At 42.6% G+C, this 143,046-nt stretch overlaps 2 protein-coding genes and 2 pseudogenes across 3 annotated transcripts in view; 1 reads left to right on the forward strand and 3 right to left on the reverse strand.

Moving 5' to 3' along the window:
- Positions 1-7,787: 7,787 nt before the first annotated feature.
- LOC132872878 (class I histocompatibility antigen, Gogo-B*0103 alpha chain-like) lies at positions 7,788-91,300 on the reverse strand (annotated as a pseudogene).
- A 71-nt stretch (positions 91,301-91,371) lies between these two features.
- On the forward strand, positions 91,372-92,491 carry LOC132872879 (putative nuclease HARBI1; annotated as a pseudogene).
- Positions 92,492-92,496: 5 nt separating this feature from the next.
- Positions 92,497-115,031, reverse strand: LOC132872880 (uncharacterized). The gene is made up of 7 exons (XM_060907997.1): positions 114,872-115,031; positions 114,109-114,456; positions 113,991-114,029; positions 113,745-113,858; positions 113,610-113,638; positions 113,182-113,337; positions 92,497-92,649 (listed from the first exon to the last, which is right to left on the reverse strand). The coding sequence occupies exons 1-7, from the start codon at positions 114,912-114,914 to the stop codon at positions 92,497-92,499; spliced, it is 882 nt and encodes a 293-aa protein (XP_060763980.1). The 5' UTR covers positions 114,915-115,031.
- An 18,826-nt stretch (positions 115,032-133,857) lies between these two features.
- LOC132872789 (class I histocompatibility antigen, F10 alpha chain-like) overlaps positions 133,858-143,046 on the reverse strand; it is a 190,576-nt gene continuing 181,387 nt past the window's right edge. The window contains exons 4-9 of one of the 2 annotated variants that reach the window (XM_060907873.1): positions 136,087-136,362; positions 135,271-135,555; positions 135,077-135,187; positions 134,841-134,867; positions 134,672-134,741; positions 133,858-134,535 (exon numbers count right to left, since the gene is read on the reverse strand). In XM_060907873.1, the coding sequence (XP_060763856.1) occupies positions 134,707-134,741; positions 134,841-134,867; positions 135,077-135,187; positions 135,271-135,555; positions 136,087-136,362 (734 nt within the window). In that variant the 3' untranslated portion in view covers positions 133,858-134,535; positions 134,672-134,706. The remainder of the gene's footprint in view (positions 134,536-134,671; positions 134,742-134,840; positions 134,868-135,076; positions 135,188-135,270; positions 135,556-136,086; positions 136,363-143,046) is intronic. The other variant, XM_060907874.1, reaches the window with a different exon arrangement.

Below are 143,046 nucleotides of genomic sequence, written 5' to 3' on the forward strand. Positions count from 1 at the left end.
TTCAACGCGTTTATTATATTTTCCTCCAGGAAGCTCTTCGCAACATGGTTGCTTGAATGAGCTGCTAAACTGTCATTTTAATGAGAACACAGACCAACAAAGCAACTTTGTTTTATTAAAAAAAAAAAAACGTGCCAGGCACCATTGGAATATCTCGCTGCGAAATGTGTTCGGTGCATAAAAGACCTTTACTTCAGCCCAGACCGCTCAACGACACCGACAGACTGCTCCAAGTGCAGCCATATTCAAAACAAGCAACAGATCTGTCAGTTATCTACGTTATGCAAAAACACTCTTTAGGCTATTACATGGCCAAAACAGAGAATAGCCGCGGATGCGCACTTGCGCGCGCCCGAAGACTTGAGCGCTTATTGTTTTATGATTAACAACCACCACCCCACCCCGCTTTTTTTGACAAATCGCACCCTGACTACATGCTTTGCTGTACAATTAAATTAGGCTAAGACATTATAATGCTGACTTGTTTTCAGAATAGTGGAAGTCATAATTTTTCTCCCCCCGTTTCTGCGCCCCTGGATGGACGCAGCGCCCTTAGCATTTGCCTATATTGCCTATGCCACGGGCCGGCTCTGACAAAATACATCACTGATTCCTTCACATTCAGAAAGGTTAAAAACATTCATCATACGTTCAAAAACGTTCATCATAGTGTGGCACTGTGTTATCTAATTCTCACTGCTTATAACTCTACACCCCCCCGGTGGAGATGAGCTGGGAAACTGAAGACTGAAGGAACAGCTCCCTCTCTGATCCTGACTGTCTGACCTGTTCTGTCCAAATCCTCCGTTCTGAAGTGTTCACTGCACAGCATGGATGACGACGTAGCAGAAAACCCTTCCCGTCACACAGCTGTCTCCCACTGCTTTTTCATGGCTTTATTTTTGGGAAACCTACATAGTATGTGAAAAGTTAGCAAAGCAACTAACAACAATCAGCGTAGTTACAAAGAAAATACTTCGTTGTTTGGAGACAGGTTTCACCGAGCGGCTATTATGCGCGAGACTTCATATTCGCCACAAAGTCAGAAAAATCTGTTCGTAAAATTACGTTATAATGACCAAATACAATGAAAAGTATTTTTCCAGTCTCACCTGTGAAAGGTAATCCCATGTGATCTCGTTTGGACGGTAAACCTGTTGGTACAGTTAAACGCAGCACATGAATGAGGCATCTTTATTCTCGCTACTGTCTAGACGCTATACCAGAGACGGCTGAAGAATCTCCATTTTGCCCCATCCAATATGGCGGCGAGGATGACGTATGATTCTACGCAGAAGGCGGCGTCTATGTTTATATGTCTATGCCTGTCTCTCACGTTTTGTTGACTGTTCGTTGTCACAAAGTAAGCAATACAAGTACTGTATGGAAACTTATTTGTTTTGTTTGAAATATATTTATAGTGAATTTTTTTTTTGCCATCAACATTCATTGCATCCTTTTTCTGTTACTATTTTAAGGTTCCATTTCAGGATACTCATTCACCATTGTTCACGAGATTGACAGGCATTTGGGTTCTGGGTAAGTATAGATCAATCTGATTTTTTAGAAATTAATATTTAATGACAATTTCATCATTTATATGTCTGCCATTCATTTAGGATGCCATTTGAGGGGATTTTGTCATAGATATTCAGGGGTCATAAGTCATGATTCAGCAAGTACAGTAAGTGCACAATGCATTTATGTGCCTATTTATCTGGCTTTCCCAATGTTTTTCCAGTTAGTAGTCTTTGTAATGCTTTCATGTACATGAAACATCTATTCTATCATCTATTACCTAATCTTCATCTATTCTATCTATTCTAACATCTATTAAAAATATTTGAAGCTGTCATTTAAAAGTGAGTGTAAACTTGTTCATGTCTCACCTCTCTGCATCTCCCTCTTTATGAAATCCTGCTCCTCTGAAGGGTCTTCTGGCGTACATAGATGTTCATAGGATCGTCAGTGTATGAGAGCGTTTGTTCAAGTCAAGTGAGTAAACATAATACACCTCACTACAGTATAAAAGTGTGATGACCCTGAGGTTGTTTTGAACATTTATTAACTTGTATGTACCTGACCTTAAATTGTCTTAATGTCTTCCTTTTCCTTTCTGTCCGTGTACGTGTGTGTGTGATTGGCTGCAGGTGGGATGATTACGAGAGTGACTGTGTCAGTGTGTAGGTGAGTCCAAGTAGCAGATTGGACTGAAGACTGCAGATAAGGTCGGTTCCTCCCAGCTTCTGGGGGCTCTCTTCCAACCATGCCCCATTGTGTGCGAGAAGCATTTTAAATAAATCATTGACTGCATAGTTACTGTGCACTTGTTGGTGTTTTTTGGGGGCGGGGAATTCTTGCTTTAAATGTTGCACCATTTCCCCTTGGCCAGGATGTAACAACCGTAAAAAAAAAAAAAAAGTACATTGCTTCACGGAAAACATACTTAAACAAGTGCAATGAGAGATAGCAACCTGGCCCCAACCGGTGTGTTTGGCTCCCCGTAAAGACGACACACACACACACACACACACACACACACACACACACACACACTGCAGGGGGACAGACAGACAGACCAACAGACGGGGTCATTGCAATACCTGGCCAAACCTTCTCCGGGGGGGCAGGTTACTAGTCGTTTGTACTCCGGTAATTATGAGCCTGTCGAAGTCTTAATATTGGCCTGCCTAAGTCAAAAATGCCCGGCCCGTTTTTTTGTCCCAGTCCAGCCCTGGTTGACGTCAACTAACGGCCCAGAGAGCAAAACACTCGCTTAGCAAAAAAGAAAAGCATGCTTTCAGGGAAAGTTTTAACGCAGTTGACAGACAGGCTAACCACTGGAGTTATTGTACAGTAAGAAAACTAAATTAAAGCCGCAAGCGGCCTCGACGGGCCCTCGCGCCAGCGGCCAAGGGGGGCGGGGGCATGCGTCCCCGCGAAATACCTTCCACAGCTTCTTCGGGAAGAGACATTACTCCCTCAATGGCGACAAAGAACTGAATTGGACACATGGCAACGATAGGGTCTCGCACTGTACGGTGCTCGGGCCCTAATAATAATAGCGCCCTAATAAGGGTCTTGTAAAGAGTTTGCTTGCCAAGTTTGACAAATCAGAAGCTGCAATATCATTTTTGCCATAACCAGCACCCCCAGGGGCGAAAGTGCACAAAATTAGGCGTACATGTCAGGTGAGCTATGAAGAGTTTGCGTATGAAGTTTGATGACAATTGAGTAAATAGAAGATGAGATATAGATTTTTGAAGAATAAAATTTTTGGTTTTTCCCATGTCAGTAGGTGGCGCTATGCTGTTCATGAGCGATTATGAGTTGGAAAAATAAGTGTCTACAACAGCAACGCACTATCACAAGGTAGTGGTGTGAAGGAAAAGCATTATGGAATTATTTACCAAAAACCCGTTTTGGAGCAATTGCGTCGGCCAAAAACAGCGCCCCCCATGGACGAAAATTCCCAAAATGTGGTATACATGACATGGGAGGTAGGAAGAGGGTGGCCGTGAAGTTTGACCAAATTTGAGGAAAGACTGGAATTTTTGCCCAAAAATAGCGCCCCCAGTGGCGAAATATCACAGAAAGTGGGTAACATGTCAGAAGCCCAATGAGTGATCTGCGTGTGAAGTATGAGCAGTTTTGAGCAAGTAGAAGATTTGTTATGAATTTTTAAGCATGTAAAATGTTGCATTGAAAATTGATTGACGTATAACTTCTGAACGGTTTATGCTACGTGAAACCTATTTAGTATCTTTTGTCAGCCATGTCTGTAGATGATGTGTATCAATTTTGGTGACATTCCTGTGAACGGTCTAGGAGGAGTTGCGCCGTCTTCGTGGCCATGCATTTCGCACAAAAGTGAAATTACCTCACTTCCTGTTGGGCGTGGCTAATGCATTGGCATTACATTTTTGTCCGGCTTAGTGAGATACATATGCATACCAAATGGCATGCCACTACTACAAACTACATGGCAACCAGGCACCTTAATGCGGGAGGCCAAAATCACAACGAGTTAGGGGGCGCTATAGAGGCCCTGAGGCCCGCCTGGATCTGGGCTTCTGGTGCTCACTAGCGGTGGCAGTCTAAGGAAAAGGAGCCAAATTTCGTGCGTTGTCGACCATGGCAAGCGCCCCAATAAGGGTCTTGTAAAGAGTTTGCTTGGCAAGTTTGACAAATCAGAAGCTGCAATATCATTTCTGCCATAACCAGCACCCCCAGGGGCGAAAGTGCACAAAATTTGGCATAGACGTCAGGTGAGCTATGAAGAGTTTGGTAATGAAGTTTGATGACAATTGAGTAAATAGAAGATGAGATATAGATTTTTGAAGAATAAATTTTTTGGTTTTTCCCATGTCAGTAGGTGGCGCTATGCTGTACATGAGCGACTATGAGTTGGAAAAATAAGTGTCTACAACAGCAACGTACTATCACAAGGAAGTGGTGTGAAGGAAAAGCATTATGGAATTATTTACCAAAAACCCGTTTTGGAGCAATTGCGTCGGCCAAAAACAGCGCCCCCCATGGACGAAAATTTCCAAAACGTGGTATACATGACATGTGAGGTAGTAAGAGGGTGGCCGTGAAGTTTGACCAAAATTGAGGAAAGATTGGATTTTTTGCCCAAAAATAGCGCCCCCAATGGCGAAATATCACAGAAATTGGGTAACATGTCAGAAGCCCAATGAGTGATTTGCGTGTGAAGTATGAGCAGTTTTGAGCAATCAGAAGATTTGTTATGAATTTTTAAGCATGTAAAATTTTGCATCGAAAATTGATTGACGTATAACTTCTGAACGGTTTATCCGTCGTGAAACGTATTTAGTAACTTTTGTCAGCCATGTCTGTAGATGATGTGTATCAATTTTGGTGACATTCCTATGAACGGTCAAGGAGGAGTTGCGCCGTCTTCGTGGCCATGCATTTCGCACAAAAGTGAAATTACCTCACTTCCTGTTGGGCGTGGCTAATGCATTGGCATTACATTTTTGTCCGGCTTAGTGAGATACATATGCGTACCAAATTGCATGCCACTACTACAAACTATATGGCAACCAGGCACCTTAATGCGGGAGGCCAAAATCACAACGACTTAGGGGGCGCTATGGAGGCCCTGAGCCCCGGCCAAGTTTGGGCTTCTGGTTCTGAGTAGCGGTGGCAATTCTCGGAACTGGTGCCAAATTTCGTGCGTTTTCGCCCATGGCAAGCGCCCCGAAAATGGCCCAACAGCGGAGAAAAATAAAGAAGAAGACGGAAGAAGAAGAAGAAGAAGACGGAAGAATAATAATAGTGAACTCTTACAAGAACAATAGGGCCTTCGCCCATAGGGCTCGGGCCCTAATAAACCCAAACCCGCAGGTATGTGAGAAAATGAATTTGATGTTTCTGTATCATAAACGGTACCACTGGGGGGCGTTAACTTTTATTTCCGTGACAAATCTGAACAAAGCTCTTTCAGGTCGTTTAAAGCCACTTTGAATGTTAAAGCTGATTAAACTGCCTTAAAGCTTGCGCGCTCGTCACACAAGAACAAAGCAGACCGCCATTTCCTGTTCTACCACTCTGTATAAACTCTGGAGCTCATTGGCTGGTCAGAGTGAAGCCACCTGGCCGCCATCTTACCACTCCCATCGCCGAGCGGAACTGGCCTTTAGACCAGGGGTTCCCAAACTTTTCCATGCCAAGGCCCCCCAAACAGCACGAGCTTCTGGCCGGGGACCCCCTTTGCAAACCCACAGACAATGCTACAAAATATGTAAAGAAACATCAACTTTTAGAATGTTTTCTCTTACTTTTATTCAATAGTCAATAATTGTTACATTTGTTTAGCATAAGAATATTATTAACTAACGTTTTCAACACAAATATTTTCGCACTGAACAATAAACTGTATAACCTCCTGTAGTACCTGATTCAACTCGTTATCCATCCTTTTTGCGACCAGTGCCTCGTGATGGAGCGTGCAGTGTGTGACCACTACATGCAGGGCCTTCTGCTTAATGAGAGCGGTCACTCCACTGATCTTCCCGGTCATTGCCGCGGCTCCGTCCGAACACACCCCCACACAACGGGTCCAGTCCAATCCGTTAGACTCGATGTAATCGTCCAAAACTTGAAAAATGTCTTTCCCAGTAGTTCTTCTTTCAAGTGCTTTACAAAATAGTATTTCCTCCACAAATCTTTCCTGTGAAATAAATCTGATGTACACAAGCAGTTGGGCCTCATTGGATAAATCTGTGCTCTCATCCAGCTGAAGTGCGAAGTATTCGCTGGCTCTCACCTGCTCCAACAGCTGAGCAGATACGTCTTGAGCCATGTCACCAATCCGTCGGCTCACGGTGTTATCAGAGAGCGGGACAGCATCGTTTTTTTTTTTTTTTGCTTTTTTGCAGCATCCTCACCAAGCAATTCTCGGACAATCAGTGCGTTTACATGCACATCCAAATCGAGCTGCTGTCGGTAATCGAGCAAAGGGTCCCAGCAGGGGTGCCAGTGAAATCCAATCCTACATGCACACAAGGGAATCGAGCTATTGTGTGAGGTGCATTGTGCACCCGAGCCACAGGTGGCGCTACACGCCCCATCGTGTTGGTACATTTCCGGTTGTTGTCATGAAGAAGAGCTATTCAAGAGTATAAACAAAGTTATCAGTTCCGTGTTCACAAGAAGTGTTTGTAGTTTGTATGTATGAACAGAAGTGTTCCTAATAAAATGGGCAGCTAAAGTGAAGTTGATCTGAAGTGTCATGCCGACCGAGGCTGTTTTTTTTTTTTTTTTCTTCGACCGAGGCTGTTGTGTTTTCCGCTTGTGGTCTCGTCACTCGTCACTTCCGGAAGGGGCAGCGCTGAAGTAAGTAGCTCGACTACGTAGCTCGATAGGGTTTACATGCACTAAGTAGCTCGGCTACAATCGCATAATCTAGGTCGCGTAGCTCGATTACGAGAAATCCAGTTCGGTTCAATTTCAGCCGAGCTAAGGTGTTTCCATGCCATTTAGAACTTCAATTTCAGTCGAGCAACAGCAGAAATTCGATTTTCTCTATGTGCATGTAAACGCACTGAATGTCTTTGGTGGCTGGTAAAATCAAATCTTCTCCAATTGAGTGAGGTTTTTTAGCACGAGCAGTGTGGTACGAGGCTAAAAATGATGCCTTCAGGGCCGCTCGGGGACAGTACCGTAGCTTGCTGGGTGAATGCAGCAGATTGCCTGACCAAATGCTCTTCTTTGCGTCTGAAGAAATCTACTGTTTCTTCGGCATCTGTCGGATGTTTTTGTACCAAGTGACGCTGAAGTTTCGAAGGTTTTAAGCACTCGTTTGACAGGGTCTCCAGACAGAGGACGCATTTCGGGCAATCATGGCCATTTTTCTGTAAGGCTGTAAAGCCATACTTAATGTATGCTGCCTCATATTTTCGGATTTTAGTTGGCCAGGACTTCTTAGGGTTTTTTCGCAGCAGTGTCCTCCACGGCAGGGCTGTTGGTTTGTTCCTTCGGTCTCTTCTTCAAAAACCTGTCCATTTTGCGCTAGCAATACGCTAGCTTGAGGAGCAAAGCAGCTTGATAAATGGCGCAAACCGCAACATCACAGGCAATCGGAGAGATGAGCATGGCAAACAACGTTTCGATATGATGTATTATTCATAATTATATTTTATAATAATGATTAAAAACTAATTACAATATATTTAATAATTATTTTTAAAGTGTCTATATTTTATCGCAATTTTTTTTATCGTCCCTTCAACTTTCTGAGGCCCCCCTAGCGCCCCCTGGCGGCCCCCACTTTGAAAACCACTGCTTTAGACTACTGGAAGCGACACAAAACTGGACAAGTTATTTATGTAGCTGGTGATAAAAATCAGAAAAGTACCTGCATATGCAGCAGTGAACTGTACAAATCGTCAGGTCAAAGGCTGTGGGCGGATATTTCACCTGTGAGTATTGATGGCTAGTGTGTGATCATTTCCACACGTGTGTGCACAGCACCGTTTGCGTGGGGCCCCTACAGGAAGAGCGAAAAAAACTCATCGTTTTCTGTTTTTGTCGAAAATCTGACACTGTTATCATGTCAACCCCTCACGGCTCTCACCTGTACTCCCTGGTAAAGAAATCCATAATTTCCATACCAAACCCATAGTAATATTTCATGCATAATAAAAATGTATCAGATCTTACCGTAATATATGCACTGGTTTATTTCTGTACATCCATATGTACTGTTAACACTCAATTAAACAACAGTCAGTGTTTTCTTAACCCTATAGCAGTTCAACAAAATTTAGTGTCTCTTCTCACATAATCCAATAATTTGGGGTTCACTTGGCACATTGTTCAGCAATGCTCCTGATTGTATGAACATATTGCACTTCTATCCAACTTTACATGTTCATGGGTTATCTCTAATTTACAGCATAAGTCACTGTTCATCTTGGTCTGCAGGAGTGCAGTTAGAGTATCTGCATCCATGTTCTTTCTGCAGTCAGTGTGGATCTTCCTCACCTGGGAGAACACCCTCTCACAATCAGCACTGCTGTGTGGGAGACGCCGCAATGCTGGCATCACTTTTTTCATGGTGGGGAATCTTACTTCTCCCATGGCTGTTTTCATCTTTAAGCTGTTAACCCACACCATGTCGAGTCTGATCCTGTTCCCCTGAGAGTCCACCAACTTGAGCTGTGAGTCTTCCATCAGTTGAAAGTCCTCAAACTCTTCCTTTAGCTCCTCCAAATCAACATGAGGAGTGAATTTGTTGGCCAGTGATGCAACTGAAATAAAATACGAAACAATATAGTCATGATAGTAATATAAAATACTATAATAGATTTTGAATAAAAATGTTCTTGTTTAAATGTGGTTAATTGTTAGAATTTGAACTAGATCATATATTTTAATGTTTAGAAATCTAATATATCCTAATAGCATTTTCTGGTTTGCATTCTTCACATGCATTTGAGATTTCATGTTCCCTCACGTCGTAAATTCCAGAGGCAAACACTTTCACGTCTCTACAACAAATTGTGCAGTTGACATACTCAGCACCCATTTTGGAAGCGATAATTATTCCATTGAATGTTTCTGTCCATTCAGGAAGAAAGCGACCTCCAGTTTTAGATGTTTTGAGTTTTTTCTTCGGTGGTGCCGACCTCTTGACCTGTCTATCGTTACGCTACATGTGCTGTTATTTCCCGGTCGGTGTGCAGAAAAATCACAATTGCTCATGCTCAGACATTCGGAATGGCTTGTTGGTACTAGCGGAAGTACTGGTTGAGTAATTCTAAATGTAGAAAATGGCGGCTCCCATGCATTTTCCTATTTCATGATGATTTTTTTGATGGTAATAAATCAAAATAATTTTAAGGTGAAAATGTAGAAAAATCCATAGTTGAATACCACTACGCCCGTACCATTTTTAAAATGCCAAAATCCGTAGGGAATACGGGAAATCCGTAGGGGTTGACATGTATGTGTTATTTGGGATGAACACTGTGACTGTGTCAGATTTTCATTGGAAATGTGCGAGCTCGAGCTCAACAGCTCAAAGTCCAAATAAATAAAATAATAAAAAAAGAACGGAGTAAATTAGCCTCAGGAGCCTAAATGAAAGAAGGAGCAGAGCCTGAGGCAGAAATGGCAGTGAGGGATGCAAATAAAAAGATGTTGTTCGAGTTTGGTCAGTAGTTATTTTCATTTCCTGAAGGCTAAGCACAATTGACTATGGCCCACTTTACACGGGGACGGTATAAAACAAAAACGCAAAAGTCCGTTTTCGTTCTCACTTTTTTCCACGTCTACACGACCGTTTTCAAGGAGGAAATCTGCGTCTATACGGTGACGCATAAATGTCTCCGCTATGTCTGCACGCATGCGCAACATCTTCCGTCTTGTCTGATCTGCACATCTGCGCCGCTGTTCTGTCAAGTTATCCTACCAAGCCTACTACGCATGCGCGAAATCCAGGAGGGTAGGAAAATTTAACAGTAGTTTTGTCCCACCGATCAGCTGGGCTGATAGAAAATCGGTGAGAATTTCACACATTTGCCGATTTTTATGTTTTATGCGTATTGGTCGAGTCTTTGGCCGAGTCAAATAATTTGTAATGACTTGTTTTGAATAATAAAACGGTCTGTATGAGAACTTGCTAGGATAACTTTACAGAACACCGGTCCGGCTGAGGTACTGTAGTGCTCGAGGGAGGAGCAGGAGCAAACCGAAACTCTTTTAATCTGCCTTTATTAAGTAACACTCACTCTTGTTTCGGTGAAGAAGAGAAAAGGCAGTGTCCATCTCAGCAAAATAAACCCGTTCGGCTGCTAGTTTTGTTTTCAGTCTCGGGTTTATGGTTTCACGAGCGGCTTGAATAGGCGGCGCGCGCGTGCACGCACACGCGTGTGCGCGTAACTTGGCGACACCAAACTGAGGAGCTCCAGCCGAGCGGGTGAGCAGGAAAACACATCTACTGCATTAAAACACAGAGCAGCTTGAAGGTCCGTTGGATCGATGTAATCAGACATGCTCTTACTTTTTTACTTACTTTCTTACTTCCCGGGCTGGCATGTACAGTATATGACATATGTATGACGTAAACGCATACCCGACGTGAGCAGATCCGAGCAGAGTTTCGTGTATTGGGTAGTTTAGACGGATATGCAACGGGGGCCGTTTTTAACTTATCCACTCTGGAAGGCGTTTTCAATTTTATCCGTTTTTCAGCCTCGGAAACGCCGTCCCCGTGTAGACGAAAGGCACTTCTGATAAAATATTTAGTCGTTTTTACCCGACAGCGTCCTCGTGTAAACGGGCCCTATATAGATCATCTACACATCACACCCACTTGCACTAATTGACAAAATGGGTGTGATTGATTGAGCTACACGATTTTAGTTTAAATTGAGTGCGAGTATACTGATAAGTACTCTTGGGTCAGGGTTGATCATGTTTCCCGGTCAACAGCTTATTTCCCGGAGGGCGTCCGATCTACAATTCCCTGTACAAAGTGAACGGGAGCCGTTTACAGTGCTGAGCGTAAATGAGTGCACCCCCTTTGAAAAGTAACATTTTAAACAATTTCCAAAATGTTGACAAGACAAAGTTTAATACAACATCTGTTTAACTTATAATGTGAAAGTAAGGTTAATAATATAACTTAGATTACACATTTTTCAGTTTTACTCAAATTAGGGTGGTGCAAAAATGAGTACACCCCACAACAAAAACTACTACATCTAGTACTTTGTATGGCCGCCATGATTTTTAATGACGGCACCAAGTCTTCTAGGCATGGAATGAACAAGTTGGCGACATTTTGCAACATCGATCTTTTTCCATTCTTCAACAATGACCTCTTTTAGTGACTGGATGCTGGATGGAGAGTGATGCTCAACTCATCTCTTCAGAATTCCCCATAGGTGTTCGATTGGGTTCAGATCAGGAGACATACTTGGCCACTGAATCACTTTCACCCTGTTCTTCTTCAGAAATCCAACAGTGGCCTTAGATGTGTGTTTAGTCATGTTGGAAAAGTGCACGACGACCAAGAGCACGGAGTGATGGTAGCATCTTCTCTTTCAGTATAGAGCAATACGTCTGTGAATTCATGATGCCATCAATGAAATGCAGCTCCCCGACACCAGCAGCACTCATGCAGCCCCACATAAGGACACTGCCACCACCATGTTTCACTGTAGGCACCAGGCACTTTTTCTTTGTATTCCTCACCTTTGCGATGCCATACAGTTTTGAAGCCATCAGTTCCAAAAACATTTATCTTGGTCTCATCACTCCAGAGTATAGAGTCCCAGTAGTCTTCATCTTTTGTCAGCATGGGCCCTGGCAAACTCTAGGTGGGCTTTTTTGTGCCTGGGCTTTAGGAGAGGCTTCTTTCGTGGACGGCATCCATGCATGCCATTCCTCTGCAGCGTACGCCGTATTGTCACGGGAAATAGTCACCACAGTTTGGCTTTCTACTTCTTTAGATAACTGCAGTGAACTTGCATGCTGATTTTCTTCAGCCCTTCTCATCAGAAGACACTCCTGTCGAGGTGTTAACTTCCGTGGACGACCCGGATGTCTCTGTGAGATGGTTGCAGTTCCATCTTTCTTAAATTTTTGTACCACTTTTGTGACAGTATTCCGATTGATAAGTAAAGCTTTGCTGATCTTGTAGCCTTCACCTTTGTGGTGGAAAGAAATTATTTTCTTTGGGGAATTCTGAAGAGATAAGTTGAGCGTCACTCTCCATCCAGCATCCAGTCACTAAAAGAGGTCGTTGTTGAAGAATGGAAAAAGATTGATGTTGCAAAATGTCACCAACTTGTTCATTCCATGCCTAGAAGACTTGGTGCTGTCATTAAAAATCATGGAGGCCATACAAAGTACTAGATGTAGTAGTTTTTGTTGTGGGGTGTACTCATTTTTGCACCACACTAATTTGAGTAAAACTGAAAAATGTGTAATTTAAGTTATATTATTAACCTTACTTTCACGTTATAAGTTAAACAGATGTTATATTAAACTTTGTCTTGTCAACATTTTGGAAATTGTTTGTTTAAAATGTTACTTTTCAAAGGGGGTGCACTCATTTACGCTCAGCACTGTATCATGTTTATATTTCACTGACAGTTGACTGGGAAATATGACATAAATTGGGAAATATGCCAACCCTGACTTAAACTCTCTTTCAAAATGCATTTGAGGGACAATACACTTTTTTTCTTCTCAGTTGTCTAAAATGACGGTGAATTCTGTGACCAGTAAATACTGTTAAGACACGACTGTGAGAATGAAGTGAAAATGGCAAATAACATGAGAAAATAATCCTGTTTCAACAACTGTCCTAAAGAGAAAGGAAGTATTGTACAGCCTGTGTGTCGGTTTTAGTGTGTGTGTGTGTGTTTAGTCAAGCTGGAAAGTCTGCACACCCCTCTCACCTTCATGTTTTATTACGTTACAATAGATTGAGTTCATTCTTTGTCACACAATTCTACACAAATGGCCCACAATGACAGTGAAAGCAAGTTTTTAGACATTTGTGCTAATTTATTAATCAAAATGTAAAATATCATATGTACACAAGTTTGCACACCCTTTGATATGACACCCAAAAGTGAGCTGAGTAGGGCTGTAACGATACACCCAACTCACGATTCGATTCGTATCACGATTTTTGACCCACGATTCGATACACCCACGATTTTTTTAAAATGTTTTTTTAAAGTAGTAAATTTGACTTATTAACATTTACTTACTTACATAAACTATTTAATAACATAATTCAGACCACTGCAGAGAATGAGTAATATGTATGCAAAAATGAACAAATGTATATCCAAAGATTGTTTTATTTCTCAAAATAATACAGTTGAGCCAGAAGCTGGTTATGGTTTTTTCGGTTCTGAAAAAGTCATTTTTCCAAATCGTGTAAATCCGTTAAGATTTTTTTTTTTGGGGGGGGGGGGGGGGGGGGTATAGGGGTGGCTCTCTCACTGTCTCACTCTCATAGGGCCAATGATTTTCTGTGATCGCGGAAAACAGATGAAAATTACGGAATTTTTATAGTGAAACATTGCTTGCGCGTCAAAGTGTAACTGCCGCAGAACGCTTCTGCGTAACTGCCGCTAACGCCCAAGCAGACATGCCTTTCCGGTCAAGGCAGCTTTGTCGGTGATTGTGATTGGCTTGTGGCACATCTAGCCAGCCAGTGAGCTGCTTGTTTACAGATTCGCTCCCTGCGTCGCAACCAGAATGGCGACCGCTTAAAAGAAACGAATGCTCTGGTGGCCAAGGACGCCATATGGTTGCCAGTGGCGAGTGTGGACGTTGCGTGACTTGCAGAAGATTGTCGCAGGTCGGCGAAAAAACGACTTACTAATAGATATAAAAAATAAAAGTAATTTAAGTAAGTTTAAAATGTAATTTAAATAAAAAGTAAAGTATTCATAAATTGAAGTTTGGAAGCACCTCTGTTTTTGGGCTGAGAAGTTTGAAAGGGTGTACCGCGATTCTGCCTTCTTGTATCTCGACACGGATCGTGGCTCTGCGTATTTCGATTTCGATACGCATATTGTTACAGCCCTAGAGCTGAGGTGCATTTTGTTTCCACTGATACTGCTTGAGATGTTTCTGCAACTTAATTGGAGTCCACCTGTGGTAAATTCAATTGATTGGACATGATTGGGGATTGCCAACACCTGCCTATATAAGGTCCCACAGTTGGCAATGCATGTAAGGGCAAACTCCAAGCCATGGGGTCAAAGGAATTATCTGCAGACCTCAGAAACAGGATTATGTCAAGGCATAGATCTGGAGAAGGGTACCGAAAAAATTGCTGCAGCTTTACAGGTCCCAAAGAGCACAGTGGCCACCATCATTTGTAAACAGAGGAAGTTTGGAACCACCAAAAATCTTCCTAGACCTGGCCACCCGGCCAAACTGAGCAATCGGGGAAGACGAGCCTTGGCCAGGGAGGTGAGCAGGAACCCGAGAGTCACTCTGACAGAGCTCCAGTGCAGGGCCGCTGACAGCTTTGGCTGGGCCCGGGACAAAATGCTCTGAACGGGCCCCCCCGAACGCCGTTAAATGTATTCCGTTACGCCCCAAGCCTGCATGCGACAGCCCCCGCAGTGCCTTCCTAAACTCGTGGGTAGTCTACTATAATCACGCGATTGGGGTGCTCTTGAAGGAGCAGCGATGGACGGGGGATTTCGGGCAGGGCTGGGGGTGAACATAGTATACTGTGCGTGCGTACTGTCCAGTGTGAAAAGCAGAGAACAACACACCGCTCGAGAAACGGCGGGATATGATTGCGGGCTAATGTGAATATTCTTAGCTTCAATCAGATATATGAAACACAATGTTATTAAGCCGTTGTGGTTATGAAATGATTCAATGCCCTGTGCGTTTGATATGGTGTTGAGTGTGACTTGCTCTCCCCTCGTTTGTAACATGAATTGCGTGCCGCGCGTGCCTTGGTTGGGGTTACTTTACGGGGCTGGAAAAAGTTGGCTGTGTCGTACCTGGCTCAGCTGCCCCACTGCCTTTGCTAGTACCTGCTGCATCATCCCAATCTTTTTTTAAAATATTTATGCAGTGAGCCCCTGAGTCTCTTGGTTTCTTCCTCTCTTTTTCCCTTTTCTTTTCTGTGCTCCTGACTTGTGCATGTTGGCAAATGGCACGCACGCTGATTGTCGAAGAGCTATGATCGAACGATGTCGTTTTTTCCCCCTTAATCAAAGAGTCAGACCAAACCATTTTTGCATTAGGGGTGGTAGGGGGTTCTTGACGCCTTTTTCAAAGACAATAAAGGCAAAAGATCTAGAAATCATTTATTGAATGCAAATATAGCACATTTCTCCCCCAAATCAACACATTTTGAAATAGGGCTACACGATTATGGAAAAAATGATAATCACGATTATCTTGATTAAAATTGTAATCACGATTATTAAATCACGATTATTCTTGATGATAGGGAAATCACAAATTTTATTTCACTATATTCAAACAAACAATATGAACAGCTTTCAGTGCAGAATGAAATTTAAAAGAGAAATTCTGATTTCCAAATGACAAATAAATGAAATTTATCCAAGAAATTACCAAAGGATGAAGGAACTGAAAACTCAGTTGCAACAATTACATAGCATTATACTGAGGCCTACAAGTTTTTAGCTAGAAAGAGCAGCCTATCAACATGCTCTGGCTTTAAACATGAGCGAAGGCAGGTCACAACATTGCCTCCAGTGCTAAATACGCTCAATCTGTTACCTACTCTCACGCTATCACCCCTTGAAGAAGATACCGCCAGTGTTGCCAGACACTGCTGACGTTTTCCAGCCCAAAATATGTTCAAATCCGACAAAATGCACGTAAAACCGCCCAATCTGGCAACACTGGATACCGCTGCACTGAAGCTCTGCGCACTTGGCTTGCTTGCTTATTTAGGAGGAGTAATGAAACCTTACATGCGTTGGTTCGCCCCCTAATGGTTTGGCGGAGTACTGGTCAAAAAGTGCTTGATCAGATATGCAGCAGAGCTCGCATTTTAAATGGAAATAAATCGCGATTTTCATTTAATTTAATCGTGGCAGCCAAAATCGTGATTTTCGATTAAATTCGATTAATTGTGCAGCCCTATTTTGAAATGAAATAAAATAATCGCAACTTCATGCGAGCCCAGTTCTGGGCCCTCCCCATTCCTGGGCCCGGGACAACATACCCGTTTGTCCCCCCCTGTCGGCGGGCCTGCTCCAGCGTATCTTTGTGGAGATGGGAGAACCTTTCAGATGATCAACCATCCAGGCAGCACTCCACAAATCAGACCTTTATGGTAGAGTGGCCAGACGGAAGCCACGCCTTAGTAAAAGGCACATGACAGACCGCTTGGAGTTTGCCAAAAGGCACCGAGAGGACTCTCAAACCATAAGAAACAAGATTCTCTGGTCTGATGAAACCAAAATTGAACTTTTTGGTCTGAATACCAAGCGTCATGTGTAGAGGAAACCAGGCACCACTCATCACCTGGCTAATGCCATCCCTACAGTGAAGCATGGCAGTGGCAGCATCATGATGTGGGGATGTTTTCAGCAGCGGGAATGGGGCGACTAGTCCTGATAGCTGCATTCATCTTTCCCTCTAAGTACACCGAGATCCTTGAAGAAAACCTGCTCCAGAGCGCTCTGGACCTCAGACTGGGGCGAAGGTTTACCTTCCAACATGACAACGACCCGGAGCACACAGCCAAGAGAACAAAGGAAGTGGCTTTGGAGGAAGTCTGTGAATGTCCTTGAGTGGCCCAGCCAGAGCCCAGACCTGAATCCAGTTGAACATCTGTGGAAGGAGCTGAAAATGGCTGTGTACCGATGCTCCCCATCCAACCTGACGGCACTTGCAAGGACATGCCAAGAGGAATGAGCAAAAATGTCCAGAAACAAGTGTGCCAAGCTCGTAGCTTCTTTCCCAAGATGCCTTGAAGCTGTAATTGCTGCCAAAGGTGCATCAACCAAGTATTAGGCTAAGGGTGTGCACAGATATGTAACCCCTAAATAACCCATTTTTGTCTGTAAAATAAAATTGTATATTTTCTAAAACCCTGTTTTCACGTTGTAATTATTGGCGATTGTGTGTAGATGTTTGAGGCAAAAAAAAATGAACTCAATCTATTGTAAAATTAGGCTGTACATCTGTAAAGCCTGTAATGGAATAAAACATGGAGAAGGTGAAGTGTGTGTGTGTGTTATACACATACATATATACATACATGTATATGTATAACATGTATGTATGTATGTATGTATGTATGTATGTATGTGTATATCTCACACACACACACACACACACACACACACACACAATATATCTGGGTCTGTAGTCTTGGGTTTAAAGGATATGGGACATGGATTTTTTTCTGGGTATAATTATGTATAAAGGACATAAGAAATGCCATCTAAATCACTGCAGGGCATCAAAAATGTGAAAATCATCACATCATTCAAGTTTTTTATACATCAGCGTAAAACAATGATTCGTTAATGAGCTAGGTGGTCACGTGACCCATGACGCAACAAAAACTTTCCAAGGAGCCAGCGCTTGGGAATCTAATGTAAACAGGTTACCGAAATGGACACCATCGACAGTGACATTCCCGATGTTTCACAGAGATGTGAAGTTAGACCTTATCAATTCGAACCGATAGCTGGAAATTCACATGAACATGGATCTTGTCTTTACTCTGACGGGTCAGATGATTCTGAGAGTGAGAGTTCATTCAGCCCTCATGAAACTGAAAGCGGTCGGCTCGATAACACTTCCTGGTAAGTTAAAAACAATTCTGCTCAAAGGCTAATGATCTGTTGAAAGAAGTATTATTTTTGTATCATACATTGAAAGTTCATCATAGATCTAGCTAAAGTCCGTTGCAAGCTAGTTTTTTTTTTGCTGATATTTTTCGAGATTGATTGAGATACAATGCTTCCAGAGTCCGAGATGAAAACATTCAAAATGGCGAAACGAGTCAGAATTATGATAATCAATAATTGATACACCCAAAATTATAATACTAATCCTTACCTCGGCTTTCAGTCGCTTAGCGCAGAGGTCTTCAACGGGGGGGGTCGCGAAATCGCACCGGATCACTCATATCAACAAAAATATTCCTGCCCTGTCCCCTGGCCTCCGTGCAGGGATGCAAACAGCGCGCCTTTCGGCGGATGCCGCCTTTTTCACAGCTGAATCGTGCAGATCCGATTTAAAAAAAAATAGCGATATTAATTCATGAAACATGAAGTATAAGGATGAGGAAAAAAACAGTTTAAATCGGGAAGCTGCGCACATTTGTGCAGCCTGGCACAAATGTGCGCAGCTTCCCGATTTAAACTGTTTTTTTTTTCTCATCCTTATACTTACTGTTTCATGAATTAATATCGCTCCGTACCTGAGTATTAAAGCTGAAAGAATCCTCAGTGAAATGGTCCGAACACAGTTTGTGGGAAACAGTAGGTGCAAAGTTTTTTCTACAGCAGTAGTGAGCCCACACTTTCCTCAGCTTCGGGTCCTTGGGGAATGCAAAAAAACTGACTCCAGGGCATTTCCCATTGGAATTATTGCAACCATAAGCAGCACAATACACCATGATGTCCAATGTACGTTAAAGACTATAAAAACAATTTTCTTGTCATTCACGTCTCCGTTCATCTACCCGCTTGTGCTGTGCCCGAAAGTTTTTGTGACGTATGATCACGTGACAGCGGCTCTTCCGGTTGTAAAATATGCATATCGGAGCTCGAGCAGAAATGCCATATAATCATCACGAATATAACGATTTTACTGAATTTAATAGATGATTTTGTATTTGTTGATGCAATTAATTCATATTTTTAATGGAAAGAAACTGATATAGCGTGCTTTTATGTTTCATGTCCCATGTCCTTTAAGCCCATTTTTGTCAATCTCTTGTTTGGAGCATGTGACATGGTAAATTTGTTAATATTTCATTCTGTGTGTGTGTGTGTGTGTGTATATGAGGGAGAGAGGGTGTGTGCGTGCGTACATAATGTGGCTGTTTGCAGTACCATAGTAAAAATGTTGTCTCTAAGTCCCTGACTGGTTGGCCACCCCTGATCTAGAACAGCAATGCTCCAGAGTATCTGAAATCTAACTTCCAGTTGTCTACACAATCATACTAGAAATAGTTTGGTTTGTTTATTGTAAATCACGTTGGTTCTTTTAGTAAAAATAGTTTCTACCATACTGGTGCCAAGTTACGGAATGGCCGACCTGTTTCTGTTAAAATGTTAAGGAGTAAAGATGATTTTAAGAAAACTGTGAAGGAACATTTTGTTGCAATTGTTAAACGACAGCCAAGATGATTTTAAGTGTTATTAGTATCACTCATGTTCTTGTTTTTCCAATTATCGTGTATATCAGCTTTTTATTCTGCTGAGATTCTGTTTACTCTGTTAACATGCCTTTTGCCGGTTGTCTTTTTTTTTTTCTTGCCCCTTTTCTGAGGGCCACAATGGAAATTTGTTTTATTTATTTATTTATTGTCGTGTTCTCCTGGGCAGTGCATTATGTATTTTATATACATGTACGTTTATGGGGGCGGCACGGTGGTGTAGTGGTTAGCGCTGTCGCCTCACAGCAAGAAGGTCCGGGTTCGAGCCCCGGGGCCGGCGAGGGCCTTTCTGTGTGGGGTTTGCATGTTCTCCCCGTGTCCGCGTGGGTTTCCTCCGGGTGCTCCGGTTTCCCCCACAGTCCAAAGACATGCAGGTTAGGTTAACTGGTGACTCTAAATTGACCGTAGGTGTGAATGTGAGTGTGAATGGTTGTCTGTGTCTATGTGTCAGCCCTGTGATGACCTGGCGACTTGTCCAGGGTGAACCCCGCCTTTCGCCCGTAGTCAGCTGGGATAGGCTCCAGCTTGCCTGCGACCCTGTAGAACAGGATAAAGCGGCTACAGATAATGAGATGAGATGTACATTTCTTGCCAAATAAATCAAATATAAATGTATGAAAAGCGTCCTGTTTGACACAGTGATCCCAAACCCTCAGTCACACTGTTATTGCTCAGCATTATTTCAGTGTCGAGGCGCCTGATTTCATTGATGTCGACAGACAAAATAATAAAAATAAAAAATAAATTTTATATAGCGCTTTTCTTGACACTCAAAGACGCTTTACAACGGTTCAAACACACACACACACATAATTATAGACAAGAAAAACTAACTAACTAAAATAAATAAATAAAAATAAAATGAATAAAGAATAAAAAGTCCACCAAGTAAGGGTCAGGATGTAATTCCCAAGGTGTAGCAGCCACAGTCCCACCAAAAGGCGCACGAAAATAAGTCCCACATCTCCAGCACCGCCGCCGTGACGCCACCAGCAACATCGCTCGAACACCACGCCATGGATCCACAAAGCGAGCAGAGAAGCTCCGCCACGCAGAGCGCTGGTGTGTCCCAAACCGCCTGCACAGCCGCCGCGACACCACCAAGCAACATCACTCAGAACATCACGCCGAGCGTTAAAGCGCAGAGCGCTGGACAACCACGATGTAAAATGAGCAACGAGCTCACTGCAGTCCACAGCTGGGAGCGCAGGCATCGCCCACGGCGAACCAAGGCCTGGAGGGAACCGATGCCCAAAACTGGGTCCGGAGCTACACCACCACTGGCGGACAAAACACTCAAACATCAAACTACACAAACACACAGAAAAAAAAAAGAAATAAAAAAAGGAGAGAAATAAAAAATAAAAAGCTCCGGTGAGAAGCGGCAGCCAGAATGCGCACGACGTCCTCTCAACCGGAAACGGATGAGATCTCTATGGTAAGAACCAGCAAACGGATACAGCATCTAATTGTGCCAAAAGTAAACGGCCCGTGTCCTGTTCTGGCTCTGCAATCCCCGAAAAACTCAAAGCTCATCGGTTCCTCAAACATAAAACTACATATGCACTTGTAAAAACTAACTAAACTGAAAGTTTAAAAAACCTGAGACTAAATAAAAACCAACACATTTTGAAAGTATAATAACTCTGCCATGAACAGCGGCCAAATGCAAATTTAACTCTTGGAATCAACTCTTGACCTTTTTATCTCCTTAATTCCTCATGAAATAACGAGGAAACGGGCCACACCTGGACGAAGCCGCTCATCAGTGAGTTGTCCAGTTACTTTTGAGTCCGTGAAAATGGCAGGACAATGTACAAGAAACGGCTGTAATTCCTGAATGGTTAATGTGATGGTTTTGTTCATCTTGAATTAAAGCTGGAATTCTGCATTTTAATCACGGCTTGACTGCTTCACTTCCAAATCCACTTTGGTGGTGTCCAGAGGAAAAATTACAGAAATTGACACTGTCCGAATACTTATGGACCTGACTGTGTTTCTTTCTGAAATGCTGACGTGCATCATTTAATCACTGGAACTTTTTCTGATTATTGATGCATGAAAAAGGCCTCGATCCCAAGCCTACTCCACTGTTCTTATAAACCCCATCAGGGTGCCGTTATCCACAAGTGGAAGCAGCATCACGCTACCATCAACCAGCTGCTCACAAGAGCGGTGTTGGTGACCTCTTTAGTCATTTTGTGGAATTTATACATCTTTAGTTTTACTTTATCTGTGGTGAGTTACTGAAACTATTTCCCCTTTTACAGGCTCACACACACTGCAGTACCAACACACTGCTGTCAGAGGAATAAACCTCCCAGAATTCACTGCTGTGGGTCTGCTGGATGGAGAACCGTTTGTGTTCTTTGACGCCAACATCAAGGAGATGATGTTAAGGACCATGTGGATCTGGAAGATCAATGCTTCTGATCAACATTACTGGGGCAGAGGGACGCGACATATGAAGGATCAGCAGGACCGTTTGCGTGCCGTTATGAAACTAGCAATGCGGCTCGTGGATCACACTGAAGGTGACTCACACTCCGAGCTTTAATCACTGCACATGGTACATAGCACTCTGTACACGTGCGTGCACACACATCAGATTTATTAAATACACCACTGAAAAAGAAAATTAAACATGGTCACATACAGCACTGTGCAAAGGTTTTAAGGCGCGTGCACACAGGAAGTGAGAGTCGCCCATTGCTTTGTCACCATGGCAGCCCAGATATCAAGTGATTGACTTGTTGCCCAGACATTCCAGGCGCTTGTTGCCTTGGTAACCCTCGCCTATAGAACTATATAAAGAGGTAATTATCTTGTATATTTCCCATCCCCAAATGTTTCCAAGTGAAACGAACAGTATCTGACTAATTACCTACAAAACCATAAATATATGCATATGAACAGTGACGGTTCACCCACGATCAAAGCTGTAACTTTTTCTGGAACGCTTTAAGGCCCGTTTCTGCCTGGTTAACTGTTGAGATCTACCCAGTCATTGTGCTCACTAAATATCACTCATCATTCCTATCAAAAACCAGAGGAGTCTTTACAGCCAGCCGTTTTTAATCTTTATCGGCTTTCTGGTGAGAGATCAGTGCAAGATTCTTCAAATCAGAATTTGGGTAAATTTATTATTATTTTATAAATAAAGATTTATAACTGGCTAAAAGTTTCACCAAAATAAATCAGAAGTTTAGATGCTATAAATAAGAGCATTCTAACAGGAGATCAGTTCCTATAAATTAGATTGTGCAGCTAAGCAGGCGTTTAGCCGCGATTGGGAAGGTTGGGAGTGTTTTTCTGAAGGTAGGGAGTGTTTTTCTGAAAGTAGGGAGTGTTTTTCTGAAAGCAGGGAGTGTTTTTCTGAAAGCAGGGAGTGTTTTTTTGAAAGTAGGGAGTGTCACTTGGTTGCGACTGGGGGGGAATGGGGGAAATTTTGAAAATTTCATCTTTTTTAGTGCAATCTGGTGATTTCTGGAGCTGCAACTGAGCCTTAAAAAGAAATGAAAGAAAGCATTAATTTTAAGTTTGAATTCTATTTTATTAGGCGTTTAACACACATTTGATTCACTAACTTAATAAAATGTCAGTTTAAATTTAGTTTCTTATTCATTAACCAGAACTTTACAACTCATTGTAATTATCAATAAAATCTTCTACAAATTCCTGCAATAAAAGCAGAAACTTTAAATTACAATTTCTAGTGCATTTAAGAAAAAATACAAATTGCTGCAGTTGAGTCGTATTCCACAGAATCCATCTTTACTATAAATAACAAAGATAACAACAGTGTTCCTGAAATATCGTCGGACACCGGTCATGACAGACGAAAAATTCAGTTGTCCTACGTAATTAACATAAACGTCAGTCAACCTGACCGATAGCTACTGTAATTACTAATATAAACATCCAAATCTAAAACATGCCTGAATTTAACGTGAGGGAAAAAAAAAACTCAAATATCATATTTATCGCAACTTAAACAAAGTTCTAATACTCCATGCATCGATGTCTCTACGCGGTTTCGCATACCTTAAATACACGTCAGTGGTGCACAGTTCTCGCAGCGATCTATTTAGTTCATTGAGAAGATACGTTACCGATCGATATGCTGTCCGAATGCATTCGCGCCATATTTGTTTACCTTGTCACTGTATGGATGGCTCTGATTGGTCTGTCTATTGAGGCCTCTCCCTTTATCCAATCACAAGTCGCCTTACTACCTCTTTTGGTTGCTCGCTGTCAAAATGTCCATGCTGAATGCGGCCGGTAAAAGCGTGAATTGGTTTTTTGGAAAAAATGCAAAATTGGACACCGTCAAACCGCAAGTTGCTTTCAAAAGGAAAACATCTGCCAATTCCGAAGGGGGGAAGCAGCCATGTCGTCGTTTTCAAGAGGCATGGCGAGTTGGGAGGCCTTGGCTTCGTTATGATTACGGTAAAAAACTCATGTTTTGTGACTACTGATCGTGCGGTCAAGACTAGCAGGAACCAGCAGCGAGATGTTCAGATGTGTGATATTGTTGATGTTGAAAGTGAAGCTGTGGCTGGTTCTGATGGAGATGTTGAACCTGTTCCTCAGATGGAGGAGTGTTATGAGCAGGATTCTGATTCTGATCTTGATGCAGGCTATGAGAGCTTTGATGAGCAGGATGAGGAAACTAACAACCGTCTGCTTGAGAGATTCAGAAATGAGCTTTGATGTGTTCAATGATAAACTGATATTTTTTGTATCATCAGTAACGGACCGTTTCAACGTGCTGGAAAGGACATTGTCGAATAGGACATTGTGGAATAAATAATAGTCCTTGATTTTCTTGCTTGTTTTCATTCATTTTACACAAAGCTAAAATTGTCTGACAAGGTCTGAAAATGTCTGGCATAGATCTGCCCAACGTCAGACAATATGACTGATGTTAAGGGAAGTTTTTCGGGAACACCGTAACAAACGAGATTCAGCAACTCTGAAGATTAATATTATGAAATCTATACGACTGAAAATAACAGATACCTTTAACAAGTTTTGATTTTACAAAATATACATAATGCGAATGTTACATCACAAAATGTTAGGAATCATTTTGATTCTGTTAAAAAGTGCAATAAACAGGATAAAAATAAGTGAAAAGTTACAAACAAAAGGAAATTTTCCTGTAGTTACTTGAAATGTAAATACTGTAAACAATACAAAAAATTGAATAATAATGATAGTTTATGAAAGTACGATTTAAGATGATGTAAATCTTGGCGAAAGAGAAACCGAAAGAGTGAAAGTGATGATCATGCCGTTACCATGGAAACAGCCTTTGATGAATGTGTAAGTGGGCTCTCAGCGCCGAGTCCGGTGTGACTGAGGAAGGGGACAAGTTTTATGTTTCATCTAATTGAGGTCATTTAAACACTATATTATTTGTCAGTGGGCGCACAGGAAAGTGTAAAGTTTGTGTCAGTATGTTTATCAGGCTTGTATGATGATAAACTGGTGAAGATATTTATCTGAATACACGACCTACTCATTCTAAACCTGCTGAGCTTCGCCGGCGAAGCTCTCAAAACTCGTAGTATTTTGCTTCCATTCAAGCCTTGTTTTGAAGTCTGACCAATAAGACGCTATATGTTTGGCAGTAAACTTGATTTTCTCGATTTAACTTCCATATATGGAAAGCTCGTGCCAGGCTCGCCCCGGGAAACCGCTGACCATCGACAAAAACGTCCACAGAAATGCACAAAATTACTTCACAAAATGACAATTTTGGTTAGCATGGGTTAATATAAAATTTATAGGACGTGTTTGGGGATTTATCGCCGTGTGTTTTTGAGAATTGGCCGTGTAAAACACTGCTGCACGGCTCGCTAGCTGAGCCTATGCGGCTAAGTGACCTTCATTGCAACTCTTGTGCATCGTTTTTGATGGTCGTAACCAGCACACAGCAAAAACCATTTCACTGTGGGTTCTTCTATGATCAGTGTCGATCTTTCTCAGCTCTTCTGCAGGTCAGTAATTGTCGGAACACCCGTGCTGACAGACGAAGAAGGCTGCTGACTCGCGGTCACCTGAAGTAGAGATGTTCGATGCGATATTTACAAGCGCTTTTTTACTGATTGATTTCTCGAAGTCCGCAGAAAAGGCTTTGCAGATTTCTTTAAGCTTTGGTTTAGTTAGTTTTGACACTTTGAAGGTTTTAGGGAAATTTAAATTCGAAAGATTAGTCAGTGTGTGACGCCGTGTTTTAGTTTGTTTTATATTTTGGTTGCACCCCACCCCCAAAGGTGCAAAGCATCATGGGTAACGTGAAAGTGAGTTGGTGGTTGTCTTAATCGTTTCCCCTCAAGGCTCAACATTTGGTCATCTCGGATAATCGGACTACCGTTAATGTTTGGTCCAGACAAGTCAAACCCGCATCTGCCTGTCCGACAGGAAGAGTTGCATATTTGTTGAACGTTACCATTTTTATAATAATTATTCCAGAGTTACATCAATAAAGTCCCAACAAAACTAGTTCAGTTCCCTCAGTGATCTGGCTGTTACTGTTTATGAAATTCTGGGGAAGCCGAGTACAGTGGTGTGTGTGTGTGTGTTAATTAAAAAAAATAAAGTGTAATATCTCATTATAGGGGTGGCACGGTGGTGTAGTGGTTAGCGCTGTCGCCTCACAGCAAGAAGGTCCGGGTTCGAGCCCCGTGGCTGGCGAGGGCCCTTCTGTATAGAGTTTGCATGTTATCCCCGTGTCCGCATGGGTTTCCTCCGGGTGCTCCGGTTTCCCCCACAGTCCAAAGACATGCAGGTTAGGTTAACTGGTGACTCTAAATTGAGCATAGGTGTGAATGTGAGTGTGAATGGTTGTCTGTGTCTATGTGTCAGCCCTGTGATGACCTGGCGACTTGTCCAGGGTGTACCCCGCCTTTCACCCGTAGTCAGCTGGGATAGGCTCCAGCTCGCCTGCGACCCTGTAGAACAGGATAAAGCGGCTAGAGATAATGAGATGAGATGAGATGAGAGGCTGGCTATTATATAAGAAAATTCTACAACCCAGAAACCGATGGGAGCTCCGCTTTGAGGCAGCGCCTAAATCTATATATTATAGTTTACAAGGTGGAAGATGGAACACTTGGCAGCAGGTGTAGTTCTGGTGAAATGGAGACCTCATGTGTTGTTTATGCTTCAGTCAGTCAGTAACAGTGGCACGGTCGTGTGTGTGTGTACATCATATACATTATTTATATTGTTTACTGACCAGTTTACTGAACACACATCTTTATAGTCTGATAAGAAAATAACAGATTGCTGTTGTCATGCTGTTCGGAGAGAAATTATGTTAGTTTTTAAATTTCTACATGTTAAAACAGACAGATGTTGTACACTCTCTATATACTCCCAAACCCCTGTATATCCCTTCTGTTCACTCTGCATACACTCACTGGCCACTTTATTAGGAACACCCCCACATCCACCTGCTGTTTTGTTTTCTACAGTTCTCTAATCAGTCGATCCCTTCATGCATCAAATCATTCAGATACAAATCAAGAGCTTCAGTTAATGTTCACAATGTTCAAACACCAGACTGGGAAAAACTGTGATCTCCATTTTTGTGGGACTTTCTGTCACTGGGGCAGCATGGGTGTTGGTTTGAGCCAGATGGGCTGCTGGTTTGAGGATTTCAGAAAGTGCTGATCTCCTGGGGTTTTCACACACAGCAGTCTCTAGAGTTTACACAGAATGGTGCGAAAAACAAAAAACACTGAGTGAGTGAGTGGCAGTTCTGTGGGTGGAAACAAACACCTTGTTGATAAGAGAGGCTCAGAGATCAGAAAATGGCCAGACTGGTTTGAGCTTTTTGGCCAGGAAGGATATAGTAACTCATATAATCACTCTTTACAACCGTGGTGAGACGAAAAGCATCTCAGCATGCAGCAGCAGACAGAAGAACACATTGGGTTCCACTCCTGCAGCCAAGAACAGGGATCTTACAATCAACAACACGTTCCTATTAAAGTGGCCGGTGAGTGTATACTGTACACTCAAACAAATAAAATCTCCAGAGCCAAGCATCTATCTATCTATCTATCTATCTATCTATCTATCTATCTATCTATCTGTTTGTGATACAGAATTATTCTTCTCTTTAGAAGAAATAGACAGTGTGGGATTGTGCAGTTTGAGAATAATCACTATGCCCTGTTGAGCACTAGGGGGCGCTCTGAGGCTGGCTAGAAAGAAACGGGCACGTGCGTCTCGCGCTGAAGAGGAAATGTAATTGTTAATTTAATTTAATGAAAAAGGAATCTTCAGGTGAAGAAATTCACTTGTTTATACAAGGACAACAACAAGAAAACACCGTTTAAAAAAAAAAAACCAGAACATTTAACAGATTTCTTGAAGTTAAACAGTAAAAGACTAACAGTCGGCCCCTCTAAGGAACTCGACAGTCTGTGATGTAATTTCTATATACAAGCGAAGGGAAAAAAAAAGGAAATTTAGACTATAATCTGACACTGTCTTCATTTTCATGAAGTATTCGTTACCTTGACAACAGCACAATAAAACATCCTGAAAGACGAAGACTATAAAATGTCCAGGGAAGTCCTGAAGTCCAAGCACAGAGACCTCAGAAAAAACGGAAACGGCAACAAACCAAATGCCACAGAAGCCTTGACTGCTGGAGATATTGATTGTATTTCTGAAGAAAACAATGTGCGTGTACGATCCCGAAGTATTGTCCCATATGATGCGGCTCTTCATCACTTTCCACTTCGGCCACAGAGGAAGACATTAAGCAAGGCAGTGAAAGTTTGGAGATATCAAGCGCAAGAAAGACCAGATAACCCAAGAAGAATATCTTGAATGGAAGACAGAGAGAAAAAGACATGGAAACGAAAATGAACATCGCTGAGTGTTTCATCCAAAGGCTCAGTAACTGAGACCATAAATGTCCTGTGCTTTGCTAGAAGCAGGTCGTTTCAAGGCGCCCTAACGATGCTAAATATTATGAATCTCATTTTTTCCTTGCTGTTAATCGCCACCGTGAACAAGCGTGGTTTCTAAACAGGTCCATGGGGGGGGGGGATAAGATCAGTCAATTCTTCAAGTGCTACGAAGAACTGGGTTATGATGGAAAACAAAAGATTTCAAACCACTCTGTTCACAAAACCTGCATCAAAACTCTCCGACAGTGGAGTTCCTCACAATAATGTAGCACAACTCCGTGGCCACAAAAGCTTAAGAAGTCTTGATAGCTATGCTGTAGCTTTTCACGACCAGCAGCGTAATGTCTAAAATCCTCAGTGGAAAGCAGCGGTACTTCTTACTGATCACCAAAGCCGTCGTGCAGTGGCCTTCAAGCTCAAAACAGAAAAGTGCCAGAGGCAGAAGTCAGTGGATTGTTTACTGGAGCAAATGTTGGTGTAATAAACAAATATACAAAGTCTTGTTCGTCCAGGTGCTACACTGTAAAAAAAAAAAAGTTACGCCAACTTAAAAATTCAAGGCAACTTACTGCACAGGATTTTTTAGTTTGTGACAACTAAGATTAAGTTTTGAAGAAAGTTGTGCCAACTTATACTTTTGGTCTCAGATAACTTGGCCTTCATATTCACACAAACTTAATTTTTCAGTTTTACATAAGAATTCAACTTTAAAGGAAAACTCTGGAGTGAAATGCTTTCTCGGTCTATTTTCGCATTATTGGGAGTGCATACGCTGAGTTGCTACCACAATCACGTCAATCGGATGTGTTTTGAGAAAATTCGTTTTTTGTGATTTCAACCGGAAAGCGCTAACACGGCAGTGGCCGGGGCGTCTTTTTGCCGATACAGAACGCTAGTTTTAAAACCATTGCAAAGCTCAAAACAACATGACAGTTCTGTGGAAGTGAGTAGAGGGGTCCTACAAACAAAACGAGGTGTCTCTAGCTCTGCAAGTGCACGGATAGAGTGTGTAGAAGAGTAAATACAAAGCCAGTGACCTTACCTGAAGTCGGGCTTCTCCAGATGCCATCTTCATGGGACAGTCCATAAAAGTCGAGTGCTGAGTGCAGAGCCCATCCCGCTGGAAATGCACAATGGGCTCTGCACTCAGCACTCGACTTTTACGGACTGTCCCATGAAGATGGCATCTAGAGAAGACCGACTTCAGGTAAGCAGGGCTCAACATTAACGCTTGTCCGGGACAAGTGATCCTTTATGTCGGACAAGTTCATCGTCTCAGTTACTTGTCCGATCGGACAAGTGCCAAAATACGCCGATATTTGGGTTACATATCAAATGTATCAGTTTATTCATGTGATTTCCGAAGCATCTCACTCGACATATTGTTTTGATGAATCGCCGGATGTTTCTATTCGGAAAGAGCGATGTGCGCATGCGCAATATTCCGCTTGCGAAACCGGCCAATACCGCTTCGTGTATTTGAGCTGAAAAGTAAACGGTCGTTTACCAGATCCTCCAGGATTTCGCGATGTTGCAATTTGCAACATCAACGCAAATTCAACCAATCCCCGTGAATTCAGGGCGGTGTTGCAATTATATCCAATCACTGCAACTTTCCCGCAAATTTGACCAATCGTTGGCGTCATCTTGAGGTGACGTCGACAAACTACCTTCTGCCTTACTTCCGTGTTTACGTTCAAGAGAAGCAGCATGTGCGAGTCAGTGTTTATATAGGCTTAAATTCTGTTACTGAAAGTGTGTTATGTTTACAGTGAAGGACTGTGCGCACTTTACATTATTTTTTACTTAATACAAGAAATTAATGGATGCCAACATTTTTGCCAAAATGGTATTTTATTTTCCATTGTTTAGGCAGCTTCAGCATCATACTGTGAGATTCTGTTCAAATTGTTTTTTTCTTCTATGAAGCCTGAGCCATTTATTTTATTAGTTTATAATTATTGTTTAATTTAGTCTTCAGGAGAGACTGCCTGCACACAGTACTAGTATTAAAGGACATGGGACATGGATTTTTTTCTGGGTATAATTATGTATAAAGGACATAAGAAATGCCATCTAAATCACTGCAGGGCGTCAAAAATGTGAAAATCACTACATTATTCAACTTTTTTATACATCAGCGTAAAACAATGATTCGTTAATTAGCTAAGCGGTCACGTGACCCGTGACGTCACAAAAACTTTCCAAGGAGCCAGCGCTTGGGAATCTAATGTAAACAGGTTACCGAAATGGACACCATCAACAGTGACATTCCCGATGTTTCACAGAGATGTGAAGTTAGACCCTATCAATTCGAACCGATAGCTGGAAATTCACATGAACATGGATCTTGTCTTTACTCTGACGGGTCAGATGATTCTGAGAGTGAGAGTTCATTCAATCCCCATGAAACTGAAAGCGGTCGGCTCGATAACACTTCCTGGTAAGTTAAAAACAATTCTGCTCAAAGGCTAATGATCTGTTGAAAGAAGTATTATTTTTGTATCATACATTGAAAGTTCATCATAGATCTAGCTAAAGTCCGTTGCAAGCTAGTTTTTTTTTGCTGATATTTTTCGAGATTGATTGAGATACAATGCTTCCAGAGTCCGAGATGAAAACATTCAAAATGGTGAAACGAGTCAGAATTATGATAATCAATAATTGATACACCCAAAATTATAATACTAATCCTTACCTCGGCTTTCAGTCGCTTAGCGAATGCACCTCGGCATTTTTCCGCATGAGGCCCATGGTAAAACCACACTTCCAGGAGGGGCTGCCGTCTGCCTCCCAAGCCGGCCGAGAGCACTCCTCGTCGGGCACGGCCAGGCGGGCGAATGCCCTGGTCTGTCCGCCCTGTCTAAAAAATAATGGTACAACTCCGAGTGAAGGTATCAATGCGCTGTCGAAGCGTGCAGAAGGTGTTAGTACGCCTGTCATTATAGTGCGGACTTTCCATAGCATAGAAAATCGCCACGTTTCAATTTGTGTAACTGAACTTGTTTCATATCACTGGCCATATAAACCTATGTAAACAGGAAAAACGCGGAAGAGTTTGGTCGCATCTAACTACAGCCCCAAAAAATACCGTTGGCCATACTGAGCCTAGCTACATTGCTAACAGGAGTGACAGCGCGTCTGACTGCGTCTGACTGACTGGGAGGTCGCGCAAAGCTCGGAGAGGTACGGAGCAGCTCGTCTCAATTCAGATAAGAGCATATTTCATTATGGAAGTACAGTGGACTGTTCCTATTTAAATGTTACAGGATTTCTTGACTGTCTCTACAGTTGTAGGAATGTTAGGCCCTGTATATTATGGCGCCATCACTGCCTCCATAAACCCGGCTATACGGCCTCTTAAATTTGGCTTGGCAATTAATATCGCTCAGTACCTGAGTATTAATGTTGAAAGAATCCTCAGTGAAATGGTCCGAACACAGTTTGTGGGAAACAGTAGGTGCAAAGTTTTTTCTACGGCAGTAGTGAGCCCACACTTTCCTCAGCTTCGGGTCCTTGGGGAATGCAAAAAAACTGACTCCAGGGCATTTCCCATTGGAATTATTGCAACCATAAGCAGCACAATACACCATGATGTCCAATGTACGTTAAAGACTATAAAAACAATTTTCTTGTCATCCACTTCTCCATTCATCTACCCGCTTGTGCTGTGCCTGAAAGTTTTTGTGACGTATGATCACGTGACAGCGGCTCTTCCGGTTGTAAAATATGCATATCGGAGCTCGAGCAGAAATGCCATATAATCATCACGAATATAATGATTTTGCTGAATTTAATAGATGATTTTGTATTTGTTGATGCAATTAATTCATTTTTAATGGAAATAAACTGATATAGCATGCATTTATGTTTCATGTCCTTTAATAGTTTTTTTTTCTTACATGAAAGCTGAGGCATTTATATTATATTTTAAGGTAACTTCATGTTGTGCTGTGAGGTTCTCTGCACTTTAACTTTTGAACCAACAGGTGCATTTGGATAAGTAAAGCCTATTTTTCTGCATTTTTGTAGTCCTGGTAATCTTTTATATTGGTAAAGTTGTTTATAGGACCATTTCTCAGTGTCTTTGTTTTTTTAATCAATAGTTTTTCAGTAATAACTTAATATTTAACATATCACTCAATTTTAATCACAAAAAGAGAAAATCGCAACAATTTCTCGCAACTTTCACTTCCTCCCGCAATGTAATCGCAACAAAAACCTAAAAAACACCGCAACTTTCATCGCAACCATTAAATACCATACAGGAGCCACAATGAATAATTAAACAATTAATCAGTGGAGGATATAAAAATGAAAATATACTGTATAATTTTATTTTTCTGGTTTTCAATTTCTCAAATTAATTAATGGAGTCCAATTTTTTTCTGCAGTGAATAGATTGTGTTAAAGTAATTCTGGTGAAATTAGTTTATTACAAATAGTTTTTGTGGGTTTTTTTCTCAAATTTTTCTTCGGACAAGTCAACTTCACATTCGGACAAGTAAATTTCCTTTCAACTTGCCCGACAGGACAAGTGGTTTCAAAAGTTAATGTACAGCCCTGAGTAAGGTCACTGGCTTTGTATTTACTCTTCTACACACTCTATCCGTGGACTTGCAGAGCTAGAGACACCTCGTTTTGTTTGTAGGACCCCTCTACTCACTTCCACAGAACTGTCATGTTGTTTTGAGCTTTGCAATGGTTTTAAAACTAGCGTTCTGTATCGGCACAAAGACGCCCCGGCCACTGCCGTGTTAGCGCTTTCCGGTTGAAATCACAAAAAACGAATTTTCTCAAAACACATCCGATTGACGTGATTGTGGTAGCAACTCAGCGTATGCACTCCCAATAATGCGAAAATAGACCGAGAAAGCATTTCACTCCGGAGTTTTCCTTTAAGGCCACAATAAAACAAATAACAATCCAGTTCAAATAGCATGTTTATTTTAACATGATGGTAGCAAAACTGCTATAAAACTGGAGTGGCAGTGCTTTTTTGTTAACACTTGTTAAGTGCTTTTTTGTTAAGATTAGTGGCCTTAAAGTTGAATTCTTATCATATAAAACTGAAAAAATTAAGTTTGTGTGAATATGAAGGCTAAGTTATCTGAGACCAAAAGTATAAGTTGGCACAACTTTCTTCAAAACTTAAAAATCTTAGTTGTCACATAAACTCAAAAATCCTGTGCAGTAAGTTGCCTTGAATTTTTAAGTTGGCGTAACTTTTTTTTTTTTTTACGGTGTAGTGTTACATCCATGTTTTGTTATCGAGTCCTCATCAGATGAAGATTAAGACTGACCTGACTCGACTCTATTTTGGTTTTCAAATCAAAGTTCTTTTGTATCGACTTAACAGGCTTCTACTGAGGTCTCCATGAGCTGACAAGTTTAAACTGACTTACTAATGATCTCTTAAAATCATTTTCATTTCCAGAGAACAGTAAAGTCAGTTGGATTTTATTTCAAACTGGTGCGAAGGAGATTCAGCAGATAAATGGTTTGCTGTCAGTCAAATAAAAATTGATTGGCTCATTTTTCGCACACTGTTGCTCATCGTTTTCCACTGTGTACGCGAGTTAAAAAAGGTCATGTGATAAAATGCTTATTGACCGAGTCAGGTTGGGTTGGACGGGAAAAATCTCAATCCATATGGCATGACCTCAAGCCAAACATTTTCCCGTCCGGTCTTCCCACTCAGTCAGTCAATACTGGAAAGGGGTATGGGATGTGTGTGTGTGTGTGTGTGTGTGTGTTTGTTTTTCACCATTTATCTCGAATGGGGAACTGAATTGTCTACACTGACTGCCCATTTTAATCGGAACGTTTGCGCATGCGCAGTGGGCGATCGCTACACTCTTACAGCACGATGACGTAGTGGCGAGCGCCTCTATATGAGGCAGTAGACACAACAAAAACAATTTTGACCTTTTTGGTGACCTTGACCGGATGACGCTCAAAATGTTGGAGGTTCTATTTGAGACCAATGTCCATCTATCCTGAAAGTTTCATGAAGATTGATCCAGCTGTTTTCCCGTAATATCGTTCACAAAAACCCCGACCAAAAACAAAACCTCACCCCCTGGTGGACCCCGTCCCGGGCGAGGGAATAAACGCAATATGAAAATATGTATATTTAACACACAGTTCTGGGAAATTATTTTTATTCTTGAACTTAATGATTTTCCCCTCACTAGAGTTGTTCTTCCTCTTCCAGATAACAACGGCAGCAACAATCATGACACCAATCCGCCATCTACCTACTCCTCCTCCACTTGATAAACGAACCCAGTCTTTATTCTCTGCTGCAGCAGTAAATCAGCTTTCACTCTGTAAATCTGGAGTTTTAAAGGAAAGTGTTTCTCTGACCTCTCAGGATTCGCCGCTCGCTCACAGGCAGCACTAACTCCTTCTCCAAGCTGCTGTGCTGAACCACGCAGGTGTATTTGTGTTTCTGCAGCTCCTCAGCTGGGACTTTCAGAATGCTCCTCTTCTGGAAGCTTCCATCCTGGTTGGGTAACGTCTCTCTGAGCTCTCCATCCTTCTGCACGTCCTCTCCGTCCTTCTGCCAGGTGATCATCACTGCTTTGGGGAAGAAACCCAAAGACACACCACCTCTGGAGATGATGAGTGTTTCTGGAACACGGACACCTCGGGACGAACTGCAGAGACACACAGACACAAATATTACAGCATTATCTCAGATTTATTCATTTAGACTGTAAATAACACTCGTGTGTGTTGCAGGGACAGAGTTTATCATTACTGCGTACACTATGGCAGTGTGCATGTCAGTGTATGCCACAGTAAACCAGTGTGCTCTTCGTCTGTACACTATCAGAACGCATGTTGTGTCGGATGAAGGAGTGTGTACACTGTGTATAACAGCTGCACTTATAGTAACCGAGCAGATCACACACACTTTACCTTTCCTCCCCAGAGTCTCACTGCTGTAAGACACAAACGTATTTAACTCATCAATACATTCATTCTCCAGGTAGCTCTTCTGGGATTGTGCTTTATCTTCTCTAGGATCCCACTCCTCTATACGCTTTCCAGTTTGAGGTTTCGCTGTAGTCCAGGTTCCAGTTTCCAGATCCAGACTTATGAAATCTTCTCCATCATAACTGAACTGACTGTATCCTGGAGTTGTGCCGTCATCATGGAGCTCACAGCCGAACATCCACTGGAGTGTATGAACTCCTACACACACACACACACACACACACACTTCAGGTGAGCGGACTTTCCTTCTCCACTCATTTCAATCCTTTACACTGTTTTTCAGTCAGTCATTCTTTTGTCCTTTCTGGTAGGAAAAACAAAAAAATCTGTTGCTGGCAACTCGCAAAAGAAAATTTCATAATGTAAAGGTCAACAGAGAAGCTCTTTAGTGTGACAGTCTGCAGTTTGAGACAAAGCCCAAGGGTTTGTGACTGATATAATGATGTCAGGGTTGAAACTTGGCGGTCGCACGGTCACCAGAGGCGACTAAAAACTGACCAGGGCCACTAAAAGTTGAGGTTTGGTCACACCAAGGGCGACTAGGATTAGAGAAATACAGAAAAAAAATTACAATTAAAAAAAAAAAAGTTGTACTTCCTTGGAGTACCTTTCTTTTATTTGCTTTCTTTAACTCAACTCCAAGTTCGTGAATTCCAGTAAAAAAAAGTTTCGTTCTAAAGTGCAAAATTCAAAGCCGTTCGTGAGTTTTCAGATCACTCCACGATTCCCACTGCTGTGTCTGAAATCACTCACTCTGTAGTGGACGATATAGCAAGTTCACCATTTTGTAGTGCGGTCCGAATGTATAGTGAGAATTATGACACCCTGTATAGCAGGGGTGGGCAATTATTTTTCACAAGGGGCCACATGAGAAACCAAAATTATGTCAGAGGGCCACGATAAATTTAGGTTGTAATTTAAGGCGCACCTTTTTAATATAGGGTGAATTCAGGTAAATTGGGCCACTTTTTTTTGCAAACTTGGAAAGACCCCCCCTGCCTTTTAGGGGTACACCAGCCCATCCCCTTACCCTCAGGGAGGCGTTTTAGAGGACCAAATGCCATTAAAAACCTATACAAGAAATCGTTTGTTCCCAATGCAGTTAATATGATAAACAAAGTGGGAACTGTATCCAACACACAGGCGACTTTTGCAAACCAAGATGAGTCTTGTTTTATTTATTTAATCATTTATTTATTGGAGTAGTATTCCTTACTATTTTTACATTTTAAAATTTTTACACTTAATCATCTATTTATTAGAGTAGTATTCCTTACTATTTTTACATGAAATGGAGTCATATGTGTTTTTTATGTGGTGAAACTGAAGACAAGTTTCCACACTTGTGGACAATAAAGATTCATTCATTCATTCATCACAGAAATATTATGGCATCCAAATGACTTAAAGCAAATAAAGTAGTAATGTTGCAACAATTTAAATACATTTGTGGTGATTGGTCAGTAAAATTGGAAGAGATGAAAAGCTCAGTGCGTAAGTGGCCCAGTTTACCTGATGGCCCAGTTTACCTGAATCCACCCTACTTAATATATATTCATGTCAATACATAATTAATATTAAATTTATTCATAGGCTATGTGGAATTGTGGTGTAGGCTACATATAAAGAAGAAAACAAAACCAGTCATTGAATCAGTGCAATTTATTATTTACATTTATTTATTATATATACAATTTAGCTGACATGCCTGACTGACGACGTGCTGGCTATCCTCACTTGTTGCAGTTGACATTCATGCACAGCTCACAGCTCGCACGTTTGAACGTAAAGATGAACGTAGCGCTTTCAAAATAAAAGTCGCACCATTATATTGCACTCGGAATATGGGGGTTTCCCCATTTATTTTGTAATTTATAATTGGCCTCGCGGGCCGGACAGGGACACACAACGGGCCGGATGTGGCCCGCGGGCCGTAGAATGCCCAGGTCTACTATATAGTGAACTCCGAGTATCCCACAACACACCGTGACAAGTAGTGAACAACCAATGGGCACTAACCAAGCAATATATCCCATCATGCACTGCGGTCATGCATTATCAGAGCTGTTTCATAAGGAGCGTTAAGTATTTTAGAGTGAGTTTAGCAGTAGTTTGTTTTTCCTTCCTACAACGGGCACGAGACAAATTTATAAGCTGTGGCGTGAAAATGGCAATAATATAAAAGTGTATGGGGTGAACGGATGGACGAAGAAACACGTTCTAAAAGGACATTCAAGTACAATTAAAAATAGTAAGAGAACAGAAAAAAAGCTAAAACAGAATAAGACAGATAAAGTACAAGAATAAAAGTTAGAGTGCAGAGTGAGGAATTAATCAAAAGCCTAAAATGTGATTTAATAAAAGACAGCAGCGAAGAAGAAGAAAGAAAGGATTCAGCCTTGATTTAAAAGAACTGAAAGATGCAGCAGACACAAAGTACTTTGCATTGATTAATGTGGGAAATGTGCTCAGTATAATATGGCTTTATCACAGAAACACATGCGTGTATTGATTATTTTGAAAACCCACCAGCCGACTGATCTGGCACGTTTTGATTGTGCGACAGTAATGACGTAAATAACGGTGAAGTCGTGTCCCAAAGTGTTTTTACATTTTACCAATGAGCTCACTGTATAGTCCTCTATATAGTAATTCCCTATATACAGAGTAGGGAGTAGTGAATAAGTGAATGATTTCGGACACAGCACACAACTTTCCCAAACCCTGACCTTTCCCATGATTCATTGCTGCGTCATAGCGGAAGCCAGGATCGTTTTTTAGACAACTGTATTTCAAACAGTCAGTGAACATTGACAAAGGTAGACATGAAATCACTTCTATCCAGAGGCAAGGGTTAAAAATCATTCACAAGGGAGACAAAAGGGACAAATTAAATGAAATAAAGAAAAAGATAAAATAAGTCAACAGATAATACAAACACGTATGCTGATAATACAAAAAAAAAAAAAAAAAAACAGTAAATGCAAGATTACTGAATTTAAAAAAAAACAAAAACAAACAAACAAAAAAAAAGAGACACTAAGCATAGTGCATATATTAACTGTTTTAGCTGCTTTTTGTTTTGTACAGGGGAATCGTTGCAGTGTCCTGCTCCATTTCTGTCTTGAGCACCAAGAAATGAGGCTTCTTGTTTGTGAATTTCCATTGATGAATGTTAAATTTGGCAAGTAGTGAGATCAGACTGATGAGGAAAAGTGCATTATTGCCCTCATTACTGTGATCATCACCAAATATAACATTTCTACAGTAAAGAATAAAAAAGTCAGAGAAAACATTAACAATAAAAGGATTTAACGTCTTTCCAAAGTTAGCCAGGATCTTTCTTCCGCTCCACTGTGTTGATGTTTGTCGCTAATGCTAACTGCTAGGTAGGTAAGATCAAAGACGACTAAAAGATGGTTACACGGGTCTGATTTTCTGACGTGCTCTGGGGAGAACACGACCAAAGTGTCCCATCCATCTCCCCTCAAGGAACAGATAGAGGACATGAAGTTGTGCTACATTGACATCGTCAGTTATTTTATTCTTAGCGAGGAGCGAAGGAACTACAAAAGCACGGAGGCGTACAGTTATCTACACAGGAATAAAACTGGCAAAATTATGTGTAAAAGAGAGAGAGGGCGAGTTTGTTTGCTGAAAGGCTGAGGTTGAGACAAAGCGCAAAAAAAGGGGGGGCTGAGATCAGTTCTACTGCAGAGTATAAAGTGCTAAAACACGTTATATTGCAGATGCAGTTCTATGCGAGTCTTGGATCCGTGTAATGAAATGCTCTAAAGCAAAGATGCCATCAAATTTACTGAAATTAAACATTATATAAAAATGAAATACTATAAAATGCAGTAAACATTAATAAACTAAAAGCCAATATCTGGTGTGACAACTCTGGGACAATGAGTGCAGTTTATAAGGAAATAAGCTCCAAGTTTTACTGAACATCTTCCAGAACCTGCCACAGATCTTCTGGAATCCGTCACACTTGCTTCTGTTTTTGCAGCAAAACTCAGCAGGCTTCATTCTGGATTTTGTCTGAAAAGTGGTTTCTTACCTGTCTTGCTTTCTTTCATGAAATACGAGATTTTTTTAATGTTTTTGTATCGACTCAAAAGTGCACAAGTCAAAATAGGCTTCTCTAAATTTGTACTAAAAGCAGGCGGCCTAAAGGGGCCGACACACAGGAAGCAACGCTAACTTTTTAATCCACTTGTCCAGTCAGACAAGCAGCAAGATCTCACTTGTCCTGACCGTAACCGTTTAATTACTATGTATTTACGAGTTCAGTGACATAAAATAAAGGAAATAAAGTTACATCCTGATTAATCCAGTAAAACTTGAAGTATAAATTAATTTAAAGAAATGAAACGAGTTGGACATGAGGATGACCGAATCACGCTGTGAATGAAAAACCGTAAGCGAGTTCAGCACTGTTGTCAAATTGCCCCGAAATATTTGACGATAATGTGTTCATGTGAACCACAGAAACGAAAAATACAATAAAACGTTCGAATGAAATGAAGATTCACCACAGAGGTTCATTTTATAAACATTTGGTATTTGATCACCATTTCTCCAATTTCGATGAAAGTCTAATCTATAATTAGATATTACACTTTATTTTTTTTTTTTATTAAAAACACACACCACTGTACTCGGCTTCCCCAGAATTTCATAAACAATAACAGCCAGATCACTGAGGGAACTGAACTAGTTTTGTTGGAACTTTATTGATGTAACTCTGGAATAATTATTATAAAAATGGTAACGTTCAACAAATATGCAACTCTTCCTGTCGGACAGGCAGATGGGGGTTTGACTTGTCTGGACCAAACATTAACGGTAGTCCGATTATCCGAGATGACCAAATGTTGAGCCTTGAGGTGAAACGATTAAGACAACCACCAACTCACTTTCACGTTACCCATGATGCTTTGCACCTTTGGGGGTGGAGTGCAACCAAAATATAAACAAACTAAAACACGGCGTCACACACTGACTAATGGCCCTTTTCCACTACCCTTTTTCAGCTCGCTTCAGCTCACTTCAGCCCAACACGGCTCGCGTTTCGACTACCAAAGAACAGCACGACTCAGCTCGCTTCAGCCCTGCTTAGCCCCTAAAACTCGCACGGTTTTGGAGCGGGGCTGAAGCGAGCCAAGTGAGGCTGGGGCCGTGAGCAGACACTCCCCTGTGCACTGATTGGTGAGGAGGAGTGCCCTCACATGCCCACACACGCCCCGCGAGCACGCTGGGATCTGTAAACACCGCAAACCCGGAAGGAGAAGAATTACGAATTACGAGAATTTCTGAAGCCTTATGCGCCTCGCCTCATCTATACGCTCTTGCCAGTATCTGTTGGCGTTGTCGGTGACAACAAGCCACAGCACCAAGACCAGCAACACTAACGACTCCATGTCCTCCATGTTTATTGTTTACTATCCGGGTCGTGAGACTACCGCTTAAAAGCTCACTGATGTCACTCACTACGTTTACATGCACATAGAGAGAATCGAATTTCTGCCGTTGCTCGACTGAAATCGAAGTTCAAAATGCCATGTATACACCTTAATTCGGCTGAAATTGAACCGAACTTGATTTCTCGGAATCGAGCTACACGACCTAGTTTATGCGATTTCTGCCGAGCTACTTTGAGCATGTATACCCTATCCAGCTAGTTGTCGAGCTACTTCCGGAAGTGACGAGTGACGAGACCACAAGCGGGAAACACAACAGCCTTGGTCGGCATGACAACGAATCATGACAACGGCATGAATCTTTTCTTTTTGTGGCATTGTTTGCACTGTTAAAATTTAGCTCACTTACTGTATCACCAAATACATCTGTACAGCTGTTGCATAGCTGTGAATTGTGTACATAAACAAGTCATTGTATTTGTGTGTGTGTGTGTGTGTGTGTGTGTGTGTGTATATGTCCAACATCTGAAGAATGTCAATAAAAACAAAACAATTGAACTTTGTGTGTTTATTAAGACCTAAGTTAAATTGTAAGCAAAAAATGGACTTTAGAAAAATATTGTGCAAAATAAGTTGTCTTACAAAACAGTGGTCTGCGCCGGACAGTTTGTAGCCATAGTCTGTTAGAGCAAGCCTAACAGATTGAACACGGAACTGCTAGTGTTGCCAGATTGGGGGTTTTAAGTGCATTTTAGCGGATTTGAACATGTTTTGGGCTAGAAAACGTCAGCAGTATCTGGCAACACTATAGCTCTTCTTCATGACGACAACCGGAAGTGTACCAACACGATGGGGCGTGTAGCGCCACGTGTGGCTCGGGTGCACAATGCACCTTGCACAATAGCCCGATTTCACTTGTGCATGTAGGATTGGATTTCTCTGCCACCCCTGCTGGGACCCTTTGCTCGATTACCAACAGCAGCTCGATTTGGACGTGCATGTAAGCGTAGTCATTGTTTGCGCTGCTTAACGACATCACGTGACGTCCACCCACTTTCGCTAACTCCACCCAATGTGTCCACCCACTTCCAGCCAGCACGGTTCAGCGCGGTTGTAGTCGAAATGCAACTCCAACGGCCCCGCTCAGCTCGACTCGGCTCGACTCAGCACGGCACGGCTCAGCCCGACTCAGCCACGTTTGTAGTGGAAAAGCGGCATAATCTTTCGAATTTAAATTTCCCTAAAACCTTCAAAGCTTAAAGAAATCTGCAAAGCCTTTTCTGCGGACTTCGAGAAATCAATCAGTAAAAAAGCGCTTGTAAATATCGCATCGAACATCTCTACTTCAGGTGACCGCGAGTCAGCAGCCTTCTTCGTCTGCAAATTTGCAATTTAATATTTCAGATCTTGAGACATGAAAGTGCTATTTTAAAAATAAAAGGTCAGAAATGTTTTCTTTGTCGTCTATTTAGTTCATTTTATTTCCTCAGTAATTGTCCTTGATTGAGAAATGGGTCTGGGCTCTTATGGGTTAATCAGTAGCCTGCATGCTAGTATATGTTCCATTTACAGTCAAACATTCTGATGAACTCCAGGCTCAATGCTGATTAATCAAAAATCTGCGTAGTAGTACAGTCTGAAGATGCTCTTGCACATTCGGTGTCAATTGAACAGAAATTATGGGAGGATATAGGTTTAATAAGTTTTACAATTTTTGAAGTGAGTGATGGATTGATAAGTTTAGATGTGTTCAATATTTTCTTATCTTCAGACATAATAGTGTAGGAGACGTTTCTTTACCTGCTTGATAGTTTTGACCGGGACTCCAATCTTCCTCAGAAGAGTCATTAGTCCTTAAATTAAATTCATTATAATAATTAGTTTTTTCTTTTGTTTCAGACATGTAAAAGCTTTTTTACCTTTACCTGACATGTTTCGACGGTGTAACTTCTGTTACCCTCTGATGAAGACGGAAGTTACACCGTCGAAACATGTCAGGTAAAGGTAAAAAAGCTTTTACATGTCTGAAACAAAAGAAAAAACTAATTATTTTGATTTAAGAAGAAGACATAATGAACATAATATATTTATTTAAATTCATTATAGACGTGAACTTAAAATCATTGTTTTATTTTATGGCCTCGGTGCCCTGGCTTTTGGCCTTCGTGCCCTCAAAAAATTGACAGCACAAAAGGCCAAGTGGCCCCGCCCCTAAAATGATGAAATTCCAGGCCTGGTTGTGACTTTTGCCGCTTTTCCACTACAAACGTGGCTGAGTCGGGCTGAGCCGTGCCGTGCTGAGTCGAGCTGAGCGGGGCTGTTGGAGTTGCATTTCGACTACAACCGCGCTGAACCGTGCTGGCTGGAAGTGGGTGGACACATTGGGTGGAGTTAGCGAAAGTGGGTGGACGTCAGGTGATGTCGTTAAGCAGCGCAAACAGTGACATCAGTGAGCTTTTAAGCGGTAGTCTCACGACCCGAATAGTAAACAATAAACCTGGAGGACATGGAGTCGTTAGTGTTGCTGGTCTTGGTGCTGTGGCTTGTTGTCACCGACAACGCCAACAGATACTGGCAAGAGCGTATAGATGAGGCGAGGCGCATAAGGCTTCAGAAATTCTCGTAATTCGTAATTATTCTTCTTCCGGGTTTGCGGTGTTTACAGATCCCAGCGTGCTCGCGGGGCGTGTGTGGGCATGTGAGGACACTCCTCCTCACCAATCAGTGCACAGGGAAGTGTCTGCTCACGCCCCCAGCCTCATTCGGCTCGCTTTGGCTCGCTTCAGCCCCACTCCAAAACGGTGCGAGTTTTAGGGGCTAAGCAGGGCTGAAGCGAGCCGAGTCGTGCTGGTTTTTGGTAGTCGAAACGCGAGCCGTGTCGGGCTGAAGTGAGCTGAAAAAGGGTAGTGGAAAAGGGCCCTTTGTATCTGTACGTCAACTCAGATTGATTTTACAGTAAAATGTGGCTTGAAGTCTGACCTTGTGGTGGTTATTAGCAGTGTTGGGCACGTTACTTTCAAAAAGTAATTATAGTTACTAGTTACTTTTCCCAAAAAGTAACTGAGTTAGTAACGGAGTTACTTTGTCATAAAAGTAACTAATTACCAGAGAAAGTAATTATTCCGTTACATTTTGTTCCCCCTCAAAAAAAAAAAAAATCAAATTCAATTAGTGTAATCATAATAAAAGTGAATGTTAAATGTGTTTAATGACTGAAATGGACACTTAACAGAACCAATTAGTAACGTTATGTACACTATATTAATATTTTTGTGGGACAATGTGAGATAAGACATCTATCAAATGTAATATATTTTTGTAGTTATTAAAATTATGTTACTAATTACTGGCCACTGACGAGGACAAACGTTTTGTTCCTCGACATAATGTGCATTGCACGTAAACACTCTTGCCTTTTATTTCAATTAATGAAAAGTAATGGCTGTATTTCCAATGTGAAAGCGCAGTGCTGGGCTGACCGCTCGCCATCGCTGTGTCTTCCGATTGAAAGAGTGCGCAGTAGTGCAGTAGGCGTGGCCTACCTACGTATGTTGTCCAAATCTACTCTGATTGGCTTACTGTGCCGTTGTCTCGTGTCTCCCCGCTCCACACTAAAGCAGAGTAAAGAAAGGCTGAACGAGCAGCGTGCCAGATGAATACAGCTTTAATAAAGTAACGCATAGTATTTTATTGTAAGTAACGGGAACGGCGTTATAACGATGTAAAAAGTAATTAGTTAGATTACTCGTTACTAAAAAAAGTAACGCCGTTAGTAACGCCGTTATTCCCATCACTGGTTATTATTATATTATCTTTATAAAAGATATGATAAGTGATGTTCATTCATGTATTAAAAGGGGTTCAGTAGACAGGGTTTAGTTCTGTTTTGAGTTTAACACTGCCAGGTTTAAAAAATTTGAAAAATGGTTAACGGCACAGAATACTCATTCAAAAATTAGAAAAGTAATCAAAAAGTAATTGAAAAGTAATTAGTCACATTACTCAGATATAGTAATTGAAATAGTTACACTACTATTACATTTTAAACAGGGTAACTTGTAACTGTAATGAATTACATTTCTAAAGTAACCTTCCCAACACTGATTGTTTGTAGTGTGGAATAGACGGAGCAACAAAATGAAAAGGCAAAAACCGATTTTTGAATATTTTAAAAGAAAGCAAATTAAAACCGAAGCACCATCCGATGGCACAGCTGTGCCCCAACCTTCGACCGTTGACCAAAGCAAAAGAGAAGAATGTTCTTCGACTGAGCAAAGGCCAACTCAACCAAACCTCGCTGAGGCTAACTGTCCACCTCAACTTAGCCATGAGACCCACGGTCTTGAGATGAGCTGTTCAAGTGAGTGCTGCAGGGACCTTACAACACCTCATCAACCGAGCAATCCCGACGTGCTAAAAAGAACCAAGAGGGTACAAGGGACAGGTTCTTCACAGCGAACAAGATCCGTTCAATACCAGTGGTTCAAGGATTTTGCTTGGCTGACACTATGTGAGACCAGAGGGAAACTGTTCTGCACGCAGTGTCGCTGCTGTGCAAAGAAAAACCTAGCGGTGAGTAAGAATGAGCCTGCTTTCGCCGTGAACGGTTTCAGCAACTGGAAAAATGCTGTAGACATTCAGGGAGCATACAAACAGCAAGCATCACAAAGACAGTGTTGCTCAATTTCAAATTCTTGTATCCCAGCAGCCCAACGTAGCAACTCAGTTGGACACACAGTTACAGACAAACCAGAAGATAAAGAGAGAGATGCTGCTGAAGCAGCTATCTTCGCTACGTTTTCTGGCGGGCCGGGGAATAGCAATAGACGGCAACGACCCCGAGAGTAGTAACCTGTACAAGTTGATGCGGGTCAGGTCTGAGGACTGTCCGTCAATCAGCAGATGGCGCAATGACAAAAACTACATGTCTCATGACATAGTTAATGAAATGATTCACCTGCTTTCACTTGATGTTTTACGATAGGTGTTGTCACCTATTCGGGATGGATATTATGCTATCCTCGCAGATGAAACCAGAGACGTATCCAACAGAGAACAGCTGGTCACTGTGCTTCGATGGGTTGATGATGCGTACACAGTTCGTGAGGATTTCATTGGGCTTTTCAATTTACCTAAGACAGATGCGCAGACCATCTTCAGTGTCCTAAACGACATTTTGACAAGATGTAATGTGTCACCTGCTTTGTGCAGAGGACAGGCTTACGATGGTGCTGCTAATATGGCAGGCCATCTAAAGGGAGTTTCTGCTAACTTCAAACAGCAAAATCCTGCAGCTATATTTGTGCACTGTTTGGCGCACTGTTTAAACCTCTGCCTTCAAGATGCTGCGAAGAAATGCAAAATGATATGAGATGCACTAGACATTGTACATGATGTGACACAGCTAATTAAGCAGTCTCCCAAACGAAACAACGCTTTTCAATCACTAAAGGCAGAACTGAAACCAGAAACACAGAACCTTTGCACGCTCTGTCCTACGCGATAGACGGTAAGAAGCGGGGCCTTGAAGTCAGTCATTGACAATTACTCTGTACTTACCACTGTGATGGAGGAGTTTTCGGAAGAATCACACGATGAACCTGGCCGAAAAGCTGCAGGCATTTTGGCTATGCTTGAAAAATTCAGCACCTACTTCGGTTTACGCCTGGTGTACTTGATTTTTTCCCCAACTGAACAGTTGTCCAAGACTTTGCAAAATACCAACACAATGCTGCAAGATGTGCAGAGTGCAGTCGCTGTGACGCGGGCTTTTATCCAAAGGCAACGATCGGACAAGGAATTTGACAGCTTCTTCAAGTCAGTTAGTGAGGAATCTACCGATCTGACTGAGCGCCCCCAGCTGCCCAGGCAACAAAGACTGCCCAAAAAGCTTGGAGGTGATACACAGCACCTGTTTAATAGTACATCACAGTACTTCAGGAAACAGTATTTTGAGGTCTTGGACATTATTGACAACGAATTGGATAGGCGTTTTGATCAGCGTGATTTCGGAGTAGTGGCGGATATTGAGAGGCTACTGGTCACAGCTGGGAATGGGGATGAGGTGACACTCCCATCATCCATTACGTCTCTATACAAAGATTTTGACTTTGATCAACTCTGCGCACAGTTGTGCATGTTGCCAGACATGATTAAGACATCTACACTTCAAAATGACAAACTATCAGTGAGAGTCATAAGCAATGCGATGAATGCTGTTCCTGTCGCGAAAGACCTGCTGTCAGAAGTACACAAACTTCGGAAACTTTTTTTCACCATCCCAGTCAGTACGGCATCAGCAGAGCGTTCGTTTTCCACACTTCGTCGACTGAAATCATACCTCCGATCCACAATGACACAAAAGAGACTGAATGACTTGATGAACTGCCATATTCACCGTGACATTCTGGAACAAACTGACATGACAGCCATCGCAAAGGAGTTCGTGCAGGCCAACGACAGACGCAGGCAGGCCTTTGGGAAGTTTTAAGGGTAAGTCATTGGTTACTTCTATTAGCACCGCCGAGTGCACTGCTTCCTCTGTTTTCAGTGTTTCTATACTGCATTGGTACTGATACAAGCAAGTTGTTTAAGTTGAGTTAGCCTACTACCGAGGTGCTTTTGTTGTGTACTGTTGGCTGTTTTAGCATTTTATTCTGCGCGGTTATGTGCTGGCATGTTGTGGGCTAAAGTCATGACCGATGGGTTAATCTATGTATAGCCTTCTGTGCTGTTGGCTGTTTTGGCAGTTTATTCTGCGCACTTCTGTGCTGGCATATTGTGGACTAAAGTCATAACTGATGCTGGGGTTATTAGTGTTGGCTGTTTTGGCATTTTATTCTGCGCAGTTATGTGCTGGCATATTGTGGAAACACGCGGCTCTGACAAAACTGCAGGCATATTCCCATACTTTCCTCTGACCGAGCACCGCCGAGTGCACTTCTCTGTGTTCAGTGTTTCTCTCTATAGTGCTTTAGTCCTGGTACAAGCAAGCAGTTTAAGTTGAGTTGCCGCCGACCACCGAGGTGCTTTTCTTCTGCATTTTAATCTGCGCGGTTCTGTGCTGGCTGTCATGACTGATAGCATTACGTGCGTGTCCGTGTATAATGTAGCCTGTATGCATCATGTCCGACCCAACATTTCGGTGACCCCCTCTTGCGATTGTGGCCCCCCCTTGTTCAAATGCGTTCCGCGGTCTGTGCCTGCACTCCCCCTGTATCTGCATCCCATCCCCCACATTATCAGATACACAGCACAGTTACATTTAACAGGAATGGAAAAAGCCACACTGATACCCCACAGAAATCTTCTCCATCAGTCATGTCCTGAGCTCAACACATCAACTCCACTAAACAAGCAGAACAAACGCACAACAGAGAAAAACAAACTCAGGGTCTTTACCCAAATAAACAGGGACTGTTCACCATACAAGCACCTTTCACACTCACCATGAGCGAACTGACTGCATATGATGAATAGCGGCCAAAACACCAAAAAACTCCTCCCTATGGGAGTGAACGAAATAAGGGGGAAACAAAATATTCCCGTTACGAGCAGCCGCAGCACTCGGTTAGGAAATGTTCAATATGTTCAGAATGTTAAGAGAGAGTTCAAGAGTAGGCGACGTCTAGAACACGGAGCATCACAGACCAGCCTGAGTGGGAAACTCGGTCTGTTACAGAAAAAGGGTCCCAAACCAGACAAATGCAGCTCCGCGCTCCGCAAACTTATCATCCAGGCAGAGAGTCAATGAAAGCGCGAACCTCCTCCGGGATGGAAAACCTCTTTTTGGAGCCTCTGTGTGTCGCCTGTAGAGGAGCCGGGAACAGCAGAGCATATGGCATCCCTCGCTCTCGCAGCCGCTGTTTCACCGCATCGTATGCCTTGCGCTTCTTCATCACTGCCGAAGAAAACTCGCTGCAGAAAGAGACCCTGGATCCGGTGGAGATGAAGCCGCCATCCTGGCCGCCCTACGCGCCGCTTCCATGACCCTCTGTTTGTCTCTGAACGCGTGGAATCGGAACAGCAGCGACCTGGGCCTCCTGTTCGGGTCCGGTTTCGGTGCGAGGGTGCGGTGGGCTCTCTCCAGCTTTATGCGGCCGGCCTTCGTGCTCATCTTTAGGACGCGGGGTAGCCATGACTCGAAAAACTCCACCGGCTGCCCAGTCTCCGGATCCTCCGCCAAGCCGACGACTCGAATGTTTCGGCGCCTGCTATAGTTTTCGGCCATGTCCAAACTCTCCGTGAGGCGCTAACCTGCTTTTCCAGCTCCACAATCCTCGGCTCTTGTGCTGCGGCAGAGTTTCCGACTGCTAGTAACCGAGCCTGTGCTTCATCTAGCCGCTTGCTAGCGGCCTGGAGCTCCGTAGCATGCTTGTGGATAGTCTCGGCCAGAGGGCGAAGTTTTTCATCAATAACTTTAATAATGTTGGGAGTGATTATGCTCAGGGCTTTAGCAAGGGCAGGGTCAAGCCCATCTGCGGTTACAAACTCTGCCTGGTCGCCATCTTGTGTGTCGTCGCCGGGCTCGGACGGGGCGTCTTTTCTGTCTTTATTTCCTCTGGTTCTTCCCATCTTGTTGAAAGACTGTGGCCAAAAGGTTTCCAGGGACATAGCCTGTTATGTTCATAACAAAAACGGCTTATAGCGCCTGGTTGTTGTCAGGATAATGAAAAAATGAGCACCGAGTGGCGCGGAGCTCTGGCAAAAGCATCTGCTCAGCTCACCGCCATCACGTGACCCCCCGGCCGAGTTAATTTGTGCCAATCCAGAGCCAAAGCCAGGGAGCAGACGAACAGGCTAAACCGACTGTCTGCGAGCTGCACAGAGTCGCCACTCAGGGTCACTACATCGAGACTGTGTCTGTTCCCCGAGCTCAACAAAAAGGGAGAAATGTTCAGAGAGTTTGTTCCAGTAACCTAATCAATATAAAATTAGATCATACTGACTGTACAGCTGCTGCCGGCACCTTTGATCTAAAGGCGGGGCTATTAAATATTAGATCTCTTACATCTAAAGCGCTAATGGTTAATGAACTCATTACTGATCAGGAGTTTAATGTGCTTTGTTTAACTGAAACATGGATTAAGCCAAATGAATATATAGCATTAAATGAAGCGAGTCCTCCTGGATACAGTTATATACACCAGCCTCGTCTAACTGGCAGAGGAGGAGGCGTTGCGGTTATTTATAATGATTATCTCGGTGTAACACAAAAACCTGGTTATAAATTTAATACATTTGAAGTTCTTCATACTCATATAATGTATATAGCCTCGAAAAATAAGTCTACCCAGTTAATTCCATAACTTATTATTTACAGGCCCCCGGGGCCATATTCTGAGTTTCTTTCTGAATTTGCAGATTTTATCTCAGATCTGTTTATTTCCTGAGACAAAGCTTTAGTTGTCGGAGATTTTAATATTCACTTCGATAACCCAGAAGACCCTTTGAAAACAGCGTTTGTGTCCATTTTAGATTCAGTCGGGATTAATCAGAATGTCATAGGACCGACCCATAATGGTGGTCACACCCTCGATCTAATACTAACATTCAGGTTAAACGCAGAAAATATAGTCACAGTCTGAAGTTATCTCAGATCATCATCTCATCTCATTCAAACTATGTCTGAGTAATAATATATGCACCTCACCACGCTACTGTATTAAACGTACATTCGCGTCAGCTACTGCACAGAGCTTTATAAATGATCTCCCAGAGTTATCAACTGTGATTGGGTCACTGTCAGCCCCTGCAGAACTCGATCAGGCAACTGAATGCTTAGAGTCAACGTTCCGCCAGACTTTAGATAATGTAGCTCCTCTTAAAAGGAAAATGGTCAGAGACAAAAAATTAGCACCCTGGTATAATGATGACACTGACTCTGACTTTAAAGTTTGCCAAATCACTCTTAGTGTCTGAACAATATCGCCATCTTCTACCGCCTACAAGAGTGAACATTAGCTGCCGTCAAACCCGTTCTGCTAGCAATCTGGACATTCTTAAGTGTCGAACTGAACGTTACAGAACTAGTGCCATCCCGCACATGGTTCATTTAATCAACACTTAACTGTTCAAATGTTCTCCCTATGTTTTAATTAGGAGTATGAGTCTGAATATTGATCTTTTACATTATTTTTAATGTTAATAGTCGTATTTTGTAATGTCACAACATCAATTCAGCCCTTGGGCTGCGACTGTGGTGATATGAAGTTGTATTCTTAATAAAAACATTACTACTATTAAAACAGACCACTCGAAAATTGGAACGTAAATGGCGTCAAACAAAATTGGTAATGTTCAAATTAGCGTAGAAGGAGAGCTTCCTGAAGTATAGAAAAGCTCTTAGTGCTGCGAGATCAACATATCTCTCCTCCCTATTAGAAGATAACAAAAATAATCCTAGATTCCTATTTAATACTGCAGCAAAATTAACCAGGAATAAGTCCACTATAGACACATGCACACCTGCAGTATGGAGTAGCAACGACTTCATGATTTTTTTTAATGACAAAACTGAGAATATCCAACAAAAAATTCAAACTACTAATTTAAGGTCAGACAATGTAAGTGACCCTGTAGTTACAATATAACTGTATCAGATCAGCAATTAGAATGTTTTACTCCCCTTAGAGAAACTGAATTACTTTCATTAATCTCGGCATCAAAAGCCTCAACTTGTGTACTAGATCCCTTACCTGCACGTCTATTCAAACAGATAACACCTGAAGTAATTGAATATCTAATTACCTGAAGTAATTGGACATCTTCCTCATCAATCTCAAGACCACCAGCCTGGACGTTCTCTCCTCTGAAAAGCAACCTGTCCCCTCTCTGGATTATGACTGGAAGGAGCAGAAAGTGTACTGGATAAACGGTGACGTTGTGATGTGGACTACACTGGACCAGAAGAGCAGAGGAACACTAATCCAAGGTGCAGCCTAACATCTAAACTAAAGGTCTTTAAACACTGAAGTTGAAGAGATGAAGTGTTGGAATTTTGTGTCCTTGTCGGTGTGAAGACGGAGTGTATAGCAGTTGATTGGGTGGGCCGGAGCCTGTACTGGACAGACAAGGCAGCAAGGTTTACTGTTGGTCAACAGGGTGCCGGTGGAAAGTGTGCTACTGTTGCGCCAAAACGGAGAAGGAGAAAGAGAGGGGGGAGGCATGTTAGGAGAGAGCGTGAAAGATGGAAGGGAAGGAGCTTAGAATTGAGGGTAGGAACACTGAATGTGGGAACACTGACTGGCAGAGCAAGAGAGTTAGCAGGTATGATGGAAAGAAGGAAGTTGGACATTTTGTGTGTGCAGGAGATGAGGTGGACAGGAAGCAAGGCCAAGAACATTGGAGATGGATGCAAGTTGTTTTATTATGGAGTGGATGGAAAGAGAAATGGTGTTGGTATTGTTTTGAGGGGAGAGTTGGTCAACAGTGTGATTGATGTGTAGAGGGTGTCAGATAGAGTGATAGGCATGAAGTTGGAGATTCAAGGAGTGGTAATCAATGTTGTGTGCGTACACCCCACAGGTTGGATGTGAGAATGAAGAGAAAAAGTCTTTCTGGGAAAAGATGGATGAAGTGGTAGAAAGTATACCGAGGGAGGAGCGCGTGCTGATAGGAGCAGATTTCAAAGGACATGTTGGCGAGGGAAACAGAGGAGATGAGGACGTGATGGGCAGATATGGTGTAAGAGAGAGAAATGTGGAAGGGCAAATGGTGGTTGATTTTTCAAAGAGGATGAATTTGGCAATAGTCAATACATACTTCGAGAAGAAAGAGCAACACAGGGTGACGTTTAAGAGTGGAGGAAGATCTACACAGGTGGCCTACATACTCTGCAGAAGGGGTAACCTGAAGGAGATTGGAGACTGTAAAGTGATGGCGGGGAGAGTGTAGCTAGACAACATCGAGTGGTCGTGTGCAGGATGAGCTTGAAAGTGAAAAAGAGGAAGCGTGAAATAGTGGAGCCGAAGATTAAGTGGTGGAAACTAAAAGAGGTTGAACATCAGAAGGAGTTTAGGGAAGAAATGAGACGAGCATCGAGTGGTCATGGAAGTCTGCCAGAAGCTTGGAATACTACTGCTGTACTAGTAAGAGAGGCAGCAAGGAAGGTGCTAGGGTGGTCATCGGGAAGGAGGAAGGAAGACAAGGAGCCATGGTGGTGGAACAAAGAAGTGCAGGAAATTATAAAAGAGAAGAGGCTAGCAAAGAAGAATTGGGACGATCAGAGAGACGAGGAAAGCAGGCGGTTATACAGAGAGACGAGACAGAAGGCAAAAAGAGCGGTAGCGAAGGCGAAAGCAGATGCATACCAGGAGTTGTACGAAAGACTGGAGACCAAAGAAGGAGAGAAAGACCTGTGCAGACTAGCTAGGCAGAGAAACAGGGAAGCGAGGGATGTACAGCAGGTAAGAGTGATGAAAGATGGAAATGGAAATGTGTTGACAAACAAAGAGAGTGTATTAAGAAGGTGGAAAGAGTACTTTGAGGATTTATTAAATGAGGAGAATCCAAGAGAGAAAAGGCCAGGTTCGTTGGAGACGGCAAATCAGGAAGCAGAGTTGGTTAGTAAGGATGAGGTGAGGGCAGCCATGAAAAGAATGAAGACTGGGAAAGCAGTCGGACCTGATGGTATCCCGATTGAGGCTTGGAGATGTTTGGGTGAGACGGCTGTGGAGTTCCTCACGAGATTGTTTATCAGCCAAAAATATTTCATGGTGAAAATGACATTTTTGACGATTTCAGACTTTTGACCTCGACCTGAAAATATTAGAGAAACAAGTGATTAGACAGTATGAACAGAGAGCATGTGTATATTATGTTTAGTGAATAATACATTTCATTTATGTCGAGGGAATAGTAGAGGCTGAAAGTAGAGAAAACACCAACCCAAAGTTTTAAGTGATTTATCACATTTGGGAATTTTTATATCAAGCTTTTGATAAAATATACTAATTTGTCAATCTACAAAAGAATATGCACTAAAGAAAAATACAACGTGATTGTAAATATCAAATTTTTTTGTTCAAGGTATTAATTTTTAGCTTATACAAAATACAATTTTAAATACAGTTTAATATAGTCCAACACACAACCCGACCCCTTTGCACCGTCCTAAATGTAAAACCTTGCACATATAATTTGTAGAAGACACAAAACGAACCACAAATGAGTTCAGAAAAAGGAAATAAATAATTGAAAAAAGAGGGGGTTTACATCTATAACATAAAGTTATACAATCTTGAATTGTATTACTTTGTTTTAAATGAATTGAGGATGAGTGTATCTTATCTAATGTTGACTGCCGTCTGTCTTCAGAAAGTTCTGTATCTAATTCTTCCTTCCAGTGTCTTTTTAAACGTGTCAGGGATTCTAAATTGTAAGAATTGAGTACAGTATAGATTTTTCCAATACTCTTTTTACAGTTGGACCTGAGCTCTGAAACCAATTCAAGGAGAGTACTGAATGGGAAAGATGGAAAATTAGCTGAATTTGATGATACAAAGCTGCGAAGTTGCAAGTATTTGAAAAAACGAGAGTTAGGGATTTTGAATTTAGATCTCAGCTGCTCAAATGATGCAAAACTATCATCAACATACAAGCACTGAAAGATCTATCTGTAATAGAGGGTTTAAACATGTAGTTTCTCACTATAGGGGCATTAACTGAGAGACTGTTGAGTAAAAATGCTCGTCTAAACTGTGCCCAGATCTTCAAGGAATGCTTAACCACTGGGTTCATAGAGTGCCTGAGTGTGGGTTCAGGCGGTGGGAGCTTGGAGCACAGTAAAGCGTGTAGAGAGGCAGGTCTACATGACTGTGTTCAGCGCAAAATGTATACTGTACCTATTCGTCAGGTGACATTGGGCATACCTAACAACCTGTTTTCTCTCTCTCTCCCCCATCTGTCCATCTGAGTTACATGTCAATCCTGAGATCGAGGTGCTGAACCTCTTCTGCTCCTCGTAACCTGCCTGATCCATCCTGGTGCCCTGTGTCTGGTTGGAGTCTCATCGCATCGCTCCTGTGGAGGACGGCCCCATGAGGACAGTTGAAAGTCACACTTGGAGGACACTCTGGACTCTTACAGTAATGCTTTTATGGCTGAGGACTACAGTTGACTTGCTAACTTTAGGACTGCAGTTGTCATGAACAGTTTTGCACTCAAGTTTCCATCAATGAAGAGTTTATAACATCAACGAAACTGACTTCATGTTAAAACTGTTAATGTTATAGTCATGTCTGTTGTTGTCCAGCTGAGGATTGGTTCCCTTTTGGGTCTGGTTCCTCTCGAGGTTTCTTCCTCATGGCATCTGAGGGAGTTTTTCCTTGCAACCGTCGCCACGGGCTTCATCATTGGGGATAGATTAGGATAAAATTGGCTCATGTCTTGGGTCATTCAGATTCTGTAAAGCTGCTTTGAGACAATGTCTATTGTTAAAAGCGCTATACAAACAAACTTGACTTGACAAGTTCTCTAACTGTAACCGTTTTGGGTCACGATCATGTGATAGATTAAGCCAATATAACACGGCGTGTATATTGGCTGCCCAATAATAATATTGAAAGTTGGGCAAGGATAACCCTCCATGTTCACAGTGTCATTCTAAAATGTTCTTACGTATTCGTGGATTTTTCTTATTCCCTATGAATGAGGATATCAATTTGTCTATAAGAAGAAAGAAGGATTTTGTCAAAAAGATCGGTGAACATTGGAACAGATATAAAAATCTTGGTAGCAGATTCATTTTAATGGTATTAATTCTACCTCCTAATGATAGTGATAAGTTCCAACGTTCAAAGTCTTGTTTCAGAGACTCTGTAAGTGAGAGGAAATTGACTGCAATGTCGCCATGTAGTGCAATCACTAGTGGTTCGATCGCCAAGGCAAATAAAAATGGCGATAAAAGGCAGCCTTGTCTGGTACCGCGACCTCATGAGAAAAAGGCGGACAGATTATTTGTACGGATTGCTGCTAAAGGGAACCCGAATCCATGAGGTGAACTTTGCACCAAGTCCAAATCTTTTTAGAGTATAGAAGAGATAATCCCACTGCACCCAATCAAATGCTTTCTCAGCATCGAGTGCTAAAAGTAATTCAGGTATATCGGGTGGCTTGGGATTGTAAAGGATATTCATTAGTCTGCGTATATTAGAAAAGGAATGAGAATTTTTAATAAATCCGTTTGATCGTCAGCAATGATGGAGGGTAAAGCAGTTTCTAAACGGTGGGCTAACATTTTCACAAGTAGTTTACTATCAACATTCAGTAATGAAATGAGCTGCACTCTAACGGGTTTTTATCGTTTTTAGGGATTAATGAGATGACTGCTTGTCTCATTGTTTCAGGTAGCAAGCCGGAGATAAGCGAGTCTTCATAGGCTGAAAGCAATATGGGAGCAAGTTCAGTAGCAAATTTTGTAAAGAATTCACTCGGATACCTAATTCTGCAGTGGTTTCTTCATTGATTATAGGGATGTTAAAGGTGCTAAAAAAAGAATTAAATAAAGATTCATCATTAGTGGATTCTGAGCCATAGAGCTTTGAATAATACGTATGGAAGCACTGATTGATTTCTAACCGGTCTGTAAGTTTAATACCCGTCTCAGTGTTTATTGCAGCTATGGATTGGTCTGCATTCCTTTGACGTAACTGGTGGGCCAAAATCTTCCCGGCCTTTTCACCATATTTGTATGTCTTATGTCTTGATTTGTTTACAAGATTTTCAGCATGTTTTGTGGATAAAAGGTTGAATTCAGTTTGAAGAATTAGTCGTTGCTTGAATAGGTCAGCTGATGGGGAATGGGCTAAGGTCACATCAAGTTGTAGTATGTCTCTGGTTAATTTCTTAAGGCGTTTTTGTTTGTTTGTTTTTATTTGGGCACTATATGATATACAGTGCCTTGCAAAAATATTCATACCCCTTGAACTTTTTCACATTTTTCCACCTTACAACCACGAACTTAAAAGTTTTTTTAATTGAGATTTTATGTGATAGACCAACACAGAGTAACACATAATTGTGAAGTGAAACGAAAATGATAGTCTTCAAAATTTTAAACAAATAAAAATCTGAAAAATGTGATGTGCATTATTATTCAGCCCCCCGCGTCTATACTTTGTAGAGCCACCTTTTGCTGCAATTACAGCTGCAAGTCTTTTGTGATATGTCTCTACCAGCTTTGCACATCTAGACACTGAAATTTTTGCCCATTCTTCTTTGCAAAATAGCTCAAGCTCAGCCAGATTGGATGGAGAGCGTCTGTGAACAGCAATTTTCAAGTCTTCCCACAGATGCTCAATGGGATTTAGGTCTGGACTTTGACTGGGCCATTCTAACACATGAATATTCTTTGATCTAAACCATTCCATTGTAGCTCTGGCTGTATGTTTAGGGTCATTGTCTTGCTGGAAGGTGAATCTCCTTCCCAGTCTCAAGTTTTTGCAGCCTCCAACAGGTTTTCTTCCAGGATTGCCCTGTATTTAGCTCCATCCATCTTCCCATCAACTCTGACCAGCTTCCCTGTCCCTGCTGAAGAAAAGCATCCCCATAGCATGATGCTGTCACCACCATGTTTCACAGTGGGGATGGTGTGTGCAGGGTGATGAGCAGTGTTAGTTTTCCACCACATATAGCGCTTTGCATTTAGGCCAAAAAGTTCAACTTTGGTCTCATCTGACCAAAGCACCTTCTTCCACATGTTTGCTGTGTCCCCTACATGGCTTCTTATGCCTGTCTTTTCAACAATGGCTTTCTTCTTGCCACTCTTCCAAAAAGGCCAGATTTGTGGCGTGTACGACTTATAGTTGTCCTGTGCACAGATTCTCCCACCTGAGCTGTGGATTTCTGCAGCTCCTCCAGAGTGATCATGGGCCTCTTGGCTGCTTCTCTGACCAGTGCTCTCCTTGCTCGCTCTGTCAGTTTAGGTGGGCGGCCATGTCTTGGTAGGTTTGCAGTTGTGCCATACTTTTTCTATTTTTGAATGATGGATTGAACAGTGCTTCTTGAGATGTTCAGAGCTTGGGACATTTTTTTATAACCTAACCCTGCTTTAAACTTCTCCAGAACTTTATCCCTGACCTGTCTGGTGAGTTCTTTGGTCTTCATGATGCTGTTTGTTCTTCAGTGTTCTCTAACAAACCACTGAGGCCTTCACAGAACAAGTGTATTTATGCTGAGAGTAAATTACACACAGCAGGACTCTATTAACTAATTAGACGACTTCTGAAGGCAATTGATTGCACTGGATTGTATTTAGAGGTATCAGACTACAGCACGGTGGTGTAGTGGTTAGCGCTGTCGCCTCACAGCAAGAAGGTCCTGGGTTCGAGCCCCGGGGCCGGCGAGGGCCTTTCTGTGTGGAGTTTGCATGTTCTCCCCGTGTCCGCGTGGGTTTCCTCTGGGTGCTCCGGTTTCCCCCACAGTCCAAAGACATGCAGGTTAGGTTAACTGGTGACTCTAAATTGAGCGTAGGTGTGAATGTGAGTGTGAATGGTTGTCTGTGTCTATGTGTCAGCCCTGTGATGACCTGGCGACTTGTCCAGGGTGTACCCCGCCTTTCGCCCGTAGTCAGCTGGGATAGGCTCCAGCTTGCCTGCGACCCTGTAGAAGGATAAAGCGGCTAGAGATAATGAGATGAGATGAGAGTACAGGGGGCTGAATACTAATGCACACCACATTTTTCAGATTTTTATTTGTTTAAAATTTTGAAGACCATTTATCATTTTTGTTTAACTTCACAATTATGTGCTACTCTGTGTTGGTCTATCACATAAAATCTCAATAAAAAACTTTTAAGTTTGTGGTTGTAAGGTGGAAAAATGTGAAAAAGTTCAAGGGGTATGAATACTTTTGCAAGGCACTGTAATTTGTCCCCTAAGATATGCTTTTATTGATTCCCAGATCACTGAAGAGGACGTCCCTGGAGTTTGATTACGTGCTAGATACTCAGTTATTTCAGTTGAGATGAATTTGACAAATCCACTATCAGAGAATAGTAACGTATTGAAACGCCATGGACGGTCGCTAGTGTGTGTAGCTGGTATGCATAAAGTCATCAGTAATGGAGCATGATCTGATTTTACTATTGCCTGATATTCACATTCTCTAATTAATGGAAGTAATTGACTGTTTAGAAAAAAATAATCTATGCGCAAATATGGTTTTTATGGACTGATGAATAGAAAGAAAAAAGTAAAAGTTTGGGGTTCCGGAAGCGCCAAGTATCAGCCATCCCATATGTATTAAGAAACAGTTGAATTGCCAGTGCTGCTTTAGATGGGGCCGTGGTTTTGGGTGAGCGCCGATCTGGTTAAGGCGACAGTACACAGTTCATATCTCCCCCTAGTATGAGGCGATGTGTGTCCATATTGGGTAGACGTGGGAAAAACCTAGTAAAAAATGTACTGTTGTCCCAATTTGGTGCGTACACATTTGCCAGGATGACTGGGGTGTTATTTAATCTACCCACAACTATTATGTAGTGACCAGCGGGATCTGCCTCAACCCCTGACATGATGAATGGAGCATTTTTATAAATAAGAATTACAGCTCCCCTGGATTTTGAGTAGAAATTGGAATGATAAGATCGAGCCACCCATCCTGCTCTTAGTCTAGAATGATCAAAAGGTGTCAAGGTGGCTTTCTTTGGAGATGACCAAATGTGTAAACAACTAATACAGCAAATTAGATTCTAAACTGCAGTTATCAGCAAGAGCAAGTGATCCTGTTTACACATTATATGTAACACAACTGTTTACACATTACACATTACAATATGAACTAGATGAAAACTAATAAAGATTGTTCACAAGTCTCGAGTCTTTTGAGGACGAATCTAAAGTCAAATCTCAAGTCACTGCATGAGCGGCTTACGGTAAGTATGACTTGAGTCCAAGTTGCAAGTTCGAGTCCCATCTCTGCTAGAGAATAGCCAAAATGAGACAACAAACCTTCCACGTACTCAAAAAAAAGAGTTTGCCATGAATAGATCGTTTTTCATTCTTTTAATCAAGAATAATTGATTTGCCTTTCCAAAACCTTTGCTAATGTTAAACAGGTCAAGCAGTGAAGCTGATCTCAGCAGGTCGTCCACATCTAGAAAAACACAAGGTTACACTTGGACTGTCTGTCAAAGTCCATGAACAGCCACCAAGGTTTATTCTGTCCCATTACAAAATGAAGTATTTTATTTATGAAGCCATGAGACAAAGCCAGGGCCACTGTTTTCAACCAGGGGGTTAAAGGAACACACTGAGAGAGAAGGTAGGAGGCTTGTGGGGACAGTGGCGGCTCAGCAGATCCTTCATGCTGGAACATCACTGTGACAAAAACCAGCATGGCGAGGGGACAAACCCAAAAACTCCACTTCACTCCATCAATCCACTCTGTTGTTGTTAAAAATCAGCGAATCCTGAGATTCACTCAGATGTGTCGGTCATGATTAAACCACGAAGACACAAATGTGAAAATATTCGAGGGCATTTTGATTTCAAGAGCTTGGAAAAAACTTGTGTCAATTTCGACAGCAAAAAGATCTGAATGATCTCAGTTCATTGCTGCGATACTCGAATCTCTTTCACCAGAGAAGAGCTCATGAACATCAGGGGAACAACTCCAGCAGACTTACTACCAACTTTTATGGTGTCATCTATGGAATTATTGGACATTCTGGTCAAAACTGTGATCACCTTTGCTCACTCAGTGAGATACCGGAGGAGAAGGAAATGCACTGGTGCGCTCGTGCGTCAACACCAGCACAGACTTCACACTCCTCTACCTGCGATATTTCTCTCCAATGTTCACTTACTGTACAATAAACTGGAGGAACTCCAGCTGCTGGTGGAGAGAAACAGCGACTTTTATTCATCTTCCATTTTATGCTACACGGAGACGTGGCGATGAGGACCCGTACCAGACTCTGAACTGCAGCTGGTCAGCTTCCACCTTTTCAGAGCGGGCCGTAACACAGACCTCTCCTCTTTATCTACTTTTAGGACTTGTGTGAAAATCTGATGATGTTTTAGGTCATATTTATGCAGAAATATAGAAACTTCTAAAGGCTTCACAAACTTTCAAGCACCACTGTAAATGGCAAACAGATGGAGTTTCTATAAAATGACACAAAGTTGTCTTTAAAAAGAGAAGGGGATCAGATTTGGTCGTCAATAGGTCAGAAGAGAAACTGACATCAGGGTTTTAAAAAGTGTAACTGGTAAATAGTGCAGTGAAAGTGTAGATTTTTATTTTGGTCAGAACTGATATTCCGATAGATTTGAATGTAAAATATTATCGATGGAATAAATCATCATATGAAGTGACTCACGACTCGAGTCATCATTTAATACGATTCTTTTCTTACACATTATTATAATTATTATTAAAGTCACAATACTTTGACCCGAGTACAGTTTGTGCTTACTCTACCGCCTCTGATTGTGTAGAATTTTACGAAACGGCATGAAAAATTCCTAAATGTTCTGCAGTCGGACCCCCAGACTCCCTGCCAGATTTAGTGAGGGCTCCTCCCAGCGCTCTATTTTTACTGCCTTGGTATCTCACTGGGCTGCATGTTGCTCTCCCAGTCCTCCGGCCCCAGGTTCCAGTCTGGTGTGGGGTGACCCTCTGGTTTCTTTTTTCCTCCTCTTTGGAGGTGCTCATCCCTCGGTTTGCTTTCCAAGGCGTCTCTCGGCCCGATCCCCTGCTCAGCACCTTGTGCACATCAGTGTTTCGTTGGTTCTGCACTTGGGTTCACTCCCCCAGTCTCAGTTCCTGGAGCAGTGGGTCGCGCTCCTTTCTTTAGGAGCCGCGACTGAACCACTTCCCCATTACATCATCATCATCCATTACTCTTCTTCCACAGCAGTTTAATTAATGATGTCATATCCTGTGGGTGTGGTCTTCACCAGTCTGGAGGCCGAGGTTCTGACGTGGCGGATTTACGGGTCAGGGGCGAGACAGTTGATGCAGCGCACAGACGCTTTAAAATCTCCCGTGTGTTCTTCCCCCTGAGTCTGCTGTGTTCTCTGAGCAGTTTACTGTCACAAACATCACCTGTATTTCTATAAACATCACTCACTCATCACTAATCCATGTTAATCATTGAGCTTTTGATGGTGTTCAGTGTTTAATGTCAAATTAAAATTCCATTTGATTGAGGTGGAATTTTGGAGCTGATTATTTGAGCGGATTTAGAGCGCAGCACCTTTACTGCTGTTTCTGTGTGAGTCGTTTACACCAACATTTATTCACTATGAGAGAGACACACACCATTTGTGCAGCATTTTTCAACTGAGGAGTTTATTTTTGAAAAGTTTCTCATTTCCAGTCAGGGTGTGTCGATGTTACTGAGGGACGACCTGAAAGAGAAAAGCAGAGGAGAGATTTTTTTAGAACAATAATCATCAAACCTTTTATCCTGGTATATAATATTCCCATTGCACTATTCTAGATCATATTACTGCATTCAAAAGTATTCGCTCCACATGTGCTTTGTTTAGTAGCGAGCTCCTGAGGTAATGAACAAGACCCATTCTGTAAGACATTACAAATATGACTGTGACTCATTCTGAGCTCCCTGACCACTGCACCCTTCTTCTTCTCCTCAACCTTCTCCTTTACCTCCAGGATGTCGTCCACCTGCCCCTTATCCTTTTGGCGCCCCATTTCCTCCATTAGTTCTCCCCAAGGGAGTAATGTGGGAGTTGAGGGTCTGGATGGGATTGGGTCGACGCTGTCCATTATCTCGCCCCACATCAGTGCCTTTGGACTTGGGGGTCTGGAGGACAAAGGCTCCTCGACACCCACAGTTTCAGGTGGCAGACTGGAGGTGGGTTGAGGTTCAGCCTCTGACTCAGCTGGTGCTGGTGTTTCTGGTGCCACATGTAGATCTGGACAAAATCAAGGACAAGAAGGAGATAAAATGGAACGTTAAGACAGAGAAAACATTACAACATTAAAGAATGCGCAAAAGAATCAACAGTGGAAAACTGAGATATATTTTAATCTTGTTTACCGAGTGTGAGCACGTCAGTGGCATGAGCCTGAGCAGTGATCCCACAGCCATCGTCTACACGTCCACCTTCAGGTGGTGTCACAGGAGACGTGGCGTTTCCTCCCAGAATCTTCTCCTGGACGGATGGGACGTGGTGTTTGTTCATCCCCATCGCCGCGGGTGGAGGGTAGTAGGAGGCGGATCTCAGAACGGGGTGGGACGGGGGGTAGAACTGGTCTGGCATGATGAAGTAGGCCGGGGGGTAGAACTGCGGTGGTAGGATGGGGTAGAACAGGGGGTTGAAGTGAGCAGCCTGAGACTGGAACTGAAGAAAGAAACAGAGTTGGATTTTAAAGAAACAAATTATTTCTTCAACAACAAAGTCCAAAAAGAAATGAACAGGTCCATACAATAGGCTACTTGTCTTACTGAATATTACAGCGACAAAATCCCGGTGGTTCTGTCATATGAACCCTGACCATCAAATTTACTCATCAGCATCATCATCTTCAGAAGGGGATCTGGTTCCAACTTACCATTTTCGATAGAGGATGGAGTCACGCGTGAAGAGTGAAGTTTGAAGGCAGAGAGAGATGTGAAGCGTCGAGTGAGAGACGTGAAGTGTGAAATGTGGAGTGTGGAATGGAGTGTGTGTGTCATTTATATGTATTGTTTCAGGATTCCGATCATTGAAGTTTGAATTTGATTCTGTTTTTGTTGAAATTGTCCAGCATGAAAAACTTCATCATAGCTCCGCCCCTTTTTACAGTTCTTTGAAGTTTGTATTTCAATTGTTTGAGTTTGAATTGGACCCTAATATTGTCATTTTTATTTGAACAAGGGGAGACCCTCAAAAAACCATCAGGTTGCAGGCCTCCCCTGCATGTCTTGTATTTGTTACATTTTTTAAGCCAATTTTGTTCTTGTATGTGCAATAAACAATAAAACAAAACAATAAAACAAGATGATGTATAGGTTCATGAATAGAGAGCTATTTATCTGAAAGGTAAATAAAAACTACGGCTTATTTGAACTTTATTAGTTATAACATAAGAGGAATTAATAACCCAATCAAGAGGGGAAAAAAAATTATGGGGCAGCTAAAGAAATGACAATGTTCAGTGGCTCTTATTCAAGAAACTCCTTTATCTGAGACAGAGCACTTAAAATTAAAAAGAGAGCGGGTTGAGCAGAGTTACAGTCCATCATGTAGGAAAGGGAAGAAAAAAGGGGTGGCCATACTTTTCAACAAATCTGTATAATCTTGCCATATTAAATGGCAAACAGATGGAGTTTCTATAAAATGACACAAAGTTGTCTTTAAAAAGAGAAGGGCATCAGATTTGGTCGTCAATATGTCAGAAGAGAAACTGACATCAGGATTTTAAAAAGTGTAACTGGTAAATAGTGCAGTGAAAGTGTAGATTTTTATTTTGGTCAGAACTGATATTCCGACAGATTTGAATGTGAAATATTATCGATGGAATAAATCATCATATGAAGTGACTCACGACTCGAGTCGTCATTTAATACGATAATAATAAGAAGGTGCACTTTGGAATGACTTTATTATTGTATCATGTTTGTGATCTCAGTTTGTTCTACAGAATAAAACGTGTGACTGAGTGCTCATCCAAGACTGGGGATTCCATACTTTTTGCCAGGGGTTGTAGAACTGTATCCAGGAGGACTCGCTTCATTTAATGCTATATATTCATTTGGCTTAATCCATGTTTCAGTTAAACAAAGCACATTAAACTCCTGATCAGTAATGAGTTCATTAACCATTAGCGCTTTAGATGTAAGAGATCTAATATTTAATAGCCCCGCCTTTAGATCAAAGGTGCCGGCAGCAGCTGTACAGTCAGTATGATCTAATTTTATATTGATTAGGTTACTGGAACAAACTCTCTGAACATTTCTCCCTTTTTGTTGAGCTCGGGGAACAGACACAGTCTCGATGTAGTGACCCTGAGTGGCGACTCTGTGCAGCTCGCAGACAGTCGGTTTAGCCTGTTCGTCTGCTCCCTGGCTTTGGCTCTGGATTGGCACAAATTAACTCGGCCGGGGGGTCACGTGATGGCGGTGAGCTGAGCAGATGCTTTTGCCAGAGCTCCGCGCCACTCGGTGCTCATTTTTTCATTATCCTGACAACAACCAGGCGCTATAAGCCGTTTTTGTTATGAACATAACAGGCTATGTCCCTGGAAACCTTTTGGCCACAGTCTTTCAACAAGATGGGAAGAACCAGAGGAAATAAAGACAGAAAAGACGCCCCGTCCGAGCCCGGCGACGACACACAAGATGGCGACCAGGCAGAGTTTGTAGCCGCAGATGGGCTTGACCCTGCCCTTGCTAAAGCCCTGAGCATAATCACTCCCAACATTATTAAAGTTATTGATGAAAAACTTCGCCCTCTGGCCGAGACTATCCACAAGCATGCTACGGAGCTCCAGGCCGCTAGCAAGCGGCTAGATGAAGCACAGGCTCGGTTACTAGCAGTCGAAAACTCTGCCGCAGCACAAGAGCCGAGGATTGTGGAGCTGGAAAAGCAGGTTAGCGCCTCACGGAGAGTTTGGACATGGCCGAAAACTATAGCAGGCGCCGAAACATTCGAGTCGTCGGCTTGGCGGAGGATCCGGAGACTGGGCAGCCGGTGGAGTTTTTCGAGTCATGGCTACCCCGCGGCCTAAAGATGAGCACGAAGGCCGGCCGCATAAAGCTGGAGAGAGCCCACCGCACCCTCGCACCGAAACCGGACCCGAACAGGAGGCCCAGGTCGCTGCTGTTCCGATTCCACGCGTTCAGAGACAAACAGAGGGTCATGGAAGCGGCGCGTAGGGCGGCCAGGATGGCGGCTTCATCTCCACCGGATCCAGGGTCTCTTTCTGCAGCGATTTTTCTTCGGCAGTGATGAAGAAGCGCAAGGCATACGATGCGGTGAAACAGCGGCTGCGAGAGCGAGGGATGCCATATGCTCTGCTGTTCCCGGCTCCTCTACAGGCGACACACAGAGGCTCCAAAAAGAGGTTTTCCATCCCGGAGGAGGTTCGCGCTTTCATTGACTCTCTGCCTGGATGATAAGTTTGCGGAGCGCGGAGCTGCATTTGTCTGGTTTGGGACCCTTTTTCTGTAACAGACCGAGTTTCCCACTCAGGCTGGTCTGTGATGCTCCGTGTTCTAGACGTCGCCTACTCTTGAACTCTCTCTTAACATTCTGAACATATTGAACATTTCCTAACCGAGTGCTGCGGCTGCTCGTAACGGGAATATTTTGTTTCCACCTTATTTCGTTCACTCCCATAGGGAGGAGTTTTTTGGTGTTTTGGCCGCTATTCATCATATGCAGTCAGTTCGCTCATGGTGAGTGTGAAAGGTGCTTGTATGGTGAACAGTCCCTGTTTATTTGGGTAAAGACCCTGAGTTTGTTTTTCTCTGTTGTGCGTTTGTTCTGCTTGTTTAGTGGAGTTGATGTGTTGAGCTCAGGACATGACTGATGGAGAAGATTTCTGTGGGGTATCAGTGTGGCTTTTTCCATTCCTGTTAATGTAACTGTGCTGTGTATCTGATAATGTGGGGGATGGGATGCAGATACAGGGGGAGTGCAGGCACAGACCGCGGAACGCATTTGAACAAGGGGGGGCCACAATCGCAAGAGGGGGTCACCGAAATGTTGGGTCGGACATGATGCATACAGGCTACATTATACACGGACACGCACGTAATGCTATCAGTCATGACAGCCAGCACAGAACCGCGCAGATTAAAATGCAGAAGAAAAGCACCTCGGTGGTCGGTGGTAACTCAACTTAAACTGCTTGCTTGTACCAGGACTAAAGCACTATAGAGAGAAACACTGAACACAGAGAAGTGCACTCGGCGGTGCTCGGTCAGAGGAAAGTATGGGAATATACCTGCAGTTTTGTCAGAGCTGCGTGTTTCCACAATATGCCAGCACATAACTGCACAGAATAAAATGCCAAAACAGCCAACACTAATAACCCCAGCATCAGTTATGACTTTAGTCCACAGTATGCCAGCACAGAAGTGCGCAGAATAAACTGCCAAAACAGCCAACAGCGCAGAAGGCTATACATAGATTAATCCATCGGTCATGACTTTAGCCCACAACATGCCAGCACATAACCGCGCAGAATAAAATGCTAAAACAGCCAACAGTACACAACAAAGGCACCTCGGTAGTAGGCTAACTCAACTTAAACAACTTGCTTGTATCAGTACCAATGCAGTATAGAAACACTGAAAACAGAGGAAGCAGTGCACTCGGCGGTGCTAATAGAAGTAACCAATGACTTACCCTTAAAACTTCCCAAAGGCCTGCCTGCGTCTGTCGTTGGCCTGCACGAACTCCTTTGCGATGGCTGTCATGTCAGTTTGTTCCAGAATGTCACGGTGAATATGGCAGTTCATCAAGTCATTCAGTCTCTTTTGTGTCATTGTGGATCGGAGGTATGATTTCAGTCGACGAAGTGTGGAAAACGAACGCTCTGCTGATGCCGGACTGACTGGGATGGTGAAAAAAAAGTTTCAGAAGTTTGTGTACTTCTGACAGCAGGTCTTTCGCAACAGGAACAGCATTCATCGCATTGCTTATGACTCTCACTGATAGTTTGTCATTTTGAAGTGTAGATGTCTTAATCGTGTCTGGCAACATGCGCAACTGTGCGCAGAATTGATCAAAGTCAAAATCTTTGTATAGAGACATAATGGATGATGGGAGTGTCACCTCATCCCCATTCCCAGCTGTGACCAGTAGCCTCTCAATATCCACCACTACTCCGAAATCACGCTGATCAAAACGCCTATCCAATTCGTTGTCAATAATGTCCAAGACCTCAAAATACTGTTTCCTGAAGTACTGTGATGTACTATTAAACAGGTGCTGTGTATCACCTCCAAGCTTTTTGGGCAGTCTTTGTTGCTTGGGCAGCTGGGGGCGCTCAGTCAGATCGGTAGATTCCTCACTAACTGACTTGAAGAAGCTGTCAAATTCCTTGTCCGATCGTTGCCTTTGGATAAAAGCCCGCGTCACAGCGACTGCACTCTGCGCATCTTGCAGCATTGTGTTGGTATTTTGCAAAGTCTTGGACAACTGTTCAGTTGGGGAAAAATCAAGTACGCCAGGCGTAAACCGAAGTAGGTGCTGAATTTTTCAAGCATAGCCAAAATGCCTGCAGCTTTTCGGCCAGGTTCATCGTGTGATTCTTCCGAAAACTCCTCCATCACAGTGGTAAGTACAGAGTAATTGTCAATGACTGACTTCAAGGTCCCGCTTCTTACCGTCTATCGCATAGGACAGAGCGTGCGAAGGTTCTGTGTTTCTGGTTTCAGTTCTGCCTTTAGTGATTGGAAAGCATTGTTTCGTTTGGGAGACTGCTTAATTAGCTGTGTCACATCATGTACAATGTCTAGTGCATCTCGTATCATTTTGCATTTCTTCGCAGCATCTTGAAGGCAGAGGTTTAAACAGTGCGCCAAACAGTGCACAAATATAGCTGCAGGATTTTGCTGTTTGAAGTTAGCAGAAACTCCCTTTAGATGGCCTGCCATATTAGCAGCACCATCGTAAGTCTGTCCTCTGCACAAAGCAGGTGACACATTACAGCTTGTCAAAATGTCGTTTAGGACACTGAAGATGGTCTGCGCATCTGTCTTGGGTAAATCGAAAAGCCCAATGAAATCCTCACGAACTGTGTACGCATCATCAACCCATCGAAGCACAGTGACCAGCTGTTCTCTGTTGGATATGTCTCTGGTTTCATCTGCGAGGATAGCATAATATCCATCCTGAATAGGTGACAACACCTATCGTAAAACATCAAGTGAAATCAGGTGAACCATTTCATTAACTATGTCATGAGACATGTAGTTTTTGTCATTGAGCCATCTGCTGATTGACGGACAGTCCTCAGACCTGAGCCGCATCAACTTATACAGGTTACTACTCTCGGGGTCGTTGCCGTCTATTGCTATTCCCCGGCCCGCCAGAAAACGTAGCGAAGATAGCTGCTTCAGCAGCATCTCTCTCTTTATCTTCTGGTTTGTCTGTAACTGCGTGTCCAACTGAGTTGCTACGTTGGGCTGCTGGGACACAATAATTTGAAATTGAGCAACACTGTCTTTGTGATGCTTGCTGTTTGTATGCTCCCTGAATGTCTCTACAGCATTTTTCCAGTTGCTGAAACCGTTCACGGCGAAAGCAGGCTCATTCTTACTCACCGCTAGGTTTTTCTTTGCACAGCAGCGACACTGCGTGCAGAACAGTTTCCCTCTGGTCTCACATAGTGTCAGCCAAGCAAAATCCTTGAACCACTGGTATTGAACGGATCTTGTTCGCTGTGAAGAACCTGTCCCTTGTACCCTCTTGGTTCTTTTTAGCACGTCGGGATTGCTCGGTTGATGAGGTGTTGTAAGGTCCGTGCAGCACTCACTTGAACAGCTCATCTCAAGACCGTGGGTCTCATGGCTAAGTTGAGGTGGACAGTTAGCCTCAGCGAGGTTTGGTTGAGTTGGCCTTTGCTCAGTCGAAGAACATTCTTCTCTTTTGCTTTGGTCCACGGTCGAAGGTTGGGGCACAGCTGTGCCATCGGATGGTGCTTCGGTTTTAATTTGCTTTCTTTTAAAATGTTCAAAAATCGGTTTTTGCCTTTTCATTTTGTTGCTCCGTCTATTCCACACTACAAACAATCAGTGTTGGGAAGGTTACTTTAGAAATGTAATTCATTACAGTTACAAGTTACCCTGTTTAAAATGTAATAGTAGTGTAACTATTTCAATTACTATATCTGAGTAATGTGGCTAATTACTTTTCAATTACTTTTTGATTACTTCTCTAATTTTTGAATGAGTATTCTGTGCCGTTAACCATTTTCAAATTTTTAAACCTGGCAGTGTTAAACTCAAAACAATACTAAACCCTGTCTACTGAACCCCTTTTAATACATGAATGAACATCACTTAACATCATATCTTTTATAAAGATAATATAATAATAACCACCACAAGGTCAGACTTCAAGCCACATTTTACTGTAAAATCAATCTGAGTTGACGTACAGATACAAAGTCACAACCAGGCCTGGAATGTCATCATTTTAGGGGCGGGGCCACTTGGCCTTTTGTGCTGTCAAGTTTTTGAGGGCACGAAGGCCAAAAGCCAGGGCACCGAGGCCATAAAATAAAACAATGATTTTAAGTTCACGTCTATAATGAATTTAATTTAAGGACTAATGACTCTTCTGAGGAAGATTGGAGTCCCGGTCAAAACTATCAAGCAGGTAAAGAAACGTCTCCTACGCTATTATGTCTGAAGATAAGAAAATATTGAACACATCTAAACTTATCAATCTATCACTCACTTCAAAAATTGTAATACTTATTAAACCTATATCCTCCCATAATTTTTGTTCAATTGACACCGAATGTGCAAGAGCATCTTCAGACTGTACTACTACGCAGATTTTTGATTAATCAGCATTGAGCCTGGAGTCCATCAGAATGTTTGACTGTAAATGGAACATATACTAGCATGCAGGCGACTGATTAACCCATAAGAGCCCAGACCGATTTCTCAATCAAGGACAATTACTGAGGAAATAAAATGAACTAAATAGACGACAAAGAAAACATTTCTGACCTTTTATTTTTTAAAATGGCACTTTCATGTCTCAAGATCTGAAATATTAAATTGCAAATTTGCAGACGAAGAAGGCTGCTGACTCGCGGTCACCTGAAGTAGAGATGTTCGATGCGATATTTACAAGCGCTTTTTTACTGATTGATTTCTCGAAGTCCGCAGAAAAGGCTTTGCAGATTTCTTTAAGCTTTGGTTTAGTTAGTTTTGACACTTTGAAGGTTTTAAGGAAATTTAAATTCGAAAGATTAGTCAGTGTGTGACGCCGTGTTTTAGTTTGTTTTATATTTTGGTTGCACCCCACCCCCAAAGGTGCAAAGCATCATGGGTAACGTGAAAGTGAGTTGGTGGTTGTCTTAATCGTTTCCCCTCAAGGCTCAACATTTGGTCATCTCGGATAATCGGACTACCGTTAATGTTTGGTCCAGACAAGTCAAACCCGCATCTGCCTGTCCGACAGGAAGAGTTGCATATTTGTTGAACGTTACCATTTTTATAATAATTATTCCAGAGTTACATCAGTAAAGTCCCAACAAAACTAGTTCAGTTCCCTCAGTGATCTGGCTGTTATTGTTTATGAAATTCTGGGGAAGCCGAGTACAGTGGTGTGTGTGTGTGTGTGTGTGTGTGTGTTAATTTAAAAAAAAATAAAGTGTAATATCTAATTATAGATTAGACTTTCATCGAAGTCAGAGAAATGATCAAATACCAAATGTTTATAAAATGAACCTCTGTGGTGAATCTTCATTTCATTCGAACGTTTTATTGTATTTTTCGTTTCTGTGGTTCACATGAACACATTATCGTAAAATATTTCGGGGCAATTTGACAACAGTGCTGAACTCGCTTACGGTTTTTCATTCACAGCGTGATTCGGTCATCCTCATGTCCAACTCGTTTCATTTCTTTAAATTAATTTATACTTCAAGTTTTACTGGATTAATCAGGATGTAACTTTATTTCCTTTATTTTATGTCACTGAACTCGTAAATACATAGTAATTAAACGGTTACGGTCAGGACAAGTGAGATCTTGCTGCTTGTCTGACTGGACGAGTGGATTAAAAAGTTAGCGTTGCTTCCTGTGTGTCGGCCCCTTTAGGCCGTCTGCTTTTAGTACAAATTTAGAGAAGCCTATTTTGACTTGTGCACTTTTGAGTCGATACAAAAACATTAAAAGCTCGTATTTCATGAAAGAAAGCAAGACAGGTAAGAAACCACTTTTCAGACAAAATCCAGAATGAAGCCTGCTGAGTTTTGCTGCAAAAACAGAAGCAAGTGTGACGGATTCCAGAAGATCTGTGGCAGGTTCTGGAAGATGTTCAGTAAAACTTGGAGCTTATTTCCTTATAAACTGCACTCATTGTCCCAGAGTTGTCACACCAGATATTGGCTTTTAGTTTATTAATGTTTACTGCATTTTATAGTATTTCATTTTTATATAATGTTTAATTTCAGTAAATTTGATGGCATCTTTGCTTTAGAGCATTTCATTACACGGATCCAAGACTCGCATAGAACTGTATCTGCAATATAACGTGTTTTAGCACTTTATACTCTGCAGTAGAACTGGTCTCAGCCCCCCCCCCTGTTTTTTTTTTGCGCTTTGGCTCAACCTCAGCCTTTCAGCAAACAAACTCGCCCTCTCTCTCTTTTACACATAATTTTGCCAGTTTTATTCCTGTGTAGATAACTGTACGCCTCCGTGCTTTTGTAGTTCCTTCGCTCCTCGCTAAGAATAAAATAACTGACGATGTCAGTGTAGCACAACTTCATGTCCTCTATCTGTTCCTTGAGGGGAGACGGATGGGACACTTTGGTCGTGTTCTCCCCAGAGCACGTCAGAAAATCACACCCGTGTAACCATCTTTTAGTCGTCTTTGATCTTACCTACCTAGCAGTTAGCATTAGCGACAAACATCAACACAGTGGAGCGGAAGAAAGATCCTGGCTAACTTTGGAAAGACGTTAAATCCTTTTATTGTTAATGTTTTCTCTGACTTTTTATTCTTTACTGTAGAAATGTTATATTTGGTGATGATCACAGTAATGAGGGCAATAATGCACTTTTCCTCATCAGTCTGATCTCACTACTTGCCAAATTTCACATTCATCAATGGAAATTCACAAACAAGAAGCCTCATTTCTTGGTGCTCAAGACAGAAATGGAGCAGGACACTGCAACAATTCCCCTGTACAAAACAAAAAGCAGCTAAAACAGTTAATATGCACTATGCTTAGTGTCTCTCTTTTTTTTTTAATTCAGTAATCTTGCATTTACTGTTTTTTTTTTTTTTGTATTATCAGCATACGTGTTTGTATTATCTGTTGACTTATTTTATCTTTTTCTTTATTTCATTTAATTTGTCCCTTTTGTCTCCCTTGTGAATGATTTTTAACCCTTGCCTCTGGATAGAAGTGATTTCATGTCTACCTTTGTCAATGTTCACTGACTGTTTGAAATACAGTTGTCCAAAAAAACGATCCTGGCTTCCGCTATGACGCAGCAATGAATCATGGGAAAGGTCAGGGTTTGGGAAAGTTGTGTGCTGTGTCCGAAATCATTCACTTATTCACTACTCCCTACTCTGTATATAGGGAATTACTATATAGAGGACTATACAGTGAGCTCATTGGTAAAATGTAAAAACACTTTGGGACACGACTTCACCGTTATTTACGTCATTACTGTCGCACAATCAAAACGTGCCAGATCAGTCGGCTGGTGGGTTTTCAAAATAATAAATACACGCGTGTGTTTCTGTGATAAAGCCATATTATACTGAGCGCATTTCCCACATTAATCAATGCAAAGTACTTTGTGTCTGCTGCATCTTTCAGTTCTTTTAAATCAAGGCTGAATCCTTTCATTCTTCTTCTTCGCTGCTGTCTTTTATTAAATCACATTTTAGGCTTTTGATTAATTCCTCACTCTACACACTAACTTTTATTCTTGTATTTTCTGTCTTATTCAGTTTTAGCTTTTTTCTGTTCTCTTACTATTTTTAATTGTACTTGAATGTCCTTTTAGAACGTGTTTCTTCGTCCGTCCGTTCACCCCATACACTTTTATATTATTGCCATTTTCACGCCACAGCTTATAAATTTGTCTCGTGCCCGTTGTAGGAAGGAAAAACAAACTACCGCTAAACTCACTCTAAAATACTTAACGCTCCTTATGAAACAGCTCTGATAATGCATGACCGCAGTGCATGATGGGATATATTGCTTGGTTAGTGCCCATTGGTTGTTCACTACTTTTCACGGTGTATTGTGGGATACTCGGAGTTCACTATACAGGGTGTCATAATTCTCACTATACATTCGGACCGCACTACAAAATGGCGAACTCGCTATATCGTCCACTACAGAGTGAGTGATTTCAGACACAGCAGTGGGAATCGTGGAGTGATCTGAAAACTCACGAACGGCTTTGAATTTTGCACTTTAGAACGAAACTTTTTTTTTTACTGGAATTCACGAACTTGGAGTTGAGTTAAAGAAAGCAAATAAAAGAAAGGTACTCCAAGGAAGTACAACTTTTTTTTTTTTTAATTGTAATTTTTTTCCCGTATTTCTCTAATCCTAGTCGCCCTCGGTGTGACCAAACCTCAACTTTTAGTGGCCCTGGTCAGTTTTTAGTCGCCTCTGGTGACCGTGCGACCGCCAAGTTTCAACCCTGACATCATTATATCAGTCACAAACCCTTGGGCTTTGTCTCAAACTGCAGACTGTCACACTAAAGAGCTTCTCTGTTGACCTTTACATTCTGAAATTTTCTTTTGCGAGTTGCCAGAAACAGATTTTTTGTTTTTCCTACCAGAAAGGACAAAAGAATGACTGACTGAAAAACAGTGTAAAGGATTGAAATGAGTGGAGAAGGAAAGTCCGCTCACCTGAAGTGTGTGTGTGTGTGTAGGAGTTCATACACTCCAGTGGCTGTTCGGCTGTGAGCTCCATGATGACGGCACAACTACAGGATACAGTCAGTTCAGTTATGATGGAGAAGATTTCATAAGTCTGGATCTGGAAACTGGAACCTGGACTACAGCGAAACCTCAAACTGGAAAGCGTATAGAGGAGTGGGATCCTAGAGAAGATAAAGCACAATCCCAGAAGAGCTACCTGGAGAATGAATGTATTGATGAGTTAAATACGTTTGTGTCTTACAGCAGTGAGACTCTGGGGAGGAAAGGCAAAGTGTGTGTGATCTGCTCGGTTACTATAAGTGCAGCTGTTATACACAGTGTACACACTCCTTCATCCGACACAACATGTGTTCTGATAGTGTACAGACTAAGAACACACTGGTTTACTGTGGCATACACTGACATGCACACTGCCATAGTGTACGCAGTAATGATAAACTCTGTCCCTGCAACACACACGAGTGTTATTTACAGTCTAAATGAATAAATCTGAGAGAATGCTGTAATATTTGTGTCTGTGTGTCTCTGCAGTTCGTCCCGAGGTGTCAGTGTTCCAGAAACACTCATCATCTCCAGAGGTGGTGTGTCACGCTACAGGTTTCTTCCCCAAAGCAGTGATGATCACCTGGCAGAAGGACGGAGAGGACGTGCAGAAGGACGGAGAGCTCAGAGAGACGTTACCCAACCAGGATGGAAGCTTCCAGAAGAGGAGCATTCTGAAAGTCCCAGCTGAGGAGCTGCAGAAACACAAATACACCTGCGTGGTTCAGCACAGCAGCTTGGAGAAGGAGTTAGTGCTGCCTGTGAGCGAGCGGCGAATCCTGAGAGGTCAGAGAAACACTTTCCTTTAAAACTCCAGGTTTACAGAGTGAAAGCTGATTTACTGCTGCAGCAGAGAATAAAGACTGGGTTCGTTTATCAAGTGGAGGAGGAGTAGGTAGATGGCGGATTGGTGTCTGCCGTTGTTATCTGGAAGAGGAAGAACAACTCTAGTGAGGGGAAAATCATTAAGTTCAAGAATAAAAATAATTTCCCAGAACTGTGTGTTAAATATACATATTTTCATATTACGTTTATTCCCTCGCCCGGGACGGGGTCCACCAGGGGGTGAGGTTTTGTTTTTGGTCGGGGTTTTTGTGAACGATATTACGGGAAAACAGCTGGATCAATCTTCATGAAACTTTCAGGATAGATGAGCATTGGTCTCAAATAGAACCTCCAACATTTTGAGTGTCATCTGGTTGAGGTCACCAAAAAGGTCAAAATCGTTTTTGTTGTGTCTACTGCCTCATATAGAGGCGCTCGCCACTACGTCATCGTGCTGTAAGAATGTAAGGGTGTAATGATCGCCCACTGTGCATGCGCAAACGCGTTCCAATTAAAATGGCCAGTGAGTGTAGACAATTCAGTTCACCATTCGAGATAAATGGTGAAAAACACACACACACACACACACCCCATATCCCTTTCCAGTATTGACTGACTGAGTGGGAAGACCGGACGGGAAAATGTTTGGCTTGAGGTCATGCCATATGGATTGAGATTTTTCCTGTCCAACCCAACCTGACTCGGTCAATCAGCATTTTATCACATGACCTTTTTTAACTCGCGTACACAGTGGAAAACGATGAGCAACAGTGTGCGAAAAATGAGCCAATCAATTTTTATTTGACTGACAGCAAACCATTTATCTGCTGAATCTCCTTCGCACCAGTTTGAAATAAAATCCAACTGACTTTACTGTTCTCTGGAAATGAAAATGATTTTAAGAGATCATTAGTAAGTCAGTTTAAACTTGTCAGCTCATGGAGACCTCAGTAGAAGCCTGTTAAGTCTATACAAAAGAACTTTGATTTGAAAACCAAAATAGAGTCGAGTCAGGTCAGTCTTAATCTTCATCTGATGAGGACTCGATAACAAAACATGGATGTAACACTACACCGTAAAAAAAAAAAGTTACGCCAACTTAAAAATTCAAGGCAACTTACTGCACAGGATTTTTGAGTTTATGTGACAACCAAGATTTTTAAGTTTTGAAGAAAGTTGTGCCAACTTATACTTTTGGTCTCGGATAACTTAGCCTTCATATTCACACAAACTTAATTTTTTCAGTTTTACATGATAAGAATTCAACTTTAAGGCCACTAATCTTAACAAAAAAGCACTTAACAAGTGTTAACAAAAAAGCACTGCCACTACAGTTTTATAGTAGTTTTGCTACCATCATGTTAAAATAAACATGCTATTTGAACTGGATTGTTATTTGTTTTATTGTGGCTTTAAAGGAAAACTCCGGAGTGAAATGCTTTCTCGGTCTATTTTCGCATTATTGGGAGTGCATACGCTGAGTTGCTACCACAATCACGTCAATCGGATGTGTTTTGAGAAAATTCGTTTTCTGTGATTTCAACCGGAAAGCGCTAACACGGCAGTGGCCGGGGCGTCTTTTTGCCGATACAGAACGCTAGTTTTAAAACCATTGCAAAGCTCAAAACAACATGACAGTTCTGTGGAAGTGAGTAGAGGGGTCCTACAAACAAAACGAGGTGTCTCTAGCTCTGCAAGTCCACGGATAGAGTGTGTAGAAGAGTAAATACAAAGCCAGTGACCTTACTCAGGGCTCTACATTAACTTTTGAAACCACTTGTCCTGTCGGGCAAGTTGAAAGGAAATGTACTTGTCCGAATGTGAAGTTGACTTGTCCGAAGAAAAATTTGAGAAAAAAACCCACAAAAACTATTTGTAATAAACTAATTTCACCAGAATTACTTTAACACAATCTATTCACTGCAGAAAAAAAATTGGACTCCATCATTAATTAATTTATGAGAAATTGAAAACCAGAAAATTAAAATTATACAGTACATTTTCATTTTTATATCCTCCACTGATTAATTGTTTAATTATTCATTGTGGCTCCTGTATGGTATTTAATGGATGCGATGAAAGTTGCGGTGTTTTTTAGGTTTTTGTTGCGATTACATTGCAGGAGGAAGTGAAAGTTGCGAGAAATTGTTGCGATTTTCTCTTTTTGTGATTAAAATTGAGTGATATGTTAAATATTAAGTTATTACTGAAAAACTATTGATTAAAAAAAACAAAGACACTGAGAAATGGTCCTATAAACAACTTTACCAATATAAAAGATTACCAGGACTACAAAAATGCAGAAAAATAGGCTTTACTTATCCAAATGCACCTGTTGGTTCAAAAGTTAAAGTGCAGAGAACCTCACAGCACAACATGAAGTTACCTTAAAATATAATATAAATGCCTCAGCTTTCATATAAGAAAAAAAAACTATTAAAGGACATGGGGCATGAAACATAACAGCACCCTATATCAGTTTCTTTCCATTAAAAATATGAATTAATTGCATCAACAAATACAAAATCATCTATTAAATTCAGCAAAATCGTTATATTCGTGATGATTATATGGCATTTCTGCTCGAGCTCCGATATGCATATTTTACAACCGGAAGAGCCGCTGTCACGTGATCATACGTCACAAAAACTTTCGGGCACAGCACAAGCGGGTAGATGAATGGAGAAGTGGATGACAAGAAAATTGTTTTTATAGTCTTTAACGTACATTGGACATCATGGTGTATTGTGCTGCTTATGGTTGCAATAATTCCAATGGGAAATGCCCTGGAGTCAGTTTTTTTGCATTCCCCAAGGACCCGAAGCTGAGGAAAGTGTGGGCTCACTACTGCCGTAGAAAAAACTTTGCACCTACTGTTTCCCACAAACTGTGTTTGGACCATTTCACTGAGGATTCTTTCAACATTAATACTCAGGTACTGAGCGATATTAATTGCCAAGCCAAATTTAAGAGGCCGTATAGCCGGGTTCATGGAGGCAGTGATAGCGCCATAATATACAGGGCCTAACATTCCTACAACTGTAGAGACAGTCAAGAAATCCTGTAACATTTAAATAGGAACAGTCCACCGTATTTCCATAATAAAATATGCTCTTATCTGAATTGAGACGAGCTGCTCCGTACCTCTCCGAGCTTTGCGCCACCTCCCAGTCAGTCAGACACGCTGTCACTCCTGTTAGCAATGTAGCTAGGCTCAGTATGGCCAACGGTATTTTTTGGGGCTGTAGTTAGATGCGACCAAACTCTTCCGCGTTTTTCCTGTTTACATAGGTTTATATGACCAGTGACATGAAACAAGTTCAGTTACACAAATTGAAATGTAGCGATTTTCTGTGCTATGGAAAGTCCGCACTATAATGACAGGCGTACTAACACCTTCTGCGCGCTTCGGCAGCGCATTGATACCTTCACTCGGAGTTGTACCATTATTTTTTAGACAGGGCGGGCGGACGGACCAGGGCATTCGCCCGCCTGGCCGTGCCCGACGAGGAGCGCTCTCGGCCGGCTTGGGAGGCAGACGGCAGCCCCTCCTGGAAGTGTGGTTTTACCATGGGCCTCATGCGGAAAAATGCCGAGGTGCATTCGCTAAGCGACTGAAAGCCGAGGTAAGGATTAGTATTATAATTTTGGGTGTATCAATTATTGATTATCATAATTCTGACTCGTTTCGCCATTTTGAATGTTTTCATCTCGGACTCTGGAAGCATTGTATCTCAATCAATCTCGAAAAATATCAGCAAAAAAAAAACTAGCTTGCAACGGAATTTAGCTAGATCTATGATGAACTTTCAATGTATGATACAAAAATAATACTTCTTTCAACAGATCATTAGCCTTTGAGCAGAATTGTTTTTAACTTACCAGGATGTGTTATCGAGCCGACCGCTTTCAGTTTCATGGGGATTGAATGAACTCTCACTCTCAGAATCATCTGACCCGTCAGAGTAAAGACAAGATCCATGTTCATGTGAATTTCCAGCTATCGGTTCGAATTGATAGGGTCTAACTTCACATCTCTGTGAAACATCGGGAATGTCACTGTCGATGGTGTCCATTTCGGTAACCTGTTTACATTAGATTCCCAAGCGCTGGCTCCTTGGAAAGTTTTTGTGACGTCACGGGTCACGTGACCGCTTAGCTAATTAACGAATCATTGTTTTACGCTGATGTATAAAAAAGTTGAATAATGTGGTGATTTTCACATTTTTGACGCCCTGCAGTGATTTAGATGGCATTTCTTATGTCCTTTATACATAATTATACCCAGAAAAAAATCCATGTCCCATGTCCTTTAATACTAGTACTGTGTGCAGGCAGTCTCTCCTGAAGACTAAATTAAACAATAATTATAAACTAATAAAATAAATGGCTCAGGCTTCATAGAAGAAAAAAACAATTTGAACAGAATCTCACAGTATGATGCTGAAGCTGCCTAAACAATGGAAAATAAAATACCATTTTGGCAAAAATGTTGGCATCCATTAATTTCTTGTATTAAGTAAAAAAATAATGTAAAGTGCGCACAGTCCTTCACTGTAAACATAACACACTTTCAGTAACAGAATTTAAGCCTATATAAACACTGACTCGCACATGCTGTTTCTCTTGAACGTAAACACAGAAGTAAGGCAGAAGGTAGTTTGTCGACGTCACCTCAAGACGACGCCAATGATTGGTCAAATTTGCGGGAAAGTCGCGGTGATTGGATATAATTGCAACACCGCCCTGAATTCACGGGGATTGGTTGAATTTGCGTTGATGTTGCAAATTGCAACATCGCGAAATCCTGGAGGGTCTGGTAAACGACCGTTTACTTTTCAGCTCTAATACATGAAGCGGTATTGGCCGGTTTCGCAAGCGGAATATTGCGCATGTGCACATCGCTCTTTCCGAATAGAAACATCCGGTGATTCACCAAAACAATATGTCGAGTGAGATGCTTCGGAAATCATGTGAATAAACTGATAAATTTGATGTGTAACCCGAATATCGGCGTATTTTGGCACTTGTCTGATCGGACAAGTAACTGAGACGATGAACTTGTCCAACATAAAGGATCACTTGTCCCGGACAAGCGTTAATGTCGAGCCCTGCTTACCTGAAGTCGGGCTTCTCCAGATGCCATCTTCATGGGACAGTCCATAAAAGGGCAATTCCATGTAAATGTCAACCTCACCATGCAAAAATAAAGCAACATGTAATACATCAAAACCACTCCCAGAGATATCACCTAGGCCTGTATTTTACAGATGTGAATAAGTTGAACCAATTTGTAACCAACCTAATATGTCACTGTCAGTCTTTCTTTCTTATAATGTAAACCCCAAGCTAAAATCAACTTTGATCATGTACAATTCTATATTATTGCCACAAGCCACAGAAATGTATGCTAAAATCCACAAAACAGCAAAACAATAGCCATCCTAAATATTATTTAAGAACTTTGATAGTTTTAGCTGATATTTAGAGAGTTTTTCAAAGGGTTATGGTGGTTAAATTGCTGATTTTCTAAACATATGCCATGTCTATTTCAGACGCGTCACATCCATAACGGAATTTCGTCACATCCATAACGCTGACTTTTCCTTCCGAAACTCTGCATGAAATACAAAATATTTTAAACGAAGATTTTTTAATATTCACCTTGGACCCCTCTATCAAATGGATATCTCCATTTCGACATTAGGTTTACAATTTCACAGAGTTTGATAAAAATGTACAGTCACCCAAGAAAAGTGATACTTTTTCTGTCACATCCATAACGCATCTTTTATTGGCGTTTTCTGGCATGCCCTAGATGTACTATGGGAATTGTTCTTGTTCTATCACTTCTCCAGTATGGTACAGCCTTAAAATATGCAACACCTGTTTAAATACTGGGAGACAATAAAACACGCACTGGGTCATTTGTTGCCATTTTGAGTTCAAGTGTCACGTCCATAACGCTGGAATTGCTCAAAAGTCGAGTGCTGAGTGCAGAGCCCATTGTGCATTTCCAGCGGGATGGGCTCTGCACTCAGCACTCGAGTTTTATGGACTGTCCCATGAAGATGGCATCTGGAGAAGCCCGACTTCAGGTAAGGTCACTGGCTTTGTATTTACTCTTCTACACACTCTATCCGTGCACTTGCAGCGCGAGAGACACCTCGTTTTGTTTGTAGGACCCCTCTACTCACTTCCACAGAACTGTCATGTTGTTTTGAGCTTTGCAATGGTTTTAAAACTAGTGTTTTGTATCGGCAAAAAGACGCCCCGGCCACTGCCGTGTTAGCGCTTTCCGGTTGAAATCACAAAAAACGAATTTTCTCAAAACACATCCGATTGACGTGATTGTGGTAGCAACTCAGCGTATGCACTCCCAATAATGCGAAAATAGACCGAGAAAGCATTTCACTCCGGAGTTTTCCTTTAAAGTTGAATTCTTATCATGTAAAACTGAAAAAATTAAGTTTGTGTGAATATGAAGGCCAAGTTATCTGAGACCAAAAGTATAAGTTGGCACAACTTTCTTCAAAACTTAATCTTAGTTGTCACATAAACTCAAAAATCCTGTGCAGTAAGTTGCCTTGAATTTTTAAGTTGGCGTAACTTTTTTTATTTTATTTTTTTACAGTGTAGCACCTGGAAGAACAAGACTTTGTATATTTGTTTATTACACTAACGTTTGCTCCAGTAAACAATCCACTGCCTTCTGCCTCTGGCACTTTTCTGTTTTGAGCTTGAAGGCCACTGCACGACGGCTTTGGTGATCAGTAAGAAGTACCGCTGCTTTCCACTGAGGATTTTAGACATTACGCTGCTGGTCGTGAAAAGCTACAGCATAGCTATCAAGACTTCTTAAGCTTTTGTGGCCACGGAGTTGTGCTACATTATTGTGAGGAACTCCACTGTCGGAGAGTTTTGATGCAGGTTTTGTGAACAGAGTGGTTTGAAATCTTTTGTTTTCCATCATAACCCAGTTCTTCGTAGCACTTGAAGAATTGACTGATCTTACCCCCCCCCATGGACCTGTTTAGAAACCACGCTTGTTCACGGTGGCGATTAACAGCAAGGAAAAAATGAGATTCATAATATTTAGCATCGTTAGGGCGCCTTGAAACGAACTGCTTCTAGCAAAGCACAGGACATTTATGGTCTCCAGTTACTGAGCCTTTGGATGAAACACTCGGCGATGTTCGTTTTCGTTTCCATGTCTTTTTTTCTCTCTGTCTTCCATTCAAGATATTCTTCTTGGGTTATCTGGTCTTTCTTGCGCTTGATATCTCCAAACTTTCACTGCCTTGCTTCATGTCTTCCTCTGTGGCCGAAGTGGAAAGTGATGAAGAGCCGCATCATATGGGACAATACTTCGGGATCGTACACGCACAGTGTTTTCTTCAAAAATACAATCAATATCTCCAGCAGTCAAGGCTTCTGTGGCATTTGGTTTGTTGCCTTTTCCGTTTTTTCTGAGGTCTCTGTGCTTGGACTTCAGGACTTCCCTGGACATTTTATAGTCTTCGTCTTTCAGGATGTTTTATCGTGCTGTTGTAAAGGTAACGAATACTTAATGAAAATGAAGACAGTGTCAGATTATAGTCTAAATTTCCTTTTTTTTTCCTTCGCTTGTATATAGAAATTACATCACAGACTGTCGAGTTCCTCAGAGGGGCCGACTGTTAGTCTTTTACTGTTTAACTTCAAGAAATCTGTTCAATGTTCTGGGTTTTTTTAAACGGTGTTTTCTTGTTGTTGTCCTTGTATAAACAAGTGAATTTCTTCACCTGAAGATTCCTTTTTCATTAAATTAAATTAACAATTAAATTTCCTCTTCAGCGCGAGACGCACGTGCCCGTTTCTTTCTAGCCAGCCTCAGAGCGCCCCCTAGTGCTCAACAGGGCATAGTGATTATTCTCCAACTGCACAATCCCACACTGTCTATTTCTTCTAAAGAGAAGAATAATTCTGTAGATTAGATAGATAGATAAATAGATAGATAGATACTTGGCTCTGGAGATTTTATTTGTTTGAGTGTACAGTATACACTCACCGGCCACTTTAATAGGAACGTGTTGTTGATTGTAAGATCCCTGTTCTTGGCTGCAGGAGTGGAACCCAATGTGTTCTTCTGTCTGCTGCTGCATGCTGAGATGCTTTTCTTCTCACCACGGTTGTAAAGAGTGATTATATGAGTTACTATATCCTTCCTGGCCAAAAAGCTCAAACCAGTCTGGCCATTTTCTGATCTCTGAGCCTCTCTTATCAACAAGGTGTTTGTTTCCACCCACAGAACTGTCACTCACTCACTCACTGTGTTTTTTGTTTTTCACACCATTCTGTGTAAACTCTAGAGACTGCTGTGTGTGAAAACCCCAGGAGATCAGCACTTTCTGAAATCCTCAAACCAGCAGCCCATCTGGCTCAAACCAACACCCATGCTGCCCCAGTGACAGAAAGTCCCACAAAAATGGAAATCACAGTTTTTCCCAGTCTGGTGTTTGAACATTGTGAACATTAACTGAAGCTCTTGATCTGTATCTGAATGATTTGATGCATGAAGGGATCGACTGATTAGAGAACTGTAGAAAACAAAACAGCAGGTGGATGTGGGGGTGTTCCTAATAAAGTGGCCAGTGAGTGTATGCAGAGTGAACAGAAGGGATATACAGGGGTTTGGGAGTATATAGAGAGTGTACAACATCTGTCTGTTTTAACATGTAGAAATTTAAAAACTAAACACAATTTCCCTTCGAAAAGCATGACAACAGCAATCTGTTATTTTCTTATCGGACTATAAAGATGTGTGTTCAGTAAACTGCTCAGTAAACAATAAATAATGTATATGATGTACACACACACACACACACACACACACACACACACGACCCTGACACTGTTACTGACTGACTGAAGCATAAACAACACATGAGGTCTCCATTTCACCAGAACTACACCTGCTGCCAAGTGTTCCATCTTCCACCTTGTAAACTATAATATATAGATTTAGGCGCTGCCTCAAAGCGGAGCTCCCATCGGTTTCTGGGTTGTAGAATTTTCTTGTATAATAGCCAGCCTCTCATCTCATCTCATTATCTGTAGCCGCTTTATCCTGTTCTACAGGGTCGCAGGCGAGCTGGATCCTATCCCAGCTGACTACGGGCGAAAGGCGGGGTTCACCCTGGACAAGTCGCCAGGTCATCACAGGGCTGACACATAGACACAGACAACCATTCACACTCACATTCACACCTACGCTCAATTTAGAGTCACCAGTTAACCTAACCTGCATGTCTTTGGACTGTGGGGGAAACCGGAGCACCCGGAGGAAACCCACGCGGACACGGGGAGAACATGCAAACTCCACACAGAAAGGCCCTCACCGGCCACGGGGCTCGAACCCGGACCTTCTTGCTGTGAGGCGACAGCGCTAACCACTACACCACCGTGCCGCCCCTATAATGAGATATTACACTTTATTTTTTTTAATTAACACACACACACACACACACACACCACTGTACTCGGCTTCCCCAGAATTTCATAAACAATAACAGCCAGATCACTGAGGGAACTGAACTAGTTTTGTTGGGACTTTATTGATGTAACTCTGGAATAATTATTATAAAAATGGTAACGTTCAACAAATATGCAACGCTTCCTGTCGGATAGGCAGATGCGGGTTTGACTTGTCTGGATCCAACATTAACGGTAGTCCGATTATCCGAGATGACCAAATGTTGAGCCTTGAGGGGAAACGATTAAGACAACCACCAACTCACTTTCACGTTACCCATGATGCTTTGCACCTTTGGGGGTGGGGTGCAACCAAAATATAAAACAAACTAAAACACGGCGTCACACACTGACTAATCTTTCGAATTTAAATTTCCCTAAAACCTTCAAAGTGTCAAAACTAACTAAACCAAAGCTTAAAGAAATCTGCAAAGCCTTTTCTGCGGACTTCGAGAAATCAATCAGTAAAAAAGCGCTTGTAAATATCGCCTCGAACATCTCTACTTCAGGTGACCGCGAGTCAGCAGCCTTCTTCGTCTGTCAGCACGGGTGTTCCGACAATTACTGACCTGCAGAAGAGCTGAGAAAGATCGACACTGATCATAGAAGAACCCACAGTGAAATGGTTTTTGCTGTGTGCTGGTTACGACCATCAAAAATGCTGCACAAGAGTTGCAATGAAGGTCACTTAGCCGCATAGGCTCAGCTAGCGAGCCGTGCAGCAGTGTTTTACACGGCCACTTCTCAAAAACACACGGCGATAAATCCCCAAACACGTCCTATAAATTTTATATTAACCCATGCTAACCAAAATTGTGTCATTTTGTGAAGTAATTTTGTGCATTTCTGTGGACGTTTTTGTCGATGGTCAGCGGTTTCCCGGGGCGAGCCTGGCACACGTTTTCCATATATGGAAGTTAAATCGAGAAAATCAAGTTTACCGCCAAAAATATAGCGTCTTATTGGTCAGACTTCAAAACAAGGCTTGAATGGAAGCAAAATACTACGAGTTTTGAGAGCTTCGCCGGCGAAGCTCAGCAGGTTTAGAATGAGTAGGTCGTGTATTCAGATAAATATCTTCACGAGTTTATCATCATACAAGCCTGATAAACATACTGACACAAACTTTACACTTTCCTGTGCGCCCACTGACAAATAATATAGTGTTTAAATGACCTCAATTAGATGAAACATAAAACTTGTCCCCTTCCTCAGTCACACCGGACTCGGCGCTGAGAGCCCACGCACACATTCATCAAAGGCTGTTCCCATGGTAACGGCATGATCATCACTTTCACTCTTTCGGTTTTGATTGGTTTCTCTTTCGCCAAGATTTACATCATCTTAAATCGTACTTTCATAAACTATCATTATTATTCAATTTTTTGTTTTGGTTACAGTATTTACATTTCAAGTAACTACAGGAAAATTTCCTTTTGTTTGTAACTTTTCACTTATTTTTATCCTGTTTATTGCACTTTTTAACAGAATCAAAATGATTCCTAACATTTTGTGATGTAACATTCATGTATTATGTATATTTTGTAAAATCAAAACTTGTTAAAAGTATCTGTTATTTGCAGTCGTATAGATTTCATAATATTAATCTTCAGAGTTGCTGAATCTCGTTTGTTACGGTGTTCCCGAAAAACTTCCCTTAACATCAGTCATATTGTCTGACGTTGGGCAGATCTATGCCAGACATTTTCAGACCTTGTCAGACAATTTTAGCTTTGTGTAAAATGAATGAAAACAAGCAAGAAAATCAAGGACTATTATTTATTCCACAATGTCCTATTCGACAATGTCCTTTCCAGCACGTTGAAACGGTCCGTTACTGATGATACAAAAAATATCAGTTTATCATTGAACACATCAAAGCTCATTTCTGAATCTCTCAAGCAGACGGTTGTTAGTTTCCTCATCCTGCTCATCAAAGCTCTCATAGCCTGCATCAAGATCAGAATCAGAATCCTGCTCATAACACTCCTCCATCTGAGGAACAGGTTCAACATCTCCATCAGAACCAGCCACAGCTTCACTTTCAACATCAACAATATCACACATCTGAACATCTCGCTGCTGGTTCCTGCTAGTCTTGACAGCACGATCAGTAGTCACCAAACATGAGTTTTTTACCGTAATCGTAACGAAGCCAAGGCCTCCCAACTCGCCATGCCTCTTGAAAACGACGACATGGCTGCTTCCCCCCTTCGGAATTGACGTTTTCCTTTTGAAAGCAACTTGCGGTTTGACGGTGTCCGATTTTGCATTTTTTCCAAAAAACCAATGCACGCTTTTACCGGCCGCATTCAGCATGGACATTGACAGCGAGCAACCAAAAGAGGTAGTAAGGCGACTTTTGATTGGATAAAGGGAGAGGCCTCAATAGACAGACCAATCAGAGCCATCCATACAGTGACAAGGTAAACAAATATGGCGCGAATGCATTCGGACAGCATATCGATCGATAACGTAGCTTCTCAATGAACTAAGTAGGTCGCTGCGAGAAAACTCTGTGCACCATTGACGTGTATTTAAGGTATGCGAAACCACGTAGAGACATCAATACATGGAGTATTAGAACTTTGTTTATTAAGTTGCGATAAATAAGGATATTTGTGAGTTTTTTTTTTTCTTCTCATGTTAAATTCAGGCATGTTTTAGATTTGGATGTTTATATTAGTAATTACAGTAGCTATCGGTCAGGTTGACTGACGTTTATGTTAATTACGTAGGACAACTGAATTTTTCGTCTGTCATGACCGGTGTCCGACGATATTTCAGGAACACTGTTGTTATCTTTGTTATTTATAGTAAAGATGGATTCTGTGGAATACGACTCGACTGCAGCAATTTGTATTTTTTCTTAAATGCACTAGAAATTGTAATTTAAAGTTTCTGCTTTTATTGCAGGAATTTGTAGAAGATTTTATTGATAATTACAATGAGTTGTAAAGTTCTGGTTAATGAATAAGAAACTAAATTTAAACTTTGACATTTTATTAAGTTAGTAAATCAAATGTGTGTTAAACGCCTAATAAAATAGAATTCACACTTAAAATTAATGCTTTCTTTCATTTCTTTTTAAGGCTCAGTTGCAGCTCCAGAAATCACCAGATTGCACCAAAAAAGATGAAATTTTAAAAATTTCCCCAAATCCCCCCCCCAGTCACAACCAAGTGACACTCCCTACCTTCAGAAAAACACTCCCCGCTTTCAGAAAAACACTCCCTACTTTCAGAAAAAAAACACTCCCAACCTTCCCAATCGTGGCTAAACGCCTGCTTAGCTGCACAACCTAATTTATAGGAACTGATCTCCTGTTAGAATGCTCTTATTTATAGCATCTAGAATTCTGATTTATTTTGGTGAAACATTTAGCCAGTTATAAATCTTTATTTAAAAAAATAATAATAAATTTACCCAAATTCTGATTTGAAGAATCTTGCACTGATCTCTCACCAGAAAGCCGATAAAGACTAAAAACGGCTGGCTGTAAAGACTCCTCTGGTTTTTGATAGGAATGATGAGTGATATTTAGTGAGCACAATGGCTGGGTAGATCTCAACAGTTAACCAGGCAGAAACGGGCCTTAAAGCGTTCCAGAAAAAGTTACAGCTTTGATCGTGGGTGAAGCGTCACTGTTCATATGCATATATTTATGGTTTTGTAGTAATTAGTCAGATACTGTTCGTTTCACTTGGAAACATTTGGGGATGGGAAATATACAAGATAATTACCTCTTTATATAGTTCTATAGACGAGGGTTACCAAGGCAACAAACGCCTGGAATGTCTGGGCAACAAGTCAATCACTTGATATCTGGGCTGCCATGGTGACAAAGCAATGGGCGACTCTCACTTCCTGTGTGTACGCGCCTTAAAACCTTTGCACAGTGCTGTATGTGACCATGTTTAATTTTCTTTTTCAGTGGTGTATTTAATAAATCTGATGTGTGTGCACGCACGTGTACAGAGTGCTATGTACCATGTGCAGTGATTAAAGCTCGGAGTGTGAGTCACCTTCAGTGTGATTCACGAGCCGCATTGCTAGTTTCATAACGGCATGCAAACGGTCCTGCTGATCCTTCATATGTCGCGTCCCTCTGCCCCAGTAATGTTGATCAGAAGCATTGATCTTCCAGATCCACATGGTCCTTAACATCATCTCCTTGATGTTGGCGTCAAAGAACACAAACGGTTCTCCATCCAGCAGACCCACAGCAGTGAATTCTGGGAGGTTTTTTCCTCTGACAGCAGTGTGTTGGTACTGCAGTGTGTGTGAGCCTGTAAAAGGGGAAATAGTTTCAGTAACTCACCACAGATAAAGTAAAACTAAAGATGTATAAATTCCACAAAATGACTAAAGAGGTCACCAACACCGCTCTTGTGAGCAGCTGGTTGATGGTAGCGTGATGCTGCTTCCACTTGTGGATAACGGCACCCTGATGGGGTTTATAAGAACAGTGGAGTAGGCTTGGGATCGAGGCCTTTTTCATGCATCAATAATCAGAAAAATTTCCCGTGATTAAATAATGGACGTCAGCATTTCAGAAAGAAACACAGTCAGGTCCATAAGTATTCGGACAGTGTCAATTTCTGTAATTTTTCCTCTGGACACCACCAAAGTGGATTTGGAAGTGAAGCAGTCAAGTCGTGATTAAAATGCAGAATTCCAGCTTTAATTCAAGATGAACAAAAACATCACATTAACCATTCAGGAATTACAGCCGTTTCTTGTACATCGCCCTACCATTTTCACGGACTCAAAAGTAACTGGACAACTCACTGATGAGTGGCTTCGTCCAGGTGTGGCCCGTTTCCTCGTTATTTCATGAGGAATTAAGGAGACAAAAGGTCAAGAGTTGATTTCAAGAGTTAAATTTGCATTTGGCCGCTGTTCATGGCAGAGTTATTATACTTTCAAAATGTGTTGGTTTTTATTTAGTCTTTCAGGTTTTTTAAACTTTCAGTTTAGGTAGTTTTTACAAGTGCATATGTAGTTTTATTTTTGAGGAACCGATGAGCTTTGAGTTTTTCGGGGATTGCAGAGCCAGAACAGGACACGAGCCGTTTACTTTTGGCACAATTAGATGCTCTATCCGTTTGCTGGTTCTTACCATAGAGATCTCATTTTGTCTGTCGACATCAATGAAATCAGGCGCCTCGACACTGAAATAATGCTGAGCAATAACAGTGTGACCGAGGGTTTGGGATCACTGTGTCAAACAGGACGCTTTTCATACATTTATATTTGATTTATTTGGCAATAAAAGTACATGTATATAAAATACATAATGCACTGCCCAGGAGAACACAGACAAAATAAAAAACAAACAAACTTCCATTGTGGCCCTCAGAAAAGGGGAAAGAAAGAAAAAAAACAAGACAACCGGCAAAAGGCACATTAACGGAGTCCATTGGTCAACAGAATAAAAAGTTGATAACATACACGATAATTGGAAAAACAAGAACATGAGTGATACTGTGACAGAGGGCTCTGTCTAGCTCCTCTTCAAGTCTGTTTTCCCTTTCCCAGTTAGTTACTACAGCAGTGCCCTGTACTACGAAGCGGGTTTTCTGGCTTACCGGGGTAACTTCGAGAGTAACTTGATCACGTGCAGCGTAACTTCCCGATTAACCCATACTACGAAAGTTGGCTATGTTCAAACCGAGGTATGCTGCCATGGCAATTTACGCTGCATCTCAAACCTGCTCGTCTCAGGTTATGTTCTTGGTTAACCCGAGGTTTCCGATTAACCACACCCTTTTTAAACACCACCTCTCCACCGACATTTCCTCTAGAGACAATGCCAGCGTACCTGGATGACCCGTGCGATATCGGAGTGCAGATTGTGAGGGGCTCTCTCCGGAGGGCGAGGGTATTTAGAGACCGCCAGAATCCGCTGGCATACCCGGACGATGTTCTTCATGAACGATATAGATTCTCAGCTGAGGGAATTCGTTACCTTTGCCAGCTGATCGAGGCAGACGTCTGCAATGTAACCCGCTGAAGCCAGGCCCTCACAATCGAGCAAATTATGTGCTTGTCATTGTGTTACTTTGCCAGTGGACAATATATGTATTCCATCGGTGATGCTGAAAACCTCAGTAAGAACACTGTATGTCGTATGATTCGCAAAGTGGTACTTGCCCTAACCAAACTGATGAATGCATTTGTCGTGTTCCCTGGGCATTTAACCGCACTTCAGATCAAAGAAGGGTTTTATGCAATCGCAGGTAATTACTAATATCAAACTGTGTGTTTGCCTACTCTCATAGAGACAATTGTGACTGACAATTGATATGACTAACAAAATATACAGGTTTCCCAAGAGTGATAGGAGCCATTGACTGCACTCACATCCGAATCAGTGCACCCCTGGGAGAGCATGAGGGGGATTATGTGAATAGAAAATCCTTCCATAGCATCAACGTACAGGTAAAAGGTCTACTTCATATAGGCCCACATTCAAATAGGTCATGTCCATACCTCAAATCAACCTGTCAGTACTGGTCCCATTTTGCGTGAGGTGATGTTTTGTCCTCCACATGGGTTGGTGTTGTTCCTCATTTGCAGGGGTAACAGTGTGCTTGTACCTCAGTCATGTCCCCTGTCCTTGCACAAATGCTTGATGTTCTTAGATGACATGTGACCACCAGTTGATGATAACCAACCTGGACGCAAGATGGCCAGGGTCTGTCCACGATTCCCGCATATTTAGAGAATCCTCACTAGCTGCGGGATTCGAGGAAGGTAAGATAATCCTACATCTAATCCTTAAAACACAAATCATCCTGCATCAAAAAGATATCGGGACAATACAGAAACAAGAGCTAAAATACCACAGACGTCCCTACTCAAACTTCATGGCATTCCTTAAGTAAAGAATAGTGAGCATCTTACAGTTGTTTGACACTAACTACATTTCTCTCCATTTCATACAAGGGCGATTTGATGGTATCCTGCTCGGGGACCGTGGATACCCATGTTTGAAACACCTCCTGACACCATTCACAGACCCTCAAACAAGGGCCCAGAGAGCCTTCAATGATGCCCACAGTGTTATAAGAGCACGAATCGAGATCACGTTCGGCATATTGAAGGCTCGGTTTGCCTGCCTAAAAGGCCTGCGTGTGAGGCCAGAGAAGGCCTGTCAAATAACAGTGGCATGTGTGGTACTGCATAACAGCCACCATTAGAAAAGAAAGGGTTCCCAATCATGTTCCCTCACCCCCCGATGTTGTTGACCCCATGACCCTGGACCATCCCACAGGCCATTCAGTGAGAGAGGCCATCACAAACCAATTTTTCAGGCAGTAACACAAAATAAAGAAAAGCCAAAATCACCACTCATTCCTACTGTATTTATTTATTCAAGTTCTCCCGTTCCTGAAAAGAAAAGACAGAAAAGCCAAATGAATGCTTGCTTGCACGCGCGCACACACACTGTACTAATACCTTCTTCTCATGCTCCAACTTTTCAATTTCTAGTTCGAGCTTCCGAATTTGCAGCCTCTTTTTTTTTTGCAGTCTAGCTGTAACATTTTCTTGTACAGGCTGCGCACATTGTCCACTCCGGCCTACAGAACCCCCACCCCAGAATGAACATATTAGCCTAGTATGCATAACAGTCGGCAATGATGGACCGAAGAGGAAGAAACTGTACTTTGTGACATTGTGACGTCCCTGGCAGGGAAGCCTCAGGAGGGGACAGGGGCAGCTCCAACTCCTCCTACAAAGGAACACAAGCACACAGACTGATTGCATCATTGATACAAGTCACACTTCAAATGCAGTACTGCTGAAGAGTAATGGGTCACCCTCCTAGAATATTGACACAGCATATAGTAGCAGTGGTAGAGTCTTTCAACCTGCATGTGGGTGTCGGATTTGGCCGTGAGGGTCTCGTCATCTTCCTCCTGAGAGAACATACATAAATCATAAGCTGCACCTACATAATTTCTGAACACGACATAATGCATGCAATGTTAGCTATTACGGGTACCTCGGCCGGAGGATCACTGGAGCCGGGTATGGGCTATGGTGGCTGGATGGTCACCAGATTGCTTCCTTCAACTGTACACACAACACATAAGACATGCCACTGATGAACGAGAAAACACACTTCGTACATGGAACTTGAAGGCCATATTACCCCGCACGTAGAGGGTGGACATTTCCACAGCACCAGGGGTGGATTGTAGACCTCCTTCTACCCCCTCCATGATTGGCCTACCGCTATTGTTGGTGAGCGCCAACTCCTCGGCCACAGTAAGGGCTTCTGATGCTCTTCCTCCTCCCGTGCACCTGGCGGCCACCTTTTTCTTGTTGGCTGTGAAAGACAAGCATCTTTTCATTATACATGCCTCACACACACACACACACACACACACTTACCATTATGAATGATGTTTTTGTATTTCATTTTCACCTGTTGCCAGGTGCGTTTGGCACTGCTGTTGCCTCTGAAATGTTCACAGGACATACACCAACTTAGCCCATGTTTACATTAGACCGTATCAGCGGATCATCAGATTAACGTTTTTAAAACGATTAGTGTGCACACAGCAACACCACGATTTGCGTGCACATAGCAACGCCAATACACGGATACGCTCAGCTCCGCAGGCATCCTGCGCTCCAAATCACTCCGCCCTGAACAGCGAGTGCCCTCTGGAGGGTGCGCACTCCAGCCCTGCGCAGCTCACACAGCGCGCGAGTGAAGTGCACAAGCCACGATTCGGGACTGAGCCGCTGTGTGTGAGATCCCAGCGCATATCACTTACCACTTGCAAGTGGAAGGATGGCAAGCCTAAAGACAATCATAACTACACAATGGGCAGTATTTGCATCAGTATTTGCAGTATTTTCATACTTTTATACTCTTTTTAATGAAAGGTGATACAAGGCGGAAGTCCGCGCCGTTTTTCAGCAGTCGCGTCACATGACCAACGCCAGCGAATCAGGAAGGTGGATGTCACAGTGACGTTGTCCAATGAGACGCCAGCTAGAGCTCAGCACAGCGTATCCGCGTATCCTGAATGTTTACACAGCACCGGAGCTGACACGATCTGGATTGAATACGTGGACGCTGGCGGATTCGCGTTTCCAGGCGGTTTAATGTAAACGGACAGTACATCCGCGAAGAAAATGAGACAGATACGGTCTAATGTAAACGTAGCCTTAGTCAAAGGGACTGAATAGTCAGCCATCCTAATTCGACTCTGTGCACATATCAGCTTAAGTAGGCTACTCCATGAATTTACCATACCAAATTTTATTCAGGATTTTTCGGACATTAAGCTATATATGACTGGGGCCACGTCGAAGGACCGTTTTCTGTGACTTGTGATTGATCATGAAGCTTCTCTCATCCTATACTTCTGTTCTGGAACATGTAGAAGGGAGAATGTACTTGCGCATTTACCCGATCGGCAATTCGTTGCCAACATGCTTGCCGCTCCTTATTGGCAGTCGCTGTGTTAGATTTTACTCTTAATGTTGTTTTGAACTCCTCGTAGCTTTGCATTATGACAGCGCATTCTTCCTCCGTGAAGTACGGCGACCGTGCCATTGTGAACAGTGGTGATTTGTGCTGATAACCTCCCCTTTAACGTGAACGCGCATTAACCCTGATTAGGTTAACACAGGTTCAACAAATCAACTTCATAACTGGCGTCGTAGTACCGTTTAACCCCAAACAAGATAACCAGGTTTTGTCAACCCCGGTTTAGCGGGGGAACCCTGGGTTACTTCTGGGTAGGTTGACCTCCGTTCATAGTACAGGCTCCAGGGGTGCACACCTGACTTTAGTAGCAGCCCACACACACATGAGAACAAACACACGCGGCCACACGCAAATACAATTAAACTCACGTCTTTTTCCCTACCGCGGTAAAAACACAACTCGCTAAAATAAACGTCACTTGTTTAAGCTGTCTAGGTAATGTTGGTTGTGTCTTGTGTTTGTTTTTTTTTCTGTCTTGTCCGTCTTTTCCGTGGGGTTTTAGTCCGGTCGGAGTTTGTTTGGGGAGGGTTTGAATGGCTTGCGCGCCGCCATGACAGGCCATTCCAACCCGAGCAGCAGTAACAGAAGGCTAATTCAGTAGCGTCCATAGACATATAAACATAGACGCCGCATTGAGCTGGTGGCCCGTTGCTGGGATACGTCAGAGTGTCCGCCATATCTGATGTGGCAAATCTTCCCCGTAAACCAATGCAAGTAAATGGACTGAACTTCATAAAGCCCCTTTCTACAATAATATTTAACTCGATGCCTTTTATTCACCCATTAAGACACACACGTATATATTTGGGAAACAAACAGGCATCAAAACAACATATATAACTTTTAATGTGATGGTTATAAATAGTGTGCGAAATCCCCTGTACACTGCAAACTAGCGACAGATCCGCGATAGATAGCTCAGGTAAGCTAATCAGTCAGCATACCGTAGCAAGCTACCAAAACCTGAGGCCACAATAACCAACCTACAAGACTGAATATGATAAATGATGGAAATAGTGGAAAAACTGGAAATAGTGAATGAAAATAAAAATGTACTGTTTTATTTATTGAGTCACCACACAGACCTGCTCTCGCTGAATAAAGTGAGCTGAATGAACGCCAAACTGAGTTCAGCCAGGTTCTAACGTCATACCAAAACAAAATACATCACTGATTCCTTCACATTCAGAAAGGCTAAAAACATTCATCATACGTTCAAAAACGCTCATCATAGTGTGGCACTGTATTATCTAATTCTCACTGCTTATAACTCTACACCTCCCCGGTGGAGATGAGCTGGGAAACTGAAGACTGAAGGAACAGCTCCCTCTCTGATCCTGACTGTCTGACCTGTTCTGTCCAAATCCTTCATATTAGCCACAAAGTCAGAAAAATCTGTTTGTAAAATTACATTATAATGACCAAATACAATGAAAAGTATTTTTCCAGTCTCACCTGTGAAAGGTAATCCCATGTGATCTCGTTTGGACGGTAAACCTGTTGGTACAGTTAAACGCAGCACATGAATGAGGCATCTTTATTCTTGGCTACCGAGGATGTGCACGTGACGTCACGAGGTCACGTGATATTTGTTTATCTGCCATTTTGGACGGCAAGGTCGGGCATAGAACTTAGACGAACCCGTTCTAATTATCAAGTGTGTGGGAGTAGATCTTTCGAGAATGGTTATATCTTGTTCAGCATTTGGTTGTGCCAATAGACAGGGCCAAAAGGAGGGCGTGTCATTTTATAGATTCCCCACAGACAAGGAGAGACGCGCAAAATGGGTGTTCACTGTGCGAAGAGAAAACTGGAACCCCAGTTCTACCAGCCGAATTTGTAGTGAACACTTCATATCAGGTAGGTGTAATCTTCTAATTCAATACTCCTAGTACATCTGTTAAGTTGATTTTTGGATTGAATGATAGCTGCATACTTAGAAACTAGACAGTCTCTAACGTTTAAAATAGCTATGCCTAGCCCTACTACCCTGGCCTAGTCTATGACAATGTTTTATCTTTTTGGCTCATATATGCCTTTGAAAGGCCAATCCATAGTAGGGATGGCGAAAACTAAAAAAAAATCTTGACCGACCACCGAGCCTCATTAGCCGGTTAAAGTCGATTAACCTATGAGTTTAAACAGGGATGCAAACGGCGGATGCCGTTTCATGGCTGAAACACGCAGATCCGATTTTTTTCTTTAGGGGGGCGTTGGAGTGTCTGAATAATTTCATCAGAGTAAATTCTGTATTAAAATTACTAAATAAGCGATAAAACGTCCTGCCTAGTCTCTTTATGATAAACGTCTTAATGCCATTTACCCGCGAGGTTATCAAGTAGACTTCCTTCTTCGGGAACTTCCAGAGGTATAGTTGGGATACCCATCCCGCAACAAAATATTTATAAGCTTCCAGGCTCTTGTAAGCTTTGAGGGCTTTGCCAGTGTAACACGATTCACGATTAACAAGAAAATTGTAAATGCCGTGGTAGGCCAGATCGGGCAAATCGCCGGCACCGCAGCTCCGAATTTCCCTGAACAAGGATTGTGGCAAGTTGTACGGATCTGCAATCCCCAACCTGGAACACTTTTCCACGTAATGCTGCCTCACGTCACCTTCAAGATGCCGAACAAACTTAGACAAGTAATTGCACGATGTAGAAGGGGTATTTTCCGAATTTTCTTGGGGATTACTCCCTGGATCCATTACACTTGCACAAGGTAAACAATCCTGAAGCCGTCCAATATGGCGGAGTAGGTGGAGTAAACACGGACGGGTCACGTGACTGCAAAAGGTCAATACCAGAGATGGCTGAAGAATCTCCACTTTGCCACATCCAATATGGCGGCGAGGATGACGTATGATTCTACGCAGAATGCGGCCTATGGTAGCGTCAGGGCTGCGCAATGCAGCATGGATACGGGCAAAACCAAGTTTTGAGGGGTGTTTTGCAAACTAATGAAATAATAGTGTTTGTGGGGTATAAACTGTTGGGAAATGGATGCTTATGCAGGGTATTGTTGATAAGCTATTTGATGGCTGTGTTATTTATGTCTGAAAATGTTTACTTGTGGGAATTTATTTTTAAAACTGTGTAATGGTATGACCTGGGGGAGGGGCTGAGAGTATAAAATGTTCACCCTGATCATTCTGTGGGAGAGAAAGTGAAGGAGAAGCAATAGAGTACTAGCTCAGGTAACTGATTGTAATGCAGATTGTGGCTGTTGGATGTAATTTAACTGAACTGAATATTCTTGTGTTTGATTTGTTACATTAGGAAAGTACTTTTTTTCCTTTAGTGTTAGTTTTTTTTTCTTAGTAAACTTTGCTACTGGCCAGCTTTATTTACAGTCCTCACCTTTGCACTGTTGGACTATTTAGGAGCACTTTGTAAAATAAACACCTTGTACTAAAGTGCTGCTGTGGCGGAGCCAGTTTATTTACGAGTGGACCTACACCTGAGCTGTGCTACTCTGTGACAGATACTAATAATACATAAAATCATCTTGGTTGTCACTTAACAATTGTAACAAAATGTTCCTTCACAGTTTTCTTAAAATCATCTTTACTCCTTAACATTTTAACAGAAACAGGTCGGCCATTCCGTAACTTGGCACCAGTATAGAAACTATTTTTACTAAAATAACCGTGATTTACAATAAACAAACCAAACTATTTCTAGTATGATTGTGTAGACAACTGGAAGTTAGATTTCAGATACCTTGGAGCATTGCTGTTATAGATCAGGGGTGGCCAACCAGCCAGGGACTTGGAGCCAAAACTTTTACTATGGTACTGCAAAGAGTCACATTATATGCACACACACCCTCTCTCCCTCATTATATATATATATATATATATATATATATATATATATATATATATATATATATATATATATATATACACACAATGAAATATTAACAAATTTACCATGTGACACACCCCAAACAGGAGATTGACAAAAATGGGCTTAAACTCATCCCAAGACTACAGGCCAGATATATTCCATAATTATTCTTATACATAAAATTTATATAATATATTTTTAGATAAATGTTTGGATATGTGTATAAATAAAAAACATAACACATATACTGGAAAGTCTGCACACCCCTTTCACCTTCTCCATGTTTTATTCCATTACAGGCTTTACAGATGTACAGACTAATTCTACAATAGATTGAGTTCATTTTTTTTGCCTCAAACATCTACACACAATTGCCAATAATTGACATGAAAACAGGTTTTTAGAAAATATGCAATTTTATTTTATAGACAAAAGCAAGTTATTTAGTGGTTACATATCTGTACACACCCTTGGCCTAATACTTGGTTGATGCACCTTTGGCAGCAATTACAGCTTCAAGGCATCTTGGGAAAGAAGCTACGAGCTTGGCACACTTGTTTCTGGACATTTTTGCTCATTCCTCTTGGCATGTCCTTGCAAGCTCCGTCAGGTTGGATGGGGAGCATCGGTACACAGCCATTTTCAGCTCCTTCCACAGATGTTCAGCTGGATTCAGGTCTGGGCTCTGGCTGGGCCACTCAAGGACATTCACAGACTTCCTCCAAAGCCACTCCCTTTGTTCTCTTGGCTGTGTGCTCCAGGTCGTTGTCATGTTGGAAGGTAAACCTTCGCCCCAGTCTGAGGTCCAGAGCGCTCTGGAGCAGGTTTTCTTCAAGGATCTCGGTGTACTTAGAGGGAAAGATGAATGCAGCTATCAGGACTAGTCACCCCATTCCCACTGCTGAAAACATCCCCACATCATGATGCTGCCACTGCCACGCTTCACTGTAGGGATGGCATTAGCCAGGTGATGAGTGGTGCCTGGTTTCCTCTACACATGACGCTTGGTATTCAGACCAAAAAGTTCAATTTTGGTTTCATCAGACCAGAGAATCTTGTTTCTTATGGTTTGAGAGTCCTCTCGGTGCCTTTTACTAAGGAGTGGCTTCCGTCTGGCCACTCTACCATAAAGGCCTGATTTGTGGAGTGCTGCCTGGATGGTTGATCATCTGAAGGATTCTCCCATCTCCACAAGGATACGCTGGAGCTCTGTCAGAGTGACCCTCGGGTTCCTGTTCACCTCCCTGGCCAAGGCCCGTCTTCCCCGATTGCTCAGTTTGGCCAGGCGGCCAGGTCTAGGAAGATTCTTGGTGGTTCCAATCTTCCTCTGTTTACAAATGATGGTGGCCACTGTGCTCTTTGGGACCTGTAAAGCTGCAGCAGTTTTTTCGGTACCTTTCTCCAGATCTCTGCCTTGACATAATCCTGTTTCTGAGGTCTGCAGATAATTCCTTTGACCCCATGGCTTGGAGTTTGCCCTTACATGCACTGCCAACTGTGGGACCTTATATAGGCAGGTGTTGGCAATCCCCAATCATGTCCAATCAATTGAATTTACCACAGGTGGACTCCAAGTAAGTTGTAGAAACATCTCAAGCAGTATCAGTGGAAACAAAATGCACCTCAGCTCACTTTTGGGTGTCATATCAAAGGGTGTGCACACTTGTGTACATATGATATTTTACATTTTGATTAATAAATTAGCACAAATGTCTAAAAACTTGCTTTCACTGTCATTGTGGGCCATTTTGTGTAGAATTGTGTGACAAAGAATGAACTCAATCTATTGTAGAATAAGTCTGTAACGTAATAAAATATGAAGGTGATAGGGGTGTGCAGACTTTCCAGCTTGACTAAACACACACACACACACACACACACACACAAACACACAAACAAACCAACACAAATGCTGTACAATACTTCCTTTCTCTTTAGGACAGTTGTTGAAACAGGATTATTTTCTCATGTTATTTGCCATTTTCACTTCATTTTCACAGTCGTGTCTTAACAGTATTTACTGGTCACAGAATTCACCGTGGGTGGCACGGTGGTGTAGTGGTTAGCGCTGTCGCCTCACAGCAAGAAGGTCCGGGTTCGAGCCCCGTGGCCGGCGAGGGCCTTTCTGTGCGGAGTTTGCATGTTCTCCCCGTGTCCGCGTGGGTTTCCTCCGGGTGCTCCGGTTTCCCCCACAGTCCAAAGACATGCAGGTTAGGTTAACTGGTGACTCTAAATTGACCGTAGGTGTGAATGGTTGTCTGTGTCTATGTGCCAGCCCTGTGATGACCTGGCAACTTGTCCAGGGTGTACCCCGCCTTTTGCCCGTAGTCAGCTGGGATAGGCTCCAGCTTGCCTGCGACCCTGTAGAAGGATAAAGCGGCTAGAGATAATGAGATGAGATGAGAATTCACCGTCATTTTAGACAACTGAGAAGAAAAAAAAGTGTATTGTCCCTCAAATGCATTTTGAAAGAGAGTTTAAGTCAGGGTTGGCATATTTCCCAATTTGTGTCATATTTCCCAGTCAATTGTCAGTGAAATATAAATGTGATACAGTGCTGAGCGTAAATGAGTGCACCCCCTTTGAAAAGTAACATTTTAAACAATATCTCAATGAACACAAACAATTTCCAAAATGTTGAAGACAAAGTTTAATATAACATCTGTTTAACTTATAACGTGAAAGTAAGGTTAATAATATAACTTAGATTACACATTTTTCAGTTTTACTCAAATTAGGGTGGTGCAAAAAAGAGTACACCCCACAACAAAAACTACTACATCTAGTACTTTGTATGGCCTCCATGATTTTTAATGACAGCACCAAGTCTTCTAGGCATGGAATGAACAAGTTGGCGACATTTTGCAACATCAATCTTTTTCCATTCTTCAACAACAACCTCTTTTAGTGACTGGATGCTGGATGGAGAGTGATGCTGCATTCCAGCATAAGAACCTTACCCCTTCTGTGAAACATGGTGGTGGTAGTATCATGGTTTGGGCCTGTTTTGCTGCATCTGGGCCAGGACGGCTTGCCATCATCGATGGAACAATGAATTCTGAATTATACCAGCGAATTTTAAAGGAAAATGTCAGAACATCTGTCCATGAACTGAATCTCAAGAGAAGGTGGGTCATGCAGCAAGATAACGACCCTAAGCACACAAGTCGTTCTACCAAAGAATGGTTAAAGAAGAATAAAGTGAATGTTTTGGAATGGCCAAGTCAAAGTCCTGACCTTAATCTAATCAAAATGTTGTGGAAGGACCTGAAGCGAGCAGTTTGTGAGGAAACCCACCAACATCCCAGAGTTGAAGCTGTTCTGTACGGAGGAACGGGCTAAAATTCCTCCAAGCCGGTGTGCAGGACTGATCAACAGTCACTGGAAACATTTAGTTGCAGTTATTGCTGCACAAGGGGGTCATACCAGATACTGAAAGCAAAGGTTCACATACTTTTGCCACTCACAGATATGTAATATTAGATCATTTTCCTCAATAAATAAATAAATTACCAAGTATAATATTTTTGTCATTTGTTTAATTGGGTTCTCTTTATCTACTTTTAGAACTTGTGTGAAAATCTGATGTTTTAGATCATATTTATGCAGAAATATAGAAAATTCTAAAGGGTTCACAAACTTTCAAGCACCACTGTAGATTCATGATGTTCCCAGCAATCTTTTGTTATACTTTTAGCAGGATGGTTGTCATAATGCCCCTGAAGATTGACCCAATATACCATCATCAATTGTAGCCTTCTGATCCTTTATGGCATTTCCCCCATTTCCACCTGCACTGAAGACACTGGGGATGTTTAAAAAAAAACACTGAAAATTCTCAAAGCCTGAGCTTGTAGTACATCTAATGTTTTAATGTTTTGATTCTGCTGCAGACATATAAGCTAAACAGCCATAATCAAGCACAGATCTCATAAGACCCCAATATGTTTTTTTAAGGACGCTCTGCTTGCTCCCCAAGTTTGTCCTGTTAAACACCGGAGAATATTGAGTATCTTTTTGCATTTATTTTTGACCTCATCCAAGTGAATCTTCCATGTTAGCTTTTCATCAAACCAAACTCCTAAAAATCTTACTACCTTGACTTGCTCAAGAGGGAGACCATATCATCTCATTATCTCTAGCCGCTTTATCCTGTTCTACAGGGTCGCAGGCAAGCTGGAGCCTATCCCAGCTGACTACGGGCGAAAGGCGGGGTACACCCTGGACAAGTCACCAGGTCATCACGGGGCTGACACATAGACACAGGCAACCATTCACACTCACATTCACACCTACGCTCAATTTAGAGTCACCAGTTAACCTAACCTGCATGTCTTTGGACTGTGGGGGAAACCGGAGCACCCGGAGGAAACCCACGTGGACACTGGGAGAACATGCAAACTCTGCACAGAAAGGCCCTCCCCGGCTGCTCGGCTCGAACCCGGACCTTCTTGCTGTGAGGCGACAGCGCTAACCACTACACCACCATGCCGCCTAGACCATATCACTTTATAGAAATAGGTGAGATTTTATGCCTTCTTGCAAAGTATATTACTTCTGTTTTGGAAACTGATGATCTAAATCCCCATTTTTCTCCTTCATTTATTGCTTTGCATTTTTTTTGACATGATATATTGCAGCCTCTAATCCATAAGGCCCCATCATCTGCATAGAGAGATTTACCTATACCTTGTTCAACTGTTGAGAAGATATCACTAATCATTATGTTAAATAATAGCAGACTACACACACTACTTCGTGGAGTTCCATTCTCCACTGTATATACCTTGGAATATTCCGCGCCTACCAGTGGCGGCTCCTGAATTTTTTTTCAGGGGGGGCAATTTTCCCCCTTTATGTCTACACGGACCGTAAATGTCCACAGGACTGAAGTAAATTGACCTAGATAGCAAATCAATTGGCCGAACTTGTTTTTGCCTGGTAAATTCAGATATCAATATAGACAATATCTCTTCTCTCCACTAGGTGGCAACACTAAACAAGTTAAAGGTGGCAAACTAGACCCACCCACCTAGCGCCAAAAATATTTTTGCCTACGAGTGGCAAATATTCACATTTAGTCTGGCTTGCCAGGCTAAAACTAAGGAAGATTCATTGTGAAGCCTACAAAGCAAAACATCACAATCAATTAATATTACATTACTCATTTATTTTCTCATATTATTCCAGTATTCTATAATAAGTAGACACAAATTCTTAATTATAAACATATTCTAATTTCTTCAATTCTAAAGAATGCAATTAAAGTGGCAGGATATAAATCCAAAACAAGTGTTTATTTAAGTTTTGAAAAAGATGAAAAGCATAACCATCAAACAAACGTGTGCAGCTTAATTATGTGTTTTTTTTATATGGAATTGCACCATTTTAACAACAAATAATTCTAAATAAATTCTGCAGTTTTTTTCCCCAAGAATTCCTCCAGAAAGCCGTGCCTTAAAAGGAAATTTAAAGTATTACAAGCATGTCAATGAACACAAAAGGCTTTAGTTATTTAGCTATATACACACAAGGTTTTGTAGTCAGTGCAACTTGGCTTAACAAGTTGGAAAAAAGGTAAGGTGCTGCTGGCTCCAATGAACACACATACTGTACAATATATAAAAACTGAAAATATGCTTAATTTACACCAAGTCAGAGAGAACTTGTGGCTACTGAAATATTCCAAGCATGGCAATGTTAAACTGCCATTGGTAAAACAAAAACATGGCAATGTTAAACTGCCATTGGTAAAACACACACACACACACAACTTTTGCCTAGTAAATTCAAATATCAGATATCACTGTACCGTCTGCTGTGCTACTTCCAGGGTGGAAGAGAGCGCAAGGGTAGCAAAAACGAGCATTGACTACATCACAGCCAGCTTGCCAAGTTTTCCGGTGGCACCAGTTCTTGTTAAAACCTCTTGAGTAGGTCTTCTCCCCCTTCGTAGACACTTGCTTGATGTTTAAATTCGGTCTAGGAGGTCCTAGCTGTTTGATTGCCGTTTTCTCCTCATTGGTACGACGACTAAAGGGAACTTCTTTCAGAGACGCTATCGTATTGTTGCACTCAACACTCGCCGCCATCTTCATAGAATGCTCACACATTTCCCGCGCAAGTTGCGTTTTCCAGCCCAAAATTATGTTCAAAACCCGTCAAAATGCACTAAAAACCAATCTGGCAACACTTGCGTAGCGCAACAGGCGTATGACGGAAGCACGCTGCTTGTGCGAGCACATAAAACCCAATAGAAAATGCATTGGGAGCAGGATTTTCGAAAAAAACGTACGTACCATTAGTGTCAATGGGAGATTTTGGGGCAAATCTGAACCTGACAGAAATCGCCCCAAAAGGGCGTGGCTACACCAGGCGCGACCTTAGCCTGATTGGACAATGACATTACTGTTGGTAGTAGGAGTAGATAAAAAAAAAAATCTCCCTCCCTGTTTGGGAGTGCGTCGCCCAAATCGCCCCTATTAACGAGCCGCCAGTGGCGCCTACTCTTACCTGTATCCTTCTATCAAATAAAAAATCCAGAATCCAATTATATGCCCTGCCAACTATTCCCAAATTATCTAATTTAATTAATAAACCCTCTTTCCAAAGCATATCATAGGCTTTCTCTATATCAAAAAATACCGCTACTACCACCTCCCTATTAGTCTGTGCTTTTCTGATATCAGACTCTAAACATCATACTGAGTCCATTGTATTACGGCCCTTACAGAATCCACTCTGATGTGGAGAAAAGAGACCATTGATTTTGAGAAAGTGATTTAATCTTACCGTGAGTATTCATTCCATGGTTTTGCATAATTGTGAAGTTAACGCAATCGGTGTATAACTAGCAGGGTCCGATGGATCTTTCCCTGGTTTTAGTACAGGAACTACTGTTGCATGTTTCCATGCTGTTGGAAGTTGACCACTTGCTCACTCGAGTTTGTTGATGGTGTAGTGGCTGCATAGTGGACACATAGTAGTTTAATAAGAAAAAAATCTGCTAGTTAACAGTATGGATCAAGAACACTCAAAATATTGCTTTAAACAAATCCAATGTTCACTTAAATTTTCAACAAAAAGGTATGGATCATATTTTATGGATCAAAAAGGTAAAGATATCATATTTTTTGGGCATTTAGTTTGAACAGAAAGAGGGAGAAATCAAAATGAATCAGAAAAGGTACATACTCAAAATGCTTGAAAGGTTTGGAATGTCAAACTGTAAACCTAGAGCTACCCCAAGTGAGTTAAAAATGGAATGTAACAGAAATGAGGAAGAAAACTACACTGAGATAGAGAACCCCAAAGAATACGGTGAAATCACAGGCGCAGATAGAGGGGGGGACGGGGAGGATTTGTCCCACCCAGATTTAAATTCACCTCGTTCGGTCCCCCCCACTTATAGGGAGGAAAAAACGTCTATGCTGTCTTTCTTTGCATAAGGCAAACCTCACGGAAAAATCAAAAGACTAATTACCATTCGGTTTATTGAGGTGCACAGCAGTACATACATAGTTGCAACTGCGCAGACTGCACAGGTTGCGAGCTCGAGCTTGGTTGCTATGGTTACCCACAACAAGTTTGACAGGCATATCGGGGACAGCGCCTCCGAGTTCAGGACCCCAACACGGCATGATGAAGGGTGCCAAAAGGCAGAAAACGATTGCATCGTTTAAAAAAATAAAAACGACTGTAAGTAAACTGTGCCTTACTTTATCATATCACCTTGCAATTTTTTGATAGTCTGTTCAAAGTAATGTCGTAGTGAAAGTAAAATCGTACGGAGTAGAGATGGCTTTCTGGTAGCCTCCTTCTTTCGGTGGTAGCCTGTAGATACAGTGCTCAGAAGGCAGTTTTAATGTTTAATCTGGCGTTCCCTGCCATAATTTCAGCGAGCATATTGTTTCATAAGGAAACTTTGCGAAGAGTTGTTGACTGACTGCCGCTCACGCAACACACAGACATAGTTAGAAAGTCAGGATGCGCTGGTTTACACTTTACACACACACACACACACGTAGCCCAGCCTCTCGCTATGGTTAACAGTTGGAACTTAGCGGTTTTAAAACTACTTTTGCAGTTTTGCAATTTCTGTGCGTGATGATAATGTGTAAACTTTGGATTTCCATAGGCTATGTTAAAATGTTATCATTGTCCTGGCCTGCAGGTAGTTCCTGGTGATGGCAGTGAGGGAGGTGAAATAACATGTATACACACTACCGTTCAAAAGTTTGGGGTCACCCAGACAATTTTGTGTTTTCCATGAAAAGTCACACTTTTATTTACCACCATAAGTTGTAAAATGAATAGAAAATATAGTCAAGACATTTTTCTGGCCATTTTGAGCATTTAATCGACCCCACAAATGTGATGCTCCAGAAACTCAATCTGCTCAAAGGAAGGTCAGTTTTATAGCTTCTCTAAAGAGCTCAACTGTTTTCAGCTGTGCTAACATGATTGTACAAGGGTTTTCTAATCATCCATTAGCCTTCTGAGGCAATGAGCAAACACATTGTACCATTAGAACACTGGAGTGAGAGTTGCTGGAAATGGGCCTCTATACACCTATGGAGATATTGCACCAAAAACCACACATTTGCAGCTAGAATAGTCATTTACCACATTAGCAATGTATAGAGTGGATTTCTGATTAGTTTAAAGTGATCTTCATTGAAAAGAACAGTGCTTTTCTTTCAAAAATAAGGACATTTCAAAGTGACCCCAAACTTTTGAACGGTAGTGTGTGTGTGTGTGTGTATATATATATATATATATATATATATATATATATATATATATATATATATGGGCGGCACGGTGGTGTAGTGGTTAGCGCTGTCGCCTCACAGCAAGAAGGTCCGGGTTCGAGCCCCGTGGCCGGCGAGGGCCTTTCTGTGCGGAGTTTGCATGTTCTCCCCGTGTCCGCGTGGGTTTCCTCCGGGTGCTCCGGTTTCCCCCACAGTCCAAAGACATGCAGGTTAGGTTAACTGGTGACTCTAAATTGACCGTAGGTGTGAATGTGAGTGTGAATGGTTGTCTGTGTCTATGTGTCAGCCCTGTGATGACCTGGCGACTTGTCCAGGGTGTACCCCGCCTTTCGCCCGTAGTCAGCTGGGATAGGCTCCAGCTTGCCTGCGACCCTGTAGAACAGGATAAAGCAGCTAGAGATAATGAGATGAGATGAGATATATATATATATATATATATATATATACACAAAATGGAATAATTTGCTGACAGCTCAGTCCCCCCCAGTTCAAAAATCCTATCTGTGCCCCTGCGTGAAATTGTTGGGAGCTTGATCTATGCAATGACTTGCACCAGACCAGACATTAGCTGGATTGTCAGTAAACTGTCACAAACCCTGGCAAAGCCTAAAGTACATGACTTAGTGGCTGCCAAATGTGTCCTAAGATATCTGAAAGGCACTGCTCATTACGAGCTATGTTTCAAGAAAACAGATGAAGCTTTGAGTCTGTTAGCATTCAGCGATTCTGATTGGGCCTCCTCTGTAGAGGATAGACGTAGCACTACAGGTTACTGTTTTAGCCTGACAAAGCAAGGCCCTGTTATTTCTTGGAAATCTAAGAAACAACCGACTGTGGCATTGTCAACATGCGAAGCTGAGTACATTGGTCGAGCCAACACTACTCAGGAAAGCATGTACTTAACTCAGCTACTAAATGGAATGGACAACAGTGTCTACACTTGTACTACCATTTATGGTGACAATCAGGGAGCCATTGCACTGAGTAGAAATCCAGTGCACAGATCAAGGTCTAAACATATTGATGTGAAATATCACTTCATTCGTGATGCGCTCAGCGAGGAAAGGATATTAATTGAGTACTGCCCAACAGAAGACATGGTTGCAGACATACTGACAAAATCTGTATCAAAAGTTAGAATTCTCAAATTTAAATTTTTTCTGTTTGGAAATTAGATGGTAACATTGTACATGGCTTGTGATGATGAGAACAAGTGGGGGTGTTGAGTTATGTTCTCATCAAAATATTATTTGTTTTATTTTATTGTACTGATTTGCATTACTTTATGTTACTGCTCAGACTACATGTTATAATGTACAAGTTTCAGTATGTGCATGTATTGTGGACTGAAGTGATATTTGCATGGGACTCTTAATTTGACCCATATTGATTCAGTAGGAACTTGTTGTATTGGCCTACGTAGTTAGAACGATTTGGATACGCCACAGGTACTGACGGGTTACTGGTGCTGTAATGTTATGTGAGAAACGCAGTAATAAATAATACTAAAATATACATTGTAAATTGAGTGATCTTCAATGCCTTAATGAATGAGGAAAACATTCTACATATAAACATGGACAGAGACGAAGAACCCTTAACAGAAGGCAAACTCTTCAACCTTGCCAGACTCAAGTCCTCAACCAAAACTCAGCAAATTTGCATGTGAGAACTGCTGTATGCAGGCGACTCTGCATTTGTCGCAACAGATTTGGATGACATGCAGGAAATCGTTGATCGCTTTGCCACAGCTGCAAGCCTCTTTGGATTGAAAATCAATACCACAAAAACAAAACTCCTGTACCAGCCTTCACCTGAGCCACAGGCAATGTCAAACATTGAACGCCTCTTAGGAATTCTGAGAGTTTCATCTACTGAGACAGTGCATTTACCAACACAAACTCATCAGACTTGGAGGTAGACTCTCAGATTCAAGCTGCCACCAAAGCCTTTGGTGCATTACAAAAGCAACCATGGTCTCGCCATGACATCAAGAGAACCACCAAGTTGAAAGTATACAACGCCGTAGTCTTACCATCTCTGCTTTATGCCACTGAATGCATGACGCTCTACCGTAAACACTTCAAGAAACTGACCAGGCTACAACTCCGACACCTGCATCAAATCCTCAAAATAAGATGGCAGGACAAGGTCCTTGATGTAGAAGTCCTCAGGGGAGCCAATACAGTAAGCATGGAAGCCCTAATCACAGTCTCCCAGCTTTGTTGGGCTGGACACATCTGGCGTATGCCTGACACATGACTACCCAAAGCTGTTTTCTATGGAGGACTGAGCCGAGGAAAGAGGAGACAAGGAGGACAGAAACTGAGGTACAAAGACATCTTGAAGAGGAACATGAAGAATGGCGGAATTATCGATCAGACATGGGAAAGGGATGCCTCGGATAGAGCAACATGGCGAAGCATAGTTAAAAGCTCAGTGTCCGCAATTGAAAACAAGCATCAAAGGGAGTATACGAGAGCTCACGAAGCCAGACATTCCATGGCAGCTCAGCCAGGCTGTTCGTGCCACCGCTGCGGATGACTCTGTCGCTCTGGTGTGGGCCTCGCGGCCCATCTGCATTTCTGTGCACCCTAATGAAGCAGTCATCATCACTAGCGATGGACAGCTGACGACAGTGACAAATCATTGTTTCAGTTTTTTTTATTTCAACAGGCGGTTCCAACTTTTTCTGATACGGGGTTGTAATACAACATGAAATGTATGTTTAATTAATGATGATAAGATTGACTTGATTGTAGCTTATACACTTTCATACTGTTTGCAGTGCTAGCAAGAAAGTACAATTCTGGACATATGTTGTAGCAGCCAAATATGTTGCTGCAGCCAGATGTAATGTCCTCTTTGTACACAAGGTGCCGCTGTGTGCTTGTAAAGGTGTTCCTTGGGTATATAAGTGGGAAACCTACTGTTGTGGCTAGGTGTGTTGACCCCGGAAGGGCAAAAGGTTTTTGACTGCTTTACTGTGAAGGTGTGTGGTTGCCATGTGTCTCATTGTTCGTGGACTTTGTTTGCTGTCATAAATTCTTTACCTTTTATCACAAAGAAGACATCTGTGGACTTTCATCAACACTGAGAATCGTGGTAACATTATCGCCAAATTAAGTTACATCTTATCGCATCAACCAGGTCATTCCTCGGCTTAAACACCTCAGTAGTAGGCTGAGCTCCTACATATGTGAAAAATATACTGGAACATTATCATATCCATAAACTTTCCACATACATAGCACATTTACTGAAGCACTTAACAGAAATTTATCAGCAGATAAAAACGAGCACGTGGCTTTCTCAGGCACATAACGGATAATCAAGAATGTTTATGGCTCAAATGTATGGTTGTGATAATTACTGAGCACCAACAGATGTCGTTGTGCTCTTGGTATTAAAAACTCCAATGTTTCCTCCTGGTGCAATCAGGAAAAACCTCCAAAGCCTCACAAGCTTTCATCTGCCCATCACCATGAAACACAGTGCAGCAGTCTATCAGATTCCCTCAGTATCAGATATTTTCACATGGTCTATTTTAAGGCCCGGTCCCACAATACTGACAACTATAAATAAATAAACTATCAATGGGTCCCCTGCAGTTGATGTGGTCGGTGCTCACACCAGAGTGATAACGATCCCTATAGCCCAGGCCTGGGTTTATCGGTATCGGTGAGATTTGCTTCTGGAGCCATTTTTCCAGGCCTGCACCTGATCTGATAAACATCTGACCAATCAGGTAATTGTTTACGTGTGACGTTGTCTGAGCACGTGATATTTTTCCCCAGGCATCTTTGTACATGGGCAGCATGGTGGTGTAGTGGTTAGTGCTGTCGCCTCACAGCAAGAAGGTCCGGGTTCGAGCCCCGTGGCCGGCAAGGGCCTTTCTGTGTGGAGTTTGCATGTTCTCCCCGTGTCCGCGTGGGTTTCCTCCGGGTGCTCCGGTTTCCCCCACAGTCCAAAGACATGCAGGTTAGGTTAACTGGTGACTCTAAATTGACCGTAGGTGTGAATGTGAGTGTGAATGGTTGTCTATGTCTATGTGTCAGCCCTGTGATAACCTGGCGACTTGTCCAGGGTGTACCCCACTGTGGCAGCGGGGGCGTGGACCAGATCGGCGAACGGGGAGGATTCCATGGGGCTGCTGATTTGGTGCTCCACGTCCCGGGTTTCGGCACCACTGTAATACTCCCTACGTGTGGGTGGAGCACTGAGGACGGCAGGACAGAGATCAGGTTTGCAAAATGGCTTTATTGCCACACTTTTCAGTGAACAATCTTATATTGGCTAGACAGACACACACAGCCAGCGCCTAGTCCGGAGATCAGCTCCTCTGCTCTCACTCTCCCTCCTTAAATAGGGCGCTGTCACTGGGAAGACACACAAACACAGGTTAATTGTTCTCAGGTGTCGTGATTCTGCCACTTACCTTCCCTGACTCCGCCCTCCTGTCACAGACCGGTGCTTGACCACGCCCCCGCTGCCACACCCACCTTTCGCCTGTAGTCAGCTGGGATAGGCTCCAGCTTGACCACAACCCTGTAGAACAGGATAAAGCGGCTACAGATAATGAGATGAGATGAGATCTTTGTGCATCCTTGTTGCATCATGAAGTCCCGGAATACGGACTCACGGAAAATAAAAAATATAATACAAAGCATGGAAGTTTTATTCACGGATATGTGATTTTCCATGAAATATTAACAGGACGTTAATAAAGTAAACATATAAATGCAGGTAAGATATTTTAATTATGAACTTCAGCAGTCCAAACATTTAATTGTTTTAGACTTCTTAATATTTTATCCTTGATGCATCATCTGTATGAAATCAGTAACCAATCTGTAACATACTGAAATGTCTGTGACCAATCCATAAATTATTAGCATCCGTGATACGTCCGTATTAAAATCCGTAACCACTCCATATCCTGTATCTCTTTTTTCTTATATTCCTGTACTCCGTGACCTATCCGTATTTTATCAGCCACCGGAGTGTGTGCATGGGTTGTTTTGTCCAAGCTGTACAGTATGACCTGGAATAATGTGATACTACTTGGAAAAAACTTCCATGACCATTCCTAAATTGCATGCGTTTATTTCCCTGAGTGTCAGGACCGAGTGATATTATAGTGGGGATTATAGTTGTGGTGTTTCTGCTCCAGACTGGAACTAAATTCAGGCAGAAGGAGAGTCAGAGTTATCGATGTAGTGGGACCAGGCCCTTACCCTGAACCTCTTAACCTGCTATGTACCACTATATGGCCAACTTATACCAAAGGTTCTTGAGCTTTTGCTGTTGCCCAAACTATTAATTATCAAGATGTTTAAAAATATTAGAGGCATGAAAGGCATTATATTAATTAGAGACAATGAATGATCAAATGGAAAATAGATTCATCTCATCTCATTATCTGTAGCTGCTTTATCCTGTTCTACAGGGTCGCAGGCAAGCTGGAGTCTATCCCAGCTGACTACAGGCGAAAGGCGGGGTACACCCTGGACGAGTCGCCAGGTCATCACAGGGCTGACACATAGACACAGACAACCATTCACACTCACATTCACACCTACGCTCAATTTAGAGTCACCAGTTAACCTAACCTGCATGTCTTTGGACTGTGGGGGAAACCGGAGCACCCGGAGGAAACCCACACGGACACGGGGAGAACATGCAAACTCCACACAGAAAGGCCCCCGTCGGTCACTGGGCTCGAACCCAGAACCTTCTTACCGTGAGGCGACAGTGTTAACCACTACACCACCATGCCGCCCTAGGCTAGCTGTCCAACGTTGTTACTGATGAACAGTGAAATGAGATTTTATTTATTGTAACCCACACCGCAATCAAGACACTGAATTCATGAATATCTATTAATAACGATACACATATGGTATAATAAGGCATTTATAGTTGTAGCAATACACTGAGTGTAGAGTGAAAAAAATGTATTGATTAAAAAATTTTTGATTATAAAATATAAAATCTGAAAATGAAATAAAATTAGGAAATAAAAATTGAACTTTTCTCAATCGTATATTTGTCAGATTTTTTTGCTAAACAATTTTATTTCATGTTAGTGAACTGATAGGCAGTAAAAGAAGGGCGGTGCAAAATGAGATATATATATAAGGTTTATTAATGCAAATCTATTATAGATCTCCAGTGTAATTCTTCTTACATACTGTGTATTTTCTGTTGTGATGAAAAGCAGAAAACATCACAAACAATAAACAATAAATTAAATGTGATATTATGTCAGCATGTTACCACAACATTGCTAGATTATCATCTGATAGCCAAAAATACAACATGTGTATCCAGAATTTCACCATGTCCGCCTGTCTTTCTGATTTTCCTCTGAGAGAACTGTAGAGCAGCGTAATTCACTGAATCAGCCTCCTGCTCCTGCAATGATACAGACGACACGTCAGAGCAGCTACATTTCTTACCGCTTTCATTCCTCTATAGAAGAAAACTGATCTGCAGTCAGTAGTTACAAGAAGGATTCAAAACAGTCAGAGTCTTGTGTATATAGACAGCGTCCTCTAATACTGTTAGTACGAAAGATGACCAGAAAAAAAAAGCCCATTGTTATGGTTCGCATCTGTACAACACCATATTCTGCACCATCTCACAATACAACGTCAAAACGATCATTTGTCATATTTTAGAAGGCTGTCAGTAATTCTTAGGACTACTGTATTTTATTTTATTATTCATATTCTCAGATTTACCTTATCATCATGTTTATCAGCGTTATCACCTAAAGAAAAAAAAGAAAAACTTAACATTTATTATTTTACCATTATATATTTGATTTTTTAAAGCAGGGTTATTATTACACTGAACTTTTGACAGCAGAACTTTACCTCTGTGTGTTTCTCTGTGCTTCAGTATGAAGAAGATCAGGACACTGAGTAGAATCACAGTCACTGCACCGAACACCACAGTCAGCACGAAGAACACAGGAGAAGAGACTAAACCTTGGAAAAGGGGAAATAATTTGCAACCGAATCATACTTAAAATTGAAAAATGGAGATAATCACGTACAAAGGTAAACAATTTTATAGAGAGACTACAGAAGTTTTTTTGGAAGAACGGGTAAATAACAAACCTTTTGTTCTCTCTGAGTTCTTATTTGTTTTATTTCCATCTGGAAAAGGAAATATTTTTTTAACCTCAAAACATCTCAGTGAACTTTTACTGAAATTATTCTCTTTGTATAAATTTACCTTTCACATGTAAAAAGGTCGAGTTTCTGAAGTCCGTCATGACCTGTTCCATGAAGCTGCAGTAATACAGTCCTGTATCAGAGACATTTACTGTGGTGATGGTGAGAGACGTGTTCTTCTCATGAACAGACATCACGATTCGCTCACTTTCAGTAAAGAAAATACAATTCTTTGATGGACGAGACGCAAAAAACTGTTTACACCCAAGAAGAAGTGGAACTGAACCACATGTGTGTTTATACCAGAAGATGGAACCTGTAACACTCAGCTCATGTTGGCACCAAACAATGGCGTTATCTCCAGCTTCCACCTCCACAGTTAAAGAGCACAGAGTCTCTGAGAGCAAACCTGCAACCCAGAAAACACACAACCTCGTTTCTGAAACATCACATATTTGCCTTATCAATATTATAGAGATCGATTACATTCACGTTAGACTTCAACTATTCCACAAGTTTCTCAATAAATATTTTTCTATTCTGTAATGAACTTTAGACACTGTGGAGTTTAAATTAGAACACATTACTCACTGTAGAAATGAAGGACACTTTGAATATTCCTCTAATATTTTTTTACAGCTTTAATTGGTTTTGTTTTATCTTACAGAGGACATTAAGAGACAGAATCGCAATTAATACTTTCTGCTGTGAAGTTTGACTGTGCTAGCATTAGTGTGGTATATTCAGATAAAAATTAGATCTTGGAGGTCTCGACAATTTTTTGTTTACTGATTAATGCAATTAATAAAGCCATTAACACTCACCAGCCATGAAGAAAGACAAAGGCAAAGTCATAAACTGAAGCATTGCTGCTGTGTACCAGGTGAGAGAGGAGGAGGAAACTGTCTGATGGGCAAAACAAATGATGATTTATATGTGTTGGGGGTGTGGTTTACGTTTGACCAGATCTCAGTGTGGTTTCATGACTGTAGCACAGGGACGTTAATATCATAAGTCTAAAGCATAGCTCGTTCATTTAGCTATAGAACAACTACATAGGTAAATGTAACGAATCTGCATTTTCTTGAAAAAAAAGTATAGTTTATTTTTCATGAAGTCTGTCTGGCAAAAGCTGTTGCATGTCAGCCAGTTCCCCAGGGTGGAGTGAACTCTTAAAGTGTGATTTGTGTCCAAGTGGACTCATAAAAACACTGTTAATAATCATTACAATGGCGGTATACTGTGGCTGTATAGTGCACTCAGATCACCGCTACACTCTAAACATGTAGCTGGAGCTTCATTGTAGAGTTGATAAAAGTTACTAGAAGTAGGAAAGTGTGACATCTTAATAATTACAGCTGAAAACCAGTCAGTTGGCTAAAACTGGCAAATTAATCGGCCTGGGTTCCGTGGCATCGTGCAGTGTTGCTGGAGGAGGTGGTCCAGCTGGTAGAGGACTATTTGGTGGCATTTCCAGGAGCAGGCACTCCCGCCTCTTATTTCACACTCTCTCTCTTCCTTCTCCTGTCTTCTTGCCTCTCCCCATCCCTGCACTGTGGAAATCAGGGCCAATTCCCCCAAAGCCTGCTCTCCGAACCTGTGTCCCTCCTCATTTCCCCTCATCCCTTTGTGCCTCCATACCAATGCTGCCAATAACTCCCTCTCTCTCTCTCCACAGGTGGAACTGTCCATGCCCACCAGGACCAGGACAAAGGGGCAGGTCCACAGGCATGGCAGGAAAGTTGGGCATTTTCAGGATCAACGTCCCCTTAAGGAGGCAGGGATTCTAATCTGCATTCCTGACATGCTTTGGGCCTCCCCCGATAGAGCAGGAACGTACAGAGTGACAGTGAGTATTCAAGGGGGTACACACCAGGCCTTGGTGGATTCATGGTGGAACCAGACCACAGCTCATCAAAGCCTGATTCAGTCTTGCATTGGGAAATGCACAGTTGGTGAAGCTGAGGTCTGTATACGAGTATGTTCACAAATATCCGCTGGTGCCCATCACTATTCAATTTAGGGGCAAAAAGTATAGTGTGAAGGCTGCAGTTAGTCCTCGCCTCATCCATCCACTAATCCTGGGGACAAATTAGCTGGGGTTTAAAATATTAGTGAAGCATTTATTTGTGGATGGGTCCTGCTGCAGCAAAACTCAGGGGGGACTCCAGTGCAGCGTTATTTGGGGAGGTGTTCCCAGGGCTATCTGTGTCAGCTCCACATCAGGGGGACATGGAGGGTGGGGAGTGCTCTGCCCCTCCACACTCCTCAGGGATGTCCCTTTGGAGCAGTCACGAGACAAAACCCTGAGGCAAACTTTTGATCAAGTGAGAGTAATGGACGGTCAAAATCTCCAGCCTAATGTCGCACTCTCCTACCCATACTTTTTGGTTATTAAAGACGCAGGACACTGAAACAGGAGAGAAAATGACCCAGTTGTTGATCCTGAAGAGTCGATCCTTTTATTCCATGTGGCTCATCATGAGCCAGACTCAAGTATTATCTTGCACTTGCAGTGAGAGATCACCCCACAGCTGAAATGTTGACCAACAGCTTAACATTTTTTACACTAATGTGCTCCATGATCACATATTGTTTGCTTCATGTAGTTTGTATTAATGGACTAACAGTAATTAGCTAAGTAGCTCATCAGAATTTTTTAGATTACATTAACCACTGTCGTGGAAACTCACTCACCAAAATAAATCAAAGGCAAAGGAGTTGCAGAAAAGTAGACTTTTAATGAATCAAACAACAAAATCCAAGTCAGTCTGCAGAGTTGCATGATCTCCCCCTGCCTGTGTGGGTTTCCTCCCACGGTCTAAAGACATGCAGTTAGGTTAACTGGCTACTCTAAATTGTCCTTAGTTGCGAATGGTTGTTTGTCTGGTGAAGCCAAAACAGGCTTAGCAAGCCAGCAGCGGTTAAAGCATGTGCAAGATAGATGCAGACAGCCTCGTAAGAGGCTGATACTGACAGGCGTCAGGGTGAGTGAGTAAGTTTGCAGAGTGATCTCCCTCCAGTCACAGGGTTTCACATTTTATACAATTTAAAATAACACAGTTCCATCCATCCATTATTCATAGCCACTTGTCCTGTGCAGGGTCATGGGCAAGCTGGAGCCTATCCCAGCTGACTATGGGTGAGAGGCGGGGTACACCCTGGACAAGTCGCCAGGTCATCACAGGGCTGACACTTTTGCCCCTTTTCCACCAAAGCAGTTCCAGGGCTGGTTCGGGGCCAGTGCTTAGTTTGGAACCGGGTTTTCTGTTTCCACTGACAAAAAACTGGCTCTGGGGCCAGAAAAACCAGTTCCAGGCTAGCACCAACTCTCTGCTGGGCCAGAGGAAAGAACCGCTTATGTCAGCGGGGGGGCAGAGTTGTTAAGACCAACAACAATAATAAGACCGCGAAAGATCGCCATTTTTAAGCAACGAGAAGCAGCAGCTGTACAAATGCGAAGTCATCCATTATTATTATTGTTGTTGTTGCTGCTGCTGCTTCTTCCGTGTTGTTTTTGCTTCGATATTCGTGCCAAGGTTTATGCAAACGTAACGACGTATACAGCGACGTAACTGACGTAATGACGTGGCTCCGCTTAGCACCGCGAGCTATGGAAAAGCAAACTGGTTCTCAGCTGGCTCGCAAGTTGAACGAGTTGTGAACCAGCACCAGCACTGGCCCTGAACCAGCCCTGGAACTGATTTGGTGGAAAAGAGGCAATAGACACAGACAACCATTCACACTCACGGTCAATTTAGAGTCACCAGTTAACCTAACCTGCATGTCTTTGGACTGTGGGGGAAACCGGAGCACACCCACGTGGACACGGGGAGAACATGCAAACTCCACACAGAAAGGCCCTCGCCGGCCCCGGGGCTCGAACCCAGGACCTTCTTGCTGTGAGGCGACAGCGCTAACCACTACACCACCATGCCGCCCATGTTAATACCTGTTAAACTTATAATATAACAACACATTTTTCTTATTGCACTTAAGTTTATTTCATTCCTCTTTGCAAGTTCAACAAAACCGATTTGAGAGCAGAGTTTTTTTACATAGACAATATTCACATTTACATATAAAGCCTTCATGAACAGCAAAAATGATAAAGATACTAGTATAAAAAATTTATCTAAATTTATTAAAGAAGCCTTGCTACTAAGAACCAAAACATTAAAGTTAACGTAATCATAGCAAATGCGCAAAATCAGTTAAAAGTTGAAATAAAAAAGGAAATTAAATCAAATAAGTTGTTTGGCCAAAGCTGCGAGCCTTCAATGAAGGAGATTTTCTAAGATAACTTCTAAGTGGACCCGGCCTTCTCGATCTTGTCCCAACAGCAACACGCTCAAAATGGCGCTACTTCCGGTCCCTGCGCCTGCGCAAAGACGTAGGTCGCGCAGGCGCAGGGAACCAGCGAACAAAATGCCAGGGCCAAAAGGGCGTGTATTTTAGCAAATATAAAACGACGAATGGTCGTCTATCCAAATTATTCAAACCATACTTGATAATTACGAGACTAGAGCCACACATTTAATGATTTATCTATCTATCTAGATGTACATGTTAAAAATATTTAGCTAGATCGAAGGTTTTTTTTTCAACGTTTATTAAACGTTTATACAGCCACTTATTTTCCATAAAATTATTCCCATGTTTTTTGATACTTTTTAAAAACATGTCATCATGTAGTGTTTATAATCACACAATTAATTGTAGAAATTAATATTCTGTTTTAGCCAGAAGTCTCCGAATATGTATAACGTTTTATAAACGTTTCATAAACGTTGTGAATGAAACGTTTTAAAGAGAACGTTTATAAAACGTCAATAAAACGTTACTCATTTACTGATTATTTTGATAATTGTAATACAATCATTATGACATCTTAATATCTAAAAATACCAAGAGATGATAAAAAATGTGCCACGGGTCAGCAAATATGACTTTCTTAAATTTTCACCAACGTTTCATAAACGTTTCATAAACGTTTAATAAAACCTAACCTTAATGCAACCCAAATGAAACGTTTTATAAATGTTTTGTGTTTGCTGGGTATGCCCAATAATCTAATTGGTTAATATGTCTCACCATATCGCATCAACATTTTTTATTCGTCATGCTTCTCATATTTTGTATCAACCAGGCCAAACATTCCAGTACATGAATGGATCAAACAAAATCTGACACTATTCATTCATGGTGTATAAGACATGATTCAAAATGACTTTGGCCAGACCAGCATAAGATATGATAAAAAATGATGATGCAGGCGCAGAGCTTCGCACAACACAAGAACAATACACGCTTCAGGAAGACATTGATTCAGAACGACTTAACAGGAATTAATGTTTGGCAATAACAACCTTTCAGTAAGATCAATTTCTTTATTCTATTTACTTTTTTACTGTAATTATGAACATTGATAAATCAATCTATTATTACTTTTAATAGAATCAACTTCATTTATCTTTAATAAAATCAACATCATTGTTTTGTTTAAGGGCGGCACAGTGGTGTAGTGGTTAGCACTGTCGCCTCACAGCCAGAAGGTCCTGGGTTCGAGCCCAGTGGCCGGCGAGGACCTTTCTGTGTGGAGTTTGCATGTTCTCCCCGTGTCTGTGTGGGTTTCCTCTGGGTGCTCCGGTTTCCCCCACAGTCCAAAGACATGCAGGTTAGGATAATTCCATCCATCCATTATCTGTAGCAGCTTATCCTGTTCTACAGGGTCGCAGGCAAGCTGGAGTCTATCCCAGCTGACTATGGGCGAGAGGGTTAGGATAATTGGTGACTCTAAATTGACTGTAGATGTGAATGTGAGTGTGAACGGTTGTTTGTGTCTCTGTCAGCCCTGCGATGATCTGGTGATTTGTCTAGGGTGAACCCTGCCTCTCACCCACAGTCAGCTGGGATAGGATCCTGTGATGCTGTACAGGATAAGTGGCTACAGATGATGGATGGATGTTTTGTTTAACGTGAATAATTAATCAACATGATTACATGTGAAAAACACCATAATACCACTTTTTGGCCAAGTCAATAAACTATGTTTCGGGCTAAAACAGGGGACTGGGCAGTTTTTGTGTAGCACCCCCCCCCCCCACCCCCCACCCCCCCAAAAAAAAATTTCAAAGTGCTTTTCAAAATGGCAATTATATAAAACAGTATGAGTCTGGGCTCACACTAGCCGCTCGCACGTCCACAAATTGCAAAGTTTTATTCCAATTTGTGAAAAGAAAATCATCTGTATTCGCATTTTATGCGAAAGTCATTTAAAGTTTAAGCAAACTCCATCAAACAATTGTGATTTCTCAAGATAAACAGTACCTTTCAGGGCCTGAATTTGGGCGCGGGATTGCGGGTATCGCGCATATTTTTTTTAATTCCTGCACCTTTAACGATTCTAATGTGAGAGATTTCCGCACACATTACTGCATTGCCTGGCAACGTCAATCTAATAATGGATCAGTGTGAATGCGCGACTACCTTCTGTTCTCAAGGTTACTTGAATTGAACCTCCTTTTACTGACTGACCCCCCTCTTATCTCCCCCCGGAGCCTACTCAGAAAAAAAAACCAGCAGACACAGACAGGTCACACACACACAGATACAGCGCGCGCACTCTTCCTCTCTCGGACTTTCGCTGTAAAACACATGGATCGCTGGCTAAAACGCACAAGTGCAGTGGCAGAAGTTTCCCCTGCTAAGAGAAACTCCTGAATCCGATGGCTGGCCCGTAGCCAGGGGGGATCGGAGGGTTCGTTCGATCCTCCCCCCGACACATATGCCCCTCAAGATTACTCAAGATTTATTAATTTGTTCATGTCCGATGAATATACATTGATTCACATTTAAATTTACAATATCAAATCCAGACTAAGGGCCCTGTCACACTATAGCGTTTTGTTCGACGTTTGGTTGCGTTTTTAAAAATTTGAGAAACGCCGGGGAACGTCGACGTTCTTCAAATTAAGTTTCTAGGTCAACGATGTTGTAACGTTCTTGTAACGCTTGGGTAACGCTCAGCCAACGTTCCCTCAGTGTCAGGCGACGTTTGTGGTCCAAAATAGCAGCAAAACCTAGCGTTCTCATAGCGTCCACAGCGCTTTGATAGCGTTATCATAGCATTTGGGTAGCGTCTGCCTTGCGTCCAGGTAATGTTCTGGACGTTACACAGACGCTGGAAAAATTCAGAACGCTGACAGACATTAGAAAGATGTTGAAAGAGCGTTACATGAGCGTTAAGAACGCTCGGCGAACGCTGACGAACGCTGAAAAACGTTGGCGACACGCTGGACAGACGTTCGATGGACGTTACACAGGCGTTAGGCAAGCGTTACCCAAGCGCTAGGCACGCGCTGGACACTCGACCCTGATGGGCCGGCGTCCGCCTAGCGTCCAGGGAACGTCCTGACTTTCGAGTAACGTTCGAGTAACGCCCGCAAACTTTCGTGTAACGTTCCTCTAACGTGTAAGTAGCGTTTTGATAGAACGTCCTGAATTTTTGTGCACACCCAAAACTATTTTTCACCCTCAGCGTTCGCCGACGTCCCTCGACGTTCCCCAACGTTTGCCGACGCTCGTCTAACTTTCTTGTAACTTTTTTCTAACGTTCTCGACGTTCCTCTGCGTTTCGCAACACGTTACTCGAACGCTGGTGAGAACGTCGTAGTGTGACAGGGCCCTAATCAAAAAAGAAAAGTAGACTAAGTGAGGACGAGTTAGAAAAACGGGTTCATTTCTCCTATGTTTATGTTTACACGTTTTGTTCAGACTGCTTTACACCCCAATCCAGTGGGTGGCGGTAATGCCCCCATTAGACCCCTTTCACTGACGTCACCCGAAACTGGAAGTAAACAAACCCTGCGCCATATTGGAAGACCAACAAACTCGTGATTAGGGGGAAATAACGGCAGCGTGCGGTATGTGAACCCACGAGGCACTTGGTTCATCAAAATCCTACAATGGTAAACTTTTGTGCTGTGTTAGGGTTCTAACAAAGCTGATGGGAAAGGTGAAAAGAAGTCTTTCTACAGAATACCAGCTGTGATTGAGACACAAGCAAACCAAGGAGCTTTCTGCCGGGAGACAGAGAGAGGATTTAGCTGCTTTATGCAGAGCGGATCTGAATACTTCAAGTCTATTTTGTTACTGGTAAGTCACTAGGCTAGAGTGTTGTAGAACATTTTTTAAAATGTCTAAATTAGAAGATTTGAAGTGTGCTCGTGTATTTGGGGGGTACGGGAGTAGGGGGCCAGATGAAGTCCACCTTTGGGGAAAAAAGATCCCCCCCTCCACAATGCTGGCTACGGGCCTGGATGGTGGTAATAGCAGTGTGAGTGATACCGTTGAGAATACACAGGACGAGACCGCTAACATTAACGTTGCGAAGGGGATTAGATCAGAGCATGGCTATAAGAAAAAAGTATTTACAAGGAAAAGCAAAGGACACTGATGCTGACAAAAGGGAGGACCACTAGGAGAAAGAGTAGGAAAGACTACATGTGTACAAGAATCCTGCACCCAGCAAAGATGAATTGTTCAGTGTTGAGAACAATTTGATTTTTTTTTAATTAAAGATGGCATATGACACAGGAGACAGGGCTATATGGTATAAGAGAATCCTGAAAAGTCAACAAAGACTGTTGTCATGTTCTATATGTGGACTGAAACAAAGTTTGTAAATTTATTCAGTGTTAAGAACAGTTTGATAGTGTTTTCTTATTTTAATTGTAGACATTAAACAGAGGACAGGGATGATCAGATCAGACATGAGAATAGAAAAATGATATAAAAGCTGATAAAAAAGATGATATAAAAATGTTATAAAAGGAAAAAGCAAAGGTCACTGATTAAAGAGATGGCCACTAAAAGAAGAGACAAATAACACAAACATAGTTAAGAGAATCCTGAAAAGTCAGCAGACTGGTTTAAGTTAGATTTTAAGTTAGACTTGTCTCATCTCATCTCCTGTAGCCGCTTTATCCTGTTCTACAGGGTCGCAGGCGAGCTGGAGCCTATCCCAGCTGACTACGGGCGAAAGGCGGGGTACACCCTGGACAAGTCGCCAGGTCATCACAGGGCTGACACATAGACACAGACAACCATTCACACTCACATTCACACCTACGCTCAATTTAGAGTCACCAGTTAACCTAACCTGCATGTCTTTGGACTGTGGGGGAAACCGGAGCACCCGGAGGAAACCCACGCGGACACGGGGAGAACATGCAAACTCCACACAGAAAGGCCGTCGCCGGCCACGGGGCTCGAACCCAGGACCTTCTTGCTGTGAGGCGACAGCGCTAACCACTACACCACTGTGCCGCCAGTGAGGTTTGTTTAAAATAAATTATCCGACTTTACGTATGACAAAAACTTATCTAAAAAGTGAGATAACATATTAGAATATTCTGTTAGCTTTCTCAGTTAGGGATAAAAACACGATATAACCATTCTAAAGACGTATTTTCTACATAATATCAACCCTGACAGAACTTTGGAAGAACTCACAGATGAACCAGGATATATCCACCAAGTGTACCTTGTTTTCAGAGCGTTTTGACGCACATGGTTCAAAGTTTTGACTGCAAGTGTTTCATTTGAGAAATTAATGGTGAATATCATTATATTTGGGTTATGAGATTAATTTATAAGAAACAACCATTGATTTTAACTCCCTGAGCTCCCTTCATCCTACCCATAAAGACACCCCCCTCCCCCTAAACACACACACACGGATCCCAATTATACACACACACCCACACAGGCCAGTCAGCATACTAAAGAGGGTGACTAAGGGCTAAAAGGTGCATAGATAGCAAAGAATGCAAAGCACATCACACCAGATGTTAGATATAATTATAATGAAAAATATGGACTCCGTAAACCAGATTAAGCGGGTTAAATTAAACACACAATTTCATTACATATATACAGTTGATGAAATGATCAAAATAAGAGGATTCAAGAATAAGTAAGCATGCTATGAACATAAATCAAGAACATGGAAAGACAAAGGCAGGAAACAAGCTTGCAAACACTATTGAAACACCAACAAACTACAATAACAATTCATTTTTCAATATTATGTCAGTGCAAGAAACATTTAGAAGTATAACATATCTTGCTAAAAAAATTACTTTGCTAAAAAGAAAATTGTTCTTTTAGCATTTCTTGCTAAGCGAAATTGCAAATTGCTAAAGAAAAATTTGAGTCTTTAGCGCTTTTTGCTAAAACAATTTGGGTCCTAGAGTGAGCACAGTGAGTGCCTCATAAATGACTGCACCCTCCTGCCTTTAAATGGCGTCCTAAATGAGCCACACCCTTAAATCCTTATGGAGCCCACCTCTTAAGGGAGGTGGTATCTGGCACTTCAACCATTTAAATTCGAGGTGGTCCACACAAACCTGGTGCACAAATCGTGATGGCGGATTACCTCTCCCACTTGTTGAACCGTCAGGTAATGCGTGATGATCCTCACCTGTGTCTTGTCACTACCAGTCTACTTATTTGTGTCTCAGTGTGCTTTCAGTGACTCCCATAACTGGCGAGAGAGAGAGAGAGAGAGTGAGTGAGTAAGAGAGAGTGATTGCTGATGGAGCTTGTCTGACATGCACACCACACATACACCCATACACATGCCAAGGAGTGTGAACTTGAACTTGGCGGAGTGAAGGCCGTGAGACTGTGACGGACCTTTTTCTGCTGATTTGTGCCTTCTTAAAGAAAGAAAGCACAACTTTATTCATCACACACTTGTGAAATTCCTCTCTGCATTTAACCCAGCTGAAGCAGTGAACACACACATGCACACACACGTGAGCAATGAGCGCACACACATACCCAGAGCAGTAGGCAGCCATGCTAACAGCGCCCGGGGAGCAGTTGGGAGTTCGGTGCCTCGCTCAAGGGCACCTCAGCCCAAGGCCGTCCCATATTAACCTAACCGCGTGTCTTTGGACTGTGGGGGGAACCGGAGCACCCGGAGGAAACCCACGCAGACACGGGGAGAACATGCAAACTCCACACAGGAAGGCCCCCACCGGCTGCTGGGCTCGAACCCAGAACCTTCTTGCTGTGAGGCGACCGTGCTAACCACTTACACCACCACGCAAGTTTTTGAAAGTGCGCTGAAAAGCGGACTGAATAAGCGAAAGCCTGGAGCTCTGGTAAAATTCCACCCGTCTCCCGAGTCTTCCTCCACTCCCTCACACACCAGGGCTCGACAATGTTTTAATGCATTTAATGTAGAATAAAAATTAAAGTGCTGTTGTGTTGTTAATGTTATTAATAGCAGTGTAGCTTCAGTGAAAACTAGTTTTACGCATGAATGGCCTATCTTAATTGTCTTTCATAAACAATGTAGATGTAAACAGTTTATTGGCATGGCCTTTATTATTTATTTAATTATTTATTCAGCATGGGGTGGACAAAAAAACACTCAAGTCTGAAGAAGACAATACAGATATGACTACAGAGTGGTCTGCTGCTTAGGGCGGTTAAAAATTGTTTGCTTTTCATGAAAAAAATGTTATTTGGGTCTTTTTATACTAATCGTATGAAGAATGTACATTTAATAGTTTTATATCTGTTTGTTTGACCCTCAGTAAACCACTGGCTATGATCTAAGACCAGCTCTGGAAAATAGTGTGTATGTGTGGTTTCGATGCAGCGAGTGGAGAGAGGAGGCTGCTTGTGGTGGTGCAGTGATGAGAGCTGTGCATCAGTTTGTGGTTGGAAAATATTCTGTTGTGCATGTCTTTCTGTGAAATGGACAGATGCTGCATTTGTTTGAGCAAACGCTTGTGGTTTATGGTCTGGCTCTCTGTAGATGTTTAGAGACGTTTCTCGTCCAGTGTTGACTTAAAAATAAATAAAAAAAATCTCTATACCTATTTAGTCCTGTGGTACAATTAATCAACATCATTGTTTTTTAAATGGATAAGGGAATCTTATGATACAGTTGGTAGATATGTGTATACAGAAAATCAGTGGCTAGTTTAAAAGTAGAGACTCAGTTGACTTGTGTGAGGGGAAAAAAAAAACAAACCCATGACCTGTTTACTGCTTTCAACTTCGCCACTGACTCGAGCATGACACTTTAAGGTAAGGTCCTCTGTGGCCTCTATTTTTCAGTGTAGGACCCTGAAATTTAGAAATATAAATTGAGGCCTGGTCTTAATCCAGGTTTTCTGGGCCTAAATAATACAGAAATACATCACGGAGGTCCTGCTGTTTAAAATGTAAGTCAAAACACGTCCGAGAAGCAGACAAGGAGACACACAGTCAGTAGAACAAAGTGCATTTCATCATCTATTGTATCACCAATTCACAAAAGAAAAACTATCTCCAAACTACTACTACTACTACTACTACTAGTTGCATTAAATCAGCCTTTTCTTCTATAATGGCCACCACATTTTGTCAAAGAAATACTTTTCATATACTGAGGTGTGTAAATCCATCTTTGCTGCTCTACTAAAGCCAGATGAAATGTCTTCAGTGTTTTTTTGGAATCACAGGCACATTGCAGCTGTTTTCTATTCTGGTGATACTTACAGCGCTTTAAAAAATGAAGTCATACAGGAAATATGATTCACCTTCAACTCGAGGCTGCAACTTGTAATTCCCCACCTTTCCGGTTGAGAGTACGTCGTGCGCGTTCTGGCTGCCACTTCTCACCGGAGCTTTTTTGTTTTATTTTATTTCTTTTTCTATTTTTTTCTGTGTGTTTGTGTGGTTTGATGTTTGTTTGAGTGTTTTGTCCGCCGGTGGTGGTGTAGCTCCGGACCCAGTTTTTGGGCGTTGGTTTCCCTCCAGGCCTTGGTTCGCTGTGGGTGATGCCTGCGCTCCCAGCTGTGGACTGCAGTGAGCTCGTTGCTCATTTTACATCGTGGTTGTCCAGCGCTCTGTGCTTTAATGCTTGGCGTGGTGTTCCGAGCGATGTTGCTCGGTGGTGTCGCGGCAGCTGTGCAGGCAGTTTGGGACACACCAGCGCTCTGCGTGGCGGAGCTTCTCTGCTCGAATTGTGGATTCATGGCGTGGTGTTCGAGCGATGTTGCTGGCGGCAGTGCTGGAGATGTGGGACCTGTTTTCGTGCGCCTTTTGGTGGGACTGTGGCTGCTACACCACGGGAATTACATCCTGACCCTTACTTGGTGGACTTTTTTTTAAATTTATTTTTTATTATATTTTAATTTTTTTTCTTTCTTTGTCTATTATTGTTATCTGTTGTCTGTGTGTGTGTGTGTGTATGTTTGAACCTCCTGTAAAGCGTCTTTGAGTACCATGAAAAGCGCTATACAAAACAGATGTATTATTATTATTACAACCAGGGCAGCACGGTGGTGTAGTGGTTAGTGCTGTCGCCTCACAGCAAGAAGGTCCTGGGTTTGAGCCCCGTGGCCGGCGAGGGCCTTTCTGTGCGGAGTTTGCATGTTCTCCCCGTGTCCGCGTGGGTTTCCTCCGGGTGCTCCGGTTTCCCCCACAGTCCAAAGACATGCAGGTTAGGTTAACTGGTGACTCTAAATTGAGCGTAGGTGTGAATGTGAGTGTGAATGGTTGTCTGTGTCTATGTGTCAGCCCTGTGATGACCTGGCGACTTGTCCAGGGTGTACCCCGCCTTTCGCCCGTAGTCAGCTGGGATAGGCTCCAGCTTGCCTGCGACCCTGTAGGACAGGATAAAGCGGCTAGAGATAATGAGATGAGATGAGATTATTACAACCAGTAAAAGAAATCAATAAAAACAGAATGCGATGATCTGGAAATCATGGAAATCAGATATTTCATTGAATAGTACAAAGGCAACATATCAGATATTGAAACTGAGAAATTTTTATTGTTTTTTGAAAAATATGCTCATTTTGAATTTAGCGCCAGAAACAAGTTTCAGAAAAGTTGGTACAGGGGCAACAAAAGACTAAAAAAGTTGTATAATGCTGAAAAAAAATTATAATTTGGTTACTTGGCAACAGGTCAGTAAGATGATTGGGAATAAAATGACCCTCCCAGAGAGGCGAAGTCTCTCAGAAGTAAAGATGGGGGCGGAGTTCACTACTCTGTGAAAGACTGTGTGGGCAAATAAGAATAACGTGAAACCCACGTGGACACGGGGAGAACATGCAAACTCCACACAGAAAGGCCCTCGCCGGTTACTGGGCTCGAACCTGGACCTTCTTGCTGTGAGGTGACAGTGCTAACCACTACACCACCGTGCCCCCCCCCACACACACACACACTTCTTTATCCCCCTGGGACACTTGTTTTCCAAAGAGTTCCTCCAAAATTTATTCTGAAAAGAGAGGAAGCATCATCTCCCTCTGGAGTTTGGTAAAAAGAGAGCTTTAGCGTTAGCTGTAGTCGAGGAGATGTTATAGATCCAGACATCTCCATCATAGCCATGTTGATAACAGCCTCTAACCTCCATCATCATCCATCAGACTGAAACGTGTCTCCACAACCCAACAGATTTATTTGTACCGTTTCTGAACTGAAGAAACATGCAGCCATTTCAACAAACATTCAGATTATCCTCATAAAATTAAACAGCATTATTACAGTCAAACGGAGGACAGTGTACACGGTTAGCGGTTCATTCACTGTCAGTAAATACTGTAATAAACACCATCTAACAACGTTCTGAAAAACACACACATGCAGTTCTGTCCCTGCTTTGTTTATTGTCTCCAGATATTAAACTGTAAATCACTTAGAAATGACTAACCCTAACCCTACATTTAAAGATTTGCAGAGATTTTTGGCGAAAACAAAAACCAAACCCTCAATGTGAACAGACCTGGTTTTGATAGATGAGAGGAAAACTAACACCATTACAAATCTGTCAAAAGGAAAATTCTCTGGTGTTATTTTACAGCCACATGTTATGAAGTGATGCGTCCACACCTTCAATTCCACAGCCGCAGCATCCTGTTCAGGGACAACAACATGTTCGTTAACAGGAAACAAACCTCGATTTATCATCATTTCTCATTTTATAATGCCTGAAGGAAGTGTGGACTCTTTCCCCTGCTGTGTGGGACTGTGTTCTCTCTGTGCAGGAAACATTTCACTGCTGAGGGGGATGTGAACATGTGCACTCACTGACTGTAAACTGCAGCTAAATTAGCATGTGGACAGTTCATTTGGACAGAAATATTCATTCGCCAAGATAAAACCTTCAGCAAGTCTTTTACTGCTGTTCATTTACATCTACTACAAACAAACAAACAAACAAATAACAATAGCTAAAGCTAATATGACAGACATTAGCCTCGAGCTAACTTTAGCGATCATAAACTTACATCCAGATAATTTAAGTCAAAGACAATCAGTTACAAATACACAAACTAATTTTACTGAATTTCACACAGAACACATTGTAGTCACCCTGAAACTGTAATAAACATTAATAAACACTAATAAACTCCAAACCTAACCAGCTTCACTTATTCACCTCAACTCCACATAAATTCCCTGTAAAACTGTAAACACAGATACAGTCAGAGTTTAATGTGTAAACTGTGCTTTAGAGGCTCAGGGCTCGATGCTTTTGCCGTAAATCTAAATTCAGCTCGAAACAATGAGGAGTTTATTTATAAAGTTGACCTCTCCAACATGGCGGCGCTGTTACCGTGTCTCACTTATCTTTGTGGTCCACTAGAGGCCCCGCCCACTCAGCTACGGAAAGTTAAAGCAACCAACAATGTCACAAACAGCGATGTTTATTAAATGTGTTGGGGGGGGAAAAACCTACTGTTTCTGACACTGTTCTATTCACTACAGTGTTAATATATTGTTAAATATGATTTAAAAATGTTACAGCATTACAGATAAGAGGACAAATAAGGACATATAATAGAAGTAAAATAAAATAATACAAGAAAAATGAAATAATATCATTTAAAGAGATATTTTCAAGTCATGGTATAAATATATCCTGTTTGTAGATTTCTTGTTTTTCTGTGTTTTAAAAAGCCATTTCTTCATTTATTTATTACCTCTTTTTTTCCCATTTGCCTTTCTGGATAAACTGTTTTCCATGTAAAATAAAAAAGATTCAATATGACATTATTATACATACGGCCACTTTTTCCATGGAATAAAAACGTGTTCTATTCCCTTCTAGTGGGTTTATTGATAGTGTGCAATATTGTTATCATATCGCTTATCCTCCGTGTATTATGTCACTCTATCCAGTGGGGAATGAGGGTGCAATATTGTTGCAGTATTGAACATTGTCTAGACAACACAACATCACACGTTGGACACATAAAACTTCCACATTAGTGAGTGACTGACAGTTTGTAAACAAACATGGTCGCCAGGTTTGCTTCGTTAAAAACGGAAGATTTTGAGAGAATTTTGGCTGCCAGGTCGCTCCGTTTTGGGAAAATAATAATAATAATAATAATAATATTTAGCTTGGGCGGCACGGTGGTGTAGTGGTTAGCGCTGTCGCCTCACAGCAAGAAGGTCCGGGTTCGAGTCCCGTGGCCGGCGAGGGCCTTTCTGTGTGGAGTTTGCATGTTCTCCCAGTGTCTGCGTGGGTTTCCTCCGGGTGCTCCGGTTTCCCCCACAGTCCAAAGACATGCAGGTTAGGTTAACTGGTGACTCTAAATTGAGCGTAGATGTGAGTGTGAATGGTTGTCTGTGTCTATGTGTCAGCCCTGTGATGACCTGGTGACTTGTTCAGGGTGTACCCCGCCTTTTGCCCGTAATCAGCTGGGATAGGCTCCAGTTCGCCTGCGACTCTGTAGAACAGGATAAAGCGGCTACAGATAATGGATGGATGGAATATTCCGCTTGACTGTGCTAACGTTGGCCTTTGCTAATACTATACTGGCTGGAAGCTAACTGCACTGCCACGCTAACAGCAACAAGTCGTGAGTGAGCTGCCTCTGAGAATGCTGATATGAAGAATGTGTGTATCATAAAAATAATAATAATAATATTGTCTGGGTTTTTTTCATGGTCTCTCAGATATATTCCATTCAGCTTCTCGTCTTCGACTCGTTCAGTATCATGTTAGCTGAATGGAATATATCTGATAGACCATGAAGCAAGCTTTTCATCCCAGTGCACAGCGTCCTCTGGTGGTCAAACTCAGGAAGTGCAGCTAATAATGTACTGCCTCAGACAGGATCCTGCTGCATAAAATCTTCATTGCAGTCATTTATTCCCTCAAAATAAAAAGAAATGCAACTTGTGACACTAATTAATGCTGTATTTATTAAAAATAATAATAAAACCTTTATGTTTATGTATAACCCAGTGAATAGATGTATCTCCTCACTTGATATTTAGAATAGTTTGCATCTAGTATTTATACAAAAATAACTTATTTATTCACCATCAGTTTAACTCTAATCCACTTTTTAATTCATTGCCAAATGTAAGTGTGATATGAACTAATAATTGTGTTTTATTTAATGTGGAATGGAGGAGGTTTTGTGGCTCTTTATACCTGGGTGTTCACATCAGTGAGGACCTCACATGGACACCCAACACCACACAGCTGGTTAGGAAGGCTCAACAGCGACTGTACTTTCTGAGGAGGCTGAGGAAGTTTGGCATGTCACCCAAGATCCTCAGCAACTTCTACAGCTGTGTGACTGAGAGCATCCTGACCAACTGCATCACTGTGTGGTACGGCAGCGCTACAGCTATGGACCGCAAATGCCTGCAGAGGCTGGTGAAGACTGCTGAGAGGATCACCAAAACTCCACTGCCCTCTCTGCAGAGCATCTACCACCGCAGAGTCCACAGGAGAGCTGCCTCCATCCTCAAAGACCCCACCCACCCCCAGCATGGACTGTTCACACTCCTACCCTCAGGCCGGAGGGACAGAAGTGTGAAATGTAAGACTGTAAGACTAAAGAACTCTTTCTTTCCCTCCGCCATCAGACTCCTGAACAGCTGACAGGAGTCTATAACCATGGACCACCTCCCGGTAAACTGCACTTGACTGTTTACATCTGTTTATATTTGTTTGCACATATTGGCACATTACTGCCCTTCTGCTGCTACGTCTGATCATTGCTTTATTTTTGTATTACACTACCTATTTTACACCACATTTACCTTTATTTTGTACGACACTGGGTGGTTTTTTCTTTTGCTTTCTTTGCTTTTATTTTTGCACTATATTGCCTTACTTTCTTCTGCCTATTTATTTATTTGTAATTGGCATTCATGGTGGACAACAAACTAAGACTTTCATTGTGCGAGAGGACATGTCCTTACTGTGCATATGACAAACACTTTGAACTTGAACTCTTTAGTGAAAGTTTCTGTTTAGGAACTGAATTTGTTCCACAGTTTCAGGGTTCAGCTGCTTTCTTCCTTTCTTTTTAAAATTCTTTTTACAATTCTTTTTCCTGCACTCATAAATATTTGCTCCCATGGTTCTGAGGAGGCTGGAAAAAGGCCAGAGCAGATTCTGCTGATGAGATGTGGATAAACAGCCAGATGTTAGATAATGCCACTGATGAGGTTTTGTTCTTTCCCTTCAAGTTCACTGCTGAAAAGAACCACTGCACAAGAGTGTAAGAGGAATATCTCAGGATTTCAGTGGAACATTTCTCCAGTGAAGTTTCTTGAGAGGAGTGAAAACAGGAATCTGAGTCCCTGAGGGACAACTGTGAGATTTTCCTGAACCTGTGATTCTCTCTCACCGGCTGAGATCAGATCAGCCGAGTCCCAGGATTTACACCATGACTGAAGAGCTTTAATAACTTTACAAGGCACAGAAATCTTACACACAGCTTTCCACTTAGTTCTCATGGTGCTGAGGAAAAGCATTATGATGTCATTACTGGTTTATGGGTCACTTCCTGTCTGCAGCGTGAGGCCTGGATATATCTCACCAGGTGAAACGGAGAAGTTCACACACTGATTCATGATCTAAAGCCTATTAGATGTTATTTACAGTAAACTGAGATGATTATAGCTCAACTATAATTCTAGCTCAGAGCTTCCATAAAATCAGAAATAGAAATCAGGTGATAAAGTGTAATGAATTAACACTAACACTAGGTGGCGCTTTAACAAATGTATCTGAAACCCAGCTTTCCACAGACAGATGAGTGTTGAGTGAAACTTTGTGGATGTGGAGCAGCAGAAACATCTAATAAACACCAGGTTTACAGAGTCAGGGGCTGAGAAATGCCTTTCACACAGAGTCAGGAGTGAAGTCACGTGACCAGAAGGCTGTTTAGTGATTGGTCACAGCGTGCTCTGGGTCTGGGTCTGACTGTTAATCACGTGACTTTCTGTCACTGAGCCTCTGAGAGTGAAACGAAAGTAAAATAAACACATCTGGATGACGTCATGGAAGAGTGAGATTTCTGGAGTGTTCAGGGGAAATCCTCCGGCTTGGGAACAGACAGCAGGTGACTTTTCTGTTTCAGAGGGGTTTTGTGGCAGAGTGTCGATGCAGCTGGTCATGAAGATCCTGAACACACACTGAATTTAGAGATCAACACCAGAGTTGAGTGAAAAAGGACATGTGCAGGAAACACAGCACAATAATTCATCAACCTTTTAATATCCAGCAGTGTGACTGTAACGGCTCGGTGTAGATTTTAACAAACACACACAATATTCTCATTTCTCTCTTCTTTATTACGCTTCAGCTGCAACTTCTAAACAGAATTCACCAGCTTCGCTTCAGAACATTTTCAAGCTGAATTATTGACACAGAACTCTGCAGTCTGATGTGTGGAGATGACGAGAGTAAATACAGAAGGGACACTGAGATCACGGGCTTTAAAAGAAGAGAGTTATAAATAAAACTCAGCGCTCAGAGTGAAGAAAATACACTTTATTATTCACTCAGAGTTCCACAGACAGAACAGAGGGATTGTGGGAGAGATTCGGGTCGTACAGATGCGTCAGCGTGTTGAACGGATTGGTTTTTGCTTTAAATGGAGTTAAATAATCAATAATGGAATCAGTGCCATGTCATTTAGCTGCTTTGTGTTTTCCACTTGTGGAGAAAATAAAAGCTTTGAGCGCTGATCATCCAGCATGAACTCCTGCTTCTGCTGCGTCACTCCTCATCTTTTACACTTTAGTCAAATCTGTTCAACACGCATCACATCTGAAGCTTCACACACTTCCTGTCTGAGACGCACAAATCAGCTCCACAAACAGCTGCTGAGGAAAATCGCACTGGATTAAAAGGTCAAAGACGGAAATCAAACCTGTCGTGTCCTGACGTTATGACGGGATTAAATTCTGCAGTAAATCAGGGGATAAATGAACAGAGGAAAGAAGCTCATACACACTCACATCTAACCCAAACACAAATTATGAGAATTTACACCGAAAAAACCCGAACAATCTAATAATCCCATTTTACAGCAATAACAGATTCACAATAAAAAGCCATAAAATAAAAATCCCACACCGAGAGCAGATTACCCACTGGAGTAACGTGTGTGTGTCTGCGTGTGTGTTCCTCATCTCCATCTCCTCCTCTCTCCTAGAAAAAAAACACAGACAGAAACAGGATCAGCTCTGATCTGAGATTTAATGTGAGCTCAGGCTTTTCTGCTGGATTTTCACTCCACACACACATTTTTATTCCATATTACACTGTAAACATCATCATGTCTTACTCTCTCACTCCAGCAGGAAGACACACAGCCTCAGTTTAAGAGTTGTTGGAGGAAGAATCTCCTTCAGAGGCTGTAAAACATTCAAATCCGTCACAAAGTGAACTAAACACTGCTAATAAATAATGTAGTGGTTTTAAACATCATTTATGGATCATAAAGGTTCACTTACAGGGTTTGGGGGGAACAGGTTTGAATCCTGAAACACAGATGATGGACAGACAGTTATTATAAAATCTCAGTGCTGTGTTTGGCTTCATGAGATAATGAGTTCATATCAGTTTATTGTCTCGTCTAATTTATTAATGAAGATTAAAAATATGCAAAATATTCATCAAATCCTCTCAGAATGAGAAAGTGTAAATCTGTTCTCTGAAAACTTCACATCTGCCTCCTTCCTCCTCTCACCAGAGTTCCTCTTCGTCAAGAAGACAACAGCAGCGACAACAGCAACGAGAGCGACGACGGCCACAACGACACCAATGACGACTCCAATCTGCCCTCCATCTGATCCTCCATCTGATAAATGAACACAGAGTCTTTATTCTCTGCTGCAGCAGTAAATCAGCTTTCACTCTGTAAATCTGGAGTTTTATTCGGACCTTTCGGTACTTCTAGGACTATCTTCTCCTCCCCCAAGCTGCTGTGCTGAACCACGCAGGTGTATTTGTGTTTCTGCAGCTCCTCAGCTGGGACTTTCAGAATGCTCCTCTTCTGGAAGCTTCCATCCTGGTTGGGTAACGTCTCTGTGAGCTCCATGTCCTCAATCAGGTCCTCTCCGTCCTTCTGCCAGGTGATCATCACTGCTTTGGGGAAGAAACCTGTAGCGTGACACACCACCTCTGGAGAAGGAGAGTGTTTGTGGAACACTGACGCCTCGGGACGAACTGCAGAGACACACAGACACAAATATTACAGCATTCTTCTTTTTCCCTTCATTTATAAACGCCTCATGTGACCCTGATGAGGAAAAGTTTGTATCCCCGGTGAGGACGTTTTCAGTGTCGTCCTTAACACCAGTCTGTGTGTTTTAGTGAAGATGGAAACAATAGAACGGTTTCTGCAGGAAAGGAGGAAAGTTTTCAGCACAAATGTTTACTTTCTTTCTTCATATTTTTGGAAAAACGTCCCCTTTTTTTTGCTTTAATGTTTTTTTGTGACTTCCTTAATAAATATAACGAGCTCTAATCGTTAGTAAAGTTGTGTGGCGTCTCTGTGAGTCAAACACACACCGATAGAGTTTATTTCACTTTAATGAACTCAAAACGTTCCTCATTTACTGAGAGAGACGTCGAAGTGCCGCATCGTTCAGTCAGAAAAATCATAAAGAATAAAGTCATTTTTCATGGAGATTTAAACATGAAAACACAGAAGTGTGTGTGTGTGTGTGTGTTACAGTAACAGATCACACACTTTACCTTTCCTCTCCAGAGTCTCTCTGCCATAATTCACGTACTTCTTTATACACTCGATACACCTGTTCTCCAGGTAGCCCTTCCAGCGCACAGTGTTACCAGGATTATTATCCCACTTGTGTTTGGTTTTCACAGCTTGAGGTTTAGCTGCAGTCCAGGTGAGAGTTTTCAGATCAAAACTGATGAAATCTTCTCCATCATAACCTTCCTGATCGTATCCTCTAGTGGTGCCGTCATCATCCAGCTCACAGCCGTACATCCTCTGATATGTGTGAACTCCTGCACACACACACACACACACACACACACACACAGGTGAGTGATGAGGTTGATCTGAGCTCCGCCTCCTTCTACACTCTCCATTCCAACATCACACTCCACTTTACTCTTCATTTAGTTCTTCATCTCTCACACACACACCTCTCTCTCTCACTCACACACACACACGTTCTCTCTCTCTCACACTCATTCTCTCTCACACACACACACACACACTTGTTCTCTCTCTCACACACACACGTTCTCTCTCTCACACACACACACACGTTCTCTCTCTCACACACACACACACACACACGTTCTCTCTCTCACACACACACACACGTTCTCTCTCTCTCACACACTCGTTCTCTCTCTCTCACACACACTCGTTCTCTCTCTCTCACACACACACACACACCTCTCTCTCACTCACACACAGGCTCTCTCTCTCACTCACACACACTCGTTCTCTCTCTCTCACACACACACACTCACTCACACACACTCGTTCTCTCTCACACACACACACTCGTTCTCTCTCTCTCACACACACACACTCACTCACACACACTCGTTCTCTCTCACACACACACACACTCGTTCTCTCTCTCTCTCACACACTCGTTCTCTCTCTCACACACTCGTGTTCTCTCTCTCTCTCTCTCTCTCTCTCTCTCTCACACACTCGTGTTCTCTCTCTCTCACACACTCGTTCTCTCTCCCTCACACCCACTCGGTCTCTCTCCCTCACACACACTCGTTCTCTCTCCCTCACACCCACTCGGTCTCTCTCCCTCACACACACTCGGTCTCTCTCCCTCACACCCACTCGGTCCCTCTCTCACACACACTCGGTCCCTCTCTCACACACACTCGGTCCCTCTCTCACACACACTCGGTCTCTCTCTCACACACACTCGGTCCCTCTCTCACACACACTCGGTCCCTCTCACACACACACTCGGTCTCTCTCTCACACACACTCGGTCTCTCTCTCACACACACTCGGTGTCTCTCACACACACACTCGGTGTCTCTCACACACACTCGGTCCCTCTCTCACACACACTCGGTCCCTCTCTCACACACACTCGGTCCCTCTCTCACACACACTCGGTCCCTCTCTCACACACACTCGGTCCCTCTCTCACACACACTCGGTCCCTCTCTCACACACACTCGGTCCCTCTCTCACACACACTCGGTCTCTCTCTCACACACTCGGTCTCTCTCTCACACACTCGGTCTCTCTCTCACACACTCGGTCTCTCTCTCACACACACTCGGTCCCTCTCTCACACACACTCGGTCCCTCTCTCACACACACTCGGTCCCTCTCTCACACACTCGGTCCCTCTCTCACACACACTCGGTCCCTCTCTCACACACACTCGGTCCCTCTCTCACACACACTCGGTCCCTCTCTCTCACACACTCGGTCTCTCTCACACACACACTCGGTCTCTCTCACACACACACTCGGTGTCTCTCACACACACACTCGGTGTCTCTCACACACACACTCGGTGTCTCTCACACACACTCGGTCCCTCTCTCACACACACTCGGTCCCTCTCTCACACACACTCGGTCCCTCTCTCACACACACTCGGTCCCTCTCTCACACACACTCGGTCCCTCTCTCACACACACTCGGTCCCTCTCTCACACACACTCGGTCTCTCTCTCACACACACTCGGTCTCTCTCACACACACACTCGGTGTCTCTCACACACACACTCGGTGTCTCTCACACACACTCGGTCCCTCTCTCACACACACTCGGTCCCTCTCTCACACACACTCGGTCCCTCTCTCACACACACTCGGTCCCTCTCTCACACACACTCGGTCCCTCTCTCACACACACTCGGTCCCTCTCTCACACACACTCGGTCCCTCTCTCACACACACTCGGTCCCTCTCTCACACACACTCGGTCCCTCTCTCACACACACTCGGTCCCTCTCACACACACACTCGGTCTCTCTCTCACACACACTCGGTCTCTCTCTCACACACACTCGGTCTCTCTCTCACACACACTCGGTCTCTCTCTCACACACACTCGGTCTCTCTCTCACACACACTCGGTCTCTCTCTCACACACACTCGGTCTCTCTCTCACACACACTCGGTCTCTCTCTCACACACACTCGGTCTCTCTCTCACACACACTCGGTCTCTCTCTCACACACACTCGGTCTCTCTCTCACACACACTCGGTCTCTCTCTCACACACACTCGGTCTCTCTCACACACACACTCGGTCTCTCTCACACACACACTCGGTGTCTCTCACACACACACTCGGTCCCTCTCTCACACACACTCGGTCCCTCTCTCACACACACTCGGTCCCTCTCTCACACACACTCGGTCCCTCTCTCACACACACTCGGTCCCTCTCTCACACACACTCGGTCCCTCTCTCACACACACTCGGTCCCTCTCTCACACACACTCGTTCTCTCTCTCACACACTCGTTCTCTCTCTCACACACTCGTTCTCTCTCTCACACACTCGTTCTCTCTCTCACACACTCGTTCTCTCTCTCACACACTCGTTCTCTCTCTCACACACTCGTTCTCTCTCTCACACACTCGTTCTCTCTCTCACACACTCGTTCTCTCTCTCACACACTCGTTCTCTCTCTCTCTCACACACTCGTTCTCTCTCTCTCACACACTCGTTCTCTCTCTCTCACACACTCGTTCTCTCTCTCTCACACACTCGTTCTCTCTCTCTCACACACTCGTTCTCTCTCTCTCACACACTCGTTCTCTCTCTCTCACACACTCGTTCTCTCTCTCTCACACACTCGTTCTCTCTCTCTCACACACTCGTTCTCTCTCTCTCACACACTCGTTCTCTCTCTCTCACACACTCGTTCTCTCTCTCACACACTCGTTCTCTCTCTCTCACACACTCGTTCTCTCTCTCTCACACACTCGTTCTCTCTCTCTCACACACTCGTTCTCTCTCTCTCACACACACACTCGTTCTCTCTCTCACACACACTCGGTCCCTCTCTCACACACACTCGGTGTCTCTCTCACACACACACTCGGTGTCTCTCACACACACACTCGGTGTCTCTCACACACACTCGGTCCCTCTCTCACACACACTCGGTCCCTCTCTCACACACACTCGTTCTCCCTCTCTCACACACACTCGGTCCCTCTCTCACACACACTCGGTCCCTCTCTCACACACACTCGGTCCCTCTCTCACACACACTCGGTCCCTCTCTCACACACACTCGGTCCCTCTCTCACACACACTCGGTCCCTCTCTCACACACACTCGGTCCCTCTCTCACACACACTCGGTCCCTCTCTCACACACACTCGGTCCCTCTCTCACACACACTCGGTCCCTCTCTCACACACACTCGGTCCCTCTCTCACACACACTCGGTCCCTCTCTCACACACACTCGGTCCCTCTCTCACACACACTCGTTCTCTCTCTCACACACTCGTTCTCTCTCTCACACACTCGTTCTCTCTCTCACACACTCGTTCTCTCTCTCACACACTCGTTCTCTCTCTCACACACTCGTTCTCTCTCTCACACACTCGTTCTCTCTCTCACACACACTCGGTCTCTCTCTCTCACACACTCGTTCTCTCTCTCTCACACTCGTTCTCTCTCTCTCACACACTCGTGTTCTCTCTCACACACTCGTTCTCTCTCTCACACACTCGTTCTCTCTCTCACACACACGTTCTCTCTCTCACACACACTCGTTCTCTCTCTCTCACACACTCGTTCTCTCTCTCTCACACACTCGTTCTCTCTCTCACACACACTCGTTCTCTCTCTCTCACACACTCGTTCTCTCTCTCTCACACACTCGTTCTCTCTCTCTCACACACTCGTGTTCTCTCTCACACACTCGTGTTCTCTCTCTCACACACTCGTTCTCTCTCTCTCACACACTCGTTCTCTCTCTCACACACACACTCGTTCTCTCTCTCTCTCACACACTCGTTCTCTCTCTCTCACACACTCGTTCTCTCTCTCTCACACACACTCGTTCGCTCTCTCTCACACACTCGTTCTCTCTCTCTCACACACACTCGGTCCCTCTCTCACACACACTCGGTCCCTCTCTCACACACACTCGTTCCCTCTCTCACACACACTCGGTCTCTCTCTCACACACACTCGGTCTCTCTCTCACACACACTCGGTCTCTCTCTCACACACACTCGGTCCCTCTCTCACACACACTCGGTCCCTCTCTCACACACACTCGGTCCCTCTCTCACACACACTCGGTCCCTCTCTCACACACACTCGGTCCCTCTCTCACACACACTCGGTCCCTCTCTCACACACACTCGGTCCCTCTCTCACACACACTCGGTCCCTCTCTCACACACACTCGGTCCCTCTCTCACACACACTCGGTCCCTCTCTCACACACACTCGGTCCCTCTCTCACACACACTCGGTCCCTCTCTCACACACACTCGGTCCCTCTCTCACACACACTCGGTCCCTCTCTCACACACACTCGGTCCCTCTCTCACACACACTCGTTCTCTCTCTCACACACACTCGTTCTCTCTCTCACACACTCGTTCTCTCTCTCACACACTCGTTCTCTCTCTCACACACTCGTTCTCTCTCTCACACACTCGTTCTCTCTCTCACACACTCGTTCTCTCTCTCACACACTCGTTCTCTCTCTCACACACACTCGGTCTCTCTCTCTCACACACTCGTTCTCTCTCTCTCACACTCGTTCTCTCTCTCTCACACACTCGTGTTCTCTCTCACACACTCGTTCTCTCTCTCACACACTCGTTCTCTCTCTCACACACACGTTCTCTCTCTCACACACACGTTCTCTCTCTCACACACACTCGTTCTCTCTCTCTCACACACTCGTTCTCTCTCTCTCACACACTCGTTCTCTCTCTCACACACACTCGTTCTCTCTCTCTCACACACTCGTTCTCTCTCTCTCACACACTCGTTCTCTCTCTCTCACACACTCGTGTTCTCTCTCACACACTCGTTCTCTCTCTCACACACACGTTCTCTCTCTCTCACACACTCGTTCTCTCTCTCTCACACACTCGTTCTCTCTCTCTCACACACTCGTTCTCTCTCTCTCACACACTCGTGTTCTCTCTCACACACACTCGGTCTCTCTTTCACACACACTCGTTCTCTCTCTCACACACACTCGGTCCCTCTCTCACACACACTCGGTCCCTCTCTCACACACACTCGGTCCCTCTCTCACACACACTCGGTCCCTCTCTCACACACACTCGGTCCCTCTCTCACACACACTCGGTCCCTCTCTCACACACACTCGGTCCCTCTCTCACACACACTCGGTCCCTCTCTCACACACACTCGGTCCCTCTCTCACACACACTCGGTCCCTCTCACACACACACTCGGTCCCTCTCTCACACACACTCGGTCCCTCTCTCACACACACTCGGTCCCTCTCTCACACACACTCGGTGTCTCTCTCACACACACACTCGGTGTCTCTCACACACACACTCGGTGTCTCTCACACACACTCGGTCCCTCTCTCACACACACTCGGTCCCTCTCTCACACACACTCGTTCTCCCTCTCTCACACACACTCGGTCTCTCTCTCACACACACTCGGTCTCTCTCTCACACACACTCGTTCTCTCTCTCACACTCGTTCTCTCTCTCACACACTCGTTCTCTCTCTCACACACACTCGGTCCCTCTCTCACACACACTCGGTCTCTCTCTCACACACACTCGGTCTCTCTCTCACACACACTCGTTCTCTCTCTCACACACACTCGGTCCCTCTCTCACACACACTCGGTCCCTCTCTCACACACACTCGGTCCCTCTCTCACACACACTCGGTCCCTCTCTCACACACACTCGGTCCCTCTCTCACACACACTCGGTCCCTCTCACACACACACTCGGTCCCTCTCTCACACACACTCGGTCCCTCTCACACACACACTCGGTCCCTCTCACACACACACTCGGTCCCTCTCACACACACACTCGGTCCCTCTCTCACACACACTCGGTCCCTCTCTCACACACACTCGGTCCCTCTCTCACACACACTCGGTCCCTCTCTCACACACACTCGGTGTCTCTCTCACACACACACTCGGTGTCTCTCACACACACACTCGGTGTCTCTCACACACACTCGGTCCCTCTCTCACACACACTCGGTCCCTCTCTCACACACACTCGTTCTCCCTCTCTCACACACACTCGGTCTCTCTCTCACACACACTCGGTCTCTCTCTCACACACACTCGTTCTCTCTCTCACACTCGTTCTCTCTCTCACACACTCGTTCTCTCTCTCACACACACTCGGTCCCTCTCTCACACACACTCGTTCTCTCTCTCACACACACTCGTTCTCTCTCTCTCACACACACTCGGTCCCTCTCTCACACACACTCGGTCCCTCTCTCACACACACTCGGTCCCTCTCTCACACACACTCGGTCCCTCTCTCACACACACTCGGTCCCTCTCTCACACACACTCGGTCCCTCTCTCACACACACTCGGTCCCTCTCTCACACACACTCGGTCCCTCTCTCACACACACTCGGTCCCTCTCTCACACACACTCGGTCCCTCTCTCACACACACTCGGTCCCTCTCTCACACACACTCGTTCTCTCTCTCACACACTCGTTCT

The sequence above is a fragment of the Neoarius graeffei genome, chromosome 24, assembly GCF_027579695.1.
Source record: "Neoarius graeffei isolate fNeoGra1 chromosome 24, fNeoGra1.pri, whole genome shotgun sequence".
Taxonomy (NCBI): Eukaryota; Metazoa; Chordata; class Actinopteri; order Siluriformes; family Ariidae; genus Neoarius; species Neoarius graeffei.

What these genes read in the sequence shown, in the direction of transcription:
- LOC132872880 (XM_060907997.1), bottom strand. Translation starts at nt 114,914, where the DNA reads ATGCTTCAGTTTATGACTTTGCCTTTGTCTTTCTTCATGGCTG. An exon ending in TTTGTCTTTCTTCATGGCTG is followed by an intron (nt 114,457 to 114,871) that starts GTGAGTGTTAAT and finishes TCTGGGTTGCAG; the next exon opens with GTTTGCTCTCAGAGACTCTG. An exon ending in GCACAGAGAAACACACAGAG is followed by an intron (nt 113,639 to 113,744) that starts GTAAAGTTCTGC and finishes TTTTTTCTTTAG; the next exon opens with GTGATAACGCTGATAAACAT.